This window comes from Pleurodeles waltl, chromosome 8, assembly GCF_031143425.1.
Source record: "Pleurodeles waltl isolate 20211129_DDA chromosome 8, aPleWal1.hap1.20221129, whole genome shotgun sequence".
Lineage (NCBI taxonomy): Eukaryota > Metazoa > Chordata > Amphibia > Caudata > Salamandridae > Pleurodeles > Pleurodeles waltl.
The window spans coordinates 1217250231-1217394409 of NC_090447.1; the positions used below are offsets into that span (position 1 = coordinate 1217250231).

Here is a 144179-nt window from a genome sequence, read left to right on the forward strand (position 1 = left end):
GTGCCAAATCTGGTGTATTTCCATTCAGTGGTTCAGGCTGTAGGTGTGTCTAAAGATCCTACTGAAAAATGAATGGGGAAAATGTGTTTTGGGACCCCCTTTTTTATCAGCCCCTGCTGGACGGATCACCCCAAAACTTTTAAGACAGAAGCTGGACTAAGCAAAGTATGCATTTTGAAAATTTTGTGAAGATTCATCAAGCGGCACCAAAGTTATAGGCAAAACAAAAATGTTCTTCCTATGGAAACTAGGTCTGAAACTATAACTACCTAGCGGCGACCATGATCAAGACCCTAGTTGTCGAAACACGTTGATAATGTGTGCAGAAGCACTTTTGAAATAAAATATAGCCATAATAACTGGATCCTGGAGTACAACTTTTGTCTTTCTTTGGACTCAGTATATATATATATATATATATATATATATATATATATATATATATATATATATATATATATACATATATGTGCAAAAAACAAAGGAGAACTCTGGGAAGTGGAGAGCTGCTCTAGTAAGGAGCACCCTGCAACACCAGCGACACTCTAGATTGGCTCACCTCAAATGTCTGCTTATCTAGCAAAGTTTTTAAGCATAGGATCAGCACAGTGCTATCCTCGCCGAGCTAGATAGTGACAAAGTATTTTGCCATTTGTACAGCAAAATCTTTAAGCATAGGATTGACACAGTGTGATCCTTGCCGAGCTGTAAAATGACAAAAGCCATTTACCACTCCAGGCACAGTATTACAGCTTTATACTGGTCAAATGCCATCCAAGCCAACCTGGAATGAGTAAAGCAACACCTGACACGTGTTTCGCTCTCGTTAGAGCTCTTCAGAGGGGTATAGCTTTGTCCAGACACAAGGGAGCACCCAGTATAAGTCAAACCAAGGCCCTTTTTAGGGTTAGAGTGACGCATAAATTATGCAAAAAACAAAGGATAACTCTGGGAAGTTCCCAATTTTAGGTGGAGAGCTGCTCTAGTAAGGAGCGCCCTGCAACACCAGCGACACTCTAGATTTGCTCACCTCAAATGTCAGCTTATCTAGCAAAGTTTTTAAGCATAGGATCAGCATAGTGCTATCCTCGCCGAGCTAGATAGTGACAAAGTCTTTTGCCATTTGTACAGCAAAATCTTTAAGCATAGGATTGACACAGTGTCATCCTCGCCGAGCTGTAAAATGACAAAAGCCATTTACCATTCACTATCTAGCTCGGCATTTTTTTTAACGTGAGCTAGCGCCATTTCTTAGCACCATATTTGCACCATATTTATGTAATGATGTAGGAAGGCACTAAGGAATGGTTAGGGTGAAAAAAAAACTATGCTAACATCTGCAACATGCCATAGGGAAAATTGACGCTAATGCTGCAAAAATGGCGCAAGATCGTTTGCGGCACGTAAACGTGTCGCAAAAGGGTTATGGCCATTTTTACCACATTCATGTCAAAACAAAACTCACAAGCAGGAACAAGTGCAATTGAGAGCCCAATCACCTAGGTACCTGCCAGGAGGGTCCAGAGAAGTCCCAGGAGAAGGAGAAGAGAAAGTGCAAGTGTTGCTTTAGCGAGGAGGAGCATGACATCCTGGTCAGAAAGGTGACGAAGCACCAACACCAGCTCTTCAGCACCATCAAATTTGTCAGTTGGTAGGAGAGATGCAATATGGCAGCAAATAGTGGACACAATCAACAGCATCACAGAGGCGAAGCGGACCATCACTGAGTGCAAGAAGCGCTGGCACGATTGCAAGAGCAGTACTATGGAGAAACTTGCCAGGAACCATAAGGCAGCACTGCAGACTGTAGGTGAAAGTATCGCACCACAGAAGGACCTGTATGAGCTGGAGGAGAAGGTTGCAGAGGCCACCCCGGAGGAGCTGGTCACTGGAATCGCAGGAGAGCGCCTACTACCAGGAACCACCACAAATGCAGGATAAGCTGCAGGGGGGATATCTAGAACTCCACTAATGGCAGAAGGGGGAGGCACATAGGACACACTCAATGCATGCTAAAGGTTTGCATCAGGACACATAGGCCCTGAATCAAGACACACCATCCCCATCCAAGCCACACATGTATTGAGACTTTAGTTGTGCTATGCACTCCAGTGTCTACACAACGTCATCCCAGGGCACTCACTATGGCTATACTCCACCATGTAAATATGCACCACATTGCCTGGTAGACTCGTGCAAATAGTGTGGCTGTGCCATTACAACAACCATTGTATATAGTCAAAGTGCCTGTACCAACACAAGGTAGACATCAGAGACTAGGACGGAAGTCAATACCACCTATGGGGTGGTGTCAGGGTGGTGTATCTGGTTAAAATGCTTCCCTTTCTCATTGTTGCATTGCCTTTACTCATGTGTGACGCATCCTGCAGCACACATTGAAATGCCATCTCTGCAAAAATAACTTTTACATGTGCAGAAAGGGTCACCTCCCTGCACATGAACAATTCGTCACTTCACAACAGGCACCCCGTCATCATCCTGGGGTAGAGGGAGAACAAATCTGTGCAGGCACAGAGGGAATTGCAGGGCTTTACTGTACTCAAGTAAATATGGCACATCACTGTGTATCGAAACTGTTGCAGTGTACTGCAACACATATTGCAGCTGCCCTAAGCCTTGGCAAATGAGAAAAATCTGCCCTAAAGCTTGCAACCTGTGGAACACAACCCATACAGAGTGAACCCATAACAAATCACACGCAACCATATGCGCCATATCAGAACAACCACAAAATAAAATGCATGCAACACATTGTGCATGTATGTGAACATCATGTGTGCAGCTGTACAAGTGGCTGCAATCTCACCATCTGACAAGATAGAGAGCTAGATCAAACAGAAATTGATGATGCGTGCTGCCGTACCAACTTAGGCAGCATCACGCATCATCATTTCCAAAACCCTGGGATGCACCATATACATAGGAACACATCCACCCCTGTGTACCCCCCTGTGAAAGTGGAAGTTAGGTGTTGGGCACCAATGCAGCCACCCTTGCACCATAGTGCAAGGATGGCTATGTTGAAGGGGAGACTGTTATTGTGCAGGAAGGAACACCTTCCTGCACCACAACAAAGTTAAAGTGTGATTTGCTCATACTCTGTGTGAAGCAGAATGCAGCACACACAGAACAAGTAAAAAATCTATTAGAAATGTTAGCATTACTCCTAGATTTTGCCATGCTAAACCCACCCCTGGGCTGGTGTCAGATATTGGCCCAGCGTCCGATATACAAATAGTCCAAAATCTGAGGCAGTGTCAAAATGCAATAGGTGTTGCTGTGGTATGCCCACATCAACACCCATGGCACACACCTTCCACGCAAAGTGTTGGGTGTGAAGGGGCCATATAGACAAAGTGGCGTCAAGGTACAAAAAGTGGCTTTATACCACCTTGTACAAGAATTGAGCCATTGAGCCTCACCAAAAGTGACACTCAGGTGGCACTTGGGGCACCTACATATGCCACAAAATACCTAGTGAGCTTAACCCATTTGTGATGCACAATGCTACACATAAGTACAACCACAACCTTGGGTCAGTAGCAGGTCATTGAGCCCCCAGTGGCAAATACATGATGTCCCATGTCAACAGCCAATACAATCGAATACTGATTTTACACTATCTCATTGCAGACAATGCAGGCTTACTTCCTGTCGACCTGCGTGTCCTGGATTTTGCAGATGACATGGATGCCCAGCTGCCAACCATCAATGAGCAGACTCTCAAGGATGTCCTAGGATCACTCAATACACCACCTCCAGTTGCAGGAAGGACACACACGGGGTCTTCACATGAACCACCCAGCTACCAACACACGTGACCGGCCAGTACTCACACAGCCGTGGACTCGGAGGACCCAGAGCTCAGCTTTCAGAGAACAGTGGTAGGAGTCCAACGAGAGCTGGCCAAGCAGGTGCGAGTGGGGATGGAGACCATTGCAGGCAGCCTAGAGGGACTGCGGACATTCCTCAGTCCAAATAAGGACAACTCAGCTGCCATCAGCTCCCAGCTACATGGACTGCATCAGTCTCTGGCTGACATAGCTACTGTCATGAAGCAGAGGCTACAACAAATGCCCTCCCAGATAGGCAGCAGCATAACAGACAACAGGCTGGGGGCTATGCCGAATACCCTGGAGTATATACAGCAGGAAGTGGCCTCCCTCAGGGAGAAAACATGGCTTCCTACCACTGTGATGTTCCTGCGGTGTTGAAAAATCAGCAGTTCCCACTTGCTGCAGTGATGCCTTATGTGTTGCCACAATGGCAGCTGCCAGGACCTTTGACTCCACATCTCTATCCCTTGAGGTGTATGTGGTCCCCTCTACCTCTACAACAGCATCAGATATGGCACATGAGGCACCACACACATCAGAGGATGAAGATGTGGAAGGAATAACATTCTCAAGGAGAAGCACGTGGTAGCACTAATCTGTGCACATGGACAGTTTCTCCTTAATTCTGGGCTTAAGATCATGCCAGTCCTAATCATGTGTCATGCCATGCCCCTCAAGCCTGGAGTCTGATTGAGCTATATATGGCAAACTTTCACTCATGGGGTTTGTGACATGGACATTGTATAGAATTCACAAATACAACTGCACCTGTAAATAAAGCACTTTGTACACATGTAGCATTTCTTTGTTGACTGTGATCCATCTACTCGGCTAAAAGATAATATTAATCCATGTCAATGTATACAGAATGTCAGTACATGAGTGCATGACTGTCAGACACAAAGCCACACACTCCGATCCTAACATGAGAAAGGTGAATGATGGTATTGTCGGCTACCACTAACTTACTGAGTATACTTTATGACTTTTGAGCAGATATCCTTTGAAGTAGACATACAGCATGTTTGTCTCTGAACTAATTCAATGGTAATTCACCCAGATGTGAGTACCAGTACAACTTATTTGTGTGGTACAGGAGAAGCTAACCTTATCAGTTATGGCCACCTGTCAATGTTGCAGGATACAGTTCCAAATTTGCCCATTGTCAGATATGCCACACTTGCCAACAATGAAATTGCAGGACTCCCCCAATGACAGGTGAAGTACTATATTTACCTATCCAAGATAAAGTATACATACGCATTGTGAATGGCTGGAACACTGGATGGCAAGTGTTTGCACTAGTAGGCGGTATATAGCAGCCATTTTGACAGGTCCTTGGTCATAGGGAATGCAGAAGGTAAACCTGGGAAATCAAGACAGTAAGCATACTGTAGGCTATTCCCCCAGCTTGGCCAAATATTAGCCAAGTAAAACTACACCTAGCTAACCTATTCTAAACTTATCTTACACATGTAACACCACACTCTAAACATTGCCCCTTCACCCCCTTAAGAGACAAGATACAAGTAGGACTACATAAACTATGACTACACATGTACTAACCTAACCTATGGCCTAAATATATATATATATATATATATATATATATATATATATATATATATATATATATATATATATATATATATATATATATATATATATATTTTATACACAACTACCCCAACATGACCCCCCACAAACCCCAACAATAAAGAAATGTAGAACCCCCACCCCCCACTATACTTAAACTAACCTATGCCTGCCCTACCCTAACCTAATACTACACACTTAAAATCCAATCTAAAGCTATGTAAGACAGTAAAAGGGAGGGGAAGGAACTGGAGGTTGTACAACACTATAAGTTAATTTCATTGTTTTCTTGTTTCTTTTTGATGTATTGCAACATCCTCCAGTTCTCAACACTCTCCTCCTCCAATTTTTTTAAGTCTGGCTAAAATCTTGGCCATGCCCGTCTCATGTCTAGTTCAAACTGGCTACCAACAACTGCAGCAGGTGGCAGAATTGGTGCCTGGGTCATGACTGGTACAGCTAATGTGTAGGGCCTTGGACCTGCTGTGGTCCCCTGCGCCCCTGATGTTTGTGCTCCAGTATCCTTGTGTGGCTGTGGGTGCTGTGGAGGTCCACCATGTGCAAACGCACGCCATTCTCCAGATCTTCTCACTGCGAAACCTACTTCCCATCCATTGGTATCCTGCTTCAACCTCCAATATGTGCCGGTGCCGGTAGCATGAAACCGTTCTTGTGAAAAGCGCATCTATGGTCTTGTGTCATATTGGCAATTGAAATATGAGGAGAAGCAAGCATCAGTTTCAGCATTGTGAGGAGGTTGTACAGACATAATATGTACACTGCAACTGCAGATAACACATACAGTCCACCACACATTCTTCAACAATGACTTACTCCTCATCTATGACAATTTCCTACCAGCCATCAACAGTATCATGTACATGTCACTGGGATGACGGCTATCTATTGTTAACCAACAGGGTCAGAGCTGTTTAAACACAATTGTCTATGATCAAAATTTGTGTCATCACACTTGTAAGGATCACGTGCTCCAACAAGTCTGGATTTTCTGTGTCCAGGTGCATAATGGGGGCTGCGCATGTAATCCATCACTTCAACACCCCTGGTGAAACATCAAGGCTTGCCCAGTCATCATTTATGCAAGGTGGGGGCCACATGACAGAGCGTCTGGTAACTTCCCAGCGGCTTATCTAAGGTTTGGTAAATCATCATTCATGCGTCCTGGTGTAAGACCTGGCCTGAGCATACGTTACATGGGGGCACGCCATTGCCCATGATGTGCCCACATGTACAACTGATGCAATGTCCCTAGAGAGTTTGGCCAAAGCCTGACCTGTTGTCTACACATAACAGAACTGAAGCGCCCTACCCTGTGCTATGTTGTGCTATATGTGTTAAACGGCCCAACATGGTGGCTGTATGGGTGCCCCTAGACCTACAGTGAGTTTGACACTGCACTGAGTGCTGCAACAGTATCCTGATACATTGTACATCATTTGCACATGCATGTCAGACATCATCAAAGTACCAGGTATACACATAGCATTCACATCATATGCATATGTGATGTGACCTACATCACTCACAAATATCAAAGTATCAAAGTGGCAGGACAATGTTGTGAAAACTGCTGAGATCTGGTGTGGAAAGAATCATAGACTTTTCCCACAACCATCTGGAGCTGAGTTGTCTACTAATTGAGCACAGCACAATATGGCTCCTTTAAGTACACATTGTACTCATAAGCCCCCTAGAGACCTCTGCAGATATAACCTACATCTGTACTGTCTTGTCAGTAAGTGTAAGCTATGTGTGGTACAAAGTGCTGACAATAGTGCTGTGGCAAGGTGGTTGTCAACAGGCAAGCTATGAGCATAAAAAGCTTTGTGACACCTATCATAGTAGACATCAATGAATTAGTGGCCAGCCATTACAATTCCTACTACACACCATTCCATGCTAGCACATGTTGCCCCTTGAGCTACAAGCAAGCCATTCTCATTGCATACCATTCCAACAGACATGATGTCATCATCCATTATCCAATATTATCATATCATTGGTCAGGCAAAAACATATTTCATAGCATTCCACACTTCAGACTGACTCATACCAAACCCTGGATTAGCACACATGACGCACAAGATGACACTTAGTGGCTGCCTCGGGGTCTTCAAATTGGGCCACCTCACCTACGGTGTAGGGCAGAGATCCACCTGCAAGACATGCATGGAAAACATTGCTTAGTTCACTTTGTACATATCAGTTAATAGTTTACATTGTTTACTGTCAACTTGTTAGGCTGAGTGAGCAAGTCATCCTAGTGGCAGATCAGAGCAACTGACAAACATCTATGATCAGTCAATCACACATAGTTTCAGATAATGTAGACCCACACACCTAAAAACCATCACTGTCTCTGAAACTCCTGTGGTGCTCCTCGCTACACCGTTTATACATGGCATTGTCATGCAGGTGTCTGTTAGCTCCACACCACCATGACCATATGGGACTGCTTGACACTGTATACTACATCTGACAACCATTCAATGATTGTTGCAGTGGCTGTCCCATTATGACACTCATAGCATTTGAGCCTGCCCCAGATGTTGTAAACATTCATGTCATTGTCACAGCAAACTGACGAGTTACTGCCCAGGGGTTGTGTGTGTATTCCAAAGGGTTGAGGAATGGCGTGAACCATCCTTGTGTGAAGTAAGTAGTATGTGTGTGTCATCACAAGGCACACACACGATCAATAATGCTATGGGAGTTTACTCATGTGAAAATAGTTGTACCTACCTGCACATTGACTGATTGAAATCATGGATGTATTGCCAATAGTGTGTGGCCAGCCATTGTTGGCATGGTATACCATTATGTGCCAGTAAGGGATAAGAACATGGGCATAGACATATGCCTCAACACAGACACACTTGTTCTGTGGTTCAAGAATGCATTTGTTGGTGCAGGTGAGTAATGTGCTAGTGATGGAGCAGATGCAGGGCAACCCCTTACTTTCAGTGAGAAGTGGCAGGCATGTAGAACTGACACAGCACAGGTGTGTGTGGCAATAGATACACTATAGGGTGTATGTGATACACAAAGTACAGGAAGAGGAAAGTGCTAGTAGTCTGGACACAGTGCATGGTCAAGCTCCTTTACATGGCCTTAGCCAATGACACAAAGGGTCCAATGGAATAACAGTGGTGAAGCACCAATTGCATCAATACAGTCCTTGTGACCCTCAGTGTACCACTTACCCCCGCCATTTGTGCACCTAATAAGAATTAAGGCACAGCATGATGCAGGTACGGTCTAACTGCATCTATTTATGTGTAGGTAAATTATGTACTCAGCATGAGTTGCAACACAACAGATCATCACTACTTCTGCTGAGTACATGGGGGTCCATCAAATACATGTATATGCCCCCATATCACAACTGCTCTCAGCAGTCATTCAGAGTGCATGTAATATGGAATTTAGGTATTTCTCATTTTTCCCGGTGGCTTAAACATTTTCCTCCCAAGCAGGTTTTGGGACCCCCTTCCATACATGATGCATGGTGCAGACCTAATTTTTGGTTGCTCAATACCGAGTTGCCCTATGCATGCATCACAACACTTTGAAATGGTTGTGCAGGGAAAATGGTACATCTGCCCTGCATTGGCTTCATTATTGTTCATTTGAATTGCAGGCCTAAGGTGGCGCTGGGGCTCTTAATACAGGTAGCATACGGCATGTCCAGATCCACAACCATTACATGTAACACTCAATCTCATCTGCAACTGTCATGCACATGCAAATAATGGACTTTGTATAGAAATGGGAGACTTACCAACTGCTCCACCAATCGCAATGCCCAGATGATCCTGCAGATCTTTCTCCCTTGTAATTAGGTCTGCCCAGCAGTGCTTCAGTTGGTGGTCGTTTCTTCCTGTCCCAAAGACTCTTTTTAGGTGGTGAAGCACCTTGCCCCACCGCAGCTTCCTTGCCTCCGTTGGTTAGCCTACAATGACACTGCCACCCACTTCCAGCATCATGGGGAGGTAGTGCTGTACGAGCCATATAAAAATCCCCAGCTCATCAGCCAACACCGTCGCCATCCTCCCTTTAGCAGACATACTGGACTGCAAATGCAGCTCACACCAAAAAGGAGAAAATACAAAAAACTAGCCAAACTACCCCAACAACTATACTACCCCAGACAAACACCTCTCAATACACAGACAGTGACAGTACGCTTACAATACAAAAGACAGGTTTAAAGACAAACAAAACAAACCTACACAACACAGCACAATAAACACTCAAAACACTTCAAACACTTCAAAAGTTCTACAGCATCAGCTCCACACACCCTCACATAGTCAGAGACAATAAGACTGTGAAGTGAAAGTGAACTCACTGTACCATGTCTGCAGGCAGGATGTCCTATTTCATCACTTCCTGGGCCTGTGTTTCACGTTTCCAGTCATACGTAGTTTTCCCCATTTTGTGTGAAATTGCCTCAGGACGGGCAATAACATTCAGGGCCTAGGTGTCTTTTAGCTTAGGGGATTTGTATGGCATATGCGTATGCGTGAAAGATTTTGACTCATGATGGTCATGCGTCAATTTTTTATCATGGCACGTTAAAAGGCGTCTGAATATGTGATTGATGCTCAGGGCACAGTTGTCATTTTACTGAAGTTGTAGAGTGTGGATTTGATGCGCTTGCATCATTTCTTTATGCAAGACGGAATTGCGTGGGAGTTTGCAATGTAGACCTTGAGTGCACCCTGATTCACTTACTATGTGCTACAATGTTGTATATGTGGAATGGCTACATGTGCGTAACTCTCCAGTCATAAAGGTGACATTGGTATGTTGAATCCATAGGTTTGTCTGTGACTCTGCTGCATGCGATTAGTCATACCTTGGGCATATGTGCATGTGTAGCTATACTGTGTCCACATACATGTTGGCATATGCGTGCTATGTGTGTACATATGTGTTTGAATACTAATTTTTGGGTGGACTACATTGTTATGTCTGAGATACAAATGTACACATGCCAACAACACAATATATATGATGGCCTATGTCCAACACATGGTAAGGCATGTGACAACCATGACAATTTGTACTCAGAGTATGCAGTGGACTAGGACTGCATTGACATCACGTTACCCCTGGCAATTTGTGTGTGTCTGTGTGTTTACTCTGTGGTGTGTTGCTGGATTTTAATTCATGATGCTCTGCTACATGTGTGGCATTTGGTTCCCCATGCATCTTAGTTGCAGGAGATGCTATGTACACATCTGTTAGAAATGGGGTCTTTGGTTGACAGTCAGGTTACCCCCTGTTCAAGCAAGGACCCTCAATCTAGTCAGGGTAAAAGAGAATCACCCTCAGCTAACCCCTGCTTACCCCCTTGGTAGCTTGGCAGGACAGTAGGCTTAGTTTCAGAGTGCTAGGTGTAAAGTATTTGTACCAACACACACAGTAACTTAATGAAAACACTACAAAATGACACAACAGCAGTTTAAAAAAATAGGAAATATTTATCTAAACAAAACAAGACCAAAATTACAAAAATCCCCAATACACAAGTCAAGTTCAATTAAAAATCAAAAAGAGTCTTTAAGTAGTTTTAAACACACACTAGCGCTGCTAGACTGAAAATGTACCTGGTGCGCGTCAAAAATAACCCCGCACGGGCGGGTGTGCATCAAAAATAACTCCGTGCGGCAGTACCTGAGTCGAAAATCCAGCCGCACGATGATCCGAAAATCCAGCAGTGCAGGTTGTGATCTTCCAGCCTCCGTCAGCGATGCTGCACGTCGTTTCTCCTGCTCCGTGCGTCGATTCTTCGGTCGCGTTTCCTGCGAGCGTCGTTTCTCAGCTGCGGAGCAGGCGGCGCAACGTTTTTTCAGCCGCAGATTGGATTTGTGTCAATCTTTTCCCTGCACGGTGGTCTGTGCATGGGTTTTCTTGTCTTTAGGCTGCCAGCTTCTCCTTTCAGGGTCCAGGAACTGGGTGGGCACCACAGGGCAGAGTAGGAGTCTCTCCAGGGACTACAGGTGCTGGCAGAGAGAAGTCTTTGCTGTCCCTGAGACTTCAAACTACAGGAGGTAAGCTCTAGATCAAGCCCTTGGAGATTTCTTCTCAAGATGGCAGGCACACAAATTCCAGTCTTTGCCCTCTTACTCTGGCAGAAGCAGAAACAGCAGGGTAGCTCCATAAAGCACAGTCACAGGCAGGGCAGCTCTTCTTCCTCAGATATTCAGCTCTTCTCCAGGCAGAGGTTCCTCTTGGTTCCAGAAGTGTTTCTAATGTGTGTGGTTTTGGGTGCCCTTTTTTATACCCAATTTCTCCTTTGAAGTAGCCCTACTTCAAAGTAAAGTCTCTTTGGAATGTGAAATCCTGCCTTGCCCAGGCCAGGCCCCAGACACTCACCAGGGGGTTGAAGACTGCATTGTGTGAGGGCAGGTACAGCCCTTTGAGGTGTGAGTGACCACACCTCCCCACCCTCCTAGCACAGATGGCTCATCAGGATATGTAGGCTACACCCCAGCTCCATTTGTGTCACTGTTTAGTGTGAGGTGCAACCAGCCCAATTGTCAAACTGACCCAGACAAGGAATCCACAAACAGGCAGAGTCACAGAAATGGTATAAGCAAGAAAATGCTCACTTCCTAAAAGTGGCCTTTTCAAACACACAATCTTAAAATCAACTTTACTAAAAGATGTATTTTTAAATTGTGAGCTCAGAGACCCAAAACTCCACATGTCCATCCGCTCCCAAAGGGAATCTACACTTTAATCAGATTTAAAGGTAGCCCCCATGTTAACCTATGAGAGGGACAGGTCTTGCAACAGTGTAAAACGAATTTAGCAATATTTCACTGTCACGACATATAAAACACATTACTATGGGGGTCCTTACAACATTGGCGGTAAAAGGCGCGTGCAGAAGACCGCCAATACACCGCCGGGGCCGCGGAATTCCGCCACAGCTATTATGACACACATCTCGGAATCCGCCGAAATTCAGACACCCACACAAGTCCGCCACACCAAAGGTCAGTGTTAAACCGGCGAAAACAAAACCTTCACCTCCACGCCAACAGAAACACGCCCATGCTATTACGACCCACGAATCCGCGCGGCGGTCTTTCAACCGTGGTATTCCATTGGCGGTACACACCGCCGTGCTCAAAATACACACACATCTCCAAAACACCGCCACATTGGACAATTCCAAATACACACACCTGATACACATACACATACCACTCCCACACACCCAATGCAATATAAAACACACACCCACATCACCCATAAACCTCTACGACCAAAATTCACGACCGAAGGCCAGAGAGACAGAGAGTACAGCAACTGAGAACCCCATCACACAGAGGCACACAACGCCATCACCCATACAACATTACACTCACAATACACCACACACCACTACACATCACCACACACATCAACACTGACACCACCCCACACATCACCCACACCACCCCATGTCACGCCAAAGACACCCCCGGTTTTCCGAGGAGGAGCTCCAGGTCATGGTGGAGGAAATCCTACGGGTAGAGCCACAGCTATTTGGCTCACAGGTGCAGCACACATCCATAACCAGGAAGATGGAGCTATGGCGCAGAATAGTGGACAGGGTCAACGCTGTGGGACAGCATCCAAGAAATTGGGAGGACATCAGGAAGAGGTGGAATGACTTACGGGGGAAGATGCGTTCAGCGGTCTCCAGGCACAACACTGCGGTTCAGCGGACTGGCGGCGGACCCCCACCTCCTCCCCCACAACTAACAACATGGGAGGAGCAAGTCTTGACCATCATGCATCCTGAGGGCCTCGGAGGAGTCGGTGGTGGAATGGACACTGGTAAGTCAAATCTTAACTATCATATCCCCCACCCTACCTGCATGGTATCACCCCCCCCCCACCCTCACCCCCTCCACATCACTCAAACTCCTCACTAATGTACTAATAACACAAACCACCCATCCCAACACCAAGCCCTGCATGACACAACTAAGAATTGTCACCCCTCACTAAAGCATGCTCACTGCACCTACCCATAACAACCCCCTAACCATCATCACACAAACCCACATACAGGAATGCTTGCACAGGGGTACAGGGTGAGCCACCCATTGCACACCATGACACACACACATGCAAAAATCATGCTCTTATGCCCCTGCAGGATCACGAAGGACCGTCACCACACCGGAGGGTCCAGACAACTCCACTCCACCCACAGAAGAGGCCCACAGTGACAATAGCAGCTCTGCCTTACTGGATCCTGATGACCAGCCCGGACCATTGTAGGCCTTGGGACGGCCGGTTCCCCTTGCACAGGCACAGCCCAACACTGACCTTCCACCCTCTGGTAACACCAGCACAGCACCTACCCAGCGGGCCCATACCTCCGTACCCAGGACACGTCAATCAGCGGTGTGTCCACCACTACAGGGAACCCAGGAGAACCCACCACCCCACGAATATCAGGGACTTGGGGCAGTGGCAGTGGGTACACGGTCCAGGGGGCGGAGGCACAGGAACACAGGGGAACTGGGAGGGCTGCTGTGCGACAGGGGGCGGACAGTCCAAGAGAACCCACTCTCCACGAGGCCCTATCCTCCATCATGGGAGCATACCACCACTCCCAGGAGACGATGGCCACGGTCCTGGCCAAGTTTCAGGAGATCCAGCGCCTGCAGGAGGAGCAGTATTTGGGGTTCAGGAAGGAGCTCAGGACCATCAGCTCCGCCCTGGGCACCATCGTAGGGGTGCTGAAGGACATACAGCAGACCTTGAGGGACACCGTGGCTCTCCAAGGGGCCCCTGACACTAGCCTGGACGATGAACTGCCCACCACCTCCGCCGGCGCTAGTGGACAGGCCGCCCTGCCACAGGACCACCACACCAGCACCCCACCCCCTGCAGATGGACAACCACCACGCAAGCGGTCCCTGAGATCCAGGAACAGGACAAAGCAAGATGGCAAGACCACGCCAGGAAATGAGACCACCCTGATTGTACTCCCACTGTCCCACTTTGTTACCCTGTCCATACTTTAACTGCCCCAGCTCCACTTCCTATGCCCATATGGCCAGTGCACCAGTGTGACCAATGGACTGGACTCTGCCATGGACATTCCTCCACCGTCCCCCATCACCATATTACAACCCCCCTCCATTTTTGAGCACTTCAATAAACACCCTTGAACCACAAAACAATCTGGAGTCAGTCTGTGATTTGGTAAATATGTATTATCAATGACAGTGTCATAATGCGTTTCCAATAGTAAAGCCAACATACCTATGTCACACATCACAAGTCCTTGAAGGATGCAAGCAGGTGACACACGTTGGTAACCACACCTGTGAAACCGTAATGGACAGGTACAACTCAGTTACCAAATACTGCTATGAGATGGCACACAGGATAGAGGAAGACGTGTGAAAGTGAATGTAATGGTAAAAATGAAAATGTTCTCACCTGTGTGTCACTGGAAATATTGCTGTATGACTGACTCCCTGTTGTCTATGTCTTCTTCCTCAGCTTCCTCCTCATCACTGTCCACAGGGTCCACAGGCTCCACAGCTGCCACAACAGCCTCATCTGGACCATCCTCCTGCAGAAAAGGCACCTGGCGTCTCAAAGCAAGATTGTGAAGCATCGAGCAGGCGGTGATGATCTGGCACACCTTCTTCGGTGAGTAGAATAGGGAACCACCTGTCATATGGAAGCCCCTGAACCTGGCCTTCAGGAGGCCGAAGGTGCGTTCGATCACCCTCCTAGTCCGCCCATGGGCCTCATTGTAGCATTCCTCTGCCCTGGTCCTGGGATTCCTCACTGGGGTCAATAGCCAGGACAGGTTGGGGTAACCAGAGTCCCCTAATAGCCACACACGGTGCCTCTGGAGTTGACCCATCATATAAGGGATGCTGCTATTCCGCAGGATGTAGGCGTCATGCACTGAGCCAGGGAACATAGCATTTACCTGAGATATGTACTGGTCTGCCAAACATACCATCTGTACATTCATGGAATGATAACTCTTCCGGTTCCTGTACACCTGTTCATTCCTGTGGGGGGGGGAACCAGAGCTACATGGGTCCAATCAATGGCACCTATGATGTTGGGGATCTGTCCAAGGGCATAGAAGTCACCTTTCACTGTAGCCAAATCCTACACCTCAGGGAAAATGATGTATCTCCTTACGTGTTTCAGCAGGGCAGCCAACACTCTGGACAACACGTTGGAAAACATAGGCTGGGACATCCCTGATGCCATGGCCACTGTTGTCTGAAAAGACCCACTTGCAAGGAAATGGAGCACTGACAGCACCTGCACGTCAGGGGGGATTCCAGTGGAATGGCGGATTGGTGACATCAGGTCTGGCTCAGGTCTGGCTCCAACTGGGTACATAGTTGTTGGATAGTGGCACGGTCAAACCTGTAGGTGATGATTAAATGTCGCTCCTCCATTGTCAACAGGTCCACCAGTGGTCGGTACACCGGAGGAGTCCGCCATCTTCTCAATTGTCCCAGCTGACGGTGCCTAGGAAGGACAACAACGACCACAGAGTCAACTGATTTCCAGGTATGTACCCACAGATACACAGAACACGACACCAAACACAAAACCCTTCCTGTATGTGTGTTGAGTGTAGGCCTAGGTATGTGTGACGCAGTAGTAAATGAAGCCATGTGGGCCCCTGAAATGGCGGCTGCCTGACCTCTAAACTGGGACAATGGGAATGTGAGGTCACTGCGCTGGCGTTGTACCCCGTCGTGGTAGGCGGTCGTAGACCGTGGCACAATGCTGCATTGGTTAACATTGGACCCTATGGGTCCCAGGAGCCAATGAAGAAGTGTGCCGGCGGTGATGATACGCACCGCCGCGGACGTGACCACCGCGGACGTGACCACCGCGGACATGACCGCCATTTTCTATCTGTTCAATCACTCAATACCTGATCTTCGACAGGAGAGGACCTACACTGCAAGTGCCGCTGTGACCTCGGTCTGGAAGCGACGATGGCTGCTGCGTCTGGGGAAAGGGCCCCTGCCTTCACTGCTCAGGAGTTGGAGAAACTAGTAGACGGGGTCCTCCCCCAGTACACGCTACTCTACGGTCCTCCAGACCAACAGGTAAGTACACAGGGAGCATGTTGTATGGGCTATGACTGGGTGGAGAGGGCTGGTTGTAAGAGGGAAGAGGGCAGAGTTCAGGGAACATGAATGCATGTGAATGCATGTGCCACATGGCAAGGGTAGGGATGGGGGCCACTCACATCGACTGTGCAGTTGGTAATGACTTCTCTTTTTCCCTTGTGCATGTCATGTAGGTCAGCGCCCACCAGAAGAAGGACATTTGGCGTGCCATTGCCAAGGAAGTCCGGACCCTGGGGTTCCACCAGAGACGGGGCACCCACTGCCGGATGGATGGGAGGACATTCGCCGCTGGAGCAAGAAGACGTCGGAGGCTCAGCTGGGGATGGCTTCCCAACGTGGGAGGGGTGCCCGTCGCACCATGACCCCCATGATGTTCTGGATCCTGGCGGTGGCCTACCCGGAGTTGGATGGGCGCTTGAGGGTATCACAGCAGACACAAGGGGGTGAGTACAACCTCATTCTGGGTACTTGGCGTGCAGTTGAGGGGTCTGGCTGGGGGAGGAGGGCTGTGGGTGTACCTAGGCCAGGCAGAAATACGTAGGCTAGGCCCCTCCGTAATTCAGGGCATGTGGCACTCCACCCCACCTCAGTAGTGGGCCAAGTAGAGGTATAGATGCCCCTGTGGCATCCATGTGTGCAGATGTCCACCATAGGCATGTAGGCCATATCCCAGCGATTGCATCTGTAGAGGCCAAGAGCACGGCGTAGTGCAGGGGGCTGCTGTGCCTGTATTGTCCACCAACGGTAGCAGTAAGCCATGCACTCAACCTGTCTTTCTTCTGTCGTCCCCTCCCCCTTTTTCTGCTCTCCCTGTTCTTTTGTGCATCAGCATCATCAGGCGGAGGTACAGTGGCACCGGGGCATGAGGGAGCTGCATCCCACATGGCCATGGAGTGCCACACCATGGACTCAGAATGCACCAATGGGACGGAGGGCGAGGGGAGCTACACGTCGGTCACCGGATCACCAACCAGTGACACAGACTCGTCCGCCGATGGGAGCTCCCTTGTGGTGGTGGCACCATCTGTGCCCCCCACTTCTACAGGTACAACCGCCACCTCCCCATTGTAGATTGTTTATGTGCAGGAAGGGATACTTTTCTGCACATAAACAATCACTCCCCTCAGTGCAGACACCCTTGCACTATTGTGCAAGGATGCCTGCTTTGGCGCAGGCAGCGTAATTTAGCGCTGGCGTAGGGGGAAACGTATATGGATATGAATAAGGTGCAGCGCTGCATTTCAAAGCTGACACAGTGCGGCACTGCTGATTTTGGCACAGCACCGCGCTGCACCAGTTTCTTGTAAATCTGGCCCATTGGGCCTCATTTACAAGCCCCTAGCGGCACATTGTGCCACAGTGCATCATTTTTTTCACACTCCCGTGGCACAGTCTGTCAGCCCATATTTATAAGGCTGTGCAAAGCCACCGTGCATGGCTTTTCATGGCCTTGTAAATATGCTCCTCTTTCACGTATAATTCTGCGCTAAAGGGACATTCCATGGGTGTTAATGTGAGTGTTCCCATGCAACACCCATGGAATAGGACGTGTTCCCAGATTTACAAAGCTGGGAACGCATCAGGTTCCTATGCCACTTCAGAGGTGGCGTTAAAGTGGCAGCAAATAACATTATTTCGACCTGTTTTTCCTGTTTCTATGTGTACTGTATTCTGCAGCACACATAGAAAGAGGAAACACAATTAATGGTTGTTTATGTTCAGGAAGGTGTCCCTTCCTGCACATAAGCAATCATCTCTGCAACGCAGACACCCTTGCACCATGGCCCAAGGGTGCCTGCGATGGTGCTAGGCAGCAGTTTCTGCACCACAGCAGAGGAAAGTACAGGGATGCGTTGCATTTCTGTAAATACGACACATCCCTGCAGTTTCAAAATGAAGCACAGTGCAACAAGTTGGCTTGTAGTGCCACACTGTGTCATTTCTTTGTAGCTTGAGCCCCATTATATGAGAAGCAGAGGGTGCTTAAGGGGCAGTGGAAAGAGAGGAATGCAATTGTTAGGGGTAATTAAACAATATTTTTCAAACAAATCAACATTTTTCAATGCCTTCAAAACATGGACAAAGCAGCATGTGTTTTTGGCAGTTTGGGCATGTAAAAATCCGACATACACTTCACATCACTGGAATGAAAGCACTTGTACCCAACTATTTACTGCAGAATACATTTTTAGGAGTTGGCACACCCCACAAACGCCCCTCTGGAGCTACTTCTCTAGGGAGAGAGTGTCACAGAGCAATATCTACTATGAAGTAGCGCTGCTGCTCTTTTACCCAGCACAGGAACACAAGTAAAATGCCTATCCCCACAAACTAACCACAAAGGGCTTGATTTCCTAGAATTTTCAGGAGGGGAAAGGGAGCTGATGGAAAACAAAAAGCTTCTAAAATGGACTTCACATCCTGTCGTCGTTTAACAATGTTGATGTACCACAAAACCTTGCAAATTCAGCTTTATACATTGCATAACTGATTTTTTGGAAACACATTTAGCAGGAGTTTTGACAGGGGTGGCATATTTTTGGTTTTGCATTTACATGGCAGGAATCTCATGGCCTCACTTACCAAACTGTGCATGGAAGTACCACCATCTTGTGTTATGGCACTGGTGTTGTGCATGCCGGGTTTCTTTTAGGGTGACCACCCATCTCTAATTTTCATGACTCTTGGTGAATTAACCCTAATGTTCGTTTTCCGTGATTGAGATTGCAACAGATGGCATTTGTCCATGATTCTAGCCTGAATCTAGCCAGACCAATGCTAAGGTTTAATGCCTCGGCTGAAGATGAAAGGTCTCCTGTGCTGTAATCGCAACGAATCATCAGACACACAAACAAGAAATGAGCCTTCTCATCTGGGTGCCAGCTGCCTGGAAAGAAATGTAGATATGTGCAGTTAATCTGTAATTGTAAAAGCTGCTTGGGATTCAGTAGAGGTGGTGTTAATTATTGCAGACATTTTAAGATTCCTGAAGGCAAAGTTTTATTCTTTTTGAGAGGTATTGTAGGGGTGTTCCAAGCTGAGGTGTGGAGTGTGAGGACATTTGTAAAACTGTTTTCATTTTACTAAAATCCACATTTTTGTCACGTGTTTTGTCTTTAACCTACATATATGTCCACATTTTGTGGCAGCCTTTATTATACTGTGTGTAATGCAAATTAAAAATAATGACTTACACATTCACAACGCCTTGTGTGATGGGCAGGGCCCTGCTAGCACTAAAAATACACAAGTCACTATTCAGTGCTGAACCAAACATAATTCAGTTCTGTGTGCTTTTGGTTGCACATACATACATCTGCAGTAATCACAGTAATCAACAGAAATTTCATCAAATAAAATTGTGTATTTGCCACAGATTTTTTTAACTTGCATTTATTTTCGTTTAAGGTGAGCATTATCTTATATGCAGTTTCCTAATGGTGAAAGATAGAAAAATAGTCACAAAATATTTTTACCTACGGTTTTGATTCCACCTCCATTTTCACTCTCCCCCATCCCCATTGCACTCGGGGTCACAGTATCTATACTTTTTTTAATCCTTCCTCCACTGGGAAAGCCAGTGATGTTAGCATATGGTGTCCTGCAGTTCTTTTCCTTCAATATAAACCTTTTTTAGGCACTGTGTCAAATTAAAGTGTGACCTATATTGACTTAACACAGTATACTATTCATCTTACAGAATTGTACAAAATACTGCCCTATGGTGATAAGAAAAGCTTGAGAAAAGGAAAGTAATCTGGTCAGTTGCTTAAATGTACTATATGTTACCAGGACAACTGTGTTCAAATCTCAGCTCACCCACATGACTGAATTGTGTGATTTAAATTGTCAAGTTACTTCATGTTTCTAGTTTACTTGATAGTAACATTTGAGAGCACATTCAAGTAATTGAGTTCAAGATGGACCCTGTGTAAAACCCTCAATGGTAAATGCTTCCATGGCCTGTATTATTCCACCATCCATAACAATAATAGTGGCCATGACATAAGGGACATCTGACAATTTGTACGCTTTGTTCACTCATGTCTTTGTCATGAGGGAGGGTCAGTAAATGTTTTAGGGTTCTTGCTTAGAAACTTCAAATTCAAATAAATTTCAGTACAATGTTGTGATCTAACTTATTAAATTGAAACACGTCCGTGTGTTAAAGAAACACACTTACATTTTAAAGTATTTATCATGGTCTTATATTTTGTTTGATTTGTAATTTGCATACCAACATTTTGGAAGGCTCTATTTATTTCTTTACACTTAGGGATGAGCCAGACCACTGGTTCAGGGTTGGCTTGCTGCAGTGCCATTTTGAGACAAGGACAGAGAGCAGAGGGAAAGTACCCAGGCCCCAACATTCCAAGCGGTCCAGGACCCAATCGCCCTCCAAAAGTACTACCAATGAACTATTGCACTGGCACAGTTTTCCAGGGTGCTGCCTATTCAACCTCTCGACAGTGCCTCTTCTGTTTCTGGCATCTTTGCTGAGACTAGTCGCTAAGTACACAGTAGTTTCCAGTACTCATGGAAGGCATCTCTGATATTAGTTATCCTACATTGTTCTGCTCTTTCTTAGTTGTTCGGTTCTTATCAATGACCCTTTGAATCAGTTGCTGGGAATGTCCCATCTGATCTTGACTTCATCCTGCTCCTTAATTCTCTGTCTGTATGGTGGACAAGCTCCCAGTTCTGAGATAAATAGAGTCTGTGAAGCACACTCTAATCGAGCAGTCTGGCGTTCTTGGTGCTGTGAGATTACAGACAAGTTGTATGTACCTCAAATTCTGACATTTGATTTGAGACTGTCACCCACACCATCTGCTCTGCCTCATTATTTTTTTTAAGTTTGAAGTCTAGTGGAGAGTCAGGTGAGACCGGTGTGTTTGTTCAACTTTTCTAAACTAGCAGAAGGTGAATAGTCACTTACCTTAATGTTTCTGAAACTGTTTGCCATATATATTGAAATGTTTAGAAACATAATCAAAATGGTACTGTTGCTTTCTCTCTAAGAAAAATTGGGTATATTTGGGGAGGAGTGATGCCCTTGACACCGTGCTCAAGGGCATCAATTTAGTATTGAACAAGGACATAATGCACCATCATAATGTAGCATACCTAGAGGCAATCTCGTACACTGCACAGAGAATAAATAGTATAATGTAAAAAATAGTAAATACATGAATCGATAAACCAGTGGGGTATGACCTCTCCTCCTTTTGTCCTGATTTTAAGTCTTGTATTTTGACCCTTTGCCCTTACTTTTTACAGTCTCATCCTGAAGTTGCCTCCATGCCAGGTGGTCACCCTAGCTTCTTTGCTTTCTCTTATTTTGAAGGTTTGCTTTTCTCATAATACGTCACTCCAATAGATTAGAATTGATGTTGCTGATTACAGTGCAAGCAGTTGTTCCAGTAAATTTGATGATTGGTTTGGGATTACGATGATGTGTATTTTATATGTTAAAATTTAAAACCAAACAAAGGGCTATTTGAAAAGCAATTGCTTTTTGTTTTTAATCTGGGCAGAACTACTTGGGTTCGGGTCTCTATTAATAGTTTTGTAGATCATAAACCGTAACCTAGGAGTCAGATTACCAAACGGCTCATAGTCAAGAATGCTGGGGGGGGGACAGGCCTGTGCTTGTCTTTTACGCAGTTCTCAGGCTGAATTGAGTCAGCTGAAGCTAATTAGGTTTGCAAACTCCAGAATGCATTAGACCAGTGGTTCCCAACCTGTGGTCCGGGGACCCTTGGGGGTCCGCGAAGCCTTCTCGGGGGGCCGCGACTGCTTACAAAATTAAAAAATATGAACAAATATTGACATATTAGGTCTCATGCTTACAGCAATGACTCAGTGGGGGTCCCCTGATTCCAATGATGATTCACAGGGGGTCCCCGAGTTCCATTAATGACAAAGTGGGGGTCCACAGAAGTAAAAAGGTTGGGAATCACTACATTAGACTATTAAACAAAAACCCAGGACTGGAGTCCCACATTTTCCTTTTGCGAGAATCATCTGGCAGGTTTACCTAGGTGGTGTCATATCACTACACATTAGAGAGATCGCAGGGGTTTACAAAACACGGCAAAACAAAGGTAAGGTTCCTCCTTAGTCAGTGCCATTAAGTAGGGTGAAAGAATAATCGTACTTTGTCGTATACATAGCTTAAAAAGGCAGTTGTAAAATGAAGTGCTATAGCACTTCCTTTTTATTATTATTAAAGTTGTACCTCATAGTTTCATGTTCTGCGTTTTCATTTTTGAATTGCTGCAGTTTGTGTTTTACGGAGAACGAATATTTACTTCATGGCTATATTATCATATGTACTTGTTTTTAGTGGACATGCCATCTAAAATAGTTTGAAGCCAGTTTTACAAACCTTCTCCTCAGGGCGCAGCGTGTGAGATAAAATACATTGTTCTCGGCGATTTCATTACGATTACGTGCTAAATAAATGTAGTTTGGGGCATAAGGAGAAAGGTTAGAAGTCGGTTGGTTTTACATATTTTATGGCAAGTAATTTAGTGGAAAAAGGGTAGATAAAAAAACGTTGTTTTGATAATACTTTTAATGTTTATGAGTTTCCAAGCCTACCACATCTGCGCAACACATGAACAATTAAAGTAATTAAATCGCTCATTATCACAGGAGTGAATTCAAATGTGTTACGCTGAGGCCCCCTGCTGGCAGGTTTTAAACTCTACATCTAATATTCTGTGTAACACACTTAAATCACGCCCAAACGAATCATTCACCTCTAATGCCATTACATTCGTTGAATCTTGTTCCCTTGTAGTCTCTTAAGATCCTCTTAATCGTTTTCAGATGTTTGATGGGAGACAATCTAATGGATACTAATGGCCGAAATAAGTGTATTAGGAAAGGCCAGATCAAGGAGCCCCAAAAGACAAGCCAGATTTCTAACAGCATAATTTTACCCTGCATGATGCCGTTGTCTCCAAAAAGTGTGACTTATTTGAAGACTTGAAGAAGAACTTTATTGTCTAATATTTGTCCAGCAATGCATCTCCTTTAACGTGCACATATATGTATGTGATTAGTCTATATTTCAAATCTACCCACAATCTAGCGGGGCGCTGTAGAGTGTGAACGCTGAATTTTTACTAATAAATATTCAAGTATTCTGAATGTTGAATCTGCATAGAAAATGAATTAATATAGAAAATAATGCACAACTTGAAAGATGTGCATACTCGAGTGGCCTCCAGTAATCATGAAGTGTCCTTATTAATTGTTTATTAATATGAAATGACGTGCTCCTGTTTAGATTAATGTAGTGGTATGTTATATTAATGATTACGTATTATGTATTTGCTGTATTAATTGTAGGCCTTAAGTTAGCGAGTTCATGGGCTTAGTTGCACAGCCTCATGTTAAGTTGCACTGTTTAAATAATTCACATAAAATGGTTGGTTAGAGAAATGAATACTTGTATTATTCCACTGCGTTGACCAAATACTAGTAAGTAAATGCTCCCTTTTTTCTTGAGAACTACTTACTAGAAAATGCTGTTTTAGCTATCGTTACAATGTAGAGTTTAGTGTGTGTGAAAGCGATGTTCCCAGGAGCTAACAATGGATGCACTGACTGACGGAAATAGAGATAAAAAATTGTTACCTGACGAGTCTGACGATGGGAACAGGAGAAGAGGAGCCAATCATTGACATGTGAAAGACAGTTTAGTTGTATCTTAGATTTGAAGTTCTACTTTCGTTGGACTAAGTGTAAACGTACGATTCTTTGACCAAGAGCAACTTGGGAAGAGTCTTGGAGGATTTTAACTTGTCCTGACTGCATGTAAAACCCACATCGCGATGCCCAATTTCTAGTTTGCGAGTCGGTAACCTGGTTACCGACTCGCAAATGGAGAGGAAGGGGTGTTCCCCTTCCTAATTGCGAGTCGCAGCGCAATGCTGCATTGCTTTGTGACCGCGAATGCCGTTGCAAAGCAATTGCATTTACCACCAGTGTCACACCGGTGGTAACCCATTCGCAAAAGGGAAGGGGGACTCCTTCCCCTTTATGAATGGCATGGAAAACATTTTTTCAGAGCAGGCAGTGGTCCTATGGACCACTGCCTGCTCTGAAAAAATGAAACAAAAACATTTAATTTTTTTGTTTTGTATTGCATCTCATTTTTCTTTAAGGAAAACGAGCTGCATTAAAAATAAAAACTGCTTTATTTAAAAGCAGTCACAGACATGGTGGTCTGCTGTCTCCAGCAGGCCACCATCCTTGTGAGTGCTGCAAGTCGCAAGGGGGTTGCAAATGGCGACCCACCTCATTAATATTAATGAGGTAGGCCTTTGCGACACCCTTGTCAGGGACACCATCCTGCATCCTGAATTGCGACTCGCAAATTGCGAGTCTCTCTGACACGCAATTTGCGAGTCACAATTCAGGATTTTCCTACATCTGGACCTCAATTTGGTTAGATTTTTGATGCTGAATGCTGATCCTTAAACTATGCTTTACCAATTGTTCGATAGCTTAGAGTCCCCTGTTCTGAACCATTCTCCTTTCTTAGCCCGATGCTGATGCTGACTGAATAGATGTCCAATTGACGAAGACAGTCGCAGCTTGCTTATCCATACGGAGGAGAGGTACTAATCAAATGTTATTGTTTGATGTAATTTGTCTTTTGTTTTCTAGGTAGCCACCGCTAATTTTGATAGAGCTGTAGCTAGATGTTTTTCCAAATTGGTGTTGACTAAATTGTTTTGCATGAAGCCCAAAAATGGTGTTCTAATCAGAAGGTTTGCTAGGATACTCACAGAAATGTTTGCTAATTATTAACAACAGTTGATGTTTCTTTGCTGAAATCTAAATGTATGCTATTTCTATTGCGCAGTTATTCTTGCTATTGATTTGCACTGTGATTCTAGAGTGCATAACAATACATGCTTTGAATACATTGAGATTCTCTAGGGGATTTGGTCAACCAGTGTTTTTTCTGTATGTTTATTATTTGATTTTGAGATTAAGTTATGTGATATTAGCATTGTTAATAGAGGGAAAAAAGCTCTTACCTAAACGTGTGGCTATTCATGGCCAAAGTGGTGTGGAAATTACTGATTCCCAAGATTATTGATTTTGTTATTGATTGGTATTGAAATTGAGTCCTATCGTGGGATTTACTCTAAGTGCAGTCAAAAGGTCCATCAAACCTCTAAGGTATCCCCTTATAAATTATAGATAAGAAACCAAATAATGTCAGACGCGCTAACAGAGAGTCAAAGAAAAAAAAAAGAGAACGAGTGATAGGAATGGGAGCTGGTTCATAAATTAGTAATACATTGTGATGTAGATTTCTTAGAGAGTGCGTCTTCAAGACTTTCCTGAATTGGAGAAGGGCAGGGGTGGACCTGCTGGATGTAGAGTTGTTGTTTAGGAGCCTGTGTTTATAGTCTGCAGTCTGAGGGCATCCTGACTGTGAGTGTGCAGTGAACATCCGGAGATGGTGTTTCTCTGCAAGATAAGTAGAGGTGCTGTTTGTGATGGCTTTGTAGATCATGCAGCTAGTTTTGAAGATGGTACAGGCTAGCAAGAACAGCCAATCTGATACCTCCAGGATGATGTTTTCATGTTTCTACAGGTCCTGCATAAGACAAGCTATGGCATGAAGAGTGTCCTAAATGGTGCCAGTGTAGAGTTTAGAGGTTGCCCCAACATGTCTCTTTGTTGCATGTGACAATGCCTTATAGGAGGTCAACAAATGATTTCAGTCATCCGGAGGTAAGAGGCAAATTTGAGCACAGAAAAACTTTTCAGAAAACAACAAACATTATTCAATTCAGTATGACCTATGTGTCCACACAAGGAAAACCAAGTTGTTATAAACGTTCAAGGGGCTTTATAACAGATTAATGCACAGGTTAATGTAAATAATCTTCAAGAACAAACTGTAAAGATACTGGACAACTATAGGGTGACCAAAACGATCAAAGAAATGCAATTTAATCAACATTAAGCATACCAGGCACTCTATGACAACGACGCAAAACAATAATATAACCTGGTGGTTAATAAATACCTGTGAACCACCCGACATGAAGATAATTATTATTCATCAAGTTAATCACACAAGGGGTGATCCCTACAAGAATGTCACTAGCTGACATTTACCGATCAAGTCAGATTTGGGGACAAAATGTAAAAAGTTAAAATAGGGCAAAGACAATTTGGAAGAGTGACACCTGGGTCAACCTCAAACTAACTATAATTGGCAACAAGTAAGGAAAAAGAGACAATGTGAGCATTTAAAACTCTGTCAAGAATCTTCATACAGATTCTGAAAAATCCTAAATCTAAGCTTGAGCTTAAGGATATTTTAGAAAATCAAACAATTAACATTTAACTCTAAACCTAGGAAAAACACTGGGGAATTCAGTCCATGCAGAAAAGACTCACCAGCAATAGCAATAAGTGGCAACATCAGTAAAGTCTTTGGACATCGACATTAGGGAAATGCGGCAATGTGTCAATGGGCTGGTGCAATAGGTTTAAGACTTAAGCTGTCAAAAAGACAAGGTATCTTGTCTCAAGCAGGTCCAATGAAGAGTGGTGAAAGTTAATCAGGGAATGATAAATTAAAAGACATAAATTGTTCTGATTCATAAAAAATTCTACATTTTTGGATCGAACAGTTCCATTATCCAATCAAAAGACATCACATGTTGGGCATCCAATACAGTCTACCATCACTGTCATGGGCAAGGGGTCCAACTTCATCTCCAGTAAATAGTTTGAAACAAATTATCACAATGTTCCTGTTCCAAGGACATCCTCCCAACACCCACAGGACATAATACAATAGGACATTTGAAATCTCACTGGAATGCAGTGAGAATGGATGTATATAAAACATTATTAACATCTAGTATGAATGCAACCTGAAGGAAATGTCTCACTAGCAAGTTGAAAAGGCATTTTCAAACAGGTTCTGCACAGTCATGGGCCTAAATAACTACTGTGGCTAAGCTAAGCAATAAATCAAATGCGTCCTTTAATAAACCAAATAACTTCATTTAGCATTTAATTAATTTACTTTGTCATTAATAATCATTGTCAACGTTATGTAAAATACACTTTGAAAGACAAATGTACTTTATTTTTTACAAGTGGAATTATAATAGGGAACAGCAATATTAAAACAACACTTAAGTGACACTATGGTGTTAAATCGAAGGAAATAGATTTGTTTAATGAACATCTAATAATTAACATACGTAGGAAACATAATCCAGCAAAACAAATTTCTTTGCATTGATTGTTCAGGTTATGTTATCTAGGTTAAATAAAATGATTACTTTGTGAATGTACATTACTATGGTTCTCAAGTGCATCACTTCACTACTGTGCTGTTAAACAATAGTACACTCAAATGAATATATGGTCACGCTTAAGAATATATTGTGACAAAATATGTGCAGTCATTATATCAGCTGCTCAAGGTTATGAATCACAATGTTACCACCATTCGGATGTGAGAGAGCGAGGACTTGAACAGCAGATCTGGAGTTGTATTTTGGTAATGTGTCCCTTGAAAGTGAAGTTGATGTCTGTGATGACTCCAAGTGAAACTTAATGTTCAATTTAATCAAGGTTAATGACATCAAGCTAGGGTTGTACTATTTGTACTATTTCGTGTTTGTTGTTCTTAGCAAATAACAGGAATTTTGGGTGGATTGGGTTAAGCTTCCGGTAGGTACTTCCATTAAGATCTGGTTGATTTGCAAGCACTGTTTGGAGCATTGGATTTCTGAAGGAGAGACTTACCACTTCATGCAGTTGAGTAAAAACTCAGCCCAAATGCATTGAATGTGGTCAGGGTTTCCTGTTCTCAGTGTTTATTCTTTGTGGCTGTCAGTGGTGTTTTCACATTGCTTTCTAAACTTTTTTAAATCAGTGTTTATTCTGCTACCTAACCCTGAAAATAGACACAAATTGCGGTTTCCACTGTTTATAATATACGTTGTTTTTGGAGTTTATTGTTATAACATATATTTGTTTTAAAAGATGGGTATTGCAGATTATAGAGTGTTTTCCCACCAGTAGCGTGTCCAATATAGTAGACTTTCCAATGCAAAAAAAGTCTGTTGATTACACTCTGTCTTACACTCACAGACTCTCACACGCCTCATTACCTCTAACACTCACTCTACCTGGATTCTATCTGGCCTGCAGGACAATAATGAATTAAGTAACTAAGAAAGTATTATTTAAATGTTTTTATTAAACACATTCCTGGACACAGTCTGTGCCATTCACTTGCTCCTTACTGAATATTTTGACATTGGAGGGGTGCACATCCCTATCAACAGCATAGTACCTTGCAGAACCTTTAACATTTGAATTACACTACATTAGGTTCTAGCCTGCTGTTGGACTTTTGCTTATGCAAGGTCATCCCCAGTCTTTTTGCCTCCTGCCTCCTATTTTTTTCTGACCTGTTGCTGTTGGCTTTTCAACTCTGATCACTTTACTACTGCTAACCAGTGCTAAAGTGCATATGCTCTCCGTGTAAATTGTATGTAATTGGTTTATCCATGATTGGCCTATTTGATTTACTAGTAAGTCCCTAGTAAGGTGCACTAGAGGTGCCAGGGCCTGTAAATCAAATGCTACCAGTGGGCCTGCAGCACTGATTGTGCCACCCACATAAGTAGCTCTGTAATCATGTCTCCGACCTGCCACTGCAGTGTCTGTAAGTGTATTTTTACACTGTGAATTCGACTTGGCAAGTGTACCCACTTGCCAGGCCTAAACCTTCCCTTTTCTTACATGTAAGGCACCCCTAAGGTAGGCCCTAGGTAGCCCCAAGGGCAGGGTGCAGTGTATGGATAAGGTAGGACATATAGTAATGTAGTTTATATGTCCTGACAGTGAAATACTGCCAACTTCGTTTTTCACTGTTGCAAGGCCTGTCTCTCTCATAGGATAACATGGGGGCTACCTTTAAATATGATTAAAGTGTAGATTCCCCTAGAGAGTAGATGGACATGTGGAGTTTGGGGTCCCTGAACTCACAATTTAAAAATACATCTTTTAGTAAAGTTGATTTTAAGATTGTGCGTTTGAAAATGCCACTTTTAGAAAGTGAGCATTTTCTTGCTTAAACCATTCTGTGACTCTGCCGTGTTTGTGGATTCCCTGTCTGGGTCAGTTTGACAGTTGGGTTGTTTTTCACCTCACACCAGACAGTGACACAAAGGGGGCTGGGGTGTAACCTGCATTTCCTGATTAGCCATCTCTGCTAGGAGGGAGGGATGGAGTGGTCACTCTCATCTGAAAGGACTGTGCCTGCCTCTGACAATGCCGGCTCCAACCCCCTGCTGTGTGTCTGATGACTTGCCTGGGCAAGGCAGGATTTCACAAGTAGGTGTGAGTCCCCTTTGAAGAAAGGTGACTTCAAAGACTAAACTGGGTATAAGAAGGGCACCCAAATCTACAGACTTTAGAAACACTTCTGGAACCAAGAGGAACCTCTGCCTGGAGAAGAGCTGATAGCTGAGGAAGAAGTGCTGCCCTGCCTGTGACTGTGCTTTGTGGAGCTTTCCTGCAGTGCTGCTTCTGCCAGAGTAAGAGGGCAAAGACTGGACTTTGTGTGCCTTCCATCTTGTGAAGAAATCTCCAAGGGCTTGATTTAGAGCTTGCCTCCTGTTGTTTGAAGTCTCAGGGACAGCAAAGACTTCTCTCTGCCAGCACCTGGAGTCTCTGGAGAGACTCCTGCTCTGACAAGTGGTGCCCTATCCAGTTCCTGGGCCCTTGAAAGGAAAGCTGGTGGAATCCAAGGAAATCGACTTCGGACCGACGCCACTGCTGAATCCGGTAACGCCGCCTGCACCTGACGCCGTGACCTTCGCTGGAACGCGACACTCTTCGCAGGCCCGACGCCGCAGCAGTCCCACTGAAGTCCGCGACTCCGTGGAAGTCACCGCACCACGTCGTGACCGACGCCGCTCGAAGTGCACGGATTCAACGTTTCGCACAGACGTCGCGATTCCCGACTTCGCGCATCGGCTTGTTTTCACTCTTCACCAAAGGTACTGTACTTGGGGGTCTACACGACTCCGTGTCCGGCGCCGCTGGTGTCGGCTTGTTGGGAACGACTCCATCATGACGCTGTGTTAACATCTCATTGAAGCATTTTTGTTTCTAAGCACTATTTTTGAGTTTAATCTTTAAAAATTCATAACTTGACTTGTGTATGTCGGATTTTTGTCGTTTTGGTCTTGTTTTGTTTAGATAAATATTTCCTATTTTTCTAAACCGGTGTTGTGTCATTTTGTAGTGTTGTCATGAAGTTACTGTGTGTGTTGGTACAAATACTTTACACCTAGCACTCTGAGGTTAAGCCTACTGCTCTGCCAAGCTACCAAGGGGGTAAGCAGGGGTTAGCTGAGGGTGATTCTCTTTTACCCTGACTAGAGTGAGGGTCCTTGCTTGAACAGGGGGTAACCTGACTGTCAACCAAAGACCCCATTTCTAACACCTGCAATTTCAAAACACCTAAAACATGGAGCTTTCAGTATCCTTGCACTGTTTTATACACCCATTGCCTGACTACATGAAAGTGAGGCTACTATCATTGTGTGGACATTTACAGTTGTTGAGTATTCCCACGTCAGTATCACGCAGAAAGTATCCTCTTTCTAGCATGGTTACCCCCACTTTTGGCCTGTTTGTGAGTGTGTGTCAGTGTGTTTTTACTGTGTTTTTACTGTGTCACTGGGATCCTGCTAGCCAGGACCCCAGTACTCATAGATAAAAAAAATGTATTTCAGTGTGTTTTGCCTGTCTCACTGGGATCCTGCTAGCCAGGACCCCAGTGCTCATAGGTAATGGCCTAATGTGTGTGTTGTCAGTAGTGCTTAACTGCGTCACTAATGCTCTGATAATCAGAACCTCAGTGTTTATGCTCTCTCTGCTTTTAAATTTGTCACTATAGGCTAGTGACTTCATTTACCAATTTCAATTAGCACACTGGACCCCTCCTTATAAGTCCCTAGTATGTGGTACCTAGGCACCCAGGGCATTGAGGTTCCAGGGGATCTTTATGGGCTGCAGCATTTCTTTTTCTACCCATAAGGAGCTCAGACAAACTCTTTCACAGGACTGCCACTGCAGTCTGCATGAAATAACGCACATGTTATTTCACAGCCATTTTCACTGCACTTAAGTAACTTATAAGTCACATATATGTCTAACCTTCACTTGCTGAAGGTTAGGTGCAAAGTTACTAACTGTGAGGGCACCCTTGCACTAGCAAAGGTGCCCCCACATAGGTCAGGGCAATTTCCTGGGACTTTGTGAGTGCGGGGACGCCATTACACTCATGCACTACATATAGGTCAATACCTATATGTAGCTTCACAATGGTAACTCCGAATATGGCCATGTAAGGTGTCTAAGATCATGGATTTGTCCACCCATTCCAAATGTGGTATGGGGGAGCCAATTCCATGCATCCTGGGGGGCTCCACCATGGACCCCCCAATACTGCCAAAACAGCTCTCTAAGGCTTGCACTGCAGCTACAGATGCTGCCACCTCACAGACAGGGTTCTGCCCTCCTGGGGTCTGAGCAGCCCAGTCCCAGAAAGGCAGAATAAAGCATTTCCTTTGGAAGCAGGGTGTTACACCCTCTCCCTTTCAAAATAGGTGTTACAGGCTGGGGAGGGGTGGCCTCCCCCAGCCTCTGGAAATGCTTTGAAGGGCACAGATGGTGCCCTTCTTGCATAAGCCACCCTACACCGGTTCAGGGACCCCTTATCCCCTGCTCTGGCACAAAATTGGATAAAGGAAAGGGGAGTGACCACTCCCCTGTCCATCACGCCCCCTAGGGGTGGTGCCCAGAGCTCCTCCAGTGTGTCCCAGACTTCAGCCATCTTGCTTTGCAAGGTGTGGGGGCACTCTGGAGGGCTGAGTGGCCAGTGCCAGCAGGTGACGTCTGTGACCCCCCTGATAGGTCCTTATCTGATAAGGTAGCCAATCTCACTCCCAGGCCTATTTAGGGTCTCTCCTGTGCTTCTCTTCAGTTTCTACTTGCAGGTTTTTAGCAGGAATCCTCTGCAACTACTACTTCATCCTCTGACCTTGGATCAACCGCAGCCTGCTCCAGGAACCACTGTAACAGCAACAATGTATCCACAAGGGAATCTTTTCTTCTGCAACTTCAGCTCCAGCCAACAACTGCAACAGTTTCCATGGTGTGCATGCTCTGAGGACTCCCTGTCTTCACCCTGCACCAGAAGGACAGAAGAAATCTCCCCTGGTGGGACGGAGTCATTCCCCTGCTCACGCAGGCACCTTCTAAGTCAACGACTGGTTCTCTTGGACTCCTGACAAGCGTGCTCCTCGGAACACAGAGGGTGGATCCCATCGAGACAGACTGTCCTGAGGTTCTGCTGTTGCAATTTGGAGGAGGTAAGACCTCGCCTTCCCCCAGAACGACAGTACCCCTGTGCGCCGCATCTTCTTCACCTCCTGAGGCTTCTGTGCACTATTTGCAAAATTCCTTTGTACACAGTCTGGCCCAGGTCCCCAGCACTCTTTTCTGTGATGCTCAACTCGCTGAGTTGATCTCCAGCGGCGTGGGACCTGCTTTTGTGGTGCTACACCAACTGCATTTTTCACCTCCTTTGTCCCCATGTTTTGGGACACCCGTGGGTGCTATCTGGTGCTCTGAGGGCTCTCTAAAGTGCTCCCTCTTCCTCCTCACACAGAGTTGAGGCCCCCAGGTCCCTCCTGGGTCCAGATAGCGCCTAGTTGATGCAAAACACGACTTTGCCGGAACCAAGGCTTGTTGGTGGAATCCAGTGCCAAAACTCACCTGCATCTAACTTCATGACGTGGGACATCCTTTGCATCATGCAGGAACCCGCTGGCATCTTCCTAGAGTGCATTTCTGCAATCTTCATCCAACCTGGGACTCTTCTTTTGCACCCTCTTCTGGGTTGGCAGGGGCTCCTGTCCTTCCTGGAACTTCTTTCGACTTCTTGACTTGGTCTCATTCTTTTGCAGGTCTTCAGGTCCCAGAATCCACTGTTTGTTGTTTGCAGACATGGTTGGTTCTTGCAATAATTCCAATCATGAGGTGTAGTGTGTCCTAAGGAAACTTGCAGTACTTTACTCCTGCTTTTCTGGTCTCTGGGGTGGTGTACTTTACTTACCTTTACTGTATTTTTGGTCTCCCAGTGATTCTGCACACACTACACTTGTCTAGGGGGGAATTTGTGATTCACATTCCACTTTCTTAGTATATGGTTTTTGTTGCCCCTAGACCTATTTTCTCATTGCATTCTATAGCATTTCCTATTGTTTGCACTGTCCTATGACTAATTACTTGCCTTATTTTGGTGTCTAGTGTATATGTTGTGTGTAATACTTACCTCCAGAAGGAGTATTGTGTCTAAGATATTTTTGGTACTGTGTCACCCAAATAAATACCTTTATTTTTGGTAACACTGAGTATTGTCCTTACTTGTGCATAAGTATTGTATAACTATAAGTGGTATTTCCAGATGCTTTGCATGTCTCCTAGTTCAGCCTGAGCAGCTCTGCTATAGCTACCTCTATCAGCCTAAGCTGCTGGAACACTACTACATTTCACTAATAAGGGATAACTGGAACTGGTATAAGGTGTAAGTACCCAAGGTACCCACTACAAACCAGGCCAGCCTCCTACATTGGTGGTGCAGCGGTGGGATAAGTACTTGCAATTGCTTTAACACTTTGTTACTTGTGCTTTTCACAAGAAAAGCTTGCTCCAATACTTAGAGCATACATAGTATATACCTAGAAGTAATTTTCTAACGTTCTCAAAAGTTCTTTAAACTTTGCAAAAGTTTTAACAAAGTTCTGAAAAGTTTTCTTCTTTTCTCTAAAAAGTTAGCTCTGTTATTCTACTAACTTTTTACTCACTTTGCTAAACTTTTTCACTTTCAATATGCCTTCTGTAGAAGCTACCCCTAGAGTTGTCAAGACTACCTATGAGAATCTAAACTTTAAAAGTTTGAGGGGTCTCTGTACTGAAAGAAGTTTAGGGATTGGGAAGAACCCCAACAAGGAGTTCCTCTTAAATCTTCTCCTCCAAGATGACCAGGTACTCATCACTGGTCCAGATCAGACAGGGGAAGAGGTAGAGGATGATGCCAAGCAGGAAGGCTCAGAGGAGCACACTGACAATCCTGGGGAGGGTACTTCCACAGATGTATCTGTTAACAAGCCCCTTGGTACAACTGGGAGTGAAAAGGGTTCACACACTATTAGGGCTCCCTTCACCCCTAGAGGCCAGGTCACTAGGGTGGCCCCTGTTAGAGACAGATCTGCCTCTGCCCACTCCAATGTTACCTCTGTTTCGGAGGCATCCCACACAACTAACCCTGAGGACCAGCCCCTAGATAGGGAACTCAGAAAGCTGAGGTTAGAGGAGGCCAGAATGAGGCTAATGCCGCAACAGTTGGCCTTAGCCAGGGAATCCCTGACTGTGGAAAAGGAAAGGCAGGGTTTGGGGTTAGTTTCTCATGGTTGCAGCAGCAGTTTCAGAAATTCAAATGTTAGGGAACTTTCATTTGACTCTAGGAATCTGCATAAAGTTGTCCCTCCTTACAAGGATGGTGATGACATCTATAAGTGGTTTGCTGCACTTGAAAGGGCCTGTAAAGTTCAGAGGGTCTCTCATGTACAGTGGGCTGCTATCTTGTGGTTATCCTTCTCTGGTAAGGGGAGATACAGACTCCTTATTGTCAGAGAGGATGATGCAGATAATTACCAAATTCTTAAAAGTGCACTCTTGGATGGTCTGGGCTTAACCACAGAGCAATACAAGTTCAGAGAGACCAGAAAGGCGTCATCACAGGACTGGACAGACTTTGTAGACCATTTGTTGAAGGCCCTAGAAGGTTGGTTAAATGGCAGTAAAGTGACTGACTATGAAAGCCTATATAACTTGATTCTAGGAGAGCATATTTTGAATAACTGTGTGTCTGACTTGTTGCATAAGTATCTTGTGGAATCAGATCTGACTTCTCCCCAAGAATTAGGAAAGAAGGCAGACAAATAGGTCAGAACAAGGGTGAACGGAAAAGTTCATAAAGGGGGTGACAAAGACAGCAAAAAAGACAGCAAAAAGAAAGATGGTGAAAAATCTCAGGACAAGCATGGGGATAAAAAGAAAAACAAAGATCCTTCTCCAGGTCAAAAACACTCCTCTGGGGGTGGGGACAAAACTACTTCATCTTCATCAAACTCTTCACACAACAAGAAAAAGCCTTGGTGCTATGTGTGCAGAGGAAAATGCCATTGGCCAGGGATTACGTCCCACACAGGTAAAGCCCCTGAGCCTACCACCACTAATACATCAAACTCTAGTGCCCTTAGCTGTAGTGTTAATACTACTGGCAATAGTCAAACTAAAGGTTTAGTTGGTTTCACTTTTGGAACCATAATAGAAACTGGGGTAGACAGTCCCAAGGCAGCTTCTGTCACACCTGGTAGCATTGGCCTTGCCACCTTGGCTGCTTGTCCCCTTAACATGGATAAGTACAGGCAGTCAATCTTAATAAATGGTGTTGAGGCCCAGGCCTACAGGGACACAGGTGCCAGTATCGCTCTGGTGACTGAAAACCTAGATGTCACCTGCCCAACACATCCTTGGACAGAAGTACCAAGTTACTGATGTCAATAACTCCACTCAGTCTCTCTCCTTAGCTGTTGTTCAACTTAGTTGGGGTGAAGTTACTGGCCCTAAGCAGGTAGTGGCATCACCTAGCTTACCTGTAGATTGTAGCTTAGAGAATGACCTAGAGGCCTCACGTTGGGCTGAGGTAAAGTTTAGGACCCAGTTATCCATGCTGGGTATCCCTGAGGAATTGCTCCCTTTCATTTCTGGTGAAATGAAAAAGCACAGGAGAGAAAAAGGCCTGAAATCTCAAGGTCCCTCTCCACCAACAGGTAAAAAGGATATCAAAGTATCCCTTCCCCACCCTACCACTAAGGATACCATTCCTGTGGTAGGAGAAACCTCTCCTGGAGTGGAACCTGTACCAAAGGAGCCCTCAGCTACCATAGCTAGACTCCCTGAGGTAAAAGTACCCCTCTGTGAAACTACTAAGCCAGATGTGCAAAATTGTACCATTGCAGTAAATGTGGAGCATCCTCCAGCCCTCCTAGATAAACATTGGTGCAGCAGCCTTGCACTGCTTCTAGACACTTAGGACAGCAGCCCTGTCCTAGTGTGGAGCTTATAGGACAGCAGCCCTGCCCTGCTCCAACTCAAGAGAAACAGCAACCCTGTTCTCTCTTACAGCCATATGGACAACGTTTTTGCCCAGCTATGGCTTTATTAAGACAGCATCCCTGTCTAGCATTTACTGCATTTGACATAGGCCCAGTGGACCAATCCCACTGCCCAACTTTAAAACATACTAATAGGAACTCTGAAAATTTATAATCACACTGTTGGGTAAAAAAGGTAAAAATGTTTACATCTCCACTGGGAAGTAACCATGTAGTGGATGATAAAGGGAGTAACCACTCCATTGCAAATCTACTCTCCACTTATCACCACTTAGACGATAAAGTCTCAACTGGCCAAGGTTAGCCTTATTGTCCTTTGTTTGGGGGGGTTATGTGAGAAAGTAGCCTTTTTCTAACATAGTTACCCCCACGTTTGGCCTGTTTGTCGATGTTTGTCAGTGTGTTTTTACTGTGTCACTGGGATCCTGCTCGTCAGACCTATTTTCTCCCATTGCATTCTATAGCATTTCCTATTGTTTGCACTGTCCTATGACTAATTACTTGCCTTATTTTGGTGTCTAGTGTATATGTTGTGTGTAATACTTACCTCCAGAAGGAGTATTGTGTCTAAGGTATTTTTAGTACTGTGTCACCCAAATAAATAAATTTATTTTTTGTAACACTGAGTATTGTCTCTACTTGTGTTTAAGTACTGTGTAACTGTAAGTGGTATTGCATGAGCTTTGCATATCTCCTAGTTCAACCTAAGCAGCTCTGCTATAGCTACCTCTATCAGCCTAAGCTGCTAGAACACTACTACATTTCACTAATAATGGATAACTGGGCCTGGTATAAGGTGTAAGTACCAAAGGTACCTACTACAAACCAGGACAGCCTTCTACACGCTTTAAGTAATCCGTAGCCTTTTAACCAATGTCACATTGAGTATTTACTGTTAACATAGTAAGTATAGGCTAAACAGCCCTGGCACTAAAAGGACAAAGAAATCCAGCTTTATCTGATGGTATCCCAGATGACACAAGGATACCCTGCAACTGTGATTTTCTGTTGTTATTTTATTTGGATATTCTGAAGGTTTGCATTTTGCTTTCACCACAATCTCATGCAAGGTTTTCACAGGTACCTCCCACTACTCTTTGCAGTGAATGTTTAAAGCTAGGGTGTTTGGCAATTGGCCCGCTAGCAATATAGACCTGTGAGCAAAGGAGGCTGCTATGTCAAAGTGTTTATTCATTCTGGGCCAGATGTATCAAACCGTTTTGCCCATTTTGTGTCTATGGGAAAATTTGTTCGTACATTTGGCCCTCTGTATCTACGGGACAATACTATAGTGCTTACTGTCAAAGATTCTAATGAGCCAGCCGTTTTACCAACCAGTGACAGAATTAAACATTCCAAAATAGCAAATATAATCTTAATACTCATAGATTCTCCACAGTGTATAAAATGATTAGATCATATGCCTGAAATAGCATTTAATCCATGCACCTTTAATCCAAGCACAAAACTGCCAAAACAAAAGGAAGAAAAATATTTTATTGAGGCCCCTAAGTAACAAAATGCAACAGATTTTTCTTAGACCAGTCCTTCCTGCTGCTTCCTTGTCTGATAAAGCCACATTGCGTTGGACCCTTCAGGAAAAAATATAAAACAACAATTTCTCTCTCAATTTACATTCTTTGATTGGCATTTTAGTTTATCAACATCCACATATTTATCAGTGTTTATATGTTTACACTGATGAGATGGGGATTTATCAGTAATCTTAGATTTAAACCTACAATTGGAATGTCTAACTGATTTATGTTTGGGCACATAGGCGAGGATAAAAGGATGGAATAACTGCCCTGTTTCCTGGTGCGGTGTGTACCTGCTTCGGCCAGCCCTAGCTTTGTAGCTTCTCATCCCAGCAGCTTTATTAGTTTCAGTAAATAATGAGGTGCTGGCTAAAAAGTCAGGTCTGAGTGATTGTGATTTACAGCATGATGCTACTGAGCATATTACCTCATAATGCCTGTGTAAACACTACTGCTCCTATCTTTGATAAATGAGTACACTGTATAAAACATTTGGGAGTTAATATTTCTATGGGGTTCAGATTCCATTGTAACATGCCATGTTAGAACAGGTGCAAGTGATAAGACTACACAAACCAAGTAACAGGCACATGCTTTGTGAATATTGATATTCTATCATTAGCACAGTGCTCCATTGCTGATTGGTCAAATTAACTGTACACAAAGAGCATTTGAATAACACGTGAAAGTGGGGTTGCTCACTGCTTTAGATTTTCCAGGTCTATTTTTCCAGCAGCACATACCATACTGGGATTGTAAGATCATACTGACAATTTTGGCATACTAGAGCACTTAATGTGCTGCCTGGCCTCTTTTGTGTCATGGCTTTTGACAGCACTAAATCTTCACCAGTCTGATAACAGCAGGGCGTTTCCTCACTTGAATGGGATCCCATGCTTTTATGCCTGTGGCACATGACAAATGCAGATACAACACGTTTGTGAAATGTCATATTGACTGGGTACCCCAGATAGTTTTTTTTCATGTGGGGCATGGGAGGCCTAGGAATCCCAACATAGACGGTGATAGTCACTTGCTGCACCCACCTGCAAGGAGATAATTGCCTCCATTTCAATTGAGACACCCTCCTGCAGGCTGCATTTTCAGAGAATAAGAGGTGAACTCACAAGAATGTGGAGCATCGGTCCTGATGTGCCACTATTCTTGTGTTCCCCCGTGCCCCCCTAACGACACCATGATTGTGCTGTATTTAAAATACCGCACACCATGGAAGTTGTTACCACAACAGCATCAAAATATTTGGCTCTGTTGTGGTGCTTTGCTGCACTAGCACCAAAAATCCTCGTGCTTGTGCAGCAAAACATAGTGAAGGCCCATAGGCCACTACAGGAGTGTCACTTTAACGCCTTCCTTGGGCAGGCGTTAAAAATGATGAAAAAAATGTCAAAGTGAAATCTTGTAAATTTCACTGCACCATTTCTTCAGGCCTGCCTGCCTGCGGGGGAATGCCCCTCTTGCATACATTATGCGTGGGGAAGGCATATTGTGGCGCAAGGGGTTACAAAGTGGCACAATGCATGCATTGTGCCACTTTGTAAATATTGAGCGTGGGAATGGCCTCCTTAACACTACTTTAGAGTGAAAAAATGATACTAGGATGGCACAAGGTGGCAGTAGGGGCTTGTAAATGTGCACCTAAATGTGTAAGGTTTACATTAGTATGACTTCATTTATCTGATTTCAGATTGTAATTAAGACTTAAGGATTGTAATTAAAACTGGGCTGACAGGGGGACCCCCCTATCAGCACAGTCATCGGCACAAAGGTGCTTGACCATGGCTTTCCCCACTGGCAATGCGTTGGGATCCAAGAACTTGACAGTGGTGGCGGTCTTTTGGCGGTCTGACTGCCAGCATCCTAACCTGGTGGTCAGACTACCAAAGATGTACTGGTCGAACCACCACTGTGGGTATGGCAGTCCTAGGACCACCATACTCATACTCCGACCCTTAGTGCTTGAAAACTGAAGATTTCGTTAGCTGCATTATTGTCATTACTGTAACTGTATAAACAGGGCACATTAGTATTTCCTAATTTTATCATGTCATGGGTTGCTCTAGTAAATCAAATCAGAACAAACGTTTTTAAATTCTCTTGCTTCATCTGTGAGACAGGATTCTTAATCAATTTAACACTTCAATTATTAATGAGTTAAGAAGGAGCAATTTTGATCACGTTAAAGAGTGGGATGCAAGTGTTTTGCTTGTCTTAATTCATTATTCACCATGAAAAACTCTAATTCCTGTGAAATGGCGTGGAAGAAAAGTAAGAAATTGTACCAAAGGAACGGCCGCTAATCATTAGTAAGAAGAGCATACAAGAACCGCCTCTGCAGCGAGCGATTTCTATTTTTTGAAGATCAAAGGAATACGAAATCCTGAAATTAAACAACAACCACATCAATTCCAAAAGGTAAGAAAGTTCTGTAGGCCAAGATTAAAAATGTCTGCAGGCAGATGAATCCGAAAATGACACAGCAAAAAAACAGAAATAACATCCATAATATTAAGAACACAGTACTGCAAACGTTTATGAAAGAGGTAATCTTTGATTCCGTTAATGAAATAAACACTTCCTTACATAACAGGTAAGAACATTTGAATTTCACAGCAAGACTGGAGATTATTATTCTTTCCAAGTATATTCTTATTGACTTTTGGAAGAAAAAACTCTTTTTGCATGCTCACTCTCATTCTTTTTACTGAATTGTATTCAATTTTATTGCTGTTTTTTTAGGCTCCACGCACTGGGGCAATGCTTTCCAATGCGCGGTGTATGTGCACTGACCACTAAAATGTCTATCTAGAAAGTGGCTAACCAGTGATTGGTGTATTTAACTTTCTAATGAGGGCATAGCATATTATGCAGAAAATACACATATGGCATAGAATATCAAGTGACACCTGTAGGCAGCAGCACTTATTGTGTCATCCATTAGTGTGACAAGAAAAACATAGCTTCAGGCCTGTCAGTATAGCCTGACTGCTGCAGTTTAATCCTGCATCCTGACCTGTCAAAATAACCCTTGGTTAATAAAATGAATTCTATATCTTGGGTTTCAGACAGCTACAATAATAATTCAATCATTTGTTTTAATATTGAATAAAATCCTAATTCAATGGTAAAGTTGGATCTTTAATAAATATTTAGGAAATGTAACCCGACCTTAAGCTCCTGGGGGCTAATTAGTTCCCACTACAGCAGCTATCAATCAAGTGCTAGTCCTTAATAGGGTGTGAAAACTGCCCCCAGAGCCAAGAGAACAACAAGGCCTGGAGTTGGGGAGGTGTCTTTCTTCCGCTAGCCAGAAGACCACTTTGGGTCTTTTTAGGAACCTAATTCAAAGGGGCCTGCCCAGTCACAGGTGAGTGTTAGGTTACACCTGGAAAGGCCCAGGCCTTGATCCCCATAGTCAGGCTGGCAGCAAAACTAGTGGAAGGAAATATATACCCCCAGAGCCAGTTTTGAGTGACCCAGAGGAGAGGATTACTCATTACCCTGGCCACACCTCTAGATGGGTACCCAGACTCTGCATAAGGGGGACAAGTTCTCCAGGAATAAGGTGCACTATGTGATTGTTTGTTTGCAGTGGAGTAAACAGGAACTTCTGCAAAAGTGGATAGAGTTGCCTCTGGAAAACTTGTATCCCAATGGTTAGGAAAGAGCCAGGAGTAAACCCCATGCACCGGCTAGTGCCAAGCATAAATGTTGCCCGCAAGGCCCCTTCCTCAGACCAGAACACTCTCCAAAACTTTAGAAAAACAGAAAAATGTCTGTCTCTGCTGTTTGAGACTTGTGAGGGGACCTGAAGGGCTTGACTTGCCCCCACGTTTACCCAGGACAAAGTGGACTCCAAGGGCCCAAGAGGCTGCATGAGGCTTTTCCCCTGATCTGGGCAGCTTACAAATAAGAATTGGTTCTGGACTAGACCATTCAGTTGGCCTATGCCTGAAAATCTGAGAGTTTCTAAATGCTTCCCTTGATGTCCTGAGGCCCTTAGAAACCACCTCCTGTGGCTGTTCGCACATTGAATGAAAGTTTGGAAACTTTTGAAAACGTTTCTGCCAGAGCTTCAGAGCTTAAGCAGGACCTGCTAGAAAAGTACACATTTGGCAGTTCCACAACATTAGATTGGATTTCAGCTTCACTCCACTCACTGATCCTCACACCAGCAGAACCATCCTGCTACTGTTCTCCAGCCTTAAATTCAGTTTCAAAGCTGACCAATGTAGAAAGATTTTTTCTTCTTAAGAAGGGACAAAGATACGTTCTGCAGTGGGACTTAGAAGAAATGTCAACGTTTTCCTTATGGCAAGTGATTAGTCAGACTTAGAAACCTTTCTGAACTTTTATATTTTCAGACTTTCACCAGGGCCAAATCACTTGATGTAGCTGACCTGAGATCCATTGTGATTGGCCTAAAATGTCACCTTGGTCTCTGTCCAAATTGTGCATAGACCTATATTGCTTAATTTATTTTTCTTAGTCTTTTCTCAACATAAATCTTTAAAAATCACTAACTCCAGTTCCCCATATTGGATTTTTGCTGTGTTTGTATCATATTGTTTGTTACACTTATCTCCATTATTATAAAGTGGAGTCTATTTTTTATTGTGTTGGGCCCTTGACGTTTTAGCTGTTTTGTTACTTTTAAATGTTTTACACATTTTCCTTAAGTGAAGGATGTCTGCTTTTTGCCATAGCTTTCAGGGGTTGAGTCGGGTTTAAAATATTGAATTCTTTGATTGGAACTCACAGGTTAATTAATGTATTATTTGTTATGAACTTCCATCCACCCCCAGTTTTAATTAACATGTTTGCAAATTTCAATTCAGAGGGTTAAATAATAGCATACAAATTACCCTTTATCAGTTACAGCTGCCAAAACCCACTATCTCATCAACTCTTATGATTTCCTGATGTAGTCAAACGTTTTCTAGGCATCTAAGGATACACAAATTGAGGCAATGATTCCCTTTTTAGTATGGATCAGCCAGCTGGGGGTCCCATCAGCATTTAGGTATAATTGATAATACAGCTTCTCCCGTACAGTGGGTAAACTTGCAGAGTTCAACTATATTATTTCCTGTGTTTTAGTGTCAGAAGGGTTCCGTTAGTCTTATGGAAGTAGTTATTGGATCTGTCCACTCCTGCTGCTTTGTTTCTTTTTAAGGATCTTAGAATTTGCCGAATTTTGCAACGAGATACTGGAGTGTCAAGAATCCCTTTATATTCTTTACCTGAAGTAGAAAGAGATACTTGATTGATATAGCAGTATGAAAATCATAGGGTTGTTGTCTCTGAAATATAGTAGAGTATAATATTTTGGAATTCCTTTACTTTATCACAATCTCTATGGTGCTTTCCCCTGTATGGAATTTAAGTTCCAAAATCTGTTCCCTTTCACTTTTCAGTCAGAGATGCCTTACCATGTTGAGTCCTACTTTATTCTCTGCTATGTGAGAGTGTCTTTTCAAGCTGGAGAGATTCAATTCTTTCATAATAATGTGAATGATTCTTAACTGTCCTCTAACATTTGCCAGCTTGCTCATGTTGTTAATGGAGATATTGTCTCTAAACTCATTCTCCTTTTCCTTTAATCCTTGCTCTCGGTTCTGCGTTTCTAGGGTCCAGAGTTTATTTTCACAGCCTTTGAGGCGGTCAGACTCCAGGGGAGGGTCCAACCATGAAGGAGTGCTCCTTTGGGCCAGTGCTGGCATTCTCAATGAAAGGACCAGGGGATTATTCACAAGAATGAGATCAGTGTAAGAGCAACTGCTTTAGACGTGGGAAAAGTAAGTGTATTTGTTATCATTTGGGGACATTTTTCACCAAGTGTCTTGCAGGCTTAGGGCTTTCAGTAAACCGTAGAATTTCTTTTAGCACATATGTCATCCCCCTTGCTGGCTTGGTCATGTGACCATCCCACATCAAATTCAAATTTCTCATCAGGATAATCAGGACACTATTCCTCATGTCAATTTCCATATGTACTGACAGACTCTAACAAGGTTGTTTCTTGCACTGTATTCAGGGACGGTACCATGGCTACAGTGAGGGGATGGCTTAAAAAAGACAAGTATTCAAGAATATGCTTGCTTTGTCAGATTTAGTGTTAGTAATTATCACCAGGGAAGCTTCCACTAAGACGTTGCTGTCCCTGCTATGGAGGAGGAATTGAGGACTGTCAGATAACCCTTGTGTTTCATCCTGCCTGGTCCCTCCTAATAAAGTGAGTTTCCTGCATATATAATTTGTTGGGTGATTAGTTTTTAAGTGATTTCCAAACTTCTTCCCTTTTCACCAAAGTGTTAGATCCTTAACATTGTGAAACAGTCATTTCACCATGGTGGTATAAACTTGTTGAGGATGCCTTGGGTACAACTATACATATTCTGTAGACCATTCTAAATAGCTGGTTGATCTACCTGAAATGCAGGTAGACTGACTGTAAGGGTTAATAAGTAATTTTCTCTCATAAATCCTTCCCCATGTCCCATCCTAACAAACATTGAAGCAAGCAACAAAGAAAAGTCTGTCGACAGCAGAGCTAACAAAGTTCAGTGAAACCTGTGGAACCACCTCAAATTTCAGGTACTTCAAATAATAAGTGACACTTTATTTGGAGATCACTCCCTCGAACACTTCCCCATCCAGCAAAACAGAATAAGGTCTACTGCCTTGATTGTACCTCAACGAGTGGGTGCACCCTTTCCTACTTAACCCTCCCTCTCCATCTGTTGGTGCACCAAAAAGCTTACTTATCACCCAAAGTTCCTGCTAATTTTGAGAAAGGCGTAATAACAAATACTCATCATCAGCGAAACTGGCAACCTCCTCATACGCGGTCAGATGCAAGGCTCATGTCCACTGCTGTCTATATTATATTTTTTTGTTGCAATATAACTGTCTCTGGCCCCTCCTAATCTTATCTTCTGCTATTGTCTACATGAATCCCCTCTTGAGAGATGGAACAGTGGTCACCCCTGACTCCTCTTTTCCTCTTTTGTTATCCTCTAAGTCCACTTTCGGGATTTTTGAATTCTGTAGTCTATCTGATGTGAAATGCGTAGACCTATGTGAGAAAGTAGTCTCTTTCTAGCATGGTTACCACCATTTTGGCCTTTTGCTTATGGGTTGTGGCCTATTTGTCAGTTTCTTTCACTGTTTTCGTCAGTATGCTTTACTGTGTCACTGGGATCCTGCTAACAAGGACCCCAGTGCTTATGCTCTCTCTGGTTCCAAATTTGTCCTTACATACTGGTAACCCAGTATTTTACTCCAAATTGGCACACTGGAATCCCCTTATAAGTCTCTAGTATAGGGTACCTAGGTACCCAGGGCATTGGGGCTCCAGGGGATCATTATGGGCTGAAACATTTCTTTTGCCACACATAAGAAGCCCATACAAAGGGTTCTGCAGGACTGCCATTGCAGCCTATGTGAAAAAGTGTATGCACTACTTCACAGCCATTTTCACTGCACCAGGTCACTTATAAGTCACCTATATATCAGGTCTTCCAACCCTGAAGGCTGGGTGCAAGGTACCTGTGTGTGAGGGCACCCCTGCACTAACAGAGGTGCCCCCACATCATCCAGACCCATTTCCTCGGACTTTGTGAGTGCAGGGACGCCATTTTAAGTGTGCACTGTACATAGGTCAATACCTATGTACAACTTCACAATGGTAACTCCAAATATGTCTAAGTAAAGTGTCTAACAACTGGGAATTGCACCACAATACTGATTCCAGTATTGGTTGCACAATCACATGCACTCTGGGGGCTCCATAGTGGTCCCCCAGTACTGCCATACCAGCCTTCTGAGGTTTTCACTGCTGCCACCTCACAGACATGCTTCTGCCCTCCTGGGGCTTGAGCAGCTCTATCCCAGGAAGGCAGAACAAACATTTCCTCTGGGAGAGGGATGTTACACCCTCTCCCTTTGGAAATAGATGTTACAGGCATTGGAGGGCTATCCTCCCAGAGCCTCTGGAAATGCTTTGAAGTGCACAGTTAGAGCCCTCCTTGCATAATCCAGTCTACACCGGTTCAGGGACCCCCAGTCCCTGCTCTGGCACAAAACTGGACAATGGAGGGTGCGTGTCTCCTTCGCCCCAGGCTCCTCATCCCCTGCCCCAGTCAGCCCTGCTGCCCTCACGGAGGAGGCTATTGACCTCCTGAGAACCATCTCTATAGGGCAGACAACCTTCGTGAATGCCATCCAGGAGCTAGCATCCCAGATGCAGCGATGCAATGCATACCTGGAAGGCATTCACGGTGCCATGTCTGGCCTACAGAGATATTTTCAGGCTCTGGCCTCCTCTTTGATGGCAGCCAGTGTCCCTGGTATTTCTGTCCCCCCTCCCACCACCTCTACCCCTTCCAGCACCTGACTCCCTTTCCCCATCCCAAGCACACATACAGACAGCCATGCACACAAATCACCACACAAGAAGCACACTGAGAAACACAAGCACTACACTTCCCACCACAGGCAGGCACACACCCAACATACCAAAGCACACACAACAACATCCACCTCCCTCACTGTGTCAACCTCCCCTGCCACTCTGTCTGTCACCTCACCATGCACACCCATATGCACTGCACCCTCAGTCACTGCTGCTGCCCCCATTCTTGCAGTCACCACAACAGCTAACATCCAGTCATGCACCCCAGACACCACACCTGCACTCACCATGACTACATTCACGTACACTTGCAGCACAATCACCAGACCTGCAGACACCCACACAACATCCATCTACACTGGCAGCCTGTCTTCTCCCACTGTGTACACCCCCCCTCCCAAAACACTCAAATGTTCACACACATCCACCATACATAAGCATATTAAACCAGCACCTGCATCCACGTACAGCACACCTGCACCTCGTACGGCCCCTCCCTCAACCTCCACTCCCAGGCCTGGCTCCAGATCCCCTCCAAATGCACCTAAGAAGCTTTTCCTCTCTTGTGTTGACCTGTTTGAACCCACTGACTCACCCCGTCTTGTCCCTAAACATTCCCATGCCCTTAGCCAGTCCACTCCTTCCTCGTCTATGTCCGCCCCAGTCCGCCTTTCCCATTCCTGTGACCCTTCCCCAGGGAGGAAGAAGCCCAGTGTTGCTCCAAGTCCCTCTGCCAACCCCCTGTCCAGGCCCACTCCCCCTCCTTTCAAGGGCAACCCCAAAACCCCTCTACCTCCTAAACCTAAGCCCAAGAGCCCCCCTTCAAGACCTGAGTCCCCACCCCCACCACCCCCTGCCAATGTTCCCTGAGGTGCCTGGCTGCCCCATTGATGCCCCTTCCCAGTGGAGTTTCCTTTACACACATGGGCGTCAAGTTTGGGCATATTTGCCCTTCAGGAACTTTATGATGGACTGTCCAATGGCCTTATTTTGACATTCCTGTTATTTCTTCCAATAAAATTTGATTGCCCGGCAGTGCTTTTGGCACAATGTTGATCCGTTGTGCAGCGTTTCAGTGTGGGGGGGGGGTGTTATGCAGGTGTGTGAATTGGTGAAGGTATCTGTTGGCTTGTGTCTGGTAAGTACATCTTGTTATGGTATGTATGGCTTGGGATGGTGGGAGGGTTGGGAGTGCGTTGTGGGGTGGGTGGGGTGGTGTGTAACTGTACCCTTTCTTCCCATGAGTACTAGGCTGCTGTTCTCACCGTCATTGTTTTCGGCGTCGGTCACAGTCCTGGAGGAATATGGCAAGGAGAAGCACTGGGATTATTTCCAACTCTTGATCCATATCTGCGGCGGCGTGTTCTGTGTACCTCCAGTGAGTGTTTCCTTTATATTGTTTGTTTCTGCCACGCTTTATGTGGCGGTGGTTCCCACCCCGGAACTGATGGAGGTGTGGTGTTTCATTATTTGGTGGGCAGGTAGGGCCTTTCCGCCGTCCCTGCGGTGGCCTCCTCAGTCATCGGCGGGACTACAAAAATGGCGGTGTGTGGTTGGACCGCTACTTGTTTTTCATTGGCTTCATTATTTGGCAGTCCGGACCGCCAGCCTGTTGGCGGTAGTTACAGCCACCGCTAGTGGTGCAGTGTTTCCTGCCATGTTCATAATGACCGCCTTGTTTCTGTATTGTTCAGTGATGAGACCAAAACCATGTAAGAGTGCTGTTTTTAGAATATTGTAGTTGTCTGCATCTTCTTCTCTGACAGTGAGAAGTCTATTCCTCCCCTTGTCAGAGAAGGACAACCAGAGAATAGCAGCCCACTGCCTTTGAGGGACCCTCGGAACTTTACAGGCCATCTCAAGTGCAGCAAACCACTGGTAGATGTCATCACCCACCTTGTATGATGGAACAATTTTGTGCAAGTTTCTGGAATCTATGGAGTCCTCTCTGACTCCATAATCCCTGAATCTGTTGCTGCTGCCACCATGGGGTGCTAACCCTAACCCCTGCCTCTCCCTCCCTACTGCCAAGGCCTCCCTATCTAGAGCTAGATGTTGCTGCTGCATCCTCAGCCTGGCCTCCTCCAGTCTCAGCTTTCTGAGCTCTCTATCTATAGAGTCATCCCCTAGAGTTGTGCAGTGTGACCCCTCAGACACAGAAGTGACATGAGAGTGGGCAGAAGTGGATCTTTCCCTAGTCTCAGTGACCCTAGCTACCTGTCTTCTGGGTGTAAAGGGAGCCCTACCTGAGTGACTTCCCCTCCCACTACCAGCTATACTAGTTGGTCTGCTACGAGCAAGATCCTTTGAAGAACCCTCCCCTGGGCCTAAATGATTATCTTCTGACTCAGTGGGGTTAGACTCTCCCCCCTCTTCCTCCTGGCTACCAGCATGTTCTTGGTCATCCTGAAGAAGGAGGCTCAAAAGTAGACTCTTGTTAGGTTTCTTCCCCATGTCTAGCTTCCTCTCTGAACACAGCCCATTCAATTCCTTGAAGGTCATGCCCTCATATGGAGAGACCATGACCTCAGAGCTAGGTCTGTAGTGAATCCGGCTTTGTTTTAATGGGAAACAGAAGTTAGCTTAGCATTTGGCTTGTAGACTTGTGCCCCGACACCTAGTGACTTTTACCCTACTTAGCTTGCTCTGTTTTATTGCATTTATTTATTAATATCTTTTAAGATGGCTGTTTTGTTTTTAGTTAGGCCTATGTTTTAGTTTCACATTATCAGTGCCACCACGCTGAGTTGTCAATATCAAGCGACAAAGATAAACAAACAGTAGGTGTTCACATTAGGTACTTTCCCTCCTGATGCCTTTGAGGGATTTGTTTACAAAAGCATGCCTTGTTGTCTATTGTTTGGAAACAGACCTACGTCAGAGGTCCAAGCTGATATGTACAAATGCACCTCACTTAAACAGATAGTCAGAGGGATTCCAACCAGATGCCATCGTTGCTATCAATGCTGCCTTGACGCTGACCCAGTCTTCATGTCCCTACGAGTCTGAGCTAGAGACCTTATTCCAAGGTAACAAGGGTTGGGGTGCTCTTCTTATGGACATGGCATTGGCAGATTAGGTTTAACACACCCAGCTCTCTTTTAGGTTAGAGCTTAGGTACATCATATTAGTGTATTAGGACATATTTCATACTTCATGTCACTCCATGTCATTGCAAGATGGTGGGGGTCTTTGTACTAATGCCTCTTGTCTTTACCATTCTGTTCCTTGCATTATTCGTTATCCTAATCATTGCAGCCCATGCAACTTATCATAGACTGCAGTTTTGTTAAAATAAAACCTATTGAAACCTTACTGCATCTGCTTCATTGTCTGTGTTTGATTGAGACATATTGTTCATGTGAGAAAGAGGTAATCTATGTTTAACCACAACACTCCCAAGCAGTGGAGGATAAAAGGATCAAGGAAAGGTGTTTGGCAAATAGAGCTGCCCACTTTGAGTATGGGGAGAATTGTGGGGAATTGTTGGCCTGGAAAATAAGGACAAATCTAGGCAGGAATAATGTGGTTAGGATTCAGGATAAAGAGTCAGGCCTCGTTTCTAATAGTAATGATGAGATCTGGGAGATCTTTCGAAACCACTTTAAGGAGCTGTATACAGAAGATTTAGAAGTGTCACCAGACAAAGTTAAAAAATGGTTGAGGGATCTGGACTTAGTGGCCCTGGAGGAGGAGGATAATAAAGTTTTGAATGATCCTATTGGGCAAGAAGATGTGGAGCAGTGAATACAGACAGGGAAGCTGGCGAAAGCCCCAGGGCCAGATGGATTACCTTTTGAAATTTACAGAGCTCTAGGAGGTAGTATAACAACCGCTTCTTGGAAGGAGGCCATTATTACCCTGATTTTAAAACCAGGAAAGGACCCCAAAAGTTGTGATTCGTATAGGCCGATCTCCCTATTAAACTGTGATTATAAACTATTTACAAAAGTTCTGGCAAAGAGACTGGGGGGAGCTTTAGGTAAATTGATTCAGGAAGATCAAAAAGGTTTCATAAAGGGGAGATACATGCAAGAGCTGACTCAGTGCCTGATAGGCTCCATAGATATAGCTAAAGTATACATGGAGCCATTGGCCTTAGTGATGATCGATGCCACAAAAGCCTTTGACAGAGTTAATTGGGCGTATTTGGGTACCCTCTGTGAGGCTTTTAATTTGGGAGAGAAATTTACTAGGGCATTGCAGATAATATATCAGAATGCGGAGGTAAAAATCTTGGTCAATGGTACTTTAACGCGCCCCTTTAAAATTGAGAGGAGAACTAGACAGGATTGTCCACTATCACCATGTATATTTAACCCTTGGCTTGCAAGATTAGAAGAGAACAGAAGATAATCCCGTTTAGTGGTGGGGCTTGGAGTAGGAAAATTGCTTTGTATGCAGATGACCTGATAATGTATACAGCGAATCTACAGCAAACCCTACCGGTTTCGGAAAAACTGACAAGGGAATTTGGGGAAATTGCTGGATATGCGGTTAATAAGGAAAAGACTGAAATTATGACCTGGAATATGCGAGAGGAGAGTGTTTTAATTAAGAAGCAATTGAAATATTTGGGCATTGTGATCACACAAGATATAGACAAAATAGCAGAGGCTAATTTCATGAGAGTTATGTCAGATGTCAGCAAATTAATGAAGAGTTGGGCTAATCTACCTCTTACTATTCATGGGAGGGTTAATTTAGTGAAGATGACGATATTACCAAAGTTATTATTTATTTTCAATGTGGTCCCTTTGAAATATAAGAAAGAATGGTTGGGTAAATTACAAGGTAGAATCAGCAGCTTTATTTGGGCCTCCAAAGGCGTGCAAATTGCATAGAAGAAATTGAGACGGAGGAAGGAGAAGGGAGGGTTAGCACTGCCGGACCTTCAATATTATGCCTGGGCGGTCTTCATTAAGAACATGAGGGGGGCATTGAATGTGTCAAAGATTTCAGAGCTGGTGCAGGTCCTTAAAGTTATGATGGAATCCAATTATGATACACAGTCAGGGTTCCTCTATAAATTTGGTGATCCTAAATGTTTCAAAAAGGTGAGGTTTAAAATATTGCAAGACTCCGCTAACGTTTGGTATGACCTAAGGAGGACTACCAAGTTACAGTTTTATAGTAAATATGCGCCTCTTTGGGATGCTCCGGGCTCACCGGAATGGACAAGAGACATCTTGGCTAAACCTTTGAGGGAGGCTGGGCTGGTGCAATGGGGACAGCTTTGTATTGACGGGGAGTTACTCCCCTATGAGGACCTTAATATAAAGGTAGATGGATTTCTTTCCAAATTTAAATACTTGCAAATATGGAGTTGGGTGAAGAGCGTCAAGGAAGAAGTGGGTGGTTCTAATGAATTGGAAGAATTATTATATCAAGACCCTGCGGGAAAGAAAGAAGTTGCAAGATGGTATTGGACATTGATTGAAACGGTGGATGGAGAATTTCACTTGCCTGAAGAAATCTGGGGAGAATGCTTGCCAGGAGTACAGATAAGAGAATTATGGCAAGTATCTATTACATTATTGTATTCTACAGTCAAACCTGCTCGTCTAAGATGAAATCATTTGTTTTCCATTCAGAGGGCCTTCTGGTCCCCAGGGAAACTGTCTAAACTGATGGAAGGCACCCCGGTTAGCTGCAAAAAGTGCGGCATGGATCTAGCAGGCGACATTCACATGTTTTGGGATTGTCCCCAGCTCAGTTTGTTCTGAAAAGAGGTTGGTGAGATAGTGAACAGAATTCTACCCCTAGAGTACCAGGTAAGCCCCTCCTTAGTTATTTTTGGTTGTCAATTGGATTCCAGGAATGAAACAAAAGATAATGCCAAATTACTTTTCTATATGATGCTGTTAGCAAGGCGGGAGATATGTAAGAAATGGATAAGTGCTTCTCCCCCGACGGCGCTTGAGTGGAAGGATACACTAATATATAATTTAACTTTAGATGTAAGGGATAAAGAAGCAAATAAAAAGTAAAAGTTTTGGGACCCACTGAAAAGATGGTTGGAATCGCAAGAATGAGGTTTTGTCCTGTGATTATGCCAAGGCGGGTTTCCGGCAGCTTTGAAGGCGGGCCGGTAAGGCTTTGCTAATCAGATATGCGGGCTGTCCTGGAGAGGAGTCTCTAGGGGGAGATTGATTGTTATTTGAACTGATCTCCCTCATCGAGAGGCTGGACAAGTGAATGAGGACATTTAAAAAAAAAGAAAAAAAACACTCCCTGAGATGTCACACTCTTGAATCCATGCATAAAGGCTGCCACAAATCACCTTTTACTCTTTGGGTTTTTTGTGAGGTGCTGCTTGTGAGCCGAGAGGGTTAGGACATCAGTTGCGACTTGTTTTCAGATTGGCATACTTGCCTACAATGCTTAAGTACTGTCATCCTTAAACCAGCAGTCTTGCCTAGAGCAAGAATCAAACTATGACAGGTCCAACTGTGTGTGTTAGGGTGGCTTAGGGTGTACCTAACCTACTTAAACTCTAGTCTCTCAGAAAGATGTTAAGAGACTAGATTCTTGCACTAGGTGCTATGTACTGTCTCTAGTTATGGAATAGTCTTTCCTGTGGAAAGCACCAGGTGAAAGAGTGATAAGGCAATTGCAAGTACTTCTCCCACCGCTACCACCAATGTTGGAAGCTGGACTGATGTGTAGTAGGTACCGATGGTACTTACACCTTATACCAGGTCCAGTTATCCCTTATTAGTGTAGTGTAGGCACTGTTTAGAAGCCAGCCTCTCTAGAGTCAGCTGTGGATGAGCAGCAAAGGCTTATCTAGGAGACATGCAAAGCTCATGCAATACCACTGTAGTCACACAGTACTCACACACATGAAAGAAAATACTCAGTGTTACAAAAATAAAGTTACTTTATTTCAGTGACACAAATATCAAATGTACAATAGAGACTATACTTCCTTAGAATGTAAGCATTACACAAATTATATACACTAGTTTGCAGAAATAGGCATAAAACAGTTAGAAAACAGTGCAGTTAGTGAAAATCACACTAGTTAGAAATGGGCATAGGGTGAACACAAACCATATAATAAGAAAGAAAAGAATGCGAAAGTCAGCCCCCCACCTAGGCAAATGTAGTGTGTAGAGGGGAGCTGAGAGTACTAGAAAAGCCCAAAGTTAAGTACCACAATCCACACCAGCGACCAGGAAAACAGGAGTAAATCACAGAAAATTTCCTAGAACACACAAAGAAACGAAAAGAAGAATTATGCAATACCCAGAAAGCACTGAAAGACTCCAACAGTAGATTCCTGGACAAGAAGACCTATGGAAGACGGGGAACAAGTCCAAGAAGCACAGAAGAGTCCAAGAAGAGCAGGAGCCCCTGCTAACCTGGATTAAGGTGCAAAAGGAGAACCACTGGTGGAGAAGAGAAGTCAGTCCTGCACCCAAGAAGACGAAGTCGGGTTCCTGGGGGGTGCAAGTGATTTCCCATGCCAGATGGAGGATTGCAGTTGGCTTTGTGTTGGAGTCCGCCAACAAGCCTTGGCACATGCAAAGCTTGCAGTTAGCGGAAAATGGCGCAGCCCGGAACCAGGAAGGACCAGGTGGACTGTACCCAGGAAGGGGAGTCAGAGGGACCCTCAGCCTCTCAGAGAGCCCTCAGAAGACCAGACAGCACACACAAGAGTCCCACAGCATGAGGACAAGAAAGTTGCAGAAGAGGCCCATCCAGCACTACAACAAATGCTGCCACGCCGCCGGAGAATCACTGAGGAGGCTATGTGTTGCAGGATAGAGTGCTAGGGGCCAGAGGTTCGAAGTGCATGAAGGACTTGGAGGAAGGATGCGAATAAGCCTTGGCAGCTGCAAAATACGTGGTACACGGGGAACTGTCTTGCGAGGGGAGGCAAGGTCTTACTTTAACCAAAGTGGGACAGCTGGAAGAAAGGACCATCAGGACCACTTCAGTCTATGACCGTGATGCAGTATCCACGCAGCTCAGTAGGAGAGGGGATCATTGCAGCCAGTCATCATTGCAGTTGGTGTCTACAGAAGCAGGGGAGTGACTTCTTCACCCCAAGGGAGATTCATTCTTCCTGATGCAGGCTGAAGTTAGGCTGTCCCCAGAGGATGCAAAACTGGGAAACTGTTGCAGTTGCTGTCAGGAACCGGAGATACAATGTTGCAGGAGGCGTCTTGCTTCTTTGCTGCAGCTTGTAGATTCCTGGAGGGTCCAGATGCAGTTTCCTTAGTGAGAAGTCAAAGTAAAGGATGCAAAGGAGTCCTGCTACAGTCTTGCAATCTGAATCTGAGGAACCACCCAAAGGAGAGACTCTAGATAGCCCTGAAAGGGGGACTGGTCACCTAACATGGTAAGCACCTATTAGGAAAGGGCTCTGACGTCACCCCCTGACACTGGCCACTCAGGTGCTCCCAGAGTTCCCTGCCAACATTGAAATCCAAGATGGCAAAACCTAGAGACCCTCTGTAGGAGCTCTGAGCACCACCCATGGGGTGGTGATGGAAAGGGGAGTGGTCACTCCCCTTTCCTTTGTCCACTTTCGTGCCAGAGCAGGGACTGGGGGCCCCTGAACCGGGGTAGACTGGCTTATGCAAGGAGGGCACCAAATATGCCCTTCTAAGCATTTCCAGTGGTTTAGGGAGGCTACCCCTCCCCAGCCTGTAACACCTATTTCCAAAGGGAGAGGGTGTAACACCCCTCTCGAAAAGGACATCCTTTGTTCCTCCTTCCTGGGCTTGAGCTTCTCAGGCAACAGGAGGGCAGAAACCTGTCTGTGAGGTTGCAGCAGCTGGGGCTGCCTGGGAAATCTCAGAAGGCTGAAATGGCAATACTAGGGGTCCTCTAAGGAGCCCCCAGAGTGCATGGAATCATACAACCAATGCTTGAAAAAGCCTTGGGGTATGATTCCAACATGTTTGATACCAAACATGCCTATGTTTCGGAGTTACCATTATGTATCTGGACATAGGTAGTGACCTACATGTGTAAGAAGGCGTCCCCACACTCACAAAGTCTGGGAAAATGGGTCTGGAGTTCATGTGGGCACCTCTGCTAGTGCAGGGGTGGCCTCACATACAGGGACTTTACACCCTGCCCTCAGGGCTGGAGGGCCTGCTATAGGGGCAACTTATAAGTGACCTGGTGCAGTGAAAATGGTAGTGAAAGGGTGCTTGCACCTTTTCACGCAGGTTGCAATGACAGTCCCGCAGAAGCCTTTGCATGGGCTCCCTATTGGGGGCAAAATATATGCAGCAGCCAATAGGGATTCCCTGGGACCCCAGTGCCCTGGGTACCTAGGTACCATATACTAGGGATTTATAAGGGGGCATCAGTATGCCAATTGTGAGTGAAATACAGACTTTTGGGAGAGAGAGAGCATAATCACTGGGGTCCTGGTTAGCAGGATCCCAGTGAATACAGTCAAACACACTGACATTAAGCAGAACATGGGTGTAACCATGCCAAGAAAGAGGGTACTTTCCTACACCAGGCCAGAAATTGTTGCCTTACAAGCTAAAATGTTGTATGCAAGCAGACTGACTCACAAAAATAACCTTTATAGCTTGTGTCTGTAACTCAGAGAGACATGTCTCAGTGGAACTCATTCATTATCTGGACGACCCTTTGAGGCCTGGGTTAGATACAGTTTTGCTTTCATAATAATACTAATGTATTCTGTTCTGCTCAAGTTAAACAGTGTAAAGTTAAATCATTTTAATATTTGTATTAGTGTTAAAACAAGGACTTTAAACTGCACAAAAATGACTCCAGTACATGTAAATCAACACTACTGCACAATGAAACAGCGAGATGTAAGTAATGTGGAAGCAGAGCAGCTTGGACATGCTAGCCCACCAAGAGAAATAATGGGACGGTTCAACCAAAGTGAACACTGCAAGTACAAAGTTGAGAGTCTCTGCCACAGTTTTGGGCTGACAGATGTCTTATGTGGTGATAGGGCTAGAGCAACACTATGTTCTCACACATATGGTGATAAATGGATCTGCATTTGTTGATATATCCAAAGTAATCAGCAGAACATAACACAATAACAATCACAAAGCAACATAACATAATTATAACATAAAAGGGCACAACAAGGCATTCAACACAGAATGTAACACAAGATGCATAGTATGACACAACAAGATCACAATGCAATAATGAAGCACACAAACAAACAGTTGCAGCTGGCAAAGGGGCAAAGTGGCAGGACGGGTGAGGGGGAACAAAATAAAAGCACAAAAATATACTTTAAAAAACTTACCTTGACCACACCACCGTTCTCCACTGCACTGCAAGCACCGGCACCTAGCCTGCACTGCGGCCAATCCTGAGGCTGCTCAGAGCAGAATTATGAGTGGCTGGAGCGCCAATGCTCCCTTAAATGCCTGACAAGACATGAAAAAGCACCAGTCAAAAATGTTTTATGATCCAGACTGCTCGTGCCCTCTGTTGGGCTCTAAAAAAGAGTAAATGTTCGAGCACGATAGCCAAGCACAGTATGAGGTTAAAAGAAGAGCATCTGCAAGCTTAGGGCCTGATTTAGATGTTGGCGGTATTACCGCCAATCAGCCGTGGACCCTAGAACACTGTCAAGTCGACGATTTTCTGCCTGCTGTATTTAGATGGTACAGTCCTGCAGGTGGTGTACTGGCAGAGGATTGCTGACAGAGGGAGCCCGTCCCTGGAGCCAATGGACATTGTGCAATAGCAGTGGGTATGGAATAAAGGTTAGTAACACACGCACTGTACCTTAGCCATATTTGTCCATCTGCACAACACACAACACACCACATACATCCAATTATCCATTGCCATTCCAACACAACATACACACAATTTATACTACACCCACACACAACACAACAACCAACACAACTACACACATCTATACAAATATACTCACACAGAGGCACCACCCACTCCAGCTCCATCCACCTCAACCAGCCAATCCAATCTCTCACACACACATACACCTACATACACAACTGGCATCACAACATTACAGGTTCAGGTCCACTTGCAATGTCCACAAAAGGACATAGTTGATAAGTGTTATTGTTATGTCATTGTGGTGCCAGCATCCATTTGGAAATGAATACTTACACCAGAATTACAGTTGTGAATGTGTGCAATATGTGTCTAGTACTAGTATGCCCACATCCATGTTGGTCACAATTATTTCCCTGACATATGCATGTCACATTAATTATTAAAAAATTACTGTGACCACACAGCGGGCACTGGCAATGCCGGTTCCTTATCTTCGATACCAGTGATAGGGGGTTGTTTTTTCTCCTTGGTCTAGTAGCATCAGCAACGGAAGGTCTTGGGTACTCGTGTCCATTCGAAAATGGAAGGAGAATTGGTAAAAAAGAAACGTTTTTTCCTCATTTGCCTCCCAATCGGCCAAATCAAATGTGGAGGTCGGTACGCCAACGTTGGGTTTGCGGTAAGGCATCGCCAAAGCTTCATGGCGGAAAGGATGGCTGGAGTCCAGCCATCAGCCACTATTTCCAATGGCGGTGTTGACGTGGATGCGAATTTTTGGCAGAGACGGCTTGACTCAGGAGTTATTTTGTCTATGGGACTGCGAACATCTAAATTGGGCGGGTGGACCTCCAGGCTGATGGCCGGGTTCTCAGTGAAAAAGTGGAGGCATACCCGTTAGCACCAGGGTATAAATCAGGCCCTAAATTTGGTAGTTCCAAGGTCAAAGGGAATGAATAGCAATCGTTGTAAACTGGTAATGGCTTTAAATGAGGGTCTGATGGTACACTGATAGGTAATGTTTACAGTAGCATATACTTTGTGATAAGATAATACAGGCCGCAAATGAAAATCACATCATGAACATAAGATCCAATACGTGTCATTATGTTTATGAAGAGAGAGAAAAAAAGAACAAACGTAGGCCCTGATTTAAGAGGGCCTCGTGCCTCCTTGCGCCACATTTGTCTCATTTATTTGTACGCTAATGTGGCCCAACAAGACCAATGCATGCCTTGCACCACTTGTACCACCTTGGCCCCACATCATATCTGCGTCAGGCATAATGTATGCAAGGGGAGCGTTCCCTTGTTAGGGAGGCTGAAAAAACGCCTCAAAAGTTTTGACCCTAGTTACCTAACTACCCCTATGATGCGCCATATGTTAAATGAGGCGCACACATGGTGGTGTTAGGAGGCTCTAAGGGGCGCAAGAAAAGTGACGCTTCATTGGCTGTAGCGTCACTTTTCTTAAATCAGGCCATTAAAGTTTTAAAAAAACAAAACTATTAAATTACCACAATAGTTACTTATTAATGACTTGTCAATGAGTTGCAAATGTAGAACAATGTTTGTGGAATGTTAGCCGAACATGGAAAAAGAGGAAGAAATGAGGTGATGTGTCCTTTTATCTTCTTTCCCAGCAGAATACACCATATGGTAAAACATGACTTGCTGGCCATAGACACATTGCAAGAGATATATGGTTCCTGGTGGAAAGAACTATGTTTAGGAGATTTTGCAGTTCACTGTGGAAAAAGTTGTAAACATTTTTGGAAGATGCATCTGAGTTATTTCTTATAAAAATCACATATCATCTAACTTATTCTAGAGACAATTAAATTGCCAAAAGGGTGGACAGATTAAGCAGGTGACACACCTAACACCCTACGACTTACCTGTGTCTGGTCCACCATTCATACAAGGCCCTTTTGGACCCTGCTACTGTGCATTGAGGTGCCCACCTTACACCTCCCCTTCCTGTCACTCTCTATCTCTTTCTCTGTATTCTTCTCTCTCAGGTCTGCCAGTTTTTACAATGTCATTCTTCGTTTTGACTTTTCATTGTGTATTTTTACTATTTGTGTTGCCATTATTTGTTTTGCCATTGTCTGCTTTGCATTTCAATGTGACTTCTGTTTTTACACCTTTCTCTCTGTCTTTCCTTTTGTTATGACCTGTTATATCTGTTTTGATTCTGCCTCAGCTAGCCATTTTTGCGACTGTGCCTCCTGTCTTTTCCTTTACACCTTTTTTGTCTCTTTGCCTTTGGCCTTTGCACCTTATCTCGTCATTGCAACCTATTACTTTTTGCATCCCTTCCTGCTATTCAATTCACCACTTTAATGTTTTTCACAATTTCTCCACTTCTGGGGCCACAATGACATGGGGCTGATGCTGCTGTTTGCCACTCTTTCTGCTCCCACCAATCCTTACCTCCTTCTGGCATTCCTCCTGCGCTTCACCCATTTTCTGCTTTCCTGACTTCCATACAATGTGATTCTCCCTGCCCACGCCCACCCCTTTGCTCCTCCTTCCACCCAGGACCTGTAGTGAAGAAATCCTTTCAGCAGCCATCTCTGCCTGAAGTCAGAAATCCCAGTCCTTTTCCCACAAATGATTCCGCGTCGTACACATCCAGGCACTCAAACCCTCACCTTAGCTAAATGATCTGCTGCAGCACCACATATCACCCAGGAGTGATCTCCTGCATCTCCTGTAAATATCCAATGCCTTTCCCACACCACACCCTCACCATCACCAACCAATGATACCCAACATCCTGCATGCACGCAAATCAACCATCTCACACACTCACACGGACCAGCTACCCCACACACTCACACAGACCAACCACCTCCTGTGCACTGCACCACACTCACCTGAATGCTCCTCAATACCTGTTTGCTCACCAATCATACCACTAGTAGGTGGAACCTACTACATGACAATGCTCTGGGCCTGCTTTTCCTCACAGAAACATGGCTGAAGCCAAATTCTATACCGGCTCCCCTTGGTTACAAGATCGCTAGACAGGCCCATCAGCACAAGCCCAGAAACAGAGTCAACATCAATTTTTAAAGACACCATCAGATGCACCACCTGCACTACTGCCAGCTCCATGGAGCACCTCAGCTTCAAGCTGAACATCACAGTCACCTTTGCCCTGTACTGCAACCATTGTCTACAAATTAGGCCTGGGCAGAATTTGCTGCATTTTGCTCAACGTAATTCTATGGAGTTTAAAAAAAAAACTCAGAGATTCTGTGGATTTTCGCGAATGGGTGGAAGAATGATCGTCCAGCTCTTCTTACTGCTTTTCATGCTGTTAGCACATTTCACACTGAAAATCAGCTCAAAGGGCACCACGTGGTGTGCACTGGTGTGGCCATTTTGTTTTACTCTTCTTTCTGCTTCTCTGCATGCTGTGCCTTTTTCTCTCTCAATCCATCTTCTCTTTCTACCACTCATCCACCCCTGATTTACTTATTTATTATCACTGTATGTCTTTTTGTATGTGTATTTTATGGGTTTGGCTTTTTTTTTTTTACGTTGTTTTCCCTTTACCTGTGTGAATGTCCTCCTCCTCCTGTTCCACTTCCTTTTTTCTTTCCGCTTTACTTGTCCTACTTCTTCTTCCCCCAGCCCCTATGGCAGAAGCAGGCAGCAGTGGTAGCACCAGTGCCACACACACACACACACACACCCTGTGGGAGCCGGTGCTGTTCAGGCATGCATGCCTTCCCCATTTTTACTGAGGCAGAGGTTATCACACTGTTTTGCGGGTTCAGCACCACCTCCCCCCTCATACAGACAGCAAGCGGCCGACCTGGGAAAGGGTACACCATGCAAGAGCATCAGCTGCTGCGGAGCAGAGTCTGTTGGTACGTGTGCATCAGCACAGGGGGTCAGTGCACCACAGCAGTTGACGTACTACTGGGTAGACCTATTGACTGTGAATTGGACCTGCTCAGCCTGCTAGGTGTCGAGTTTCCAGGGCTCAGTTATTAATAAATATTTTTTGTTTCCTAATATTTTTTTTTTCAAATCACATGCAGCTCACACTCAGAGATAACTTAAGTTTACATTACCAATAATATCTGGTGCTCGCTTGGGCTGAATAGTTGGAAGTGATGCAGACTCCTCTGTCCTGTCACTATTGAGATGGTAGTATATCATGGAGTTAGCATTCTTTGTGCCTTTATTTATATTATGTAGCTCTTACATTTCTAATCTCTCTGATATGTAGTTTACATTGGAAAGAGACTGAGTTGGCCCACTTAATTGGGCAGAGAAGCAAAGTTGTGATGCATTTTTAACAAGCGAGTAAAAGAAATGTAGTTTAGCAAATTAGGAACAGGGCAATAAGCTAGCTGATTTAGAAAATACAATGCTATGTGTGTGCCTGTCAAAATATTTTTTAGAGAGCAACTATAAGTCTAATTTTTTATTTTCATCTTCTTTATTTCTTACATCATCACCCAAGGGCAAGACGACATCAGAGCAAGGCGAAGGGGCTGCTACCACCAGCACTGCAATAGGTGGCACCACCACCACCAGTGCCACAGCTGATGGTTCTGGTGGCCCCAGTAAGTCCTGTTTATTATTCTTTCCTACCACTTTCTGCCCCCAATACTGTTTTTATTTTTAAATATTTTATTTATTTTGGCAATTTTGTATGGTGCGGAGATGGCCGAAGGCATCAGAGCCCTTTCCAATACACAGAATACAGGTTATAGCGGGTTACATTATTAGTAGTTAAATTCAGACGTTTGCCGCAGTGTATTTATACAGGAGTTACTACAAGTGACAGATACAACAATGGGGCAGACGACATCAACAGTTAAAGAAAGGTAGATCAGGGCACAGTGGAGAAAGTAAATAACTCTGTTCGAGGATGAATTAACCAGGATGTCTGTCAAAAAGGAAGGGCTTGAGGTCCTTTCTGAAGGTTGCTAGGCAGGTGGTTAGATGGAGTGAGGGAGGCAGAGGGTTCCAGATTATTGTGGCACTACCAGAGAAAAACTGGTTCATGACTCTGTTAGTGCACTGGAAGCCTGCTAACCAGGCCCCAGTGCCTGTGCTCCTTCCCTTAATTGTTATGTTGATTTGGTGAATTCCTGATTAGCAAGCCTTTACTCCCTTACAAGGCCCTAGTAGGTGGTGCCCAGGGTACCCAGGGCCAAGGTCATAAAGTGGTCCCCAGGGCTGCAACATAAGCTTGTGTCACCCTAGGTGACTCTCCAAAATTGCTGGTGGCAGGCCTGCGATTGCAGACTCCCAGAGCAGTGCAAACTGATCGCATTCGACTGTGCCCTCACCACAGTACCATGCACTACCTTATATATGTTAGACACCCCTAAGAAAGTCCTCTACAAGCGAGGAAGAAGGGTGCATTATATTTAAGGTGCAGGCAGATGAGCATAAGCGTCTATAGGCCTCATTATGACCGTTGCGGTCACCAAACTGCCAGGGTCAATGTCGCCGTGGGACCGCCGCCAAAGTGGCAGTCCCACCACATTTCAACTGTGGGGAAAGTGCCACGGTCGGACCGCCGTGCCTGCCGTTCTTGATGGTTGTAATCCACCAGGGCAGTGCTGCTTGCAGCGCTGCCCTGGGGATTACAAGTCCCTTTCCACCAACCAACTCTGTTTCCGCCCGCAGCCCTTGCAGTGAACTCCTAATAGGGCTGGTGGTGTTCGGGCCGCACAGGCGGTCGGATGGTGGTACAGGTTTGGCGGGCGGGGGTGAGGGTCTATGTCTCTATAGCATCCCTTCTATTAAGGTACATAGGATAAAATGGCACTTATGCCCCAGCGGACCAGGGCTGCTAGCATCATTATGTTAGAGCCTAGATATGTTGAGTTTGGTGTCAAACAATATTCTTTCTCTCCCACAACATGGATATGGTATAGAGGGATGGCCACCTGTTTGCCACCTTTCTTTGTGCTCTGGCTGAGCAGCCAACACTTTATCCACGTGTCTACTGCTATCAAGGCAGGTTTCTGACCTCCTGTCAGGCAGCCTGGGCACTTTCAGAGGTCAGGAACAAAGGCTGAGACAGGAAGGAGGTCACACCTCCCTCTCCCAGCCCAGCTAGTAAATACAACTATCAGGGTGGTGAGCTTCAAAGGCTTCACCTCTTCTGATAACCATCTGTGCTGTCCCCCAGTGGAAGAAACAGCCCTCCCAATGCCCCCAGGCACCCAGGCACATTTCACAGACAGGTGGGAAATTAGGTGTGCAGGAATGTGCACCCCCCCAGCAGGCTGACCATACCTCTAGGGTGAGCAGCCCAGTCTGTGCACTAAATTTTGATTTGTGCCATCTTGGTAATGGCAGAATAGAGGGTTCTGAGTTGCTAAAGGTGATTTGTCCCACTGGGCATGGTCACTTCAGGAGAGGATTAGCTGTAGGAGCTAGGGTGCCTATTGGCCACTAGTCTCCACACTCCTAAATCAAGGATTTAAGGAACACCTCTGACACCAGAACCTCAGATCTGATCTACAACTTCTAAGAAGGATCAAGAGGAGCCCTGAGTCACCGGCAACCGGACTATGCCCACTGTACCAAGTAAAAGAGAAATACTCTGTCACTGAGGCAACAGACTGGGAGCCGCATGAAGGAACCTCATTGTTGACTGAAACTTATCACTTCCAACCAGAGGGACCCCAATGGAATCCAGAAGCACCTTCACTCTCCCGTGGACTATTGCCACTAGTCCCTTGCAAACTTCAGGAAAAAGCAGCCTTAGATCCAGAACCTTAACAGGCCATTTGGCACACCATCGCATCATCAAACACCAGGTGGTGCAGTGTCTTCTGGGAGTTGTAGTCTAGTCTGCCTCCAAGTTTCAAGCTCCTACACCACTCCCTCAGACTCCAAGAAATTCCCAAACGATTTCTGCACCCTTACAACTGTCATGGCTTGTTGCTTGCCAGTCCAGTAACTAACCCCTACACTTGATGCTGCAAGCACAGGGCACAGTGTGCAACCTTCATCAGACCTCTACAACTCGGTCCCCCTTCAGGACTTTGCATCCCTTTGTCAGCGACATAATGTAAGCTGTAAAACGAGAACCACTGTGTGTCTTGTTCAGCACCACAGACACCTAGGACAACTCTGCACCTGTACCTCATGGGCCAGGTAGAAGTGAACTGACTGCTGTGGCCTAGTCCCAGGACTCGCACAACCCTAACCCTGCAAGGGTTCCCCACAGCACGACCTCCAAGTGATTGTTTGTCACCAGTGCCTTCCTGCCAATGACTTCAGCATAAGTCCCATTCAGCACTACGGACAGCCAGGATAACTCTGTACCCGGATGCCACAGGCCAGGCAAAAATGCACTGACTGTTGTGATATGTTCCTAGGGACTGTACAACCTTAACCCCAAAAGGTTCTATACAACTCACTTTCTAAGTGCATTTTTGCAACCAGTGACATGTCTTTCATAGACTTCAATGCAACATTTAAATACCAGTTCCTCTATGATTTCATTTTGTTTGTAAAATCTATAATTCCGCTTATACTTATCCAATTCTGTTCATTTTGGTGTCTACATTTACATAAAAATGAGCTCCATTTTTATGATTTTTGTTGGATTTCTTTTGAGTCGTGTCAGTTATCATCCATGTATGTGCTGTGAATTGCTTAACACATGTTCCTTTAAGTAAAGCATGACGGCTCTTTGCAACACTACCAGGACTGAGCTAAGGATTTACTAGTGTGACTCCAAGGACCATCTCTGGGATATTGTAAGATCATTACAAGGTGAGGAATCACTCCTACACCACATAATACTACATTTTCCTCCAACTTGCACCTCTTCCCGCTAGTAAAATAATGTGACTTTGTTCTGTTTTATACTGTTTACTTTTTACAACTTCTCTATCTTGTTTGTTACTGTTATCCCTGCAGTTTCCTTTTTTGTATGTTTCCTGTTTCTGTAGCTGACTTTCTCCTGTCTTTAGCGTTCTTCTGCTCTTTTAGTAAACATTCCCTCTCCCCTCTGTTATATGTCTTGTGGTACTGTAAGAGACAGAGAACAGATTTTTGGTAGTGTTAAGAAGATTGCAGGCCCTAGTAAGCTTTTACCCCCCACATGTTTGTCGAGATGGCTTTCTTGCTCACACATTCAAAAGAAGAGAGTGGCCAGAGTCATAGCCCCCCTTTTTTTATCTTACCATTTTTACAGTATACCAGCAGTTTCCATGACAGTGCAGCATGGCAGGAAAGGAATGGGATTTCTTTGCATTTTCTAACCAAGAACATATGCCCTTCATTGACCATTCCACCCCTTCATTATGTTTCTCTCTCATCAAAGCTCTGTTCCTCCATTAGGGACAAGGGACCTACCCTGGCAAGTTCGCCCTGGACTAGGGGAACCTACAGCCCACATCCCCCACCCAGACACCTCGTAAAGCACGCAGAGTCAGCTGAATGAGACTGTACTCACACCCTTGTGGCTGCTGTTATGTCCTCAAGCGCCCATCCAACTCCGGATATGCCACCGCCAGGATCCAGAATATCAGGGGGGTCATGGTGCGACGTGAACCCCTTCCACGTTGGGAGGCCAGCCCCAGATGGGCCTCCGCCATCTTCTTGGTCCAGCAGCGCAGGTCCTCCCATCGCTTGCGGCAGTGGGTGCTCTGTCTATGATGGACCCCCAGGGTCTGCACTTCCTTGGCGATGGCATGCCAAGTACCCTTCTTCGGGTGGGCGCTGACCTAGAGGAAAGGTACAGGAGGAAAGGAAATGACTCCCCCATCCGGTTCATCATACCCATTGGCCACCATTTCCCACCCATGCCCTGACACGCATACACTCACCATCCTCACATGCAGGCCTCACCCCCCAACATGTCTCTTACATCCACACCACTCCATACATTCATGTCCCACACATCATGCTCACAGTGTACTCACCTGTTTGTCTGGAGGACCGTAGAGTAGCATGTACTGGAGGAGGACCCCATCCACTAGTTTCTCCAACCCCTCCACAGTGAAGGCAGGGGCCCTTTCCCCAGACACATGAGCCATTGCCACTTCCAGACTGAGGTCACAGCAGCACTTGCAGTGTAGGTCCTCTCCTGTTGAAGGTCAGGTATCAAGTGAGCCAACAGATAGAAAATGTCGGTTACGTCCGCGGCGGTGCGTACCATCACCGCCGGCGTACATCGTCATTGGCTCCTGGAACCCATATGGCCCAATGATAACCAAAGCTGAATTGTGCGGCCGTATTCGACCGCCTACCGCGAAGCAGCAAAACGCTAGTGCAGTTACCTCATTTCCCCTGGTCCCTCCTTACAGGTCAGGCAGCCGCCATTTCAGGGTGGCACATGGCAGGGCACCTAACTGCGTCACAGCACATTTGGGCACAAATACGGAGAGACAACGCCACACGCACCAATTTTATCACATCAGTGCAAAAACCCTTGTGCAACCTATATGGGATATGACCCTCTGCTCACCATTCTCCTCCATTAGTCCCACCCGCTGGGGCAGATGATGAGATGGCGTCATCCTCTGGTGTCCCGACCCCTGGTGGACCTGTTGACAATGGAAGACAATCACATCATTATCACCTATAGACTTGATCGTGCCACAATCCAAGAACTGTGTGCCCAATTGGAGCCAGACCTGATGTCAGCTATCCGCCATCCCACTGGTATCACCCCTCTAGTGCAGGTCCTGTCAGTGCTCCTTTTCCTGGCCAGTGGTTCCTTTCAAACAACAGTGGCTATGGCATCTGGGATGTCTCAGCCAATGTTTTCCAATGTTTTGAGCAGAGTGTTGTCTGCCCTGCTGAAACACATGTGCAGCTACATCGTGTTTCACCAGGTGGAGGATTTGCCAACAGTGAAAGCTGTCTTCTATGCCCTGGGACATATCCCCAACATAATTGGTGCCATTGATGGTACACATGTGGCATTTCTCCCCCCCAGCAGAACTGAACAAGTGTACAGAAACCGAAAAAGCTACCATTCAATGAATGTGCAGATGGTGTGTTTGGCAGACCAGTACATCTCTCATGTGAATGCCAAGTATCCTGGCTCTGTGTATGATGCTTACATTTTGAGGAATAGCAGCAGCCCATATATGATGGTCCAACTCCGGAGGCACTGTGTGTGGCTAATAGGTAAGCCCAAGGTCCCCACACGATATGAATAGGTGTCTGGGTATGGGGTAGTCCCTAAGGGTTGGTGAATGTCTAACAGATATCTCTCAACATTTGCAGGTGACTCTGATTAGCCCAACCTGTCATGGCTACTAACCCCAGTGAGGAAGGCCAGGACAAGGGCAGCGTAACGCTACAATGAGGCACGTGGGCGAACTAGGAGGATTATAGAGCGGACTTTCGGCCTCCTGAAGGCCAGATTGTGGTGCCTCCATCTAACAGGTGGCTCCCTATACTACTCACCGAAGAAGGTGTGCCAGATAATCGTGGCATGCTGCATGTTGCACAACCTGGCATTGCGACACCAGGTGCCTTTTCTCCAGGAGGATGGGCCTGATGCAGGTCTTGTGGCAGCGGTGGAGCCTGTGGACAGTGAGAAAGAGAAGGCAGAGGAAGAAGAGAATGACAACAGAAACAACATCATCATGCAGTACTTCCAGTGAGACACAGGTAGGAGACTGGCACAGCTCATCTCATATGTGACTTTGTATAAGTCTGCCTTTTTACCTCTTTGTATGGACCCCGACAGTTCCCTTTGGCTCTCCTTTTCACAGATCTGGGTATCACATTCTGCCTTCTGCTATGTTTACTGCTGCCCAACAACTGTCATTCTTTGGTATGTGCAAAGAAACATATACATTGATATTTGACTACAAGGTTGTAATAATACTTTGGTGAAAGTACAGACTGACTCCAGATTGTTCTGTGATTTAAAGGTGTTTATTTAGGTGCTAATGATTGGAGGGGGATGTGCAATGGGCTGGGGTGATGGTGGAGGAATATCCATGGTAGAGTCCAGTCTCTTGGTATCACAGGTGCATTGTCCAATGGGGCATAGGAAGGGGAATAATGGCAGTTCAATGTGGACAGGGTGACATAGTGGGACAGAAGGGTGACAATCAGGAGGGTTACATTTCTGGAGGGGTTCTTGGCAGTGTTCTCTGCCTTGTGCCTAGATCGCAGGGACCGTTTGCGGGGTGGTTCTCCTTCTGCAGGGGGGTGGGGTGCTGGTGTCCTGTTGGTCCTCTGGCGGGGCCTCCTGTCCACTAGCGCCGGCAGAGGTGGAAGGCTGTTCATTGGTTTGGCTAGTGTCAGGGGCCCTTTGTTGTGCCACTGCCTTCCTCATGGTGGTGGCTATGTCAGCCAGCACCCCTGCAATGGAGACCAGGGTGGTGTTCATGTCCTTCAAGTCCTCCCTGATCCTCAGGTACTGCCCCTCCTGCAGCTGCTGCAGCTTGGCCAGTATCGTGCCCATGGTCTCCTGGGAATGGTGATATGCTCCCATGATGTTTGATAGTGCCTTGTAGAGGGTCGGTTCCCTGGGCCTGTCTTCCCCCTGTCGCACAGCAGTCCTCCTAGTTTCCCTGTTGTCCTGTGCCTCTGTCCTCTGAACCGTGTGCCCACTGCCACTGACCTCAGGTCCCTGATGGTCCTGTGTTAGTGGGGTTGCCTGGGGTCCCTGTAGTTGTGGACACACTGCTGATTGACGTGTCCTGGGGAAAGTGGCATGGGCCTGCTGGGTGGGTGCTGTGCTGGTGTTTCCTAAGGGGGGAGGTTCTGTGTTGGTTTGGGACTGTGGCAGGGTAACCGACTGTCCAGGGGTCCCTGATGGGCCAGGCTGGTCATCTTGATCCAGGCGTGCAGAGCTTCCGTCATCACTGTAGGCCTCTTCTGTGGGGGGACTGGATATAGCTGGCACCTCCTGTCCGGTGACGTTGGGTAGGGGTCCTGCTGGGGTGTAAATGCATTGTTATTTGTTCTGTGTGTGGCATCTTGTGCAATAGGTGTGTTTTCCTCTATTACCGTGCTTGCACGATCGCGTTTGCCCTTGTGTGAGTAGTGATTGTGTGGCCTGGGTGAGTCTCTCTATTGGACATGCTTTGGTGATGGATGTCCATGCATGTCTGTGATGGATGTCCATGCATTGTTGTTGCATGCAGTGCTTGGTTGTGGGAGTGGTGGGGCATGATGGTGGGGTGTGTGGGAGATGGCAAAGTGATGGGTGAGGGTGAGGGTGGGAGTATGTGATGCATGCAGGTAGGGTGGGGGATAAAATAGTAAAGATTTGCCTTACCAGAGTCCATTCCTCCTGCTACTCCTGCGAGGCCCTCAGGATGCATTATTGCCAAGACTTGCTCCTCCCATGTTGCTAGTTGTGGGGGAGGAGGTGGGGGTTCACGGCCAGTCCTCTGTACAGCTACCTGGTGTCTGGATACCACAGAACGCACCTTCCCCTGTAGGTCGTTCCACCTCTTCCTGATGTCATCCTGTGTTCTTGAATGCTGTCCCACTGCGTTGACCCTGTCGACAATTCTCTGCCATAGCTCAATCTTACTTGCAATGGACGTCTACTGCACCTGTGATCCGAATAGTTGTGGCTCTACCCGGATGATTTCTTCCACCATGACCCTTAGCTCCTCCTCAGAAAACCTGGGGTGTCTTTGAGGTGCCATAGATGTGCAGTGGGTGATATGTGTGAGGTAATGTGTTTGGTGATGTGTTGTGATATATACTGTGATGTGCGTGGATGGTGTATGAGTGATGGTGTTCTGTGCCTCTGATTGGGTGTGTGCTCTCTGCTTGTCTCTCTGTGCTTGGTCTCTTATTTTGGTTGTAAGGGGCTGTGGGTATTGTGGGTGTGTGATTTATAGTGGTGTGAGTGTGTGGGTGTGGTGTGTGTATGTGTGTCAGGTGTGTGTTGTTTGAATTGTCCAATGTGGTGTTGTTTTGTAAATGTGTGTGTATTTTGAGACTTGCGGTGTGTACCGCCAATGGTTTACCGCGGTTGAAAGACTGCTGCGTTCATTCGTGCGTCGTGATAGTGTGGGCATACTTCTGTTGCCGTAACGGTGTGGGTTTTGGTCCCAACAGTTTATCACTGACCTTTGGTGTGGCGGACTTGTGTGGGTGTCTGTATTGTGGCGGATTTCGCGGATTTTCGCCATGGACACAGTATTTTGGCGGCCGTCACGACGGCGGTCAGCGGGATTTACCGCCAGGGTTGTAATGAGGGCATAAGTCTCTTTGTATGTGTTTTTAACTAATATTTTTTAACTACTACTTTTTAACATGTTTTTAAAGCTGACTTTTAAGCTAGTTTTTATGCTTTTAGCTTTTTGGTCCAGAGCAATTTTAGCGTTTGGATTCATTCACCTTCGGTAGCATTCAGTTATGGCGTCATACTTGTTACGGCAATGGGGAGGGTATAGTGAATACTAGTTCGTTTTAATGGGATTACAGGAGTTTGCTTAGCCTTTGGCTTGCAGAGTCGTGCCCCCATCACCTAGTGACATTTAACCTACTTAGCTTGCTCTGTCTTAGCCCATTTAATTATTTAATTCTTCTAAGATGGCTGCCTTGTTTATGGTTAGGCAATTTGTTATGAGTTACATTATCAGTGCCACCACGTTAAGGTGTCAAGATCAAGTGACAAAGACAAACAAACTGTAGGTGTTCACAGTTAGGGATTTTCCCTCTTCATGCTTTCGAGGGAATTGTTTATATTAATTGCTGCCCCAAGCATGCCTGTTATCTATTGTTTGGGAACACACCTACGTCAGGGGTCCAAGTGGAGCTGTATAAAAACATCACACTTTAGACAGATAATCAGAGGGATTCCGACCAGAGGGCATCACCACCATCAATGATATCGATGCTGCACGTTGTCTTGATGCAGACCCAGTCTTCGTGTCCCTACGGAGTCTGAGGTAGAGACCTCATTCCAAGGTAACGAGGGTTGGGGGATCCTCTCATAGACATGGCATTGGCAGATTAGGTTTAACATACCCAGCTCTCCTTTAGGTAGGAGGTTAGGCCTATCATGATAGGGTATTAGGACATATTACAAACTTTGGGCCTCATTCCGACCCTGGCGGTTTCAAACCGCCAGGGTGGAGGCCAACGGAAGCACCGCCAACAGGCTGGCGGTGCTTCCTGGGCTATTCTGACCGCGGCAGTAAAGCTGCGGTCAGAAAAGGGGAACCAGCGGTTTCCCGCCGGTTTTCCCCTGGCCCAGGGAATCCTCCATGGCGGCACTGCATGCAGCGCCGCCATGGGGATTCCGACCCCCTTCCCGCCAGCCTGTTCTTGGCGGTTTACACCGCCAGGAAGAGGCTGGCGGGAACGGGTGTCGTGGGGCCCCTGGGGGCCCCCTGCACTGCCCATGCCACTGGCATGGGCAGTGCAGGGGCCCCCTAACAGGGCCCCACAAAGATTTTCACTGTCTGCGTAGCAGACAGTGAAAATCGCGACGGGTGCCACTGCACCCGTCGCACCACTGCAAATCCGCCGGCTCCATTCGGAGCCGGCTTCCACTTTGCAGGGGCTTTCCTGCTGGGCCGGCGGGCGATCTTTTGGAGATCGCCCGCCGGCCCAGCGGGAAAGTTGTAATGACTCCCGTGGTCATTTGACTGCGGTGCGGTCTTTGGGCAGTTTCCGCCCGGCGGGCGGCACCCGCCGCCCGCCGGGGTCGGAATGACCCCCTTTATGTCTTTTTCATATGATTGCAAGATGGTGGGGGTCTTTTTAATAATGACTCTTGTCTTTACAATTCTGTCTCTTGCACTGTTCATTATCCTAATCATTGCAGCCCATGTAACTTATCGCAGAATGCCGTTGTATTAAATAAAAACTATTGAAACTTCACTGTATCTTCTATTATTGCCTTGTTTGGTTGAGACATGATATATCTGTGAGAAAGGGGTAATCTCCGTTTAACTACGACACTCCCTGAGATGTCTCGAGTCCATGCATAAAGGCTGCCACAAATCACCTTTTACTATTTGGGTTTTTGGTGAGGTGCTGCTGGTGAGCTGGAAAGGTTGGGACGACAGTTGCAACTTGTTGTAGGACAGGCATAGTCACCTACAAACATAAGTACTGTCATCCTTCAACCAGCAGTTTTGCCTAGAGAAGGATTCCAAACTACGACATTACCTAGAGATCACCCTCATTGTGACAGTCTTTTTAAGATGCTACCTGTCCTTGATCACTTTGCAGATCGGTTTTCAGAGATCTATGTTTCAGGAAAAGAAATAGCTGCAGACAAGTCATTTTTTAGGAAGTACATTCCTAGCAAGAGGGCTTGTTATGAAATTACCATGTATATGCTGTCTGAGAGTAAGACTGGATATATCTATATTTTCACGGTGTACACTCGTAGGGATTCAAGAATTGGCACCCTTGGTTGCCTGCCAGCTTTTGGAGTTAGTGAGAAGATTGTGTGGGAACTTGGTGGAGGGCTTTTTAACAAAGGTCCACACTGGTGTGCAATTGTTCAGTGAATTGGTCAAAGAGGACGGTGCTGCTTGTTGTACAATCGGCTCTACCCATAAAGGTCACCCCAGAGAGCTTGTTTGTAAAAAACTTGAGAGAGGATAATGCAGTGCTTTGCATAGTGATGAACTTCTAACTGTGAAATTTTCAGACAGGAGAGTTGTCTTTATGCTTTCTAACATCCATGTATTTCACCTGTGACTGTTTGAGTTCAAACTGCTGAAGTGTGCAAACCTGTGTGCATTTTAGACTATAATAGGCACAAGGGTGGTGTTGATGGAGTAGATCAGAGTTTGGAACCTTACACTGCTGTTCGTTAGGCTTATATGTGGTATAAGAAGTTTGCGATCCATCTTTTGCACTTAGCAACCTTTAATACTTTTGATGCATTTAACGAATGTTCTCCATGGTCTAAGATGACATTGGTTCAATTTCAGGAGTTTGTAATAGACAGACTTGTTGTAGTAGAACAGGCAACTTTTCTTGGAGTTGGAGTGATGTGGCTAGATTGAAAGATTGCCACTTTCCTGATCACATTCCCCCCACACCCAAAAATGACTTTCTGAGTAGGAGATGTAGAGTCTGTATGCAAAGAGGTGCACTGAAGGAGAGTCTTATGTACTACCCTTCCAAACCTGGGCTGTGTGTGCCCACTTGTTTCCGAATGTACCACACACAAAATAATTTTTGAAAACTGTCATGCTCATAAAAGTGAACTGCCTGTTCCATATTGTATTATATTTTTATGTTCATTTTCACGGCTGGCATTAGTGTCATGTATGTTAGTTAGAGCTTTTGTGCTTGTAGTTTTGCATTTACTCATAATAAGTGTTTTCTCTTTTGTTAAAAAAATGTGTATGTGCCAGTGCAGTGGCGCTTGGATGGCGGTGTGCGTAGAGTATTGCTTGGCTGGCGGTAAACATGGAGTGGCGCTTGGGTGGCAGTTTGCATGGAGTGGTGCTTGGTGGCAGTATGTGTGAGCTTGCACTTGGCTTGCAGTGTGTGAGTAGTGACTTGCTGCTGGTCACTACACACACTGCTAGCCAAACCCCAATCCACACACTCCATCAGCCAGTGTGATTGCTATTTCAGGCATGTGGGGGTATGAAAGTGATGGGCCCTTGAATGGCGCTATCTGTTGTTTGAGTGATGTAATGTGCTGGGCCCTCAGCTGGTGGCATGAATGATGTGTGAATGGACTGGAAAACGGTTGGTGCCTTGACGCAGCTTTACAGCTCACAAGCTGTGAGTCATTGGTTGCGTTTTTTAAAACTTTCACTTATAACAGAGCATTTCACTTTTGTGAAATCCCTTGTTAATAAAATTAGATCTATTGAACCATCACTCACCCTTGTGCCAAATCCAACCAGTATGTGTGTATACTCAATGAATATATGGCTGTACAGAAATAATTGTCTTTTCTGTATTTCTCTGCCAGGGTGTAAATTGCCTCTATATTGTCTCTTGTCCTGAACTTTGTAATGTGCTGGGCCCTCAACTAGTGGTGTGAATGATCTTGTATGTGTCATGTATGAAAGGAGTGTGAATGACCTGTACAGCGGTTGGTGCCTTTTTGTAGCTTTAGAGTTCACAAGCTGATAGTCAATGGTTTAGTTTTTCGGCCATTCAGTTGTTAACAGTGTATTTAATTTTTGTGAAGTCTCTTGTTACTGACATTTGATCTACTGGACCATCACTCACCCTCATGCCAAATCCAACCAGTATGTCTGCCTTAATGAAAAAAAACCTCTCTGCTTCAATCAGGCATCAAAGCACTCCCCTTACACGCTAGGTGTCTCAGGTGGGAACCCAATGATGAAGCATGCCACCAACTAGGTTGGTGGGTGATGGGTCTTTTTAACAAAGCCTAAGGGTGTTTTCTTAACAATTTGAGTGTTTAGGACATCACAGAAGTAAGATATTTGGTTGCATACTCGCTTCTTGTCTAGGGAAACTCGACCAACTCTGGATATGTTTGAAAGCTAGAAACCCAGGGGAGAACAGGGTGATATTTTTCTTGCTTTTCTCTGCCATATTCTTCCGGAAATAGAAATAAACCAGAAACTTCCTACCATTCCGTGTTCCCCCCAGTCTCCAGATAAAAATGCTACCTCACTTGTGTGGGTGGACCAAGTCCCCACAATAGAGAAGGGACCGAAAACGCAATCTGGACACATCAAAATTATTTATCATAAAACAACCTGGTTTTGGATGGGCATCTGTGTTTCTGGTCCTGGGGTCTGCAGTCATCTAGGGAAACTGACCAAACCCAGACAATTTTTAAAACTAGACACCTGGGGGAGGTGGGAGGTGTGGCTTGAGTAGACACCCCAACATTTTCTCACCCATAATACCCTTAAAACCTCAAATTTACCAAACAAATCATATTTTCCTCACATTTCTGTGTGGGATCAGCATGTCAGCACAGATTTCCTAGCATTCCCCTCGGTCTCCCAATAAAAATGATACCTCACTTGTGTGGGTGGCCCAAGTTCCTGCAACAGGGAAGGGCAAAACACATGTGGAGATTGAGGGGATATCACAATTTTTTTGTGCATTTTAAGGCTGGCTCTGCTATGGGGACCCACACAAGTGAGGCATCATTTTGCTTTGGAGACTGAGGGGAATGCTGGGCGGTAGGACCGTTGTGCCTACACTGTGATCCTACACAGAAATCTGAGGAAAATGTGTTTTGTTTTCTTCTAAATTTGACGTTTGCACGATATTCTGGGTTAGAAAACATTGGTGCATCCACATAAGCCGCATCTCCATGGACTCCCCTAGGTGTCTAGTTTTCAGAAATGTCTGGGTTTAGTAGGTTTCCCTAGACAAAACAAGCAGGTGCAAAAACAGGTACTTTCGTAATAGATAATTTTGATTTGTCCATATTATGTTTTGGGCCATTCCCTGCCCTGGGCATTTGGCTCACCTACACAAGTGAGGTACCATTTTAATAGGGAGACTTGGGGAAATGCTGGGTAGAAGGAAGTTTGGGGCTCCAAACCGAAACAATTCACACCAAAATGTGAGGACAAAAGTGTTTTTTAGCCATATTTTGAGGTTTACAAAGGATTCTGGGTGACAGAACCTGGTGTAAGACCCACAAGTCACTCCATCCTCGATTCCCCTAGGTGTCTAGTTTTTAAAAAAGTACAAGTTTGCCAGGTTTCTACGTGTCCATTTTTAGTGTAAATATGTGATGTGCCCATGTTCTGTTTTTGAGGCATTTCCTGTCATGGGCACTAGTCCAACCAACACAAGTGAGGTACCATTTTAATAGGAAGACTTTAGGGAATGCTGGGTGGAAGGACCTTTGTGGCTCTCCTCAGATTCCAGAAGTTTCATCACCAAAATGTGAGGAAAATTTTTTTTTAGTCAAATGTTGAGGTTTGCTAAGGATTCTGTGTGAAAGAACCAGATGAGAGCCCCACAAGTCAACTCATCCTGGATTTCTATAGGTGTCTAGCTTTAAAAAATATACATGTTTACTAGGTTTGCCTAAGTGCCGGCTGAGCTAGAGCCCAAAATCCACAGGTGGGCACTTTGCAAAAAACATGTCAGTTTTCAGTGTAAAAATGTGATGTGTCAACCTTGTGTTTTGGGGCATTTTTTTCGGGGGTACTAGGCCTACCCTCACTAGTGAGGTACCATTTTAATCAGAAGACGTGAGGGAATGTTGGGTAGAAGGAATGTTGTGGCTCCTCTCAGATTCCAGAATTTTTCACCACCAAAATATGAGGACAAAGTGTTTTTTAGCCAGATTTTGAGGTGTGCAAAGGACTCTAGGTAACAGAACCTTGTGAAAACCCCTACAAGTCACCTCATCCTAAATTCCACTAGGTATCTAGTTTTAATGTACAGGTTTGCTGGGTTTCCCCAAGTGTCGGCTTAGCTAGAGCCCAAAATCCACAGCCAGGCACTTTGCAAAAAACATGTTTTGGTGTAAAAATTTGATGTGTCCAAATTGTGTTCTTGTGCATTTCTTGTTGTGGGCACTAGGCCTACCCACACAAGTGAGGTATAATTTTAATCAGAAGGCTTAGCAAAATGCTGGGTAGAAGGACGTTTTTGGCTCCCCTCAGATTCCAGTAGTTTCCATCAACAAAACATGAGAAAATTTATTTTTTAACCACATTTTGAGGTTTGCAAAGGATTCTGGGTGACAGAACCTGGTGAGAGCCTCACAAGTCACCACACACTGGATTTTCCTAGATGTCTAGTTTTAAAAAAGGTAGAGGTTTGGTAGGTTTCCCTGAGTGCCGGCTGAGCTGGAGCCCAAAATCCACAACTAAGCACTTTGCAAAAAACATGTCAGTTTTCAGTGTAAAACGGTGATATGTCCTTGTTGCGCTTTGTGGCGTTTACTATTATGGGCACTAGACCTACTGAAACAAGTGAGGTACCATTTTATTTGGGAGACTTGGGGGAATGCTAGGTGGAAGGAAATTAATCTCCCCCAGATTCCAGAGGTTTCCATCACCAAAATATGAGGAAAACATTATTGGGTGGAAAGAGGTTTATAGCTCTCCTTAGATTCCAGAAATTTCCATCACCGAAATATGAGGAAAAACTGTTTTTTGACCAAATTTTAAGGTTTGCAAAGGATTCTGAGTGACAGAACTCAGTGAGAGCCCTACAAGTCACCCCATCCTGGATTTCCCTAGGCATCTACTTTTCAAAAATGTACAGGTTTGCTATTCTTTCCTAAGTGCTGGCTGAGTTAGAGCCCAAAATCCACAGCTAGGAACTTTGCAAAAAACACATCAGTTTTCAGTAAAAATTTGATGTGTCCATGTTGTATTTTGGGGCATTACCTGTTGTAAGCAGTTCCTGCAGACACAAGTGAGGTACTATTTTAATAGGGAGACATGGGGAATACAGAATAGAAGAACAAGTGTTATTGTCCATTGTCTTTCACTACATTTGTGTCTTTCAAATGTAAGACAGTGTGTAAGAAAGAAGTCATTTTGAGAAATACCCTGCGACTTACATGCTAGTATGGGTACTCCTGAATTCAGAGATGTGCAAATAACCACTGCCTCTAAACTCCTAATCTTGTGCCCATTTCCTAAATACATAGGTTTCCTTGATATCTATTGTTCACTCTTTATATATTGCCAAATGAATTGCTGCATACCTGGTACACAGTGAAATCCCATTGTACGGTGCAGCTCATTTATTGGCTCTGGGTACCTCAGGTTCTTGATGAACCTACAAGCCCTATATATCCCCATAATCATAACAGTTCCGCAGACATAACTGTATATTACTTTTAAAAATCTATCATAGTTGGAAAAAGTTACAGAAGAAGATGTAGACTGAAATGGCTGTTTTTACAACTCAATTTCATTTTTTTTCAACTGTTACTTTCTATAGGAAAACCTTGCAGGATCTACACAAATGACCTCTTTCTGACTTCAGAAATGTGTCTACTTTTTAGAAATGTTTAGCTGTCCTGGGTCCACCATTTGCTTCACACACTTTTCTGTCACTAACTGTAGGGACGCTGAAAGCACACAAAAAATAGTACAAATCGGGTATGTCCCAGTAAAATGCCTAAACTGTGTTGATAAAGGTGGTTTTCAAATTCAAGCTTGCCTGTTCCTGAGAGCTTGGAAGATGGTGATTTAAGCGCCACAAGTCCTTTATTGATGCCATTTGAAGGGAAAAAAACAGATGCAGCACTTTTTCCCATTGTTCCCCTAAAAAACGTTTTAACTGTATTTTGGCTAATTGTTTAGTCTCCTGTAGGTTAACCCACAAACTCTGGGTACCTTTAGAATCTACAAGATGTTTCAAAAAAGGAAGCAAATTTGGCTTGGGTAGCTTATGTGGACAAAACGTTATGGGGACCTAAGCATGAACTACACCAAATAGCCAAAAAAGGGCTTGCCACAGGAGGGGGAAAAGGCCTGGCAGCGAAGGGGTTAAACATGTCATGGTACCATATATGGGGAAAGGTATTTAATGTGCTACCAGTCTAAATGACCCCGGCTTATACAAGTATGTCTCATTACAACACACACTTGTTCATACATCACCCAAGACCATAACCTCATAGACACATGGCAGCCCTCCCACACTGCCCTTAGTTACTGTATGTGGTGCAAACCAGAGTAGCAGACTCTTAGACAGTTAGGCATGAAGAAAATGTAGATGTTTGTGTGGTTATGTGCATATAATGTACAGGTTATTTGGCCTTTAGTAGCTCATATTGAGTTGGACTAATCTGGAGTAGGGCTCTCTACATAAAAAGTTTAATATCTTTGGCTTAGATGATATTTGTGTCTTGGACTGGTAAGATGAGGAGAAAGAATGTGTTGAGGCTACTACACAGATCGCTGCAAATTAGTGTTTCTTAGGAACATTGAAATGTTTGTTAATAATCTGTTCTGGGAATGCACGTGAGAGATGGCAAACAATTGCATGACTGCACTACAGACAAACAAATACACTCAAAACATCTTTTGTAGTAATATGCTCTCATCCATAGAGGTTGACGCCCATCAGAAGCGGGATTTATAGAAGGCCATTGTGAAGAAGGTGTGGACTCTGGAGGTCGTTAAGAGGCGCAGCCTGCATTGCAGGAAGAGGTTGGAGGACCTCCGATGATGGACCAGGAAGTCAGCAGAAGTCCAGCTCGGCTAGGCCTCAAAATGATGCAAGCACATGCACCACATCCTGGCCCTCCTAATGGCCCTCATCCTTGATGTGGCCTACCCAGAGCTTGATGGGCAGTTGAGGGCCGAACGGAAGCAGCAACGGAATGAGTTATAATATATGTAGCTAATCATGTTGTTTAATCTTTTTTATTTACAGCATTGTTGTTTGGTATCAATATGACTGTTGACACACATCCAATGCAGGAGAGGATTTCTGGGGGTGTACATTTTTCAGATGGTGTCTGATACTCTGTTTGGTGTATTGTTTTGTGCTAAAAGTTGTCACTAGATTCCTCATCACAAGGCAAGTACAGTTTTGAGCAGACACATGGCTTCATGCACAAAAAGGGGCACTTGCATTTTCTCTGGGTTATGAGGGACATTTATATTAAATATGCCTCAGTTGAAGATTGGGTCAGGAGTGATGCTACATCACAAAATTGAGTATGCAATGTAGGTCCTATTCCTGCTGACACAGCAAAGTAAGCACTTATGAGACGGTTCATGTTTCAAACTTTATATTGGTAGGTTGGTAAATGAAAATATGATCATGAGCAGGTGCACCAAAAGTAATATTAACATGAGTACAATTGCATCATTACTTATCTAAAATACGTTTCAATAGCAAAATTCAATTAATTTCATGCAGACAGTAGTAGATTGGCATGAACCCTTAGTACTTCACAAATGTGCATGTAAGCCAGTCTGTGTCAACCAACATGAATTTTCATGCCACGCTGTATTAATTGAAACAGACAGGAATGTGTCCACATTGGTAACAGAGTTACATGTACCTCTAATTACATGTAGGTGTCCTTAGTTATGCCCAGATGAGAAAGCAATTATGTTGAGAAGAGTGATACTTAAAAGGACAATTACAGATGGAAGGTTTCTTCACATAGGTGATGTAGCCATCTTGATAAGTCAATATCATGCCTAAAAACATGCCTCTTTTGGATATGTCGAAATGCTTGTGCTTTGTACTGAAGTGGTTTAAGAATGTATCCATGCCTATGTATTTACTAATGCTGTCAACATCATTTGTCATGCAGAGAAATACAAGTGGATTAGAGAACAAATACATACATGATATGGGAGCTAGCATTGTGAATTTCTACACTATGTGAGCAAATGGTTTGTGAACTTCTTCCCTACAGACATGAGATACTGGTGAATAAGAAGCCACGTTTAAGTGCCTTGAAGCTGGTTTAATATGTAGACTTGGCAAATGTTTAGTGAGCAAAGTTCATGTTCAAATCCCCAGCATCATCTGGGCAAGACAAAGGTGACAGAAGCCATGTTGGCAGGGAAGAGGCTGGGCAGGGTGATCCTGGTGCTGACACCACTGACACCGAGGGACCCAGTGTCATGGAGGGTGAGCGAACTGGCACAGAAGCCTTGAGTGACTCAACATCATCTTTGTAGGCCTCCATATATGACCAATCCCTAGTGGTGGCAGACCCTAGTGGGAGTATTTCACCTGCACTTTCATCCACCACCCATCTTTCCATTTCCCCTCTCACTCTTGCTCTCCCCCAGTTGGTCATAGCCGCTCTTCTAAAAAGTGTGGCATCACCTTTGCTGCATGCATCTCTCCCCCTGCCCCTGTCTCCCAAGCTGCGCCCAATGAAGAGGCTATTGATCTTTTGCAGACTATCTCTGAAGTCCAGACTGCCATCCAGGGACTTAGGGGTCAGATGATGTACATGCTGGCTTACGTGGATGGCAGTCACAGTGTCATGCATCCGTGACTGGGAGTGAGTTTTTGAAAAGTTTTAGCACTCCATCCATCATACGTTTTGTGTTGCTAAAGTTGCCCTAAGTGGCCAGGTATGCCCAGGTGTGGGTCCCTTGCTCACTAAGCCACTGGATTTGAGCTAGCCTGGCTGATGAAGGGTGTTACCCCAAAACCGGTCCCAGAATGCTTGACTCTAGTCCAGGGAGGACCTGTCCTGGCAGTTCGGGCTGGCCTGTTCCCATGGGGAACAGGATCAAGACTGATTTGCATATGGCTGGTCCAAACTGGGGTGGCATGGTGAACAAAAGAACAATGGATTTAACCCAGATATGTGACTGAGGGTGAGTATTTGAAAGGGTTTTGCACTCCTTCCATCATTCTTTTGTCTTGCCAAAGTCACAGTGCCATGGTTGGCATTCAGCGGTCATTCCTGGGTCCGGCCTCCTCATTGACCAGCAGCCTCCCACCCAACCTCTTGTCCCAACTCCCACCTTTTCCTCGACCCAAAACCCTCTTCCTTGCCATATCCAGAGCACACAAACACCTTTACAGCCCTGTAAACTAACACACAAAAGCAACACATCCTCACATAAACACAAACACAGCAAGAAACACACACACACACGTGCAGACACCACACACCCCATCACTACCACAACCACAAGCATACCCACAGACACAGCTCCTGCCCCAACACATACATCCACACTTACCATCAGCACACCCACAGATACCACACCACCAAAACACAGACAGCCACACTCAATACTAGCACACCAATAGACACAATACCCAGCACAACACACATGCACCAGAACATCCACAGGCACCACAACCCCACACAGCACGTCCACAGCAGACACATCCACACATGCACACATACTGTGCACAAATGCCAACTCTCAACCACACAACAGACACCCAGTAAAAAAAAAAAACCAAAACATACCTCACATACAGCAGACCCTCAGATACCCAGACCACATTTGACTCTGCAACTCCCTCTACCTCCCAACCCCTGCTCCTTCCTGAACACCCTATCCATTTTCTAAAGGATGATATTATGATTGCCCTGGACCTGACCCCTTTCCCATCCCATACCACCCATCCCAAAGGTGTTGACACCCCTTCCACATCCAGACCCACCCCTTTCAAAGCCAAACCCACCCCTCCTAAACCCAAACCCACCCCTCCAAAAAGCCCAAGGACCCATCCCCCACAAATAAGATCATTGTGGTGCCTACTCTCTGTCTCATAGATGCCCCCGGCAGGGGAGGTTTATTTTGGCAGTGGAAAAGGAGGCAAGTTATGAGCATGCAACCCAGACTTTTAACTTTCTAGCCTAGTGCCTTTGCTGTTTTATTGTTTTGAGTAAATCTTTCAAAAGTTATGAGAGAGTTACCTCATACTTATAAAAATTTGATTTGAGAACAACTTTGTAATGGCCTTATTTCTGGATTGTTGCTAATTGTTTGCCGATTATGTTATTTCTGCTAATGTATTTGTCGTGCACTTACTGTCATTTGTGACATTGACAAGCACAGGTTGGATATTTTAGGTCTTTATTGAAATGCATATGTTAGTGTTGAACATTTGTTATGGAAATGTAAATTCCGGTGCAAGCATTCATCATGTTACTGGACACATTTTAACCAAACTTATTTGTGTTTCTGTTATTGTGACTGGAGAATACATGTGTGTTTATTTTAACATGATGTGTCAATATGCGTATATGCATTACACAGACAACCTGGCACTTTACAGTTAAATGCAATCTAATGTTTGTCATTAATTGCACAAACCAAGGACACGTGACCTTCATACATTTCTGACATCTTTGCAGTTTGTAGCATTTTGTAGTGCAATTGCTACATTATCAGGGATTTGAGTACTTCCCATTGGGTATACTGTCCATGTATAGGATATGGTTGTTTAGGGAAAAGTATTACACACACCTGCACAGACGCATTTCTTTTTTGGGATTTCTGTTACTTTTTATATAGATATACATTGCCATGAAAGCAGTTAGAACCAAATTGATGAGTGTGACTAATATCTTGAGGTGTGTTTTTAGACACTTTTTAAGTAGAACATTACAGACATATGCATTGCACATCATTGTAGTATTGCCTGCAAATATTTGTTAAACATGCTTGAGTCCAGTGCTAATGTACACCAACAATTCCGAGGATGACAGGTAAAACACTGACTTATCTTCTGTTCTGGCGACGACATGTTGATTTTCATCTTGTTCCAGGAACATCAGTAACAGCAAGACTTGTATGATCTGATTCATGGCGGCAGGAAGTGGGAAAATTGGAAAACAGGTAATTTTTATGCTTATATCCCTCCCAATCCCTCAACTCAGGTGCTTGGCTATCACAGTTACGTTGGTGGGAAAGCACATCATGTTTGGCTCGGAGACAAAAGGGGCTGAAGTCCTACCACCAGCTGCTTTCTCTATAGCACAGTCAATGTGGGTGGTAATTTATGGTGGTGATGGTGGTTCATTGGCGGTCTATTGTCTATGGGATTGCCAACATCTAAATCGGGTGGGTAGACTGTCAAGTCAACGAACAGGAAATCATATGGTAAATCAAGGTGGGACCATTAGTGCCAAGATCTAAATCAGGTCCTCTGCGACAAACGTGGCAAAAAAAATATATCCTGTTCCCTTCCCTGTACTGCAGTGCACTGTTTTTCCACTGTTTACTTACAGCAGACACGATATCCATTGTATGTGACTTGTGTGACATATTATTATTATTATTATTCATCTCTTCTTAGTTTGGACTCTTTTGGACTCAGGGAATTGAAAAGGCAGTCAAAAAACACCAGGGCCATTAGAATTAAAGTAAGTTAATAAGCTATTGATTACAGCTGCCCCAAAAACATCTGTGCTGCAGACTGCATAATGTTGCACATCAAGGATAATACTATTAATTGTGCTGCACATGCACCTTACTCATTAATTAGCAGTACATTTTAAACTCAAAGTGCCTGTTTAGCTTTACATCAAAATATTTTAAACAAAGAAAGTCACTTTTATTATAGTTGTTATTCTGGCATAATTCCTTGCAGCCAGTGCTACTGGTACGTGATGTAATGCATATTTGGGGAAAACTTGACCCTGTGACTAATTACATGAAAACTTCCAATGACCTTACGGGACAAACAATTTTCTGCCACTGTGCCACTATTAACAGCTGTTTGGAATGAGCGTTATAATTTGTGTTTTTCATTTTTTTCTTTCTTGATATAGCTACTCCTGCTGCTTGAGCTCCACCATAACAGCAGGAGGTAGCACCCAGATGAGGCACCACATGATGGAAGCCATCCAGGAAGAATATTGCCGGCCAGTGGCTTTGGAGGAGGAGAGAAGGAGGCATGCCTCTAGTCCCTCTTGCCAGCTGACCCTGCCTCCATCCCAGCCATATCACCAGCAGTCAGGATATACCACTGCTACCAACCCTCCCCTTCTCATCAACAACAGACTGCCTCCTCTGCGATGCCCTAGGTGAGCAGGAGCAGATTCATGTAGGCCAGCAGAACTTGGCTTTAGAAGTGGCACTCCTTCATGCTCTCCTAAATGCTCTTTGAAAACCTTTTTGTAATATACTTTTATTGGTGGGAGGGATTTTTGTTGTGGGTGGGGAGGGTGGGAATTGCGATGGGCAGTTGGGGAAAGAACTTTAGACTTAATTTTGAACATTGATACTTGGGACATTGAGATTACATTTATGCTTTTGATGAGAGGAGCGGGCATGCTGTGGGTGGCAACTAGATTGAAAGAAAACACAGAGTTAGTTGGTTATTTATTATTATAACTTATCAAAGATTGACCACCACCATGACACAAAGTAATGATATTACAATAAATAGCAGTAGTAACTTCTGAGCAACAGGAGTTAGCATTTTATTTATTAAAGAAATGTATGAAATCCTCGAGCCAGGAGTGGACTTAAGCATTTAAGCATTACAAGGCCTGAAATATGATGTTAATTAATCATGAGTGATGTTATATCTTGGGTGAGTAAGGTGGGCTGGCGTGAGCTATCGCTCAGGTATGAAGATCCTGCAGCGAGTTGGTGTCGCTTTCACATCTGCCCCACCAAGTGTGTGATCCATTTATGGTGCAAATTCATAAGTTGCACCTCCATATATCACACAGTCTGGGTGAAAAGGGTTAAGAATTTGATGAATGGATGGACACAGAAAGTTAGAGGAAAGATGTGATAAACACAAACACTATACGATTACAGTATTTATCAGATCGATGAGCAGCACATCGTCAGCAAATCTGTGGAAGGAAATGAGAGAATGTTATTATAATATACATCTAAATAGTCTGTCATCTAGTTTTGAAAAATACAAATTATGGAGAAGTTAAGTGAACCCACACAGTTCTAAAAACATTATGATTGTTAAAAGAAAAATGGTACGGTATAGGGCAGTGATCTGCATTCTTCTTGGAATGTCCTCTTGGGTGCCTGCTGAATCAGCCCTGCAAGGTAAGCGGGAATGTTTTGGAGCTTTTGCCTTTTCCGTGCAGAAGAAAAAAAGGCCTGTGAATTGTAAAACAGTAAATGTTGATATTTTAGAGTCAAGGAGAAGGTAAGCTTCATGATGAGTGGACCAAGATGCAGAACAAGATTAACTGAGAAGTGAGAACAATTTTAGAACCAATCCCACACAAGTAGCTGCATGTACCTGGCTGATCAATCTCACAACAGTCATAACATTTAGCTGAGTGTATCCATCATGTGACATCACATTTCTGCCTCAAGTTAGAGCCCCCGATCACAACCAGTTCATTAGAGGAGTCATTTTAGTCAGCACACTACTGTGAGAAGGTAGCCTCTTTCTAGCCTTGTTACCCCCACTTTTGGCCTGTTTGTGAGTGTATGTCAGGGTGTTTGTCACTGTTTTCACTGTCTCACTGGGATCCTGATAGCCAGGCCTCAGTGCTCATAGTGAAAACACTATGGCCCTCATTCTGACCTTGGCGGGCGGCGGAGGCCGCCCGCCAAAGTCCCGCCGTCAGGTTACCGTTCCGCGGTCGAAAGACCGCGGCGGTAATTCTGACTTTCCCGCTGGGCTGGCGGGCGGTCGCCTTCAGACCGCCAGCCAGCCCAGCGGGAAAGAGGCTTCCACGATGAAGCCGGCTCGGAATCGAGCCGGCGGAGTGGAAGCTGTGCGACGGGTGCAGTTGCACCCGTCGCGTATTTCACTGTCTGCGCAGCAGACAGTGAAATACATGTAGGGGCCCTCTTACGGGGGCCCCGCGACCCCCCCTACCGCCATCCGGATCTCGGCGGTCCGACCGCCGGGATCTGGATGGCGGTAGGGGGGGTCGGAATCCCCGCGGCGGTGCAGCAAGCTGCGCCGCCGCGGAGGATTCAATCGGGCCGCGGTACACTGGCGGGACCCCGCCAGTGGTGCCGGTCAGACCGCGGCTTTACCGCCGCGGTCGGAATCCCCATTGGAGCACCGCCGGCCTGTCAGCGGTGCTCCCGCGGTCCTCCGCCCTGGCGGTCAAAGACCGCCAGGGTCAGAATGACCACCTATGTTTTCAGTATGGTTGTTATGTGTCACTGGGATCCTGCTGGTCAGGACCCCAGTGCTCATAGGTTTGTGGCCTATATATATGTGTCACTGGGACCCTGTCACACAGGGCCCCAGTGCTCATAGGTGTGCATGTATATGTTCCCTGTGTGGTGCCTAACTGTCTCACTGAGGCTCTGCTAACCAGAACCTCAGTGGTTATGCTCTCTCATTACTTTCAAATTGTCACTAACAGGCTAGTGACCAATTTTACCAATTCACATTGGCTTACTGGAACACCCTTATAATTCCCTAGTATATGGTACTGAGGTACCCAGGGTATTGGGGTTCCAGGAGATCCCTATGGGCTGCAGCATTTATTTTGCCACCCATAGGGAGCTCTGACAATCCTTACACAGGCCTGCCACTGCAGCCTGAGTGAAATAACGTCCACGTTATTTCACAGCCATTTTACACTGCACTTAAGTAACTTATAAGTCACCTATATGTCTAACCTTTACCTGGTAAAGGTTAGGTGCAAAGTTACTTAGTGTGAGGGCACCCTGGCACTAGCCAAGGTGCCCCCACATTGTTCAGAGCCAATTCCCTGAACTTTGTGAGTGCGGGGACACCATTACACGCGTGCACTACATATAGGTCACTAACTATATGTAGCTTCACAATGGTAACTCCGAATATGGCCATGTAACATGTCTATGATCATGGAATTGCCCCCTCTATGCCATCCTGGCATAGTTGGCACAATCCCATGATCCCAGTGGTCTGTAGCACAGACCCTGGTACTGCCAAACTGCCCTTCCTGGGGTTTCACTGCAGCTGCTGCTGCTGCCAACCCCTCAGACAGGCAGCTGCCCTCCTGGGGTCCAGCCAGGCCTGGCCCAGGATGGCAGAACAAAGAACTTCCTCTGAGAGAGGGTGTGACACCCTCTCCCTTTGGAAAATGGTGTGAAGGCAGGGGAGGAGTAGCCTCCCCCAGCCTCTGGAAATGCTTTGTTGGGCACAGATGTGCCCAACTTTGCATAAGCCAGTCTACACCGGTTCAGGGACCCCTTAGCCCCTGCTCTGGCGCGAAACTGGACAAAGGAAAGGGGAGTGACCACTCCCCTGACCTGCACCTCCCCTGGGAGGTGTCCAGAGCTCCTCCAGTGTGCTCCAGACCTCTGCCATCTTGGAAACAGAGGTGCTGCTGGCACACTGGACTGCTCTGAGTGGCCAGTGCCACCAGGTGACGTCAGAGACTCCTGCTGATAGGCTCCTTCAGGTGTTAGTAGCCTATCCTCTCTCCTAGGTAGCCAAACCCTCTTTTCTGGCTATTTAGGGTCTCTGTCTCTGGGGAAACTTCAGATAACGAATGCAAGAGCTCATCCGAGTTCCTCTGCATCTCTCTCTTCACCTTCTGATAAGGAATCGACTGCTGACCGCGCTGGAAGCCTGCAAACCTGCAACATAGTAGCAAAGACGACTACTGCAACTCTGTAACGCTGATCCTGCCGCCTTCTCGACTGTTTTCCTGCTTGTGCATGCTGTGGGGGTAGTCTGCCTCCTCTCTGCACCAGAAGCTCCGAAGAAATCTCCCGTGGGTCGACGGAATCTTCCCCCTGCAACCGCAGGCACCAAAAAGCTGCATTACCGGTCCCTTGGGTCTCCTCTCAGCACGACGAGCGAGGTCCCTCGAATCCAGAAACTCTGTCCAAGTGACCCCCACAGTCCAGTGACTCTTCAGCCCAAGTGTGGTGGAGGTAAGTCCTTGCCTCACCTCGCTGGGCTGCATTGCTGGGAACCGCGACTTTGCAGCTACTCCGGCCCCTGTGCACTTCCGGCGGAAATCCTTTGTGCACAGCCAAGCCTGGGTCCACGGCACTCTAACCTGCATTGCACGACTTCCTAAGTTGGTCTCCGGCGACGTGGGACTCCTTTGTGCAACTTCGGCAAGCACCGTTTCACGCATCCTCGTAGTGCCTGTTTCTGGCACTTCTCCGGGTGCTACCTGCTTCAATGAGGGCTCTTTGTCTTGCTCGACGTCCCCTCTCTCTTCAGATCCAATTTGCGACCTCCTGGTCCCTCCTGGGCCCCAGCAGCGTCCAAAAACGCTAACCGCAAGATTTGCAGCTAGCAAGGCTTGTTGGCGTTCTTTTGGCGGGAAAACACTTCTGCACGACTCTCCACGGCAAGAGGGATCCGTCCACCAAAGGGAAAGTCTCTAGCCCTTTTCGTTCCTGCAGAAACCTCAGCTTCTTCTGTCCAGTAGAAGCTTCTTTGCACCCGCAGCTGGCATTTCCTGGGCATCTGCCCATCTCCGACTTGCTTGTGACTTTTGGACTTGGTCCCCTTGTTCCACAGGTACCCTAGATTGGAAATCCACAGTTGTTGCATTGCTGGTTTGTGTCTTTCCTGCATTATTCCTCTAACACGACTTCTTTGTCCTTAGGGGAAATTTAGTGCACTTTGCACTCACTTTTCAGGGTCTTGGGGAGGGTTATTTTTCTAACTCTCACTATTTTCTAATAGTCCCAGCGACCCTCTACAAGGTCACATAGGTTTGGGGTCCATTCGTGGTTCGCATTCCACTTTTGGAGTATATGGTTTGTGTTGCCCCTATCCCTATGTTTCCCCATTGCATCCTATGTAACTATACATTGTTTGCACTGTTTTCTAAGACTATACTGCATATTTTTGCTATTGTGTATATATATCTTGTGTATATTTCCTATCCTCTCACTGAGGGTACACTCTAAGATACTTTGGCATATTGTCATAAAAATAAAGTACCTTTATTTTTAGTATAACTGTGTATTGTGTTTTCTTATGATATTGTGCATATGACACTAAGTGGTACTGTAGTAGCTTCACACGTCTCCTAGTTCAGCCTAAGCTGCTCTGCTAAGCTACCATTATCTATCAGCCTAAGCTGCTAGACACCCTATACACTAATAAGGGATAACTGGGCCTGGTGCAAGGTGCAAGTACCCCTTGGTACTCACTACAAGCCAGTCCAGCCTCCTACAACTACTCAGCATTTCCCAAGTCAACACACCTCCCTCCAGTGAAGCCCACAGGGCTGAGTAGGCCTCATTGAGTCATGTTGGTTTCCCTTTGAACGTGACTTCATTGCTCCCCTCGTCATCAACTTTAGCACCTTCATTCTTCCTGGAGACCTCAACATCAACATAGAATACCACACTGACCCAAACTATACAGCTCTCATTGAGAACCACAGAAAACTACGCCTCCCCAGCACACTACTGGACCACCCCTCATGCTGCCAGACACAACCTGGACTCAATCTTCATCTTTCTCAGAGGCATCACAGTGGACAATCCAGCTCCAGTTACCTGGACAGTCAAGTGTGATAGCCTGCTCCACAAATGCACATAAGATTACAAAACAGAAAATGTGGGAAACTAATTATTTCATCCTTTAACATTATGCTTACCTCTGCAGCTTGCCAGTTCACACTTACAGGTGTTAGGTGAACGATGCTTGGAATACTTAGGAATACAGAGGGAAAGAGGCAAGGGAGATGAGGTAAGATTCTACCCCCTGCAGTAGCACAGAGATCTGCAACGCACATGTGATGAATACATATGATTACATTAGCACATCATTAACTTATGAGCTGAAACGTTTTAATCAAAGCTGAGCCATTTTGAAGAAATCAAACATGTTTAACTTTTTTATAGTGGGGACACAGAAAGAACAATACATCTAGGCACATATCGATATAAATCACATATGGTATTTGCACATATGTAGTAAGATCAGCATATGAACAAGCATCCATGGACACTCATATCAATATAAACACCACATAGACTGATCACCTGACATATCGGTATACAGTCTTCCACACACCTTAGTATAGATGACAGCAGACATGTACTCATTCATGTACACAAACTATGGTAAAAATATAACAATATTGATACAATAAAATGTGTTGGAAATCTGCAGCATTGTGATGCACAAACTAAAAAGAATTGCACTGTCTCCATCTTTTTCAACAATCATCAGTGATATTGTCATTGTTCATGCTTCCCCAAAAAATGCAATGCATATGTGATGCTCAGCAGAGATTGGCATTGCACATGGAAAAAAGTGAGCGCAGAGATTGGCATTGCACATGGAAAAAAGTGAGCGAGAGAGGTCTAACTTCAGTTTTGTACTTTAAGTACTTGATGCAGAACAAATCTCTCTGTACAAGCAACCCCTAAATGGCAAGTCACATACTATTTGTAATTTCACACAGAGTACATATTTTACACCAGGAAATATCATGCAATGTACCTTTTACCCGTTGTTTGTACCCGTTTGTATTGGGTTCTAGGATTCCATGCAAAGGCCGGTTGTTCTACTTTGCATAACTTATGTTGATCTAACTTTGCATAGAATCTGAAGTAAGGGTGTTTGCATTGCTCCTACCCTGTTACTGCTAAAGGTGATAAAGGAGCTCCGTAAGCCAAAACCTGAAACTTGGGACTCAGAAACACTTTTGCAAAAATGTGACCTGAGAGCTGACAGTTGACTAGAACCTATCTGCTTGCCAGTTGTGCCCGCTGTGCATTGCGAGTTGGCCTGATTTTACAGTACCTCCTGCTACGTTCTTCTCCACTGCAGCAAATCATATTCAGTGGGACCTCTGAGCAATGGTATCATGACTCATTAAGCTCTCACCATCTACAGCCTACAGCTTTACAGATTTGTCCTGCTGGAGATCTCTGATGTCCACAAAAGTAACAAAGTCGGAAAGTACAAATCTCCATTGTCACTTCATTCAAAACTCTGGTTCTACTGATTGATTTTAAATTTTTTTGGTAACATTTTATTTCTTAGATTGCATTTGATTTTTCTAATTAGGTTTCGTATTTTAATTGTGTTGTGTTTTCACTTTATTAGTATTTGTGTGCTGAATAAATACTTAACAAAGTGCCTTTAAGACATGCAGACTGCTTTCATATCAGAGGTATAACAATAGGTTAAGTTAGTGAATTTTGTGGCTCACCCTGACAGGAACTGTTGTTTTGCTTGAGAAGGGTCTTCATCCCCTCAGTCAAAAAAACAGTTTCCTACATTGAGCATAACATATTTTTTGTAAATGGATTGCAGTAGATTTCAAGTCACCTCTTGAGTAGATGACATGGTGTACTTTTTTTTTTGGTTGCCGCTATAAGGAGTTTAACTCGATCATCTTAAACAAATCGGCCAAAATTTACTACGATTTTGTGTGAAGGTTGATTCAATTTTGTAGTGCAGTCCAGATGCAAAATCCATTTTGGCATGTACTAAACCATGCAGAGTCAAATTGTGTGGCTTTCCAGGGTTTCCTCAATATAAATAATGCAAAGCAGCCCATAGTGCTGCCTTGCATTACTTTGCATCGGATAGGCTTTACATTGGTTGAGCATAGGCATTCTGGTGCATCCATCCATCTGTTTTGAAACAAACCCAGATTTACAAACACCTGTAAACATGAGTTTGTGCCAAAATGGTGCACCTATCCAACAGAGACATAGGCCCTCATTACAACATTGGCGGTAAATCCCGCTTACCGCCGCGCAGAAGACCGCCAACACACCGCTGCAGTGGCGGAATACCGCTACAGCTATTACAACCCACAGCTCGGAATCCGCCAAAATCCAGACACCCACACAAGTCCGCCGCACCAAAGGTCAGTGATAAACTGGCGATAACAAAACCGACACCGTCATGCCAACAGGAATACGCCCACACTATCACGACCCATGAATCCACGCGGTGGTCTTTCAACCGTGATAAACCATTGGCGGTACACACCGCTGCGCTCAAAATACACACATATTTACAAAACACAACCACATTTGACAATTCGAAAAACACACACCTGATACACATACACACACCACTCCCACACACCCAATCCAATATAAAATACACACCCACATCACCCACAAACCCTTATGACCAAAATTGAGAAAGAAGCCCAGAGAGAGACACCACCAGAAACAACACTAGTATCCACAGGCACACAACACCATCACTCACAACATCCATGCACCTCAGACAACACACACAAACACATCCCCTCACACATCACAACCAACACCACCTCACACATCACCCACACCATATCTTGGCACCTCAAAGACACCCCAGGTTCTCTGAGGAGGAGCTCAGGGTCATGGTGGAGGAAATTGTCCGGGTAGAGCCATAGCTATTCGGATAACAGGTGCAGAACACCTCCATAGCTAGGAAGATGGAGCTATGGTGCAGAATCGTAGACAGGGTCAATGCAGTGGGACAGCATCCAAGAACACGAGATGACATCAGGAAGAGGTGGAACGACCTACGGGGGAAGGTGCGTTCCGTGGTCTCAAGACACCAGATTGTAGTACAGAGGACTGGCTGTGGACCCCCACCTCCACCCCCACAACTAACAACATGGGAGGAGCAAGTCTTGGCTATACTGCATCCTGAGGGCCTCGAAGGAGTAGCAGGAGGAATGGACTCTGGTAAGTCAAATCTTAACTATTACATCCCCCACCCTACCTCCATGCTATCATATACCCACCCTCACCACCATCACTCCAACACCTCACAAATGTCCCACTATCACAACCCACCCATCCAAACACCAAGCCCTGCATGCAACACCAAATCATGGACACCCATCACCAAAGCATGTCCACTACAGATACCAATACAGACCCCAAACCAATTATCACACAAGGTCCTAGACAAGAATGCAAGCACTGGAGTACAGGGTCACCCACCCATTGCACACGATGGCACACACAGATGCAATAATCATGCCTTTACACCCCTGCAGGACCCCTACCCAACGTCACCGGACAGGAGGTTCCAGACATGTCCACTCCCCCCAAAGAAGAGGCCCACAATGATGACAACAGCTCTGTCCTACTGGATCAAGATGACCAGCTCGGCCCATCTGGGACCTCGGGACTGTCGGTTCCCCTGACACTGGCACATGCCACTACAGAGTCTCCCCCCTCAGGAAACACCAGCACAACACCCACCCAGCGGGCCCATCCCTCTGACCCCAGGACACGTCAAGCAGTAGTGTGTCCACCACTACAGGGAACCCAGGCAAATCCACCACCCCAAGAAAATCAGGGACCTGGGGGCAGTGGCAGTGGGCACACGGTTCAGCGGACAGAGGAAGAGGAAAACAGGGGAACTGGGAGGACTGCTGTGTGACAGGGGGAAGACAGGCCCAGGGAACCCACTCTCCACGAGGCCCTCTCCAACATCATGGGAGCGTACCATCATTCCCAGGAGACGATGGCAACGGTACTGGCCAACTTTCAGGAGACCCAGCGACTGGAGGAGGAACAGTATCTGGGGATCAGGGAGGAACTCAAGTCCATCATCATCACCCTGGTCCCCATTGTAGGGGTGCTGAAGGACCTTGTCAACACCAGGGACACTGTGGCACAACAAGGGGCCCCTGACACTAGCCTGGATGATGAACAGCCCACCACCTCCGCCGGCGCTAGTGGACAGGAGGCACTGCCACAGGACCATGACACCAGCACCCCACCCCCTGCAGATGGTGAACCACCCCGCAAACGGACCCTGAGATCCAGGACAAAGACAGAGAACAATGCCTTGACCCTTGCCAGCAAATGAGACCCCCCTGAATGTCATCCTTTTGTCCCACTTCGTCACCCTGTCCATCCATCAACTGCCCTAGCTCCTCTTCCTATGCCCCTTTGGACAATGCACCTGTGAAACACATTGACTGGACTCTGCCATGGACAATCCTCCACCATCACCCCTGCCCATTTTACAACCCCCTCCACTAATTTGCACTGAAATAAACACCCTTGAATCACAAAACAATCTGGAGTCAGTCTGTGCTTTCACAAATGTGTACTTGCAATAACTATGGAAAATAGCAATGTCGATTGTATTGTCAACATACCGATGTAACACAGCTCTAGTCCATGAGGTAATATAGCAGAGGTCACACAGTGGGACCCACATCTGTGAAATGGAAAAGGCAAAGTGACAAGTCAGGGTCCATACACTGGGTGAAAGTGACAGACATATGATAGGTCTAACAGTTGTATTAGATGTGTGAGGCAGTGACATCTTCTTACCTGTGTCTCACTGGAAGTATTGCTGGATAACGTTGTTCCTGTTGTCGATATCCTCTTCTTCTGCCACCTCTTCTTCACTGTCCGCAGGCTTCACAGCTGCCACAAGACCTCCTTCTGGCCCATCCTCCTACAGTAAAGGCACCTCTCGTCACAAAGCCAGGTTGTGCAGCATATAGCAGGCCACGATGATCTGGCACACATTCTTTGGTGAGTAGTAGAGAGAACTACCTGTCATATGGAGGCACCAGAACCTGGCCTTCAGGAGGCCGAAGGTCCTTTCAATCACTCTCCTAGTTTGCCCATGTGCCTCATTGCAGCGTTCCTCTGCCCTGGTCCTGGGATTTCTCACTGGGGTCAGTAGCCATGACAGGTTGTGGTAACCAGAGTCACCTGCAAATGTCGAGGGACAACTGTTAGACACACACTAACCCTTAGGGACAACCCCAGACAACTATTCACAGGGTATAGGGTCCTTGTCCTCACCTATTAGCCACACCCGGTGCCTCTGGAGTTGCCCCATTATATAAGGGATGCTGCTATTCCTCAGAATGTAAGCGGCATGCACTGAGCCTGGAAACTTGGCATTCACATGGGAGATGTACTGGTCAGCCAAACACACCATCTGCACATTCATCGAATGGTAGCTCTTCCGGTTTCTGTACACCTCCTGCGGGGGGGGGTACCAAGGCCACATGTGTCCCATCAATGGCACCTATGATGTTGGGGATATGTCCCAGGGCATAGAAGTCACCTTTCACTGTAGGAAAGTCCTCCACCTGAGGGAAAACAATGTAGCTGCGCATGTGTTTCAGCAGGGCAGACAACACTCTGGACAACACGTTAGAGAAAATTGGCTGGGACATCCCTGATGCAATGGCCACTGTTGTTTGAAAAGACCCACTTGCCAGGAAATGGAGTACTGACAGGACCTACACTAGAGGGGGGATCCCTGTGGGATGGCGGATTGCTGACATCAGGTCTGGCTCCAACTTGGCACACAGTTCATGGATTGTTGCACTATCAAGTCTGTAGGTGACTATTACGTGTCTCACTTCCATTGTCAACAGGTACACCAGCGGTCTGTACACCGGAGGATGCCTCCATCTCATCACCCGCCCCAGCGGACGTGCCCTAAGGAGGAGAACAGCGAGCAGAGAGTCAGCCAACACTGAGGTATTATAAAAATGTCATTAGCACACATTTGTAAATCCACAATGTGCATATTACTGTGTGTATGCAAGGCCTAGATAGGTGTGACACAGTTATTATTACTCACTTAGTTAGTGGATGGGGTCCTCCCCAGTACACTCTACTCTACGGTCCTCCAGACAAACAGGTCAGTACACTGTGAGCATGCTGCATGGGCAATGCCTGTTTGGAGTGGTGTGGATGGAAGATACAGGGGGGACTGAGCCCTGCCTGAGCGGACGGTGAGTGTATGTGCGTCAGGGCAAGGGTGGAAACGTGGGCCAATGACTGTGACGGTCTGGACGGTTAAAGTTTTTCCTTTTCCCCTGTACTATTCCTGTAGGTCAGCGCACATCAGAAGAAGGTTATTTGGGGTGCCATCGCCAAGGACATTAGGACCCTGAGGATACACCACAGACAGAACACCCACTGCCGTAAAAGATGGGAGGGCATTCGCTGCTGGAGCAAGAAGACGACGGAGGCCCAGCTGGGGATGGCCTCCCAATGTGGGAGGAGTGCCTGTCGCACCATGACCCCCCTGATGTTCCGGATCCTGGTGGTGGCGTATCCGGAGTTGGATGGGAGCTTGAGGGCATTACAGCAGCCACAAGAGGGTGAGTACTGTTACATCCATCTGACTCTGAGCGCATTACGAGGTGTCTACGTGGGGGAGGTGAGCAGTGGGTTAATCTAGGACAGGGCGAGCTTTGTAGGCAAGGACCCTTTGTGATACAGGCTATGTGGCACCCCAACCCCACCAGTGGTAAGAGCCATCTACACCTAGTCAGGCTCTTGTGACTCCCATGTGTGCAGCAATTGGGCATAGGCCTTGTACCCCATGGGCATGTGATTAATGTAGGAACTATAAATGCATGGCATAGTGCAGAGGGCTGCTGTGTCTGTAGTGTCCGCCAACGGTAGTGGTATTGCATGCACTGAACATGTCTTTTTTCTGTCTCCCCCCCCCCTTTTTGTGGTCTCCCTGTTCTTGTGTGCAAAAGCATCATCAGGCAGAGGAGCAGTGGCACCGGAGCAGGAGGGAGCGGCATCCCACTTGGCCCCTGAGTGTGAGACAACAGAGTCTGAAGCCACCAGTGGGACGGAAGTTGAGGGGAGCTCCACAGCGGGGACAGGAGGTGACATCAGCTACAGCGACTCCTCCTCTGATTGGAGCTCTCTTGCGGTGGCGGGCCCCTCTGTTCCCCCCGCATCAACAGGTACAGCCGCCACCCCCCCCTTTCAGCACCTCCCTCCCAGCAGCCCCTCAGCGTGTGTCCCGTGGCTGCTCACCCAGGAGGGTGGGCATCTCTTTTACGCCAGGCATCTTAGGCCTTGCCCCAGTCAGCCCTGCTGCCCTCAGGGACGAGGCTATTGACCCCCTGAAATCCCTCACTGTTGGGCAATCTACCATTGTGAATGCCATCCAGGGTGTCGCGAGGCATTTGCAACAAACAAATGCATACCTGGAGGGCATTCATTCTGGGCAGGCAGCCCAACAGAGAGCATTTCAGGCTCTGGCCTCAGCACTGATGGCAGCCATTGTCCCTGTGTCCAGCCTTCCCCCTCCCAGACCCAATCCCCTGTACCTCAGCCTATCCCAAGCACACTATCAGACCAGCAAGCACATACCTCAACACACAAGGGTGGCTCTGGCAAACATAAGTACCACATATCCCACAGGCTTTCCAGGTCCCAACCCAGCACCTCAGCCACCACATCACCGGGCACAGTGGTGCCAGCAACTGCGGGCTTTTAGAGTACGCCAAGCATCAGAGCTGCCAGTGTGCCACAGAGTGAGGGCAAGTACATTCTGCCACCTGCAAATGTAAAAAAGTTGCCCACATCCCGGAGGGAGAAGGCGAAAACACCTGCCACCAAGGGCTCAGGGAAAACTAAAGGGGATAGTGGCAAGACTGCTGTGCCACCATCCAAGGTGGGGAAGGGCCAGAAAATCAAGGGCAGGTCAGGAGAGGGCATGGTGGCACCGACAATGGGACCAGTGTCACACCTTCTGTCCACGTCGACACCAACCTATACGGCGGAGAAGACCGCCACCTGCACCGCAGTCACTGAGCCTGCCACCAGCACCGCAGTCACTGAGCCCGCCACCAGCACTGCAGTCACCGAGCCTGCCACCAGCACCGCCGCCACAGAGCCCGCCACCAGCACTGCCACCACAGAGCCCGCCACCAGCACCGCCGCCGCAAGCACTGCCGCAACAGAGTCCGCCGCCAGCATCAATGCCACAGAGTCCACCACCAGTACTGCTGCCACAGAGTCCGCCGCCAGCACTGTTGCCACAGAGTCTGCCGCCAGCACTGCTGCCACAGAGTCTGCCACCAGCACCGCTGCCACAGAGTCCGCCGCCAGCACCGATGCCACAGAGCCCGCCGCCAGCACCGCCGCTACTGACACCACCGCAAGCACCGCCAGCGGCCCGCGACATCCTGAGCCAGTGGCACCAACGCAGACATGGCTGCCATCCCCAGTGGTCAGTCGTCCGAGGCTGGTGGTCAGTTCCAGGAGCCTGGCCAGTTTCCATGATGCACCACCTTCAGTGGAGAAAGGCATCCACTACCTCAGTCCTTGGCTGGATGAAGCACTCTGGGCACAAAGCCCCCTCCAGAACCAGTGGGATATCACATCCACTACCTCAGTCCTTGGCAGGATGAAGCACTCTGGGCAAAAAGCCCCCTCCAGAACCAGTGGAGTATCACATTCACAACCTCTGTCCTTGGCAGTATGAAGCACTCTGGGCACAAAGCCCCTCCAGAACCAGTGGAGAAAGGCATCCACTACTTCAGCCCTTGGCAGGATGAAGCACTCTGGGCAGAAAGCCCCCTCCAGAGCCAGTGGAGAAAGGCATCCACCTGAGAGACTGTGGCTTTGCAGTTCCCAGGATAAAGCAGTGGGCAAACCACCCACTGGAAAGACTTGAGAGACTGTGGCTTTGCAATCCCCAGGATAAAGCAGTCGGCAAACCACCCACTGGAAAGACTTGAGAGACTGTGGCTTTGCACTCCCCAGGATAAAGCAGTGGGCAAGCCACCCACTGGAGAGACTTGAGAGACTGTGGCTTTTCAGGATACAGCAGTGGGCATGGAGCCCCCTCGTAGAGCAGTGGCGTCGTGCACTCATTCGGCAGAGGTGCTTCCCCTTGCCTTACCCCTGAGGTGTCTGTTTCATTTCGATCTGATGCATCTGCAGTGTTCTCTCCGTTTGAAGTCCGGTATCGAGTGTGGGCGTCACCCATGCATTTTGGGCCCAGTGGTACACATACAATAATTGGTGCACTATCCGGACTTGTGTAGTTGGTGTACATAATTGTATATACTGTATTTCGAGTTTTGACTACTTTTTTTTCATGATTACAATTGTTCAACTCATTTCCTTTTATCCTTGTGTTCTTCCGTTGGGGGAGGGTGTGGGGGGTGTAAATGTAATGTTGCAGCATGTATTTGTGTGTATGTTGTTGTGGGTGAGGGTGGGGGTGTGGGTTTTGCATGTTGCGTGTGTGTGTCACTCTCTTTTCTCTCCCCCCTCCTCTGTGTTGTAGGTGCAGTACTCACCGTGGTCGTTGCCGCCGTCTTTGGTGGTCCTGATAGAGGAGCAGGAATACCATCACAGGAAGTATTTGGAGTTCTGACTCCATGGCGTCCTGGTTCCTCGTGGGGGGTGGAGAGGTGAGTGTTTTCCCTTCCAAGTCCTGTTTCCGACGTGTTTTTCTTCGCGTTGGTTCCGCCCCGGAAAAGGTGGCGGATTGGCTTCTCATAATAATGTGGGTGGTACATTGTCTTCCGCCTGTCTGTTGCCAGTTACCGCCGCGCTGTTTGTTTGTACCGCAGTGGCGGTCAGAGTGTTAAAGTGGCTGTCTATGTTGGCGGTTTCCGCCACGGTCGTGATTTTTTTTCCGTCGGCCTGTTGGCGGTATTACCGCTGCTTTAACACCGACCGCCAGGGTTGTAATGAGGGCCATAATGAGGAGCAATATCTTAATTGCTCCTCCTTACTTTCTCTTTCCATGTGTGATGCTCACAGAAGCATACATTGAAAGAGGAACATTCCTCTGAGGGTTGTTTTTGAGCAGGAAGGTATCCTTTCTTCACAAAAACAATCCTGCCTCTAACAGAGACACCCTTGCACCATGGGATACGAATACCTGTGTTACCACTAAGCAGCCAAATGTGGGACAGCGCATAGAGGGAGCTGAGCAGTGTCATATCTTGGTCAATATCATGCTGTTGAACTCACTGCTACGCAAGTAATGTGGTGCAGCAACTTTTCCTGCTGCACTGAATTGTGTGAAATATTAGTAAATATGCCCCATAGAATTTGGGTGTGAAGGGTCTCGTATATATCTCTACTGCCACAATTTGCAGAAGTTACATTCAGATGACTCGCTCATATCCTCAAAATATTTTACTATATTTGTTTATTAGGTAGTAGTTCATAAAATTAATACTAAAAGGAACCTTATTTTTAAGTTCCAGAAGGCAACATTTGAGAGTAGGGCTTTGATGGGAAAGTACTGAGGTGTCAGTTTTTAAGATAGAAAATGTGTTCATATTAACTTTGGAGTCGAAAAGGATATATTTCAAATTGTGCAAATGGTTTTGTGTCCGTGTTTGCGATATTACATAAATTATAATAGAAGTAATAATATTTTCATGGAGAAATGATAAATCTTTTTGGATGTAAATTTGTTTGGATAAGCATTTATTTGGAACATAATGTAATGAGACACTGGATACAGTGGCTACAAAAATAAAATAAAGTAAAAAGAATATCATCTAAAGAACTGTCTAAATGATGTTCAACAGACAGGAATGAAGAAAATATGGGCCTGATTTAAGAGGCCCTAGCGCCACATTAGCACTGCCATACCGACATTTTTTTAATGCTAAATCGGTGCTAAGGTGGCTTTTTACAGGCGCAATATTTACAAAAGTGCGCAATACTTTGTAAACCCTTGCGCCACATTATGCCTGCCCCAGGCATAATGTATGCAAGCGGGGCGTGCCCATGTTAAGGGGGCTAAAAAAATGGCAACATTTTTTTCAGCACTTTTAATGCCTGCCCAAAGCAGGTGTTAAAAGGCAGCATAGAGCTAAATAAGGAAAAACCCACCTCCTAAAAGGGGGCATGCCATTGAATACAATGAGCCGCTATATACTCTGCAGGAGTAGCGCCAACATTTTGGTGCTACTCCTACAGAGTACATCAATAGCCTCAGGAATTCTTACGCTATTGCCCCCTACTGTGCTACTCCTACAGAGTACATAAATAGCCTCAGGAATTCTTATGCTATGGCCCCCTAGCCTACACCATGGTGTACCGTATTGTAAATACGGTGCACACATGGTGGCAGTAGGGGGCACTATGGGATGCATTGCCCCTTTTCTTAAATCACCCCTTAAGTATCACAAAGGTATACAGCACCACTTGTGAAAAAATGGCTTCTTCTGTGATTTTAGCAGAATAAAGAGTGCAAAAGATCAAAACAACTTATTTTGAAAGCCACACCCTCCTCCTTCAGAAAGGCAATGGATCAGGAACAGCCTAAAAAGCATATAGATAGCGAAGAATTCCACACTACATCGCTTAAAGGGAAACGCTTGGCTAAAGAAAAAATGTTAGACACTCTTCCACTCATTTGATGGCAGAGCAAAACAAACATTGGCAAAACCTGCATGTCTCACCTTTTTGCTTTGCCAGTCATTTGTAGTCATTCCTCACAGCATGACAGTGTGCAGAATGACTGAAAACTATTTGAAAAAATGACACAACCATCACATCAGCCCGCCAACACAGATGCATATGACAAAAAATGAGACGAGCATTTTTTTCTTTTTATTTAACAATCGTAGATAGATTAGTAAATAAAATATTTCACAAAATGTGTTTTTATATGGTGCTAAAGAATAAAAAAAAAACATGTCAATTGATTGTTGTGGGAAGCGGGTGGGGAAGAGGCCTCTGAAACTTCCAATAAGGGGGCCTCCATGCTGTAACTCGCTGTGATGAGTTCAATGGAAAAAATTAGTCACATGTATGTCAGTTAAGGTGGTTTTGACCTTTGTAGGTAAAGGTCTAGTTTATTCCAAAGCCATTTGGAGTATGTGGCTGATGAGTTGTTAATCGATATTGTGCTATCCATGCTTCTCATAAAACATACCAAGTCTCAACCCGATTTGTCAGATATGTTTTAAAAATCCTTCCATTCACAAAGGGTTATTTTGTTACCAAGTGCAAGAAGTAGGTGTAAGGTCTTCCAGTTTAAGCAGTGGAGACATGTGACAAGGACTCAGTATAATATTACATGTTTTAGGAAAAGATTTGAATTGAAGATATCATTTACTGTACGTTCAATTTGTGTCCAAATGAGTTTAACATTTTCACAGTAAAAGAGAATATGCTCTAAATTTACTGACTCATCTGAGCGCCTCTAGCAAGTCAATGAGACCTTTTTTAAACAGTCATTCATGCAACTGTATAATTTTAGGACATCCCAGAATTAATAGTGGGACAATAAAGGTGATATTGTATATTCCAATCCCTGAGCCAGATGTTATGATACTCTGCTCTGATTTTAATTTGTGATATCCTTATCAATATCTTTCAGAATAATGTTTAAATGATGAGCGATTTGGTGTTAACATTTGTAAACCTTTGTCAAGGTTCATAGTGACCTCGACAATATATTTCAAAATATTGTTTGGATGAAGAATATTTAGGTGTGTGGTGGTTACTGTGCTGATGAAAAACGAAATTGAATAAGATCTGCTTTTATTTCTAACAACGGATGTGTAGAGTATTTAGATGGGACAAGCCACCAGCCTGCTTGTCTCAGTAGGGAAACTGTTTGGTAGTTAGAGAAGTTGTGGAGGTTAAGTCTTCCTCTAGTTAATTTCAGTGTGTGATACTGTAGCCTGCTTGCTTTGCCATATTCATTTTGATACAGTTCTGTCTATTTGTTTGTAAAATATTCATTGAGAGAGATTGAGTGAACATGCTAGTAGTAAAAGTGATTTGCACGAAAACCATTATCTTGACACATTCTATCCTACCCCACCATGTGATGAAATTGGTGACCAAGAGACAGTTATATTTTTAATTTCTGTGATCAGTTTGTATCCGGATGATCTCTGGCGTCTTCTAAAGTCTTTTTGAGCTCTGTTTCATGATATTTTAATTGATTAGCTTGTCATTTGAGGGCTGATTCACCAATAGTTATTGGATAACATTGATTATATAAAGGGAATATATCCATCTTGTCACAATTAAATGAGTAACCTGAAACGTCGGTATAGCTGTTGATTGTTGTCAGAATTACACGATCTGTGACTAAAGTAAAAATCAGCATATCCACAGAAAAAGCAGCTAGCTTTTGTCTGATGGCTATAACGCGGGTACCATTCAACTTTTGGATTGTTTTTTTGTTGAATTGGTCAGGGTTCAATAGAGTTTGTGAATAAAAGGGGAGATAAAGGGCAACTGTTGCAAATTACCCTCGCCTGCATGGTATTCTCCCAGATGTTTGCCTTCACTACCTAATTATTTTCCTCAATCCATTGTTGCAGCCTATAGGACTTCTTCACACTTTACTCCTGCTAATCAGCAGTAAAATGCTTTTGCTCTCCCTTTTAAACATGGTAAAACTGGCATACACCTGATTGGTACAGGTAAGTTGACTATAAGCCCCTACTAAATGGTAGCACCTGTTCTCAGGGCCTGTAAATTAAATGCTACAAGTGGGCTTCCACTCTTATTCCACCACCCACTAAATTAGGACTGTAAAACCTGTATCAGGCCTGCCACTGCAGCTGAAGGGCAGTTCGTACTGCCATTACCACTTGGTAAAATAAATCTCTCTCCATGCCCAAATCTTCCTTTTTTAATATTTCGAAGTCACCCCTAGGCTAGGCATAAATGCTCATTTGGGTTGCGTGCATGGTATTTAAAAAGTAGGACAAGAATATTTCATGTTTTACATGTCCTGGTAGCAAAAGACCCCCAAAGTCTTGTTTCACTGTGGCAAGGCTAGCCTCCCATAAACTAACACTGGTTTGCCTTATTAAATTCTAGAAGCGCTAAATTCAGTTTGGGAACAGCTTGGAAATTACTTCTTCCAATCATTTTAATTGCAATTTAAAATTGTCTTTAATAGTAAAGTCAGATTTCAAATTACTGTTTTGGAAATGCAACTGTTAGAAAGTTGGCATTTTCTTGCTTAAGTCAATTGTGACTTTCCACCAGAGTCCATAGTCATGTGACAGTTAATGATTCTCCTATGGTGTGATGTGTATTCCTCCTTAACAGTGGATAAACGACCTGGGTTTAGAGGGGAATGGTTTTGCCTGACAGGATGGCTGGAAAGGGGCTGTGCCCTTGCCCTGATTGCACTTCAAAGTGTAGTCTGGGGGCTGTATCCATCCCTTACTGACTTCAGAAGATGCCTACCCTGTCACTGGCAGGTGGCTGGAGCCAGACCAAGAAGAAACAGAGGAACTGACCAGAACCAGTTTAGGATTAGACAAAACGCGTGTGCTCCACTCACAGGCAGGCACTGAGCATAAAGGTTGCATGCCCTGAACCTGAAATTAGAACCTTCCTGGACCTGTGAAGATTCAGAAAAAGAACTGCTCTGCTGTCTAAAGAAGGAAAAGTCGACCTGTTTGCCTTGAATCCAAGACCCCCAAAGTTACTTTAAAGGTCAACTGGCTGAGTGGCTACAGGGACAAACACAAGTTTCCAGAGGACTGATATTTTCCCCTTCCTGCTTAGCTAAAGGTTTCACTGGATCTGGCATAGAGTGACTCTGTGTGAAACAGGATCTCGCAATGCAGCACCCTGATTGATAGCTTCCCCCGATCTGAATCAGAGCTGCACAGCTTCCTACTAAAAGTCTCACCAGATCCAACACAGCATGATTCAGCGTAACACAGGGCCTTGTTTCCCAGCACTGAGCAGTTCCTGACTGACAGCTTCACCACATCCGATGCAGAGCAATCCACAGAATGGCAGGACTGCTCATCTGCTTATCAGCAGCTTACCAGATCATACCCAGAGTGAGACAGAGCCCTGCATCTCAGGACCTCAATGCACCATAGAGCCCCCTGCACTAAAGACACAAAGTGCAACTCCTATTGGGTCGATACCTCATACCTGGCTCACATTTCATTGCAGATGGCCTGAACATGTGGCTTTGTCCCGGTCTGGTAGGAAAAGATGCCAGCAGTTGGTGTTTCGCAACTCTTAGCTGTATTTTTACCTAAAACTTAAAAACCTCATAACTCTGGTTCTACGGATTGGATGCTTGTCATTTCTATGTCCTTTTATTTATTGAGAAACTATTTTTCAGAATTGTTTGGGGATTTTCCTTGTGTTGTGTTTTACTTTATTACTGTTTGAGTACTGCATACATATTTTACACTTTTCCTATAAGTTAAGCCTGACTGCTTTTGTGTCAAGCGACCAGATGGTTATTTAGTGACTTTTGTGGGTCACACTGGCAAGGATTTTTATAATTCTATGAAGTTAGTTCTCACCCCCTTCAACAAATAATCCAATTTCTTACAGGATCCTTGTCTTGTTCCTTGGACTAACCTAAAGTTTCTAGATTTTCCACCATTGATTCTATTATGGGCAGAGGTTTCAGTGCATAATACAATAGCCAATGTTCAGTATCAAGGCCCTTATTACATTTCCAAAACACTGCTTACAAAAGGGTCCATAAAACCTTAGCAAAGGCCTATTTGGCATTTAGGGGCGTATTTATGCTCTATTTGTGCCACATTTGCGTCATTTGTTTTTACACAAATTCTGCGCAAAACTAACTCCATATTTATATTTTGACGTTAGACCCGTCTAACGTCAAAATATTGGAGTTTGCACCATTTTTTAAATGTGTGAACTTACCTTGCATCAATGAGGTGCAAGATAGGCGTTCCCATCTAAAAAATTGTGCTAACCCCATAGCCCTATATTTATTCCCCCATGCTAAAATGACGCACGGGTGGGAGGAGGGGCTAAATAATTGTGCAAACCTTGCTTTGCACCATTATTTAACGCCTGGGTCAGACCATGCGTTAGGGGACCTGTGGACCCATTTCCATGGTTAAACACCATGGAATGGGTCCACAGGTGCCCTCCTCAAGCCCCAGGAATACCCCCACCCTCACCAGAGGGATACCGGAGGATGGGGGACCCCATCCCAGGTAAGTAGAGAAAGTATTATTTTTTTTAATTAAAGTGCCATCGGGGGCCCAACTTGGGTCCCCCTGCATGTCTCAGGGTGCAATGGCCATGGCCAGGGGACACTTGTCCCCTGTGCTTGCCATTGAGGTGGTGGGCATGACTCTTGTCTTTTCTAAGACAGGATGTGAAAAAGTAGCCTCTTTCTAGCCTTGTTACCCCCACTTTTGGCCTCTTTGTGAGTGTATGTCAGGGTGTTTTCACTGTCTCACTGGGATCCTGCTAGCCAGGGCCCATTGTTCATAGTGAAAACCCTATGTTTTCAGTATGTTTGTTATGTGTCACTGGGACCCTGCTAGCCAGGACCCCAGTGCTCATAAGTTTGTGGCCTATATGTATGTGTTCCCTGTGTGATGCCTAACTGTCTCACTAAGGCTCTGCTAACCAGAACCTCAGTGGTTATGCTCTCTGCTTTCTAAATTTTCACTAACAGGCTAGTGACCAATTTCACCAATTCACGTTGGCATACTGGTACACCCATATAATTCCCTAGTATATGGTACTGAGGTTCTCAGGGTATTGGGGTTCCAGGAGATCCCTATGGGCTGCAGCATTTCTTTTGCCACCCATAGGGAGCCCTGACAATTCTTACACAGGCTTGCCACTGCAGCCTGAGTGAAATAACGTCCACATTATTTCACAGACATTTACCACTGCACTTAAGTAACTTCTAAGTCACCTATATGTCTAACCTTCACCTGGTGAAGGTTGGGTGCTAAGTTACTTAGTGTGTGGGCACCCTGGCACTAGCCAAGGTGCCCCCATATTGTTCTGGGCAAATTCTCCGGACTTTGTGAGTGCGGGGACACCATTACACGCGTGCACTATACATAGGTCACTACCTATGTATAGTGTCACAATGGTAACTCCGAACATGACCATGTAACATGTCTAAGATCATGGAATTGTCACCCCAATGCCATTCTGGCATTTGGGAGACAATTCCATGATCCCCCGAGTCTCTAGCACAGAACTGGGTACTGCCAAACTGCCTTTCCCGGGGTTTCACTGCAGCTGCTGCTGCTGCCAACCCCTCAGACAGGTTTCTGCCCTCCCGGGGTCCAGCCAGGCTTGGCGCGAAACTGGACAAAGGAAAGGGGAGTGACCACTCCCCTGACCTGCACCTCCCAGGGGAGGTGCAGGTCAGGGGAGTGACCACTCCCCTGACCTGCACCTCCCAGGGGAGGTGCCCAGAGCTTCTCCAGTGTGCTCCAGACCTCTGCCATCTTAGAAACAGAGGTGCTGCTGGCACACTGGACTGCTCTGAGTGGCCAGTGCCAGCAGGTGATGTCAGAGACTCCTTCTGATAGGCTCTTACCTGTGTTACTAGCCTATCCTCCTTCCTAGGTAGCCAAACCTCCTTTTCTGGCTATTTAGGGTCTCTGCTTTGGGGAATTCTTTAGATAACGAATTCAAGAGCTCAACAGAGTTCCTCTGCATCTCCCTCTTCACCTTCTGCCAAAGGATCGACTGCTGACTGCTCAGGACGCCTGCAAAACCACAACAAAGTAGCAAGACGACTTCTAGCAACCTTGTATCGCTTCATCCTGCCGGCTTTCTCGACTGTTTCCAGGTGGTGCATGCTCTGGGGGTAGCCTGCCTCCTCTCTGCACCAGGAGCTCTGAAGAAATCTCCCGTGGGTCAACGGAATCTTCCCCCTGCAATCGCAGGCATCAAAAGACTGCATCACCGGTCCTCTGGGTCCCCTCTCAGCATGATGAGCATGGTCCCTGGAACTCAGCAACTCTGTCCAAGTGACTCCCACAGTCCAGTGACTCTTCAGTCTAAGTTTGGTGGAGGTAAGTCCTTGCCTCCCCACGCTAGACTGCATTGCTGGGTACCGCGTGATTTGCAGCTGCTCCAGCTCCTGTGCACTCTTCCAGGAGTTCCTTTGTGCACAGCCAAGCCTGGCTCCCAGACACTCTAATCTGCAGTGCACAACTTTCTGAGTTGTCCTCCGGCGTCGTGGGACTCCCTTTTGTGACTTCGGGTGGACTCCGGTTCACTTTTCTTCTAAGTGCCTGTTCTGGTACTTCTTCAGGTGTTGCCTGCTTCTGTGAGGGCTCCCTGACTTGCTGGGTGCCCCCTCTGTCTCTTCATCCAAGTGGCGACATCCTGGTCCCTCCTGGGCCACAGCAGCATCCAAAAACCCTAACCGCAACCCTTGCAGCTAGCGAGGCTTGTTTGCGGTCTTTCTGCGTGGGAACACCTCTGCAAGCTTCTTCACAATGTGGGACATCCATCCTCCAAAGGGGAAGTTTCTAGCCCTCTTTGTTCTTGCAGAACATCAAGCTTCTTCCACCCAGTGGCAGCTTCCTTGCACCCTCAGCTGGCATTTCCTGGGCTCCTGCTGTGGTTCTAAAAATTCTGGACCCATGTAATTTACTTTGCCACAGCAGTACGATTTTAGTATCAAAAGACCGATAATTACTAGTACACTAAGCATGAGCATTTTCGCTCAATTCCAGCAGCGTTTTCACCTCGAAATCGCCATTTTCGTCCTTCACTCGTGGCTCCCATTTTATACACGGCAGCCATTTTTTAAAGTTGCCCTCACATAGGCTTATAATACAGTCAGATTTGATTCCAAGGACACATACACCTTGATTGACTTTTCTCTGACCTGGGCAAGCTGGAACCATTGCCTCAGGCCAAACCTGTTTGGTCAGTCCCTCTCCCAGTGGCCGAATCAGATAGCATCAAGGCACACCATGCCATAACACCCTTATTATCGCTCACACACCCTGCCTAATCTTGCTCACACCTGCACCTGCTCTTTTCTTCTTCTTACTTTACGAGGGGGAGGTGCCCGTTTTTTTTGGGTGTCCACACTTATCTGATGTAAAATACAAGGCCTTGCCGGGTAATTTATTATGGGTTGGATGACATGAAATATGAGGTTTCATCATGACACTCTTTTTTCCTTTGTAGTGAAAACATGTGAATGACCAACCAAAATGTCAAGAATGTTTGCCTGAAGCTTAAAAAACTGTATATAAGGAAACCTGACTTTGCATTGAAACACAGTCTCCTGAGAACATACAAACCATGCTGTTGTACTTCTAGGATGCTTGTTACTTGGCTGCAGCCAATAAATTCGATCTTTGACTTCACCTAGAAGACTCTGAGTTTCTGTGGTCTGAATCAGGAAAGTACCCGAGGTCTTTGGGTGTACCCTGGCACCGCTGGGTTACCGGATCAGTACCGGTTCTGAAAAACCCAGTACCTCAGTTGGCGCCCAACGTGGGGCGATACCAGTGGTACCGGTCCAAGCCTGAGGTCCTTGGGGAGCTTCGTGTGAAAATTCTGGAGGAAGGCCGCCACTTCATCGACCCCTGCATGTCGACGTGGTCCGAAAGTCTTTGCTGCGAGGTTCCCCGCTTCCCGACGGCTACGAAAGACTGCTGCCCTGGCTATCGCCCTGATTTGGACCCTTGATGTTTGGAGAGCGAAACGATAAGACGAGTCTTCTGGTGACGTCATCGATATTTTCAGTTAAGTATAAGTGGAGCGTCTCCCAGTCCTTAGTTGGACACTTGGTTTGGTCCTTAGTTGGACATTTGGTTTGGTATCCCTTCAGGATCACTTTGATTTGGAACTTGCAAGTACCAAAGCCGAAGAACTCGTGTATTCACGAGACTATCGTAAACAATAATCCTTTGAAGTTTGAAGCTAGACTAGTGAGCGAAGATGCCTGGTCTTAGCAGACTTGGAAATTTGTTTTGTCTTGGTTGTAAAAGGGACTCCCGGTTGGAGGACTCATGTCCGGTTCCTCCGATTGGAACTCCAACCTATGAACTATATGTGAAGCAAGGAGTAGGCCCCATCACGTTTAATAAAGTATGGGTCTGCTATTCTTGGAAATAATTGAGAAAAGTTTTCTTTTTTTTCTTGTAAATATGACTTAAAACTAGGATCTGCAAACGGTTCTGTAAGTAAATTGCGATGGCGCTATTTATGAAAAATGCTAAAGCGCGCTGTATTGTGTGTACTGAGTGTTTTCTGTTTATATCTGAAATGAGCTCAATGTGTGTTTGTGGGTCTTCTTGATGTTTACAGTTTGTTAAGTAAAATGTTGGTTAATTTATATTAAGTAGAAACTTAGAAAAAATCCAGAAATGAACCATGTGATGTGCTAACATAGCTATATGTTGCTCTTTAATTTATAGAATGAGCAATTGTGCACATATACAAAACTGCTGTTAAATGCTTAATAAATTAGAAAACACATTCAATAGATATCAATAGGGCCACCAAAAAAACGAAATTATCTATTTTTGCAAAGAAAAAATAAATACATTTACAGCATTTTTCTTAGATGCATTGTATTAGATGTTCACAGGCAAAATTTTCAGCTGCAGTATATTTGATAGGAATGTTCAATTCAGCCAGCACTTTCCCAGTTAAACATGGGTGGAATTTTGCATAACCTTCCTTTTAAATGAAAGTGGCGCAAAAATGTGACGCATTTCAAGTTAGGCTTATGCGCTTAGGCTTGTGAGTTAATGTATCCCAAATAATAGGCAAGGGATGCAGCTTGCTTTTATATGTGGAATTATCACAAAAAAAAGAATAATTGGGTTTTTATTTTTTTTTTAAAAGAAAATTATTAATTATGGAAAAATTATTTTAAAAAATAAGTGCCTTTCAAAATCGTTTTTTAATATTTATAAAGCTTAATACCTATACTATGACCTCCTAACATTAAAATTTAATTTAAGTTATGTTGCACCGCTAAAATGACATTTGTATGTGCAATTTTCCCTTGGCGCAGGAGCAAACAAGCTCATTTCTATAAAGTATAAGTTAATATTTTCAATGGCTGATTCATGGATTGTGTAATAGACATTCTGGTAATGCATATTATGCAAGAAAATGATAGGATATTGATTTTTTAATGCCTAAAATATCAAAGTCGATTTTGGGCAAAAGCACTGTTTAAACTGCATTTTCTTTCATTCAGAGTACTTTTTAAAGTGTCTCAGGCTTCAGTAAATGCATACATTTAGGTTTGATATATATTTGCAGGTTGTGCCTTCTTATGATTAAGTGAGTCAATGTGCCAGTACAAAGGCTTGTTTTAATATCAAGGTTGAAGGTTCTAACTTCAGCTGGGCCTACTGAGACGTTCATTCATTCGAGGTTGATGAAATATGTACCATTGCATGGGATTGCAACAAGCATTTATTCTAACAACTGGTATGTGTGTTATTAAGGTTTGTGAATTCTTCACAGTAAATGTAGTTTAATAATCTGGAAATAGAGATAAAAAATTTTAGCGCCTAAAAAGGAAAAAATTTTTTTTTAAATAGAGTGAATTATTGCAGGTTAGAAGGAAAATAGGAAGGCCTACTGTCTTTGACAGATTCAGAGTGGCAGAAGCTAGGAGAGCTACAGAGGCTGGCTCAAGTCACGCTGCTGAGATGCTATCTTTAGTTTTCCCATAAACAATGGAGGAGGCTGTCATGTTGACACTTGTGACCTTTTAAATTAGGGCCTTGTCTCTGTGAAATGCAGAATGACCCTAGGGCCTCTAAAAGTAGGATTTCTGTTTTCTCCAGAAGAACATCAATACAATTAAAGAACTTAATTCCAAAGGGAAAATATAAAAAAAAGGGGTTTCTTCGAAAGTCCCAACATCATGTTAAATGCTCTGCAAAACTGATACATTTGTGTCTCCGCTCTAAAAAAATAAAATGATGCCTGCTAGTTGCTTTTATTTGACAGAAAACGAAGTGTTGCATTAAGTCTTAGACAGAAAATAAGATGCAGCCCTTTTCTAAAGTTTTGAAGGCTACATGCCTTAATGAGAACGATTTGCCAATTAAGACTTATTTTTCACAGTGGAAATTGTAGGTGCCAAATTAATATGGAGTGTCAGTGTAACAATTTTTACTTTTAGAAAGGTAAAACTAAGGTGGCTTGATGTTGCGAAGTAACTGACAAGAGGGTAACAGTTAAGTAATGGAAATTTATTATCATGTATTTGGTCCTATCATGAATTGTTCTTGCTGGTCCTGTATGTTAGAAGAGAAACAGTAAAGTTATATTTGACAGCAGATTTCCATTGCCTGGTGATCTACTGTCAAAAGGAGGGTAAGGATTTTAAACCTGACAAATTAAACAGGCCCAAATATTGGGTTTTGGGCTGCAGGTTTACAGTGCATAAAGTACATGACATGGTGTTGTGTGTCACCGCTTATTCACACATGCTATTGTTTTGTCTATGCTTTTTGTGCTTGATACACAGCAAGTATATCTGATGGCTTGACGTTTTGTGCGTTTTTATTATTTTTTATTTGTTTTTTGCATGTTTGTTGCTGCTTTTGACACTATTACAAGCTCCCCTGTGTTGTGAGGGGATGGTCATGACGATGCCCATCGCTACGCAACAGTTGGTTGAACTTGTTCTGGTTACTAAATTCCACAGATAATGATATTTCATGCTGTGAACATAAGAAGACAACACTTCACCAGTGCATGTCTATTTGGTTATAATGGTATTGAAGGAAAATAAAAAGAGATATGCAGGATCAAAGTGTGTCACCTGCAGTTAGTCACGTTACTGCCCCTTCCCTTAAAGGAACAGGCAGCCCTACATTTATGTAGCCTTGATTGGACCTAAGGATGAAATTACAGATCTGTGACTCAAGGTGGCCTAATTTCTATATTACATTAGTTAATGATGTTCTGTTTCCTAAGTAGCATATGGCTTTCGTTCCTTAAAAGAAAACCAGGTTTTCATTTTTTCCTGAAGAAGGAACTGAAACATTAGCTAGGAGTACCGTATATGGTGTAGTCGCCAACGGTAGAGTTAAAATTTGTGTAACTTTGGCCTTTGTGTATCACCCGTACTCTCGGTGTTGTGTCACATGCCTGACTATCACCCAAATAATTTTTTTTGTTCTTCCTATAGATTTTTTCTTTTGTTACTTCCCCTGACCAATGTTGCATCATGCTTAGTTATTGAGATTTTAGCTATGTCCTAGTCCCATTTCTATTTTTCGAATTCCTTTCACCAGTCAGCCCTTTTATTATTATTGATGTATTGTTCAGGTTCACATTTCCAGACTGCAGTGATATACCAGGGACCCCCATGTTATGTATAATTCCCTTTGGTATGACCAGACTGGTTTTCAAGAATTTGCCTTAGGCCTGCTTCAATGTTTTCCAGCCTGACTGTCAGGGTAGCGATAGACTGGTTAACTGACTCAATATTATAGTAAGACAAGTTTTCCATTTCAATATGAGATATCTTATGTTTACCTTTTTGAACATGACGAATTTTCAATGTCTATTTTAATTTGGTTTTCGGTTCCCTTCTGTTCCTGCTACTTTAATTTTTGGTGGGATCAGATGTGTCCTAATCATGCAAATATCAGGACCCTCTAGTTCTTGTCTTTTTGTTTGCACATTTGACTATTAGCCTGTGTATTGCATAGTGCACCTGATGCACAGTTTTTAAAGGAAGGTTTCTACATGTCCCTGATAATCGGTATCATGTGATTTCTCTATTGAGATGTTCTAAGGTAAGGAGGAACACCTAGACTTAATCATTGAGGAAAATATGTGTTTACCCCATTAGACAATGCCACTGTGTGAGGAAATCCATTCAGATATAATTCTCATGTAGCTATATATGGCAGAGAATAATGGAGAGAACCCAATTAAAGATGCTAGAGACCCTGTTTTGCCCTTCTGCCTTTGTCTTTGTATTTTATGCCCATGGTGTATGGCTACTCCTTTGAAGATTGCAGACCACCTGCTTGCAGTCCCCTTGTTAAAAACCATGAACTGTTTTTTTTTTACTAAATTGAAGGAAACTAACAACTGTGGCACATTTCCTACGTCACTAGATTCTGCGGGTATCAAGTCATAATAACCTGCAGGACATTGATTTAAGCCTAATTCCCATCAGTGACAGCTACAGATGAAAGACGGACGTCTTGGCCCTACAGTCTCAGCACCCAGAAAGTAGCAAAGCTGGACAGCGATCGCCAGCGCATGGTATCGTATTTGCTCCATCAGACGGCGTTGGACATCACAAAACCAAAGTTTCAGTGTAAAAGAGCTAAAGAGAAGGATTCCTGTTGTTGATAGCAGAGCTGTTTTGAGGTTTCATTTCTCTACCTGTCATGTGCTGGTAACCTCTGACAGTGTGCAATCCCTTGAGCCCCTTGGCCTGAGTTTTGGCCACACCCCCCCTTTTCTTTGCTCCAACGGAAGAAGGGCAGTGCACCGGAGATTTCAAGTTTGGAAAAAGGCACTATATTGTGGTGCCCATGAAAGAGCAGCTTGAGCGTCCTCTGACACTAAATAATGAGTGTTGGAGTCTGAAAGTGCTGCTGAGCTTGAGCTATTTCCCAATTAATGGTGCTTGGGTCTGCACGAGATGATTTGTGCCCTTGATCACTGAAGAGCACATTGTTTGTAGTGTCTGCCACAGAGGAGAGACACTGGTGCATTGCTTTAAGACCTTGAGACTTTCGAGTGAGCTGTGGGTGTTTGCCAGGAGGGCACTCCAACTAAGCAGTACTTTTCTCACGAAGAGGCCTGAATTGAGAGGCCCATGCGAAAGAAAACAACAAAAGAAAATTTGATGGACAATAGAAGCCTGCCAGAGAGGCTTTTTGAACGGACTCTGGGCATAGTTGGTTTCACAAGAGGTTTCCGTATGATTGTATAGACTAGGTGTTAGGAGACTGATTGTTTTGCTGGCATTGTTTTAAAGTACTATTCTGTTTAGTAAAAGCAGAATAAAGTCCATTTTCTGTGGAAAGAGTACCCCCTTTACACCTTAGAGCATTGATGAGAGTCACCACTGTTCCACCTGAACATACAAAAATTACTGAAATGCAGAGGAGCCCTAAAAATGTTACTAGATCATTTTAGGATTTGCTTTTTGGTTAGGGTTGTGAAAAATTATTATTTCATTTGTAATAGTGGTCACTACTTTCTCCCGTTGTCTATATGTTCTTAATAACGTGTTTTCTAGTGTCTTTTAAACATGACGTTGTCATTTATGGGTGGGATTGTTTTTCTCTACTCAATTGACTTCTGCACCCACTTCCCAACCTATGTCTTTTCCTACTATTGTTTCTTTGCACTCTTTTCACCCTTTTCCTGAACATGAGCAGGTTAGAAGATCAGAATTCGTAAGCAATTATTTTGTACAGCTTCTGCATCAACACTAGTTAGTAGTGAACATCACTAATTGTTGGGTGTGTGATCTTATGCCACCTACTGCAGATAGAGGTATTCCTTATTTTGTCCTGCCATATGTGGCCTTTTGTGCTACTTCATGTTCGAGGAGACCTGTCCAGAGAGAGTTACCAAGTACTAGAATTTTGCTCCAGCAACATCTCCATGGCCTTATAAACATAGACCTGGACTCAGATTAGCATGAGAATAGGTTTATTGCCTATGTAAGGGCAAAAGGTGGGTTTGTGGTTCTAAAAATTCTGGACCCATGTAATTTACTTTGCCACAGCAGTACGATTTTAGTATCAAAAGACCGATAATGACTAGTACACTAAGCATGAGCATTTTCACTGAATTCCAGCAGCGTTTTCACCTCGAAATCGCCATTTTCGTCCTGCACTTGTGGTTCCCATTTTATACACGGCAGCCATTTTTAAAAGTTGCCCTCACATACGCTTATAATACAGTCAGATTTGATTCCAAGGACACGTACACCTTGATTGACTTTTCTCTGACCTGGGCAAGCTGGAACCATTGCCTCAGGCCAAACCTGTTTGGTCAGTCCCTCTCCCAGTGGCCGAATCAGATAGCATCAAGGCACACCATGCCATAAAACCCTTATTATCGCTCACACACCCTGCCTAATCTTGCTCACACCTGCACCTGCTCTTTTCTTCTTCTTACTTTACGAGGGGGAGGTGCCCGTTTTTATTGGGGGTCCACACTTATCTGATGTAAAATACTAGGCCTTGCCGGGTAATTTATTATGGGTTGGATGACATGAAATATAAGGTTTCATCATGACACTGTTTTTTCCTTTGTAGTGAAAACATGTGAATGACCAACCAAAATGTCAAGAATGTTTGCCTGAAGCTTAAAAAACTGTATATAAGGAAACCTGACTTTGCCTTGAAACACAGTCTCCTGAGAACATACAAACCGTGCTGTTGTACTTCTAGGACGCTTGTTACTTGGCTGCAGCCAATAAATTCGATCTTTGACTTCACCTAGAAGACTCTGAGTTTCTGTGGTCTGAATCAGGAAAGTACCCGAGGTCTTTGGGTGTACCCTGGCACCGCTGGGTTACCGGATCAGTACCGGTTCTGAAAAACCCAGTACCTCACTGCCCACTCTCGACACTGTCACGACTCTTGGACTTGGTCTCCTTGTCTTACAGGTACTCAGGTCCGGAAATCCACTGTTGTTGCATTGCTGGTGTTTGTTCTCCTTTCAGAATCCCCCTATCACGACTTCTGTGCTCTCTGGGGATAGTAGGTGAACTTTACACCTACATTTCAGGGTCTTGGGGTGGGCTATTTTTTTAACACTCACTGTTTTCTTACAGTCCCAGCGACCCTCTACAAGCTCACATAGGTTTGGGGTCCACTAGTGGTTCGCATTCCACTTTTTGAGTATATGATGTGTGTTGCCCCTATACCTATGTGCTCCTATTGCAACCTACTGTAACTTTACATTGCTTGCATTACTTCCTTTTGCTATTACCTGCATAATTTTGGTTCGTGTACATATATCTTGTGTATATCATTTATCCTCATACTGAGGGTACTCACTGAGATACCTTTTTCATATTGTCATAAAAATAAAGTACCTTTATTTTTAGTACTTCTGTGTATTGTGTTTTCTTATGATATTGTGCGTATGACACCAGTGGTATAGTAGGAGCTTTACATGTCTCCTAGTTCAGCCTAAGCTGCTTTGCCATAGCTACCTTCTATCAGCCTAAGCTGCTAGAAACACCTCTTCTACACTAATAAGAGATAACTGGACCTGGCACAAGGTGTAAGTACCTCTGGTACCCACTACAAGCCAGGCCAGCCTCCTACAGAGGGGGAGCACCTACTTTGCATATATTAAAAAATGCATGACACCGCTGAATACTGTGCAGCTTTTGCCTTGCCAAACGTTACAGAAAGGCGCATTTTTGAAGGTGCATCATTTATTAAATATGACTTACTGCTTGTGTAGGAAAGTACGATCTTTCTTGGCATGTTACCCCCAATTTTACATGTATGTCAGTATGTTTTTGCCTGTCTCACTGGGATCCTGCTAGCCAGGACCCCAGTGCTCATAGTTTGTGGTCTGAATGAGTATACCTGTGTAGTGCCTAACTGTGTCACTGAGGCTCTGCTAATCAGAACCTCAGTGCTCATGCTCTCTCTGCCTTTCAATTTGTCAATATAGGCTGGTGACCACTTTTACTAATTTCAATTGGCATACTGGAACACCCTTCTAATTCCTTAGAACATGGTACCTACGTAGCCAGGTATTGGGGTTCCAGGAGATCACTATGGGCTGCAGCATTTCTTTCGCCACCCATAGGGAGCTCAAACAAACCTTTACACAGGTCTGCCACTGCAGCCTGAGTGAAATAACGCACATGCTATTTCACAGCCATTTTCACTGCACTTAAGTAACTTATAAGTCACCTATATGTCTAACCTTCACTTGCTGAAGGTTAGGTGCAAAGTCACTAAGTGTGAGGGCACCCTTGCACTAGCAAAGGGGCCCCCACATAGTTCAGGGCCATTTCCCTGGACTTTGTGAGTGCGGGGACACCGTTACACACGTGCACTACATATAGGTCAATACCTATATGTAGCTTCACAATGGTAACTCCGAATATGGCCATGTAACATGTCTAAGATCAAGGAATTGTCCCCCCATTCCAAATCTGGTTTTGGGGAGCCCATTCCATGTATCCCTGGGGCTCCACTATGGACCCCCAGTACTGCCAAACCAGCTCTCTGGGGTTTTCTCTGCAGCTACCGCTGCTTCCACCCCACAGACAGGGTTCTGCCCTCCTGGGGTCTGGGCAGCCAGCCCCAGGAAGGCAGAACAAAGCATTTTCTCTGAGAGCAGGGTGTTACACCCCATCTCTTTGGAAATAGATGTTAAAGGGTGGGATGGGTAGCCTCTCCCAGCCTCTGAAAATGCTTTGAAGGGCACAGATGGAGCCCTCCTTGCATAAGCCAGTTTACACCAGTTTAGGGAACCCCAGTCCCTACTCTGGCGCGAAACTGGACAAAGGAAAGGGGAGTGACCACTCCCCTGTCCATCACCACCCCAGGGGCGGTGCCCAGAGCTCCTCCAGTGTGTCCCAGACCTCTGCCATCTTGTTTCCAGAGGTGTGAGGGCACTCTGGAGGCCTCAGAGTGGCCAATGCCAGCAGGTGACGTCAGAGACCCCTCCTGATGGGTGCTTACCTGACTAGGTGACCAATCCTCCTCTGAGGACTATTTAGGGTATCTCCAGTGGGTTTTTCCTCAGATTAGGACTTGCAAGAATCCAGCAGGACTCCTCTGCACTTCTCTCTTTGACTTCTGTCAAGGATTGACCGCTGACTGCTCCAGGACACCTGCAACAAAGTAGCCAGAAGACTACCAACGACATTGTAGTGCCTAATCCTGCCGGCTCTCTCGACTGTTTCCTGGTGGTGCATGCTCTGGGGGCTGCCTGCCTTCACCCTGCACTGGAAGCCACGAAGAAATCTTGTGTGGGTCGACGGAATCTTCCCCCTGCTTCACCAGGCACCAAACTTCAGCTTCACTGGTACTCTGGGTCCCCTCTCATCCTGACGAGCGTGGCCCCTGGAACACAGGTGGTGGACCCAACTGACTCAGACTGTCCAGTGGTCCAACTGTCCAAATTTGGAAGATGTAAGTCCCTCTCCAGACAGTAATCCTGTGCACTGCATGAACTGCAGCTACAAGGGCTTCTATGCACATTTCCATGAAATCCTGCATACACAGCCAAGCCTAGGTCCCCAGCACACTGTCCTGTGATGCTCAGCTCCCTGAGTTGATTTCTGGTGTCATGGTACCTCTCTTTGCAGTGTTGAGATGACCACCATGTACAGACTTCTTGAACCTGTGTTCAAAGACTTCTGCGGGTGCTTCCTTCTTATCCGAGAGTTCTCTACGTTGCTGAGGGCCCCCTCTGTCTCCTCTCCCAAGTGGCGACATTCTGGTCTTTCCTGGGCCCAGGCAGCACCCTTTTTCTCCAACTGCGACTCTTGCAGCTAGCAAGGCTTGTTTGCGGAATTTTGCCAAGGAAACAACTCTGCATCCTCCAGCACACCATGGGACATCTTCTGCACGAAAAAGAACTTTCTACCTTCGTCTGTTGTTGTGAAACCTGTAGCTTCTTCCAACCGAGGCAGCCATTTTACACCTTCATCAGGGGTTTAGTGGGCTCCTGCCCCCCTGGACACTTTAGTGACTCTTGGACTTGTTCCCCTTCCTTTGCAGGTCTTCAGGTGAAGGACTCCGTCTTCAGTGTTTTGCAGATTGTTGTGATCCTTGCAACATCCTTTATCACGACTTTAGTGTGTTTCTGGGGAAATAGTAGTACTTAACCCTTACTTTCTAGGGTCTTGGTGTGGGGTATCTTTTACACCCTTAGTGTTTTCTTACACTCCCATCTACCCTCGACACACTACACTAACCTAGGGGTCCATTCGTGGTTCGCATTCCACTTTCTTAGTATATGGTTTGTGTTGCCCCTAGTCCTATTGCATCCTATTGTATTCTACAGTGTTTGCACTATTTTCTGACTGTTTTACTTACATGATTTGGTTTGTTGTGTATATTTTTTGTATGTTACTTACCTCCTATGGGAGTATATCCTCTGAGATATTTTTGGCACATTGTCACTAAAATAAAGTACCTTTATTTTTATTATCTATGAGTATTGTCATTCTTATGATATAGTATCTATATGATATAAGTGGTATTGCATGAGCTTTGCATGTCTCCTAGTTCAGCTTTAGCTGCTCTGCTATAGCTACCTCTATCAGCCTAAGCTGCTAGAGCGCTACTACACTCTACTAATAAGGGATAACTGGACATGGCACAAGGTGTAATTACCATTGGTACCCACTATAAGCCAGGCCAGCCTCCTACAGCTTGCTCCGGACTTGTGACACACTATGTGATGCAAGGCCGGCACAAGCCTCTCATTAATATGCTCTCCAGTGTCTGGGTTAAATGGAGGTAATGCTACCAATTACCGGTTACCTATATCATGAAAGTGTAATATTGGTGTGTTTGGTCTAGTCAGGTGTTAGTAAGGTAGTAGTGAGTAATAGTGCATTAGATACCGTAGAATAGTATGAGCCAATAATAAATCCTTGGTTATGAGTTAACACTTCGGTAATTGAAAATTGTAAGTTTGATAAAACCAACTGTTAGGAATCCATTGAGACAGCTACAGGTTATTTCTGTAAATTTTCAGGTCTGCGAGATTATGAAAGATTAAGATTCTGCCTTCGTGGAATATTTTAATTTCAGATGAGCTGGCAAAGAAGAATACATTATTGAGTGATCTGAGGGCCCATCTCAGGGCTAAAAATGTTTACTTTGAGAGATAGTAGCTTTGGGGTAGCCCTGGGCAATCAGTTCTCAGTCCACTGTAAGCTAAAAATATGTCTCGCGACAGACAGCCCATGTCCTGTTTTACACCTGAACTAAAATGGGAAAAAACGTGTCCCATCAGATGAAGTGAAATCAGGGTTCTGGGGACAAGCTTACAAATGAATGAATTAAATTGATGTATAAGGCATGCAACAACCCCAGAAAAGGGTGTCCCGGTGCAACCTTTCTTGGATTTATAAAGGCAGCAACTTGTTGAGGCAGACGTGGTAAAGTTTAAAAAAAACATGCAGCACCCTATCACCAGTCATAGCATGCAGCCCATTGATTGACCTATCACAATACTTATCGGGAGGGCTATAATTCCTGCTAAACACCTGTTTTAACAGTTATGAACCGTGTGATGTAATAATGCTGACTAATCTGTCAGATTCTGAGTGTCACGACTTTGCCTGTTGCTTTGTGGTTTTTGTTGTTATCATGGTGTCTAACTTTCGGACTGTCCACTGACAAAGCTTGGCAAAAAACTGATCAAACACTTACATTTCTTTATAACACTTTAACTAAAGCCTTTGTGGTTTCTTAAACCCCAGCTGCTCTCAGTGAGCATGTTTTGAGCAAGTTTGCATGTATGTAGTATTTATGTAGCACAACTCTCTATGAAAGGCAGTGGAGTGCTGTTGAGGGTCTAACAGAAAGACGAGTTAAGTTGCGATCTGAGGACTCGCTGGTTATTAAGACTGAATGTGCACTGTTACTGCATTATACTGTTCTAATAGCAATAATTGATATTCTAGAAGGCATAACCAGTGAAATACATTCCCTAAGCTTTCATTCTGCATCTTTGCCGGAGGCGCAGCATGCAGAACTTGGGTGGTACTATTATCTCACTATATTGGCTCCAAGACCATTTAATGTAAAAGTCAGTCCTGGAGGAGACTATGCCAGATGCATTTTGTATGGTTCATAAACAAAGTAAGGGGCTCATTTACAAGCCCCATGTGCTGCCGTAGAGTCATTTTTTTCTGATTCTACGGTGTGGCAGAACAGTTACCCACCCAGTGCCATTTTTACAAACTGGTGTAATGGGACAATTGCACCAGTCTGTAAATTGTTGCGCCACATTATACCTGCACTAGGTATAATGTATGCAAGGGAGGGTTCCCCTGCAAGTGGGCCCATAGGAATGGTGCAGTGAATCTACAAAATGTAACTGCATCATTGTTGAACACTTGCTCAAGGCAGGGATAAATGATGCTGTGCTTTGTTATATGGGCCTTCCTGAGTTTTGCTGGACTAGCATCAACATTTTTGACGCTAGTCCAGCAAAGCACCACAACTGTGTCAGAAATTCTGATGCCACTATGCTAATGAGCAGGGCAGCCTAAGCAAAATTGTGCATCATGAGCAATGCACCAGTTTCTTGTAAATGAGGCCCTGAAACTCTGCACTTTCGTACTTAAGAACTCCCAGGGAATGGCAATAAATATAAGAAAAATGAATGTAGTTTAACATGTCTGTTTTGACTAATGTCACTTGCAGAGCGGGCAGAAGTTGGGAATGTGAACTTTTTTAAGGAGAAACAGCTGCTTGTGTCTTTGGGGTTTTCCTGGCAGAGCTCATAACAATGCCATGACCCTAGGCAAGATCTTTTGGTTTATATCCGACTATGTCAGTCAAAGACAGAAATCCTTCAAACATGTTTAATAATCACAGATGAGTTATGATCTGCTTGTCTTATTGACAGTTTGATACAGATATGTTGAATCAGTGAGAAATTTCAGACTCAGATAAAGAATTTTATAAATTCATGGTTGTGAATAGGTGAAGCCTGACTGTGTGGGAGCACATCTTCCTCAGTATCTGTATGTGTAAAAAAAACTGGTAGCTGACAGGGCTGGAGTACTCATTCTTCCATGCTGTGAGTCAGGCATTTTCTCAATGAACCATGAGCAATGACTTGCAGAAAAGACTCAACTGTCATAACACTACCATGCCACTAGGACTGATTCGCCTGGTAGCCTCCTGCAGCATAGGGATGGTTTGGTCTTGCCCCAGCACTGAGAGTTGAGGGGGGAAATCTGGAAATCATGTGCATCAGTGGACGGTGCACCAAGAACTAGATATCATGCACTCATCCCTGAAAGAAACGTACTGCTTTTCAAAGTCTGTGTGCTGTCGCTAAAGACAGGCAGTAAACATGTTAAGTTTGTAAGCAAAGATAGACTACACATTTAGGTTGTAAGCAGTGATAATGTTGCTTGCAACCACATATGCTGAATGTAAAGAGAAATTGATAACATGCGCTGTTTGTAAAAAGGGATTACAGTGTTGTTTGGAAGAATTTCTGTGCTATATATGAGCAAGTAAAAACAGTATAAGCTCATGTTGTTATAAAGTAGAAGAAAGATGCAGTAGAAAATGTTAGGAAATGCAAGATTGATGTGTTTTAACATTAAAATATGTTTTGGGAGAAGAGTGACAACACAGAGAATAATGGCAATGCATGTGCTTTTACAAAAAGAACAACAAAATTCCAGAAAAGCAGACACTTGTGGAAGGATAAAATGAGTTTGTAAGATGGATGGTAAACAGGCTATGCTTCACAGGTGGGACAAAGAGTAGGTGGATGGGCTAAAACAAGATCAAGTAAAACCACCAAATAGAAAGCAAGAAAATAAAATATGACAAAACAAAAAGCTAATACAAAGCAATGGACAGAGATGTTTTTCAGTCGGTTAGCAACTTTTCCCTAATAAGTCATTAAGATGGAGAAAGCTGCACTGTCTGGCAGGCTTCAACCTAAGAATCATCACTACTTTCCTCAACAGTCCTTAAATGCAACATCACTTGATCTTCCTTCAAACACGACTCAGAGGTGCAAAATGCAATTGCCAAAGCAAAACCATCCTCTAATCCCTTTGAACAAAAACCATTAACATTTCTCCAGGAAATAAACTCTTCAGCGACATAGTTGGGTGAAGCTATTTAACAGCTAATGATCGCAAGGCTCAGTGCCTGAATACATAAAAGTGGGGCAGGTCTCCATCACAAACAAATACAAGAGCTTATATAAATGATCTAAATGTATTACAAAAATGCTTGAAATACGAGCAGAGGTTCAGTTTGCACTTTACATAGGTGGCACTGACATCCTTCTTCTCATAGCAAAGCTACCGTGTCAAAGAGGCACTTCTCATTGTAGTCAAGGTCACTCCTGCCTCCTTGTCTTCTGCAGTGAGCATAGCTTGGCCTTGACCTCCAAGAATCCCTTCCTGGATCCCTGTACTTTGCTGGTGTAATCCGGATATATTGAAATCTTATGATTGTCAAAGTGAACTGACTCTATTTCTCGACTGGCCCGAAGGATGCAATCTCTGTCCTTATAGTTGAGTATGTGGGCTATGATGGCCTTCAGGAGCGCCCCTGGCCAAGGGGGGCAACCAATGCACGGTGCAGCTTTTTGATCACAAATATTGGGGACAGTCTAACGGGCTTGAGTAGCTCTCAAATCCAACTCTCCACAAAAGCCTCTGTGGTCAACCCCTTGGCCCGCTCCGGGAACCCAATAAGCAGAATGTTATTGCGGCGGGACCTGCCCTCTGCGTCCTCCACCCTGTCCTTGAGGGTTCAGGCTCTGGATGTAACCTCCACCATCTGTTTCTGCAGTATGTTAGCCTCTGTCCTGAACGTTGGAATCGAGCCCTCTGTCATTTGAACCCTGTCAGATACCTCCGGAGGTCCGCCCGGAGGAGATTGACCACGATTGCCACTGATTCTACCTTTCCCTCCAGTGCCTCCCTAGATCCCTGAATCGCTGCCAAAAGTTCAGCTCTCGTGGGCTCTACAACAGGGGCATCCAATCCTGCCTCAGTCCCGCGCCCAGTCAGGCGCGTCTCCTGCTGCCCAGACAGGGCAAGGGTGGTGTAAAACTCCATAGTATTTCCCTGCAATGTGGCCTGTTGCTTGCTTTTATCCATCAGCGGGGCTCCAATGGGAAGAACGCTGAGTCCTCCGCGCAGCGCCACAGCCAATATTTATAAGCAGGAGAAATCACAGAGGGTGAGAAGTAATCCCTGCACATCCAACGATTGCTGGTGACCACCAGTTGTCTTCAGTCACGTCGCTTCACCCCTTCAGCTCTAGTCCAACAACAGGGACTATTCCACCTTTCATGGGGTCCATTGGGGACCAGTGTTCCAGCACAACTTCAGGGCCCAGTGTCCCCTCGCTGCTGCCGCGCCACACAGGGACCTCCCAGGTCAAATACAGTCACCTTCAGCAGCCGCTCCTGGAAGTGCTCCCAACTCTAGGTCCCGCAGGCCAGCCCCGCCTCAGCCTAGGGCCCTCGTCTGTCTTCAGGCCCCACAGCAAGGACCCACCCCCATCGCGCCCACCTCAGGGGCCCTGGTGTCACCGCACTGCGACCTCCGCTGCAGAATACGGGCAGCTCCAAGCCCAGTCCCGTCGTGCTGAGACGCGCGGCACGAGCCAAACACTCGGCTCGGGCTGCAGCGCACAGTGGTGGGACGCGCCACGCCTCCAGCCTCTCTTGTGTTACTCGAGGCCCCAAATTCGGCATGGGGCCTCGCTTCTCTTCTGGCGCGGCACGCCCCCGTTGATTATTAGCGTTTCCCCCACTTACCTTCTATTGTGTTCCTTTTCTCTTGCTGTCGCCCTAGTCTTTTCTCCCTTTTTTATGTTTTTTTCATTTTTCCCATCATTCCCCTCTTTTCCCAGCATACCTTGGTTCCCTACTCACTATGGTGCCTTGTCTATTACCTTCTGTGTATTTGTTCCCTATCCAATATGGTGTCCTTTTACTTCCTGCTGGTCGTTTCCTGTTCTGTGGGTATTTAAGGGCAGTGATTCTTTTTCTTCTCCGCTGCAACACTTCCTTTTGAATGGCGGTCTTCGCTCCTTCTCCTTTGCATTAGATACTGATTCCGCTTTTTGTTCCAGTTTTTTCCTGTTCATGTTTGGTCTCGTGTTCTGAAATTATTGATCTTTTTGCTCTTATTTCAGGAGGTCCTTTTTGAGGTTTTTTCCCCTTTTTTAGGTTTTTTTTCCCTCTGGCACTCTTTCTGAAGGACACGGACTGCCCTTGGCGTTCCCATCGCCTGCAGCACCATGGCTACCAGAAAGAGTCGCCCCTATCTGGGCCAAGGCAGACCCTACAAGAACAAGAACCTCGTCACACATTCAGCGGACTCCAGGAACAAGCAACAAGTAAGTAGTGACAGGTCCCGCTCCTGGCTCTGCTGTTGCGCTCTGCCGGCCCCTGCACTCCAGTGAACACACAGGTGCTCCCACACACCAGGCCCAATGCTGCGGATAGCGCACGGTGCGGGCAGAGGGAGACAAGCTTCTCCCACCTCAGGCCCTCTCTCTTCTTGCCTCTCCCTCTCATGCCGGCAGCCCCAGCCGCACCAGGCCAGACCAGGCCTGACACTGGTGGGTCAACACACCAAGCCCTGGTTGCAGTCCTCAGCTTGTCTATGAGCACCAGCAGAGCACTCACGGCCCTCCGCAGTCAGCAGAGAACAGTCACAACCCCCAGGGCAATTGGGTGGGGCTCCAGCTATCAGCAAGCCATCATAATATGCCCGGTTGGGCAGGATAACTTGCAGGACACGGGAGCCTCTGAACGACACATCCTGTCTGCCATCTTGAGTGGCCACAGCCCCCGGGTGAACCTTATTAACCAGCCTTCGTCAGTGCTCATGTCAGAAAAATATACAATTTGAGATAATGAGGACTCATAGGGTCAAGTATTACTGTCACAGATTGCATTTTATTGTTTAAATGATCTCCTCTACTTGTGTGAAGTACTCTATTTAGTATTAACCATGGCCCATTCACTGTCTATTATGCTGTCAGGTGTTTAGGGTAAACTATAGTGATACTGAAATAGAAAATAGTGCAAATAATCTTCAAGGAGGTACCTGGCTTAGGGGAGAGAACTCCTTTCAACAGAGTCTATACTTTGACACTGAAGAAAGACTAGGCAATAATCAATCCTCTTCAGGTTCTTAACCATTTGACTTCTGTTGATCCCCACAGTCAGAAATTTGGCTGTTGGCCCACACCCAGCGGACTGCCATTGGGGTATTTCCTCACCTGGACCACGTCTGCTTGAAAATACAAAGGAAGATCACAAACTGATGACAGTAAGTGGGGTTCCATGGTGTCACCTCCCTCTTCTCCCTCCCCCTGCTACAACTGGAACACCCTGGGGGAAAATTAGGGCTGCAATCAGCAACTAAGGGGAGAGACGAGGGCCTGAGCTTCCAGGCCTCCCTGCTGCAGATATGCTGGGGGAACAGGGCTGTACGCACTAGATTCTTGATTGTTGAACAAGCGGAAGTCTGAAGATATGCTGCCTGAGCCTTCCTGAGTGCCAATGGCTCCCCCAGCGAGAAACCATTCAGTGTGGACTAATTGCGTGATAAATGAGTCACCTGGGAGGCAGAGTGCCTGCAGCTACCAGCATCTGCACTAAGATCTCTCAGCTGGACTTTGTTGTCGGGGATGCAGTGAGAGGCAAGGCCACGCCCCCTTCCTAGCTATAATTTTGGAGTTGCATAGCTATTGTTGGTGGTGCTGCAGTGGGAGACGGCTTCACTAAGCTTTGGGCTGATTAAGAACAAAGCCAGCACAGACACAGCCACAACCTGTGAATAGCAGAGGATCATTGGCTAAGTGTGGCCTTGAAAAAAACAGCAGGAATTACTGAGAGTGATTCTGAAATATTGCCTGCTGCACATCCTGACCTGTACCTGGCAGATCCTTGTTCTATTTGGAACTTGAGTGCCAGACTCTTGTAGTGCCACCTGAGCCCCAAATGCTGCGATGCTTCTTGCTGTTCCCCACTGCAATAACTAGTGCAAGAGTCACTTCAGTTGGGCTCCGACTCAGCTGTCAGCTATGTACTCATATCCCATGACCGGAGGGCCACTGTGACTATACCGCATAGTCAGGCACAGCCTGAGGAACGATCAGCCAATCCGGGAGGGAAGACACCACTCCTCATAGAAACCATGTGCAAAATACCTGGAAAAAAGACCAGGGACAAAGAGAGGACCACCTGGAGGGGGCGGATGAACTCTTGCAAGATGGCAGTGGGTATATCCATGGCACAGAGACCTCTGGAGCCCTCTCTCTCTAAGACATATTACAAGCTATTAGTACCTCCCAGCAGATCCTGGAGGCTAAAATTGACGATGGCTCTGGGGTTACTGTATAAAGACCATCGCCGCCTGGCGGAACGTCTCACCACAATTGAGAAAGTCTTGGAGGATATATACCCCGCTCTGGCCGAAGTTACTCAATAGGTTATCCACCATGGAAATGAAAGTTACAGTATTGGAAAGGTGAGCGGGAAAGCAGAAAACAGATTGACATGAAAATGTAAGAATAGTAGTATTGCCGGAGTGAGTGGAGGGAACAGCATGGTTGACCATCTGGAGTATTAGCTCCATGAGGAGATTGTAGAGAAGGGACTCTCCCAGTTTTTTTCGCTGGAAAGGGTGCACAGATTACTGCCATGGCCCCTGCCACCAGGGGCTGACCGCACCCTGTGGTGGAGAGACTACTCCACTTCAAATAACTCAACTATATCCTGAGCCAAGCAAGGAAGAAAGATGACCATGTCATTGAGAACAGCCGGGTCAGCATCTTTCTGGATTTCTTTTGAATGGTTCTGAGACAGTGCTCAACATTCCAGGAGGCTAAACAGAGATTTCAGTAGTTGGGAATACCATACGTGACGCTGTTCCCGGCTCGGCTCAGGGTGGTGGTATTGGAGGCTACACAGTTCTTTCAGACCCCTGATGAGGTTTGGAGTTGGATTGACAGGCACCCATCATCCAGACCAAGTCTGGAATCCTGGAGTGGCCATCAGCGTGGGGCCCACTCTGGGTGGCGGTCCTCCAATGTCTATGCGGCGTCCCCTCTCTGGAAGAGGCCCAACAGGAATGTCAAAAAATAATGAGAGTGTTGGCATCAATTAGCAGCAATGATGCACTCCCCTTATCAATGCTGGAGGAAGACGGCGCACAGCACTCCGACTCAGATCGAGGGTCCAGCACCGCTGGAGACTTGAGCATTGATTTGCCAGTTGGGACTCCAAGGACCTTAGATGACATAATATGATTATGCTGTTCTGTTAGTATGGTCCTGAGGCTCCAAATGTGGGGTTAAGTGAGTGGCAGACGGGGGACAATTACTGAAACAAGGTCTGCCGAAAGCCAGAAATGTAATGATGGTATTGAAAGCTGAGTGGGGGGACACACAGCAGGAACTGTGAAGTTACTACAACCCGATTTGAAATTTGCACATGGGTACTCCTGTGAACCTTAGTAACTGTCTGACTGTTTGGATGGGGGGTAGTTGCCTGCTTGCCCTGGGGAAGGGGAGTTGGATTGAAAGTTGTTGGTTGTTTGAAGGGGGCTACATGAGTTCCAAATGGCTTGGTTTCCTACAATCTGTGGATGTTGGCTTGCTGATGTTGCGGGTGGGGCTGTAGGGAGAATACAACTGGGGATTTGTGCACTGAAACAAAGGCCACACCCATGACTTACAAATTTCTCTCATGGAATATAGGGGGGATCTACTGTAGGAAAGTACCATCTTTCTTGGCATGTTAGCCCCAATTTCACATGGATGTCAGTATGTTTTTGCATGTCTCACTGGGATCCTGCAAGCTAGGACCCCAGTGCTCATAGTTTGTGGCCTGAATGTGTATACCTGTGTAGTGCCTAACTGTGTCACTGAGGCTCTGCTAATCAGAACCTCAGTGTTCATGCTCTCTCTGCCTTTAAATTTGTCACTATAGACTAGTGGCCACTTCTACCAATTTCAATTGGCATACTGGCACACCCTTATAATTCCCTAGTATCTGGTACCTAGGTACCCAGGGTATTGGGTTTCCAGGAGATTCCTATGGACTGCAGCATTTCTTTTGCCACCCATAGGGAGCTCAGACAAATCTTTACACAGGTTATTTCACAGCCATTTTCACTGCACTTAAGTAACTATATATCTAACCTTCACTTGCTGAAGGTTAGGTGCAAAGTTACTAAGTGTGAGGGCACCCTTGCACTAGCAAAGGTGCCCCCACATAGTTCAGGGCCATTTCCCCGGACGTTACCGCAGGTATCCCCCCTAAGGTGCAGGTCCTGTCAGTGCTCCATTTCCTGGCAAGTGGTTCCTTCCAAACAACAGTGGCCATGGCATCAGGCATGTCTCAGCCAATGTTCTCAAATGTGTTGACCAGAGTGTTGTCTTCCCTGCTGAAATACATGTGCAGCTACATCGTATTCCCCCAGGTGGAGGATTTGGCCACAGTGAAAGCTGACTTTTATGCCCTGGAACATATCCCCAACATCATTGGTGCCACTGATGGTACACATGTAGCATTTGTCCCACCCCCCGGAGAAATGAAAAGTTGTTCAGGAATAGAAAAAGCCACCACCCTATGAATGTGCAGATGGTGTGTTTGGCTGACCAGTACATCTCCCATGTGAATGCCAGGTATCCTGGCTCTGTGCAGGACGCCTTTATCTTGAGGAATAGCAGCATCCCATATGTGATGGGCCAACTCCAGAGGCACCGGGTGTGGCTAATAGGTGAGCCCAAGGTCCCCACCCAGTATATGTTTGCGTCTGGGTATGGGGTTGTCCCTAAACGTTAGTGTGTGTCTAACTGTTGTCCCTCGATATTTGCAGGTGACTCTGGTTACCCAAACCTCTCATGGCTACTGACCCCAGTGAGGAATGCCAGGACAAGGGCAGAGGAACGTTACAATGAGGCACATGGGAGAAAAAGGAGGATTATGGAGAGAACCTTCAGCCTCCTGAAGGCCAGGTTCCAGTGCCTCCATCTGACAGCTGGATCCCTGCACTACTCACCCAAGAAGGTGTACCAGGTCATCGTTGCATGTTGCACAACCTGGCCTTGAGACCCCAGGTGCCTTTTCTGCTGGAGGATCAGCCTGGAGATGGTCTTGTGGCAGCAGTGGAGCCTGTGGACAGTGAGGAAGAAGATGTGGCCAACAGAAGTAACATCATACAGCAGTACTTCCAGTGACACACAGGTAAGACACTGTAACTTCACTTTACTTTTCAGTTTTCTGTTGGTCATTGTACATGGCAGCATGATTTCCTTATGTCTATGGCCACTTACTGTACCCTTTGCCAGTTCCTTTTTCAGATCTCTGTGCCCCACTCTTGCTCCTGGATTGTTCACTGCTGCCCACTACAGGTCATACCAATGTATAAATTGCTGTACATATGAATTGCAATGTTTTCAGAATGTTGTACTGATACATATTTCAATCAATTGACAGACTCCAGAATTGTATTTGTTCCAAGGGTGTTTATTCAAGTGCTAATAAGTAGAGGGGAATGTGCAGTGGGCTGGGGTGATAATAGAAGAATGTCCTGTTAGAGTCCAGTCTCTTGGTATCTCAGGTGCATTGCCCAGTGGGGCATAGGAAGGGGAGCAATGGCAGTTCAAGGTGGACAGGGTGACAGAGTGGGACAGAAGGGTGACAATCAGGAGAATCTTATTTCCTGGTGGGGGTCTTGGCAATATTCTCTGGCTTCTGCCTGGATCACAGGGACCTTTTGCGGGTCCTCCTGTCCACTAGTGCCGGTGGAGGTAGAGGGCTGTTCATCGGTGTGGCTAGTGTCAGGGGCCCGTTGTTGTGCCACTGCCTCCCTCATGGTGTTGGACATGTCAGCCAGCACCCCTGCAATGGTAACCAGAATGGTGAGGATGTGTTTGAGGTCTTCCCTGATCCCCAGGTACTGTCTCTCCTGCAGCGGCTGGGTCTCCTGCAACTTGGCCAGTATCTGGTCCAAGTCTCCTGGGAATGTTGGTATGCTCCCAGGATCCCTGCAAGGGCCTTGAGGAGAGTGGGTTCCCTGGGCCTGACCTCCCCCTGTTTCACAGCAGTCCTCCCAGCTTCCCTGTTGTCCTGTGCCTCTGTCCCCGAACCGTGTGCCTACTGCCACTGACCCCAGGTCACTGATTTTCTTGGGTTTATGGGGTTGCCTGGTGTCCCTGTAGTGGTGGACACACTGCTGATTGACGTGTCCTGGGGACAGAGGGATGGGCCCGCTTGGTGGGTGCTGTGCTGGTGTTTCCTGAGGGGGGAGGCTCTGTGTTGGTATGGGACTGTGGCAGGGTAACCGACTGTCCAGAGGTCCCTGATGGGCCTGGTTGGTCATCGTGATCCAGGCGTGCAGAGCTGCTGTCATCACTGTGGGCCTCTTCTGTGGGTGGACTGGATGTTGGTGGCACCTCCTCCCCGGTGACGTTGAGTGGGGGTCCTGTGGGGATGAAAATGCAGTGTTATTGTATCTGCGTGTGACATCTTGTGTATGGGTGTGTTTCCCTGTATGGTTGTGATTGCCCTGTCAGCTTAGCCTTGTGTGCATGGTTATTTTGTGGGCTAGGTGATTCTCTCTAATGGGCATGCTGTGGTGATGGGTGTCCATGTAGGTCTGTGATGGGGGTCCATGCATTGGTGTGGCATGCAGGGCTTGGTATTGGGATGGCTGGGTTGTGATAGTGGGAATATGTGAGGTGGTGGAGTGATGGTGTGAGGGTAGGTGTAGGAGTTTGTGATGGCATGCAGGTAGGGTGGGGGATATAGTAGCAAAGATTTTACTTACCAGAGTCCAGTCCTCCTGCTACTCCTGCAAGGCCCTCAGGATGCATGATCGCCAAAACTTGTTCCTCCCATGTTGTTAGTTGTGGGGGAGGAGGTGGGGGTCCACCGCCAGTCCTCTGTACAGCTACCTGGTGTCTTGCCACCACGGAACGCACCTTCCCCCGTAGGTCGTTCCACCTCTTCCTGATATCATCCCTTGTTCTTGGGTGCTGTGCCACGGCGTTGACCCTGTCCACGACTTGCCACCATAGCTCCATCTTCCTAGCAATGGACATCTGTTGCACCTGTGATCCGAAAAGCTGTGGCTCTACCCGGATGATTTCCTCCACCATGACCCTTAGCTCCTCCTCTAAAAACCTGGGGTGGCTTTGGGGTGCCATGGATGTGGTGTGAGTGGTATGTGTGAGGATGTGTGGGGTGATGTGTGGGGTGATGTGTTGTGGTGTGTGCTGTGAGGTGCGTGGATGGTCTATGGTCGATGGTGTTCTGTGGCTCAGATTGAGTCGGTGCTCCTGGCTTGTCTCTCTCTCTTTTTGCAATCTTTTTTTTTCGTTGAAAGGTTTGTGGGTAATGTGGTGTCTGTTTTATAGTGGTCTGAGTGTGTGGGCGTGATGTGTGTATGTGTGTCGATGTGTGTAGTTTGAATTGTACAATGTGGTGTAGTTTTGTTAGTGTGTGTGTATTTTTTGCGCAGGGTTCTGTACCGCCAATGGTTTACCGCGGTTGAAAGACCGCTGGGGTGATTTGTGGGTCCTAATACTGTGGGCGTAGTTCTGTTGGCGTAACGGTGTGGGTTTCGGTACCACCAGTTCATTACTGACCTTTGGTCTGGCGGACTTGTGTGGCTGTCTGTATAGTGGCGGATTTCTCTGTGTGGGTCATAATACCCGTAGCGGTATGTTGGCGGCCGTCAGCACGGCGGTAGGCGGCATTTACCACCAAGGTTGTAATGAGGGCCTTAATGTCCACCGACTCCTGGCAGTTCTGGAAGCCCCTACTTATGACAGGGCTGAGGTGGCAGTCTTTGCTGTCAATATTGAAAAGGCTTTTGACAGCCTTGAATAGAAATTTCTCGACGAGGCCATGACCAAAATGCACTTGACAGAGTACCCCCAGGGCAAAGCATTTCAGGGCGCTACAGCATGGAGCAAGGGACACGGCAGGGCTGTCCACTGTCACTACTGCTGTTTGCCCTGACCATAGAACCCCTGGCCAGCCTATCAAGGGATGGGAACAGGTAATAAGGACTTTAGATAGGCAATCACCATCACTGCATAGCTTTATATGTAGATCATCTTGTGATAGTCCTTCAGAACATGACTTCAGATCTAGAGGGAGCCAAGGGCATGTTAGATGAATTCTGAGTCTTATGGGCTTACAGGTCAATCGGCAAAAATCATGCTTATTTACTCTGAGGGACATTGGACCCCCAAAAGAAGGGACTGGGGAGGCTCTGCTTATCCTATCAGGGGCAAACATTTACCATGACAGGCAAGGTATAGTGGATGGGAATATGGGTCAAGCTATCAGATCATTTAGATACAGCACAGAGTTGTGATGAATGTCTCCCTCTCTAAATTGCAGGAAGAGTAGCCATACTTAAGATGATAGTCCCCATAAGGACCTTGTATCTCTTCTCAGTGTTGCCTAAATGGGTCCTGAGGGCCATATTCAGAGAACTAGACACCCTGATGATGGCAGACCTTGAGCCCCCCTGCCCAGACTCCTCCCAAAGCTATACCCTGCATCTTAATGTGCTCGGTAATGTACCCCCCCTTCTTCGGACTAGACCAAGCATCCTAATCGTAAAATGTCTATTTGCATACATTGAAAGACTCATGAGGGTGAGTGGAGAGAAGGGCATTGATGTAGGTTTGAGTTTATTGAACTGGTTGTTGTACTATATATGTTGAGATTATGCAATGAGTCACAAGAGGTTAAAATAATGTATGACAACCTTCAATATAATCTGTTTAGAAAAATGAGAGGGGTAAGCCTCACAGCAGTGAAAAAGGTATTTAGGAGTTTTTCACTACTAGGACATGAAAAACTTAAAAGTACATGTCCTATCTTTTAATTACACCTTACCTTGTTCTATTGGCTACCTAGGGCCTACCTTAGGGGTGACGTAGATGTAATAAACAGACAATCTAAGACTAGGCATGGGGTTTTAAATGCCAAGTTAACATGGCAATGGGATGCTGCCTTGCCTTCAGGCTGCAATAGCAGGCCTGAAACATGTTTTAAAGTGCTTCTTAAGTGGGTTGCACAATAAGTGCTGCAGGTCCACTGGTAGCATTACATTTACATGCCCTGGGTAAATGGTATAGCACTCTACAAGGTACTTTTATGTAAATTAAATATGCCAATCAGGTATATGCCAACCAAAACATATTTAGGAGAGTGAACACAAGCATGTTAGCACTGGTTATCAGTGGTAAAGTGTGAAGAGGCCTAAGGCCACAAGCAAAAAACGCAGCAAAAAGTGGGAGAAGGGATGCAAAAAGTATGGGGGTTATACTGTAGAGAGGGCCACTTTCAATACCCACTAAATAAATTCTTGTATTTGGGGACCTTCACTGGATCATTTGTGGAATATAAAGACCCCCATTGAGTCATTACTGGAGGAAAGGGCCCTCATTCTTGAGCAATTTCAGTGATTTAAACTGCAAAGCAATTCACAAGAACACAGATTTTATCCACAAATATAGAAACAAATCAAAGCTTTAGTGGGAAGGTTGATGCTTTTAGAAATAGGCCACCCATTGTCCATGACATGTTCTGTTTGATGTACTTGCACTCACAGCTGCTACAAATCAGCATATGAGTAGCAACTTAATTTGTAGCCTCCAGTTTCAAAATCCTTCACATTCACAGAATGTTTTAACATTTTCAAATGTTCATTGTGCTTTTTTTTTTACTTGTGTAAAATGTATTAAATGTGTAAAATGATTTCATTTTTTGAGCAGTCACAGGCCCCCTGAGTAGGCATTGTGGACCCCCGAGTTCCCTGGACCACATGTTCAGAACCGCTGCTCTACATAAAGACTGGAAAGGCTGTCCCTCCCTCTCCACATATCATGGTGCAGGCTATTCCCACATATCATGGTGCAGGCTATTCCCACAGGAGCCTGTGAGGTTCACAGCTTTGGAAACAGAGCATGTAGTGGAATTTAGGACCGAACATCTGCTTTCTAACTATGTCCCCCTGCGGAGTCTTAGTCTTGGCAGGTTTAGGCGAAAAGATAACTCTTAAATCAGCCTGTTCTGGAAAGGTTTCTTCTATTGCAGTTCATAAGAGACAGCTTTATCTACCCTAAATGCTTGTCAGATGTGGTGTTTGTGGGAGATGATTAATGTTGCCCCACATCGCTTCCTCCCCAAATATATCGATTACAACTTTTAAGGGTGCAAACAGTGACTTCAGGTGACATGTCGGAGTCCTTATTGGCAAGAGACGATATTCGGCAATTTCTTTCCGACCACAAGATAATTAGTTTGTTTTCTCTATTTACCAGAACATCCCAAATTGCGTTCTTGCTAAAGCCAATATTTTTAAGAAATTGGGTACTCAAAGAATCAAGCATTAAATTGTGTTGTCTAACGCATTTGAAGGCACTTATTTTAGTGTACTTCACAAGTAACCTTCTCCTTCTCAACAAATGCTCAAAATCCCCTAAACCCATGTTAAGCATTCTTGAACATCTGATACTTAATCTATTTAAACTGTTCTGCACCCTCATAAACCTAAGCAGATTAAGAAATAAGCCTAAATGTATTCTAATCATTTGTGATTTAGTAAATAGTCTAATTTTTCATTCTATCACACAGCACTAGTTAAAGCAGACATTTTAGCCAGAACCAATTGGATAATTTGAATGAATGATAGTCCCTTGCGATCGACCTCATCAGGGGTATGAGACTCTATTGAAAGTCTACACTGTAGTACATTGCAATACAATACAATCCAATGCAAATAAATGTGTATCATATATATGTAGTACAATTACATTTCTAGTGAGCTGTCTTAACATTAAAACGTGGCTCTCGTGGATATTTACAGCACCTAATAGTCAGAGGTTGAAGTGGGCAAGGAAATGCGAAACAGCGTTCCCAAGCTTAATTCATTTTTTAGAATCACTTTCCATATGTTTTATTTATAAACATCCATCCCTGAATGGCTGAGCTGCCATAGGTTGAAAGTTGGGACAAAGAGTCTGGAGATGTGTAATTTTTATTGTACCATTATGCGTTAGAGGACTGACATAATAGTGTAATCGACAAAACATATGTTGTGTGCCTTAATGTTACTAATGTAAAGTGGAACATCTAAATCGTAATACTGAAGGTGCATTCACAGTAAAAAAAATTAGTAGTGCATGTATATGTGCGTTTTAATGTTTGCTTTTAAGATGCTGAATTGTAGTACTCATGCATATTTATATTCATGTACTCTGACTTTGGTATTATGGTGAAACTGCACATAATCATGTTTCATTTATAATTCCTGTTTTCCTTTAGAATTGGAAGATGCGCTTCATCAGAATCATGTATTTCAAATGTGCATTGAATGTTTTATTAAGTTACCATAGCCTAACGCCTGAAACATTTGGGACCTCACTACGAGTTTGGTGGTCTTTTGGAAAGACTGCTGTGGTTGCTGGGTGACAAAAGACCGCCAGTGTTGGTGGTAACCCACCTGCTGTATTAAGAGTCCACAATTAAGACCACCAAAATACAGCCACAAATCAGACACCTCCAGGACAACTGATGGTGGGAAAGAGGAAGTCCCACCACCAGCACTGCCACACTACCACATCCTGCCCTCCATATTACGACCCACACTTCAGCACAGCGTTAGTTGAGCAGTGGTAAACCATTGGCAGTCCGAACTGCTGTGCTCAAAAACTCACCTCAGCCAGAACACAACACCACATTGGACAGTATGAATACCCCATAACTGAGACACACACACACACCACAGACACCTGCTCACTGCACCATATAACACACCCTCACACACATCCACAAACCTTTGCAACCAGAGAAAAACACACTGACAGAGAGGAGTGCACACACGGAAGACACAGCACTTCATTACCATAGCCACTATCACTACAGATGCATCATACACCACACCACTACACTAGCTACACAATACACACATCGTCACTGCAGAAAACCACCACATACCAGCAGCACACATAACCAAACACCCACACCCCATTAACCCCAACACACTGCACCCTTGCACACAACACACACCACCAACCACAACACAACTACCATGTCACGTCAAAAGCACCCACGCTTCACAGACGATGAGCTGAGGGTCCCAGTCATTGAAATCGTGAGGGTAGAGCCACAACCATCAGCTCCTCCCCCAGAGTTCGCATTTTGGGAGGAGAAGGACTTGGCAATACTGCATCTTGAGGGCCTGACTGGAATATCCCTGGAGGACTGGAGTCTGGTAAGTCACTAACACTCCCCTGGCACCAACTACTCCTGTCCAGCATGATTCTTCACTACCCTATCACTCCCCAGATCACGCTATCAACTACTCCACCTTACACCCAATCACCTAATACCCCTCCCTTGCTTGCAACAACACCACCCAGCCACAATACCCACACAGTCCCTCCCAAATGAATGGATAGCAAGTCCAATAACAAACACTACAACTCCCACAATGTACCACCACATCCCCAGCAAAACTTGTTAACCAGACTGCACAATACAACACCTGCATGTACAACCCTTGCACCCCCCACACCAACTGGATGCATAGAATGAGGAAACTCATGGCAATGACAGCTATGCAATTCCCATGCCCTATTTCCCAATGTAACATGTCATCCGCCTCACAATCCACTATCATCTGTCGCTGCTGTAAGTGGGAATCAAGTGAAGCCACTGTATGCATCAGACAAACAGACTACCAATCACACCTTTACCAGGTAACACTCTTCCACTCTTCTCACAGGTACCCCAGCCACTGGCACCATGGGGACAGTGGGATATCTGGTGAGTCCTCCACCCACAGCCTCACCCTGCCCACAACCAACCCTCCCACCTAGTGGCAACAACATCACAGCCAAACCCTTGTCCTCAGACCTGTGCAACAAGGACATGACTATCAATTGTGTGCCCCACAGTACAGGGACCAGAGTCAAACCCTCAAAACCAAGACAAAGGAGGTCCTGGTGACATTGGGAGTAGGCACGCCGTGCCTGTGGCACAGGGGGCAGGGGCATGGGATGGCACCTGTGGCCCAGAGGACGGGGGAGCCAAGGAAGCTAACTGACTAGGAGTCAATTTCACAAGTCCTGGGTGCATACCAGCAATCCCAGGAAAAGATGGACCAAATAATCGCCATCTTGGGGCAAAAACAAAGGCTGCAGAGGGAATGTCACCAGGAGGCTATGCAGAAGTTGCAGACTCTCAGTGCCTCCATGGTGACCATTGCAGGGGTCCTCAGGACCCCCCAACATCCTGCATCCCACCTCTACCCACCAGCAAACCCCTTCCATTGGCACCCCAGCATCTGAGCCACCTAGTACTGCGGCAACCAGTGGACTGGAAGCCCTGCCAGGGGACCCACAGGCCACTGACATCCCACCCTCTACAGCAGAGGACCCCCCCCCAATCTAAACATGTGGTAATCCATTCAGGCATTATGCTGGAGCAGATGCCAAGACAAAACCCACTACCAGGAAGTGAACCTCCTCTGAACATTATTCCTTGGGTGCCACTGACTCACCCTGTTGACTGTTCAATGCCATAACTCACCTTTTCCAATAGCCCTTGGACACTGGACCTGTAGTATCTTCAGCCAGCCCATCTAGTATGAGGATTTCATCCAGCATGACCCCACTCATCAACTGTTGAACCCAATATGCACAATAAACACTGTAGAGCACCGAAAATGCATGTGTCTTCACTGTATGATGTGTAAATGTTAACAAACTTAAATGACATGTAACGTACCACCCATCAACCCATATCCAGTCCAAATCACAGTAGATGTATGCATCCTCTGCAGGGAACTTAGGGCACCACAGATGGCTTACGAGTGGTATAAAAAGGAGAGTCAGTAGCCCAGCCACACACCACAGTAGACCCAGTAGTCCAATATGTAAAAACTACAACAAAGGGTACGATGTGAGTCAAGGTGCCACCCTATGCACAAATGCATGAACTTGCTGTGATGGCCACTTTGATATGCCTAGGAAACAGGGCACATCGCATTGCACCTCTACATCAAAAAAACAATAATTTCATAACCAAAAAAAGTAGCTGACATCTGGAATGGGCTGTAAACAACACCTCCAACTGTATGCAGACACAACTTGCCATCAATGCCCCAACCGGCAGGTCGGATATATAATGAAACTCTTCATAGAGCCCATAGCCTGCATCACTTCTGAACAGGAGATGGCATGACACATTGCACATGACAGGATTGTTCCAAGTAGATGTAAACCTGCCAACCTATAGATGGTCAAATTGGAAGTGTGTTGACCACTTACACTGCTCCAGACATATAATCAGTCATCCTTCATCAGCCACATATGGGAAGGGTAAATGTGGCATCCCTACTGATAACCCTGGCCAGGATGGACATTTTATTGTATTCAAGTGCTAAAATGTGATTTGGAAAATTACATAGACAACATACCTGTAGGTCATTGAAAGTATTGATTGATCAACTCCATCCTGGACTCAGTTGCACCATCCTCATCTGCCTTCTCATCACTCTCATGTGTCCATCACCACCCACAGGTCCTGCAGCCACCTCCTCATCTGTCAGTAATAGGATGTGACATCTGAGGGCCAGATTGTGATGCATGCAGCAGGCAAAAATTATCTTACACACCTTTTGGGGCGTGGAGAGAAGGGCACCTCCAGAGACGTGGCAACATCTAAATCTTGCCTTAAGTAGGCCAAATGTCCTTCCAATCACACACCCCGCCCTAACGTGGGCCTTGTTGTAATGTGTCTCTGCATCGGAGGCAGGGAAGGTTAGGATATCCAGAGTCTCCTGTGTGAACAGAGGCAGGGCCTGTTAGAAACCAAATACAGACACATGGAAGACAGTGTTGACAGGTGCAACAACCGACACACATCCACACAGATACCTATCAATTAACCAAGCCCTCTCTTGTTGTAGATGTGCCATCATGTTTGGGATATTGCTGTTGCTCATTATGTAGAGGTCATGGACAGCTCCTGGAAGCTTGACAGTTACCTGGCCAAGCACACCACCTACACATTTATAGAGTGGAAGTTTTCCGGTTCCGATAGACCAGTTTGTTGATACTTGGAGGAACCAAAGCAATATGGGTGCCATCAATAGCCCCTATTATGTGAGGGATGTGTCTCAGCTCATAGAGGTCATCCTTCATAGTGACCAAATCCGCAGGTTGGGGAAACTGGATGTAACTGTTCAGGTGCTTCTAGAAAGCTGACAGTAAATCACATAACACAATGCTGAACATTGGATGTGACATCCCTTCAGCCAAGCCCACTGTAAACTAGAAGGGCCCTGTGGTAAGGAAGTTCAGCACTGACAACATCTGGACCATGGAGGGATGGTATTGGGATTGCAGATGGCAGAAAGTAGATCAGCCTCCAACTGAGTACAGAGCTCCATGATGGTGACACGATTCAATCTGTAGGTCTGCGCGATGTGTCTTTCCTCCATGGTGGTGAGGTCAACTACCGGACGGTACCCTGGTTAGTTCCTCCTTCTTCTCATTGCATGGTATCCAGGATGGAGAGGGAAATTTTGTTTCATGTGTTGTGCAGGTCAAACATTTTATCAGTCCAATATATTGCGATACACTGTAAACAATGCAGACATGACTGAACAGGTGACAGTAATTACATAGGGTATGTAGGAGTGTCATTAATGGCATGGTGCTGCCATAACTGGTCCTGTACATGATATGTGTCAACCAATACATGTGTAATGGTGCAGGTGGTGTGCACAAATGTGTCCCGCATGGGACATGCATGTACATATGACAGTTATATAGGTAGCAAAACAGCCAACAGGCCAGCATGTACAGGCATATTCACTTAATGTTACATATGTGTTGTATTTCACATGTATGTGGCAGTGTACAACGTACATACATGGGCCTGTGTCAGTCAGTCAGTCTAATAACTTTATTCGGCAATTGCCATAAAAGTGCGAACCAGAACACATTTACCGATCTATGAATATTATAAAACACAAATAAAACTTAAAAACCATTACTAAAAACACTGCATAAGCATCCAATCTGAAACCCCTTAAGATAAACAGATAAGTATACTAAACATGATTAAAATCACAAAATCAGAAAAATACAAGTAGTAGCTTAAAATGATAAACCGTACATACATGTACAAAATTTAAAATAGAGTAGGCCTTTTCCTAATACTTAAAGAAGCTGAAACAAAATCTAATACATGATGACAAATTTGAATATCTGGCAATCTCTGAAGATATAGTAGAGCTTCCTTGAGGTGAATGGGTCTAAGAGGACGTAAAATGGGTAGAATAAAAGCCCCTCTATGAGCAGCATATAGAGGGAAAAAAGAAGAAAATGCGAGCTGATTTGGAATCACAGGGACAAAGTGGTAAATCCTTTTTCCAAAAACATGGTTCGGGGAAAGCTACCTTAAAGTGAATTAGATTAAGTCAAAAAAGTGATAAAAGAGAAATTATTCTAAAACTTGAAAACCAAGTCAAATAGGGTTCAAGGCATGGAACAGTCACAATCCGAGAGTAGAGATCGAAAGATTTCAGTTTCAGGGAACTATAAAATCTCAGCTCTTATATATGCTCGGAATAAGTAGACTTCAAAACAGACCTAGAGTTTGTAGTTAACAAATGGGGTTCATCAAACATGTACCTAAGCCCTAGCTTCTCAAAAGAGTTTTGCAGAAACATAAGCCAGGGAATCCTATCTGAATTTTCCAGTTGTAGACAATCAGAAATGCAGTCTTGGACAAGTTTTGCCATAGGGTTTGACCAACATCTAATCCAGAGCAGTAGGGGAGCTATAGAGACCCTATCCTCCAAGAAGCGCTGGCCAAGTTCTTCATGGCAGATGATGTTTGCGATGCATTTTGGAACCAACAATAATCTACGCAGGAATTTATTTTCAGCGCTCTGGAGAGAGGGTATTTTATTGTAGCCCCAGACACCTGCCCCTTAAAGGACTGCTGCAACGCACTTAGGGCCAGATGTAGGAAAAAATCAAATTGCGACTTGCAATTTGCGAGTCTGTGCGACTCGCAAATTGCAAGTCGCAATTTGACATGCAGAAAGGTGTCTCAGACACCTTCTGCAACTCGCAATGGGGTCGCAAAGACCCACCTCATAAATATTTATGAGGTGGGTCGCAGTTTGCGACCCCATTGCGAGTATAGGCACTCGCTAACATGGAGGCCTGCTGACGTCAGCAGGCCTCCATGTTAGCGACCTGCCTTTTAAATAAAGGTTTTTTTTTTTTTTGAAGTGCAGCCCGTTTTCCTCACAGGAAAACGAGCTGCATTTCAAAAACATCCGAAACCTTTTGTTTCGGTTTTTTCAGGGCAGGGAGTGGTCCCTTGGACCACTCCCTGCCCTGAAAAAATAATTTGGGGTCCATTCACAAAGGGGAAGGGGTCCCATGGGGACCCCTTCCCGTTTGCGAGTGGGTTACCATCCACTTCAAGTGGATGGTAACTGCGACTCCATTTGCGACCGCGTACGCGGTCGCAAATGGAGTTGCATACCACTCCGACTCGCAAATAGGAAGGGAACACCCCTTCCTATTTGCGAGTCGCAAATGCATATTGCGAGTCGGTAACGACTCGCAATATGCAGTTGTGCATTGCAAACCCACGTTTGCGAGTCGCAAACGGCGATTTTCGCCGTTTGCGACTCGCAAAAGGGTTGCTACATCTGGCCCTTAGAGTTGTAAAGGGTTTTCATCTGAGCAGGGGGTCTGTGGCCTAGTTTATTTGAAAAGCGAAAGATCGCTTCATTATTCCTTATCAACTGTTGGAGCTTAAAATTAATGTTTGTCTTCCAGGATAGAGAAGAACTCATATACATGCCTAGATAACAAAAATTATTGACCTTGTTTAAAATATGTCCTCCCATAATAAATTGTTTAGACTTTGTGTTACGTGGGCCACAAGTCATAACAAAAGTCTTGGGGTAATTTACTTCAAATCAAGGTTCAACATAAAATTATAAAATGCGTCCAATAGTCCCTGTAAA

General features: G+C 45.4%; 1 long non-coding RNA gene across 1 annotated transcript; it reads left to right on the plus strand.

Annotated features, from left to right (window-relative positions):
- Positions 1-22640: 22640 nt before the first annotated feature.
- Positions 22641-85174, plus strand: LOC138249203 (uncharacterized). The gene is made up of 4 exons (XR_011194779.1): positions 22641-22725; positions 25179-25254; positions 83803-83872; positions 84808-85174. It is a non-coding gene; the product is annotated as an uncharacterized lncRNA (long non-coding RNA).
- The last annotated feature ends 59005 nt before the right edge of the window (positions 85175-144179 follow it).